This window comes from Panthera tigris, chromosome C2 (assembly GCF_018350195.1).
Source record: "Panthera tigris isolate Pti1 chromosome C2, P.tigris_Pti1_mat1.1, whole genome shotgun sequence".
NCBI lineage: Eukaryota > Metazoa > Chordata > Mammalia > Carnivora > Felidae > Panthera > Panthera tigris.
The window spans coordinates 4,060,567-4,195,000 of NC_056668.1; the positions used below are offsets into that span (position 1 = coordinate 4,060,567).

General features: G+C 57.4%; 3 protein-coding genes across 5 annotated transcripts; 2 read left to right on the plus strand and 1 right to left on the minus strand.

Moving 5' to 3' along the window:
* Positions 1-7,082: 7,082 nt before the first annotated feature.
* LOC107180404 (glycine-rich cell wall structural protein 1.0-like) lies at positions 7,083-11,411 on the minus strand. Its single transcript, XM_042956618.1, has 4 exons — positions 11,393-11,411; positions 9,471-9,620; positions 7,921-8,728; positions 7,083-7,222 (listed from the first exon to the last, which is right to left on the minus strand). The coding sequence occupies exons 1-4, from the start codon at positions 11,409-11,411 to the stop codon at positions 7,210-7,212; spliced, it is 990 nt and encodes a 329-aa protein (XP_042812552.1). The 3' UTR covers positions 7,083-7,209.
* On the plus strand, positions 8,699-75,940 carry PRDM15 (PR/SET domain 15). Of its 3 annotated transcripts, none has more exons than XM_042998469.1 (24): positions 8,699-8,747; positions 29,354-29,399; positions 29,966-30,059; positions 32,011-32,164; positions 34,382-34,634; positions 40,924-41,025; positions 42,290-42,514; positions 44,451-44,580; positions 45,948-46,129; positions 46,265-46,359; positions 46,871-46,958; positions 49,728-49,895; positions 52,437-52,531; positions 53,353-53,484; positions 54,826-54,960; positions 55,550-55,713; positions 56,574-56,653; positions 57,024-57,143; positions 61,480-61,611; positions 63,089-63,172; positions 63,493-63,668; positions 70,228-70,308; positions 71,888-72,097; positions 74,329-75,940. In XM_042998469.1, the coding sequence occupies exons 2-24, from the start codon at positions 29,363-29,365 to the stop codon at positions 74,806-74,808; spliced, it is 3,417 nt and encodes a 1,138-aa protein (XP_042854403.1). In that variant the 5' UTR covers positions 8,699-8,747; positions 29,354-29,362; the 3' UTR covers positions 74,809-75,940. The 3 variants fall into 3 exon arrangements, with proteins under 3 accessions (XP_042854403.1, XP_042854405.1, XP_042854404.1); XM_042998470.1 differs by lacking the exon at positions 8,699-8,747 and adding an exon at positions 19,355-19,579; XM_042998471.1 differs by lacking the exon at positions 40,924-41,025.
* Positions 75,941-105,415: 29,475 nt separating this feature from the next.
* RIPK4 (receptor interacting serine/threonine kinase 4) lies at positions 105,416-132,845 on the plus strand. The gene is made up of 8 exons (XM_042999127.1): positions 105,416-105,631; positions 115,894-116,185; positions 122,328-122,476; positions 124,509-124,558; positions 126,804-126,962; positions 127,741-127,844; positions 129,285-129,546; positions 131,617-132,845. Exons 1-8 carry the CDS (start codon positions 105,450-105,452, stop codon positions 132,774-132,776), a joined length of 2,358 nt encoding a protein of 785 aa, XP_042855061.1. The 5' UTR covers positions 105,416-105,449; the 3' UTR covers positions 132,777-132,845.
* Positions 132,846-134,434: the final 1,589 nt, after the last annotated feature.

Genomic DNA, 134,434 nt, shown 5'->3' on the forward strand with positions numbered 1-134,434 from the left:
CAGACCACGTTCCTCGCCCGTGCGTCTCTCCACGGGCCTGCACGCTGGCCGGTGCCTCCTGAATGCACGCTTCGCGGGGACGAGCTTGGTAGGGCCGTGGTCATCTGTGTGGAAGGCTTTGATGGTTCAGTAAGATTCACTTTTTTCCAATAAGATTTAAAAGGCCATTTATGAAGCCTCGACTTCTGTCACAGATAGGAAATTGGGGGGGGGGGGCTCCTTCTACAAACATTTTTGTTCTTCTTGACACTGGTATTTCAGGGGTAAGAGAGCTACTGACACACAGAAACCTTTTCGAAAACCAAAATTAAAGAACTTTCTTCCCCCCTTTTTCTCGAGGGAGAGAGATTAGAAGACTACGTTAAGAATTTTACTTAAAAATACGTACTTAAAATTTTTTTTCCGTGTCCCAGGAATTAATCAAGTGACTGTAAAATGGCTTCCTTCACCATATGCTGTTTTTAAAGACGATGTTCCGGTCGTCCGTTTTCTGTCTGATTTTGCAGTTCAGATCAACTCTATGCCCCGTGATGGTCTCTGAGCTTTACACGGGAGCTTTCTCGCTCAAAACAAGACAGTGTCCCATTCCAGACTGACCCCACGAGGATTTTGTTCACCGTTTTAACTTTTAAGGGCTCTGCGTTTTCCACCTCCTGGTGACTTGAAGCCCCTCCCGGGTCGCGGGCAAGTGACAGGCGGGCTGCGTCTGTCCCGTGTGTGAAGCGGGACCGTCACACAAAAGGGGGAGCGTGGTGTCCAGGAGATCCGTGTTTCCGTGTGTCCGGCACGCAAGAGCCCCGTATACTTGATCGAGGCCCAGAAGCCCCTCCTCGAGATGCACTCACATCTTCTCCAGCCGAGGGCCCTTCCTGAAGTCACAGAGGACAGGGACTTAGCAGGGAGTTTAAGAGAAAATAGGGGGCAGGAGCGTGCGTGAGGGTCGGGCAGTGGGAAAACGGGTCCTGTGGATACTGTGAACGCTTCTCCCGTGGCTGCTTATCCAGGCCTGCGCTTTCCCGCGTAGGGATTCATGCGAATGCGAGCACTGTGAACTTAAACACCGATTAAGGTCACGCACTGAGTACTACACATACGAGTTTGTAAAGCCTTCCTCCCTTCCCTTGTGCGTTAGCGGCTGGAGGACTTTTTTGTTGGCCTCCGGGCTGTTTTGCAGACTGGCGTGTCCAAAGCGGTTTCTTCTGGACGCTAAGGTCTGAGTGGGGCACCTGTACGTCAGGAACGGGGTGCTCACGTTGGTTCTGGCACGCCGGTGGCACTGCCCGGTTCCGGACTGTGCCCGTGACCTTTGCAGAGGCACGCAGGGAAGCCTCGCGTGCGTGTGTGCGCGTGTGATTAGCGCAGCGAGAACAGAAGCAGCGATCTCATTGTCCCGGCTGAAAACCGGCTGTGAAGAAGGAGGTTTGGACAGAGCCCTTTACGTAAACCGATCCTCCAGTTTAAGTTGGAGCCCAGCCCTTGATTCCTGCTGGTGGCTACCTGGCCAGTCGCTGCCCGTCTAGATTTCTGATGGGTTTTGCCGGAGAGGCCTGGCACATTCTCTTCTGGAGCAGAAAGGGACAGATTGATTTCTGTCGCTGCCACCAGCTGGGGGGGGGGGGGCGGTTTCCACGTAATAGTCTCGCATGTCACGGTCTCGAAGCCTCGCGGCACAAGCCGGCGGTCGCTGCAAGTCAGGACGTTTCTGCCGAGTGGGACACGGGTCCCGCGCTGGTGTAGACCCAGATGCCAGGCCCCCGTCTCCACTGTCCCAAACCTGCTCAGGCGTGATTACCAAAGCGTGTGGCACGGGCACACTCACACTGCCACTTCCTGCAGAGCAAACTCAGGTTCCCTCCGGGTCCCTTTCTTCAGCACTCCCGTTGGATGCGTGAGGAGACGTCCGGAATGCGCCCCCTGCCCAGTCCACCCCGCTCCCAGCCGGTCGGGAACGTACCGTTTGTGATTTAGGCTTGTGGTGTTTCACCCCAGTGTCCCATCAAAGCTAGATTTTTCTTTTAAAAGAAGAAAACGCACGGTTTTCCAGGCACGTGGCCGGGTCTGGCTTCATGATCGAGCGTGGTGATGGATCTGCCCGACGGCGATCGTATTCCGCGGTAGCACTTTAAAAACATGTCACTGGGGCGCCTGGGTGGCTCGGTCGGTTGGGCGGCCGACTTCGGCTCAGGTCATGATCTCGCGGTCCGTGAGTTCGAGCCCCGCGTCGGGCTCTGTGCTGACAGCTCAGAGCCTGGAGCCTGTTTCAGATTCTGTGTCTCCCTCTCTCTGACCCTCCCCCGTTCATGCTCTGTCTCTCTCTGTCTCAAAAATAAATAAACGTTAAAAAAAAAAAAATTAAAAAAAATAAAATAAAAACACGTCACTGTCCTGCACCAAACCACGGAAGATGTGGCTGGAACACGAACGGTCTTTGAGAGAAATAAACGTGCACTTGGAACGCTAACACCGAGTTGTGTTTGCTGCGCCCCGGGTCACGTTCTGTTGGGTGCTCGGCCGTCTGTGCCCATGCCCGTCGCGGTCGGCCGCGTGAAAAGACGTGGGCCCTTCGCTCGTTGCTGCCGCCCCTTGCTTTGTTCTTGGCCAGTTGTGGGTGCTACCCGTCAGGGTCGGCTCGGCCTGGGTCCTCCAGGGGCGGAAGCTGGCATGAGGTGACCCTGCAGGACGCCCCGCAGCCTTCTGGGCGCAGTCTTGCATACATCCCTCGGCTCCCGTGGTCCTCGCTGCCCCAGCGGAGGCCCATCCGGGAGAGTGTGGGGCAGGCTCCTGCATGGGGCTCAGAGTACGGATGGTGTCACACTGGCTTGGGGCCCGTGGTGGTTACCGGGTGGGGCGGGGCAGCGGGGGCCGGAGCCGGGCACAGACAGATGGACGGATCCCACACGAACCCTGCAGGCATCTGGGCTGCTTCCCCGCTGTGCCCGGGTGCTGTGGCATTTGGGAAACTGGTGCACAGACCCCGACCTTTTCTCAGGGTGGCCCTCCTGGGTACGGAGTGGGGGCCCAGATGATTGATACCTCTGCCGTCGAGGGGGGACAGTCTACCTGTGCAGAGCCCCAGCCGTCCCGGGGCTCGGATTCGGATTCTCAGCTCTGCTCGTGGCAAGGTGGTGGCCACGTGTCTTGTTAGGGATGGAGGCGTCCGGGGGTCTGAGACCACGGCCCTTTCTGTGCTGACGCTGGACCAGATGTGCTCGCTGGAAGGCCAGCCTTGCCCTGATTTACCAGGTCACCTTGAGGCACACGCTGTATTCTTACCAATCCCGCCACACTGCCCACATTAATCCACGTCAACCACCTGCGGGCTGTGAATGTGCACCCCTCGTCCCCAGCACGCACCCCTCCCTGCTCTAATGACCTAACCGAACACAAACCCCACCTGCTCCGCGAAGCAGCTTCGGCCACCAAGGATGACGCAGAGCACGGGGCACCTCTTCCAAGTGCTTGTCACTTGACCCCAGATCATGGCCTCCTACGCAGGCTCCTGGGCATATCCCCAGGGCTCAGGACAGCGCACCTAGGGAGCAAGGACCAGGGTCAGCAGCCAGCCCCATATAAGCACATCTGGCAGGTTTGCTTACGCCCATCCTGCCCCCCTCATCCGGGCGCAGGGTCAGGGGACAGAGCCCGCCAAGGCGGGCACGGCTATGACAAAACCATGCCGTTGTGACCTTGGTCGCCTACCAGTACCGAGTGCCCGACGTACGCATCGGCAAATGGTGCATAAAAAAAGAAAAGGCGGGGCGCCTGGGTGGCGCAGTCGGTTAAGCGTCCGACTTCAGCCAGGTCACGATCTCGCGGTCCGTGAGTTCGAGCCCCGCGTCAGGCTCTGGGCTGATGGCTCGGAGCCTGGAGCCGGTTTCCGATTCTGTGTCTCCCTCTCTCTCTGCTCCTCCCCCGTTCATGCTCTGTCTCTCTCTGTCCCAAAAATAAATAAAAAACGTTGAAAAAAAAAAAAAAAAAAAAAAAGAAAAGGCAAGCTGCTCACCACAGAGGCCCGGATACCAGGATGGATGGCCTCGCACGGTGCCCGCGCTGAAGAGAACGCTGCCAGACCAGACCCCTGTCCCACGGCGCCCCAGAGGCACCAACTTCCACGCGCAGAGCGCAGCCCACCCCGGCTCCGCACCACCCCTCCACGCTGCGAACCGTCCCGTTGTGTCCTGCGTGTGCCAAGCATTCAACCGCTGATATCAGCGTTTATCAAGTTGGATGCTGGGGTGCCTTGGGCTGCGTGGTATTTTACGCGGACGCGGGACAGAGACTCGGAATCACAACGGTGGTAAGTGTATTGACTGAGCACTTACTATGTGCCAGAGCTGGTTAGTGACTCTTAACACTCTTTGAGACAACCCCGTGAGTTATGACCTACCTCAGCTTTACAGATTAGGAAACCGAGGCACAGACAGGTTAAGTAACTTGCCCAAGATTCCACAGTGGGTAAGTGGCAGAAAACAGAATGTGAGCCCAGGCTGTCTGGCTGGTGAGTCCCTGCTACCTTGCGTCAAAAGCAGAGACCAAGGACTTACGGCCTGATGTCGGCTTTTTCTGAACTTTCAGCTCCCTGCGATGGGCGAGAAAACTATCAAGTGACATCCAATGCTTTGCACACAGTGAGAATTAAGTCACTTGCTGATTAGATTGCTGTCTTTATCTGGAGAGCAACACTTAGCCAGACTGAAAAGCTACAGGTAGTGTAGAGAAGTGACTTGGGATATTTAGTTGTATGAAGTCCAGGATGAAGGGAGTCAACTAACAAAAAACCAGGGCTGATGAGCCATGTTAGTTAGTCCACGTGGGAGGCAGCCAGTGTCTGGGCTGAGACCATCGTCTCGGGGCAGGGGTGGAGGCGGGGGGGGGGGGGGGGACGGGGGGGGAGGGGGGGAGGAGTGATGACAGGCATGGTGATTATGCCCTAGGAAAATCCACTCAGGGTAACGGAAGCTCTATTGCTTACTTATTTTTAATTCCCCCGACTTATTTTGTAAAATTTCACACCTACAGAATAACCCACATAGCCTTCAACTAGATTCAGCGACTTTGCTAAACTCACTCTGCCTACCTACCTATCATCTAGCGATCAACTGATCGATTGCTGGAGACGTCGTGTTCCACCCTGACTTCTTCAGAGTGCATTTTCCAAGAAGGACGGCATCTCCACATCACACACCCAATAGCTGTCGTGCTTGGGAAACAGGACGCTGATGCGATACCACTATCCAGAGTCAGAGGCCACAAGCTGCCCAGGGAACATCTTCTACACGTGGTTTTTCTTTTCTTTTTTTTTTTTTTAGGCAAGGCTTCCGCATTGTTTTGTTCTTAAGGGTAAAATTTGAGGGGTGCCTGGGTGGCTCAGTTGGTTAAGTGTCTGACTCTTGATTTTGGCTCAGGTTGTGATCTCATGGTTTTGGGAGTTCGAGCCACATGTCAGGCTCTGAGCTGGTGGCACGGAGCCTGCTTGGGATCTTCTCCCTCCCCCTTTCCCTGCTCACTCATTCTCTCTCTCTCAAAATAAATAGACGTTTTAAAAAATAATAAAATTTGACACTTTCAGAAACAATGTTTTCTTTTTTAAGTTTTTTTTAAAAAAAAACTTTAAAATTCTGTATATAGGGGCAACTGGGCAGCTCAGTTAAGCGTCGGACTTCAGCTCAGGTCAGGATCTCGCGGTTCCTGGGTTCGAGCCCCGCGTCGGGCTCTTGTGCTGACAGCTCAGAGCCTGGAGCCTGCTTCGGATTCTGCGTTCTGCTCCCCTTTCTCTGCCCCTCCCCCCCCAAATAAATAAACACTAAAAAAAACTTGGATATAAATCTGCCTTAAAAGGCAGCTTTATTCCTTCCAACTTTCACGGAAGGAATATACTGAACCCGTTGGGAATTCTTTTGAAGATGCGATGACCATAGCAAATATCGATTCCACCCCTGTGCTGCACAAACCGACACAAGAAATGGCTTTAGACGGGGTCAGGTCTTCCGCTTGTACAGGTTTCCGCTCTGCTGTCCTACCCGTGTTTGATGTGCAGAGGCCTCGGCGGCCAACCACCTGGGCATTCGAGAACCGTGAGGTCACTAGAGGGGCGGGGGTAGGCGCGGGGTATGCGTTAGCTGCAGGCTGCAGGGGTCAGTCTACGGCTCTCGGGGACTGAACAGAGACCCGAATGCTGAAGAGGTAGATGGTGGCGGAAAGCCCCAGAGAGCATTCCAAGGTAGAGGGAATACGTACAAAAGACCCTGAAGATGTGACTGAGGAACAGAGGGCTGGAGGGAGGTTGGGATCCACAGCTGGGGCGGGTGTGAGCAGGGGAAGGGTGTGGAGGTGATGATCAAGAAAGGCGTCGCAGGCTGAGGTTGAGCCCCACAGTACAAGCCATCAGGAAGCCACTGCAGATTGTCAGGGAGGGGCGGAGACAGAAGCTCGGGGCACCCGGGCCACACTCAGCTTGCTCCCTGGGCAGCCGCTCAGCCTTCTACCCTCCTGCCACGCCGTTTCGATGGGCCCTCACTCATCACCAAGCTTGCACACATACCCATTCACACAAGTGAGTCTAGCTGAGAACACATTTCTGCTCGTGGGACTGCCGTGCCGTAGGCTCTATGCATTTAGAATTTCCATATTAACCAAGGGCCCCCATGGGGGTTATACCAAATTATTCTCCCACCAGGAAAGGATGAGACAGCTCATTTTATACACTCTCTTCAAAATGATGCTATTAAGCTTTAAAAAAAGCCCAATCTGCTAACGTAACAGGTGAAAATGATTGTGCTGCCACTTTGCTTTTTCTCCTGTAGCAGTACAGTTGAAGAGCTTTGCTTAAGCTTAAGAGCCACTATGCCTGCTTGCTTGCTTTTTTTTAATTTTTTTAATGTTTGTTTGTTTTTGAGAGAGAGACACACACACATACACAGAATCTGAAGCAGGCTCCAGGCTCCGAATTTTTGGCACAGCGCCCGACGCGGGGCTGGAACCCACGACCGAGAGATCACGACCCTAGCTGACATCGGAGGCTTAACCACTGGGCCGCCCAGGCGCCCTGATCCATTGTATTTCCTCTACTGGGAACTGTCCGTTTTTCTATTGGGTTCTTTACCTTTTTCCCGTTGATTCCTAGGAGCTTCCCGTGTAGGAGGCAAATGAGTCCTGTCTGATGTCAATTTCAAATTCTTTTTCCATCTGCTTGTCCCTTCTTGCAGTTTATCAGTGGAACTTTCTGCCAGGCAGAAATGAAGAAGACAGTGTTACTGCTCTGCTCCGGAGACTAAAAGACTCCTCTAGTCCCTTCTAACATTCTGTGGCCACACGTTTTGGGGTTTTGTTTTGAGAGAGAGAGCAAGCGAGCCTGCGAGTGGGGGAGAGGGACAAAAGGAGAGCGAGAGAGAGAATCTTAAGCAGACTCCAAGCCCAGCACAGAGCTCAACGCGTGGCTGGATCTCACCACCCTGGGGGGCATGACCTGAGCCAAAATCAAGAGTCGGAGGCTTAACCGACTGATCTACCCAGGTGCCCGCCCGCCCGCATGCACTTTTGATGGAGGTCAGTCAGCAGGCCACCGAGCCCCCAGGGTGGGGAGAGTCAGGGAGCAGTCTGGCCTCAGTTGCCCTGGCCAGGGTGGTGGTATTCCCAAACCTTCCAGCATCACACGGGTCAAGGTGTGTATTTCAAGAGCCCACCCTGCGGGGTCCAGATGCTGCCTCCTGGTACTTCCCCAGCTTGTTGGGGCATTGTAAGCGCTCCGGGGCGGGTTCCCTGAGTGGACCAGGAGGACTGGGGCACACTATTGGCTCCTTTCAGAACTACCACCTGGCAGCAAATCTCAGACAGGTTTTAAAGAAAAATCCGACCCTTTCTTCCAAGTCTCCCCGCCCCCAAAAGAAATTATGGCTCCAGCAGCCACCAGAAGAGACTTACAGGGGCCCCGGGAGCTGTGGGCTGTGGGTTTGTGCAGCACAGGGGTAGAATCGATATTTGCAATGGTCATGCGTCGCTGCCAGGGTCACACCAGCCACGCCTCCGGGGAAGGGGCAGCAGAGCCAGCCCCGCTTCTCCCAGGCCGGTCCGGATCCACGCCGCCCCTGCCCTCCGCCTCGCCATCCACACCGTCCGCTCCCGGCGCCACGCCACCCACTCTCCCACTCCGGGTCTAAGCCGCCTGCCCCCTGCCGCTCTCCGTCCACGCCGCCCTTTTCCTCTATCAACCACTGGCGCCTCGCCACTCTCCTGTCTTCACCGCCCGCTTTCCCACTACCCGATCCACATCGCCCGCTCCGGGAGCCACACCACCCACTTTCCCAAGCCCGGTCTACACTGCCTGCTCCCTGCCGCTCTCCGTCCACGCCGCCCTTGCCCCCCGCATCACCATCCACGCCTCGCTGCTCTCCAATCCACATCATCCGCTCTCCCACTCCCGGTCCACACAGCTTACGACCTGCTGCCCAGCCCCCGCCGTCCGCTCCCGGGTCCACAACCCCCGGTTCGCGCGGCCCGCTTTCCCACTCCCCGTCCACACCGCCCGCGACCTGCTCGCTGCCCCGGGTCCGCGCCGCCCGCGCCCCGCCGCTGCCCGTGCACGCCGCCCGCTCTCCGTCGGCCCCCCGTCCGCGCCGCCGGCGCCCGCGCGAACTACAACTCCCACAATGCCCCGCCGCCGCCCCCCGGCTTCCGGTGCTGCGCAGTTTCCGGAGCGGATCGCAACCCGGAGTCCGGATCCGAGCCCGCTCTGCACATTCCACAGGCAGGTAAAGCCCGGGGCCCCGCGCCCGCCGCCGCCCCCGCGCGCCGCCCCGGCCCGGCCCGGCCCGCGCCCCGCGCCCCGCGCCCCGCGCCCGGCCCGCCGCCCCGGCCCCGCCCGCCCGCCGCCCGCCCCGGTCCAGCCGCCATGCCGCTTGTTCTTTGTTACATTCGCCGGCTGCGGGCTCCGTGGGCGATCGGAGTCAAAACCCGGCTGGATTTCCCGGAGCCGCTCCGGGATCGCCCTGCGCGCCGCCCGCCCGCCCCGCCGCCCCGCGGCCCGCGCGCTCCGGGCCCGCAGCCCGCCGCCCGCCGCCCACGGCCCGGCCGGCGCGGGGTGCGGGGTGCGGGGCGCGGGGCCGCGCTCGCCCGTGGGTGCGGCGCGGGGGCTCCTCCGCCCCCGGCCCCGGCCCGCGGTCCCCGCCCCCGGGCGCCCTCGCCGCCGACGGCCCGGCGTGATGTCACCGCCCCCATCCCCCCACCCCGGACCCCCAGTCCTGGCGCCCGGCCCCCCGGGGGGCGCTCGGGGAGGGTCCCGGACCCCCGCCCCGGAGGTTAGGAGCGCAGACCCCGGAGTCCGGGCGATGGGGTTCCCTAGGCCCCCCCTCCCCCCGAGGGCACCCCGCTCCCCCCTCACCCCGTTTCCGTAAGCCCTTGGGTGGCCGAGGGAAGGGAGTGAAGTCCCTGGACAGGTGACACGGGGTGGGTGGCCGACCCCGGGAGGGGCTCGCCGGCCGCACAGGTGAGGCCCGGCCCGGCTCGGCCCAGCGCGGACAGGTGGAGGCGCTGGCCCTGTGGCCTCTCGCGCGAGGGACAGGTGTGCGCGGCGAGGGTCAGGTTAGAGAAGACAGGAGTAAACTCGCTGTGGAAAATCCACCGGCCTGATAGGGTAACGGGCTTACCTTTATTAAGCTCTTCGCGTAGGGGATGGGGTTTCTCCCCCAAATGCTCAGAAATTGCCCCCACCGTCCCCAAGGGTACGTTAAAATGGTAGGAGTGTGACATCAGTGACACATGGACCCGTCTACGTGATTAAAGCCACCAACACAACACCACGTTTGCTTAAGCCACTTCCCTAAAATCCAGATTCACCAGGTAAATTTGGAGAACTCAGCTTGGTTCCCGAAGGTATTTTTGAGGATGAAAAGTAAGGGAGCCCCTGGTTTTGTGATGAACCCTAACAGGGAACAGCAAGAACTCTCCCAGAGAGTGTGGAGAGGTAGGCAGTGTTGTGAGGAGGGAGGCGCCCCTCCCCGACACAGCACACCAGATATTTTGTTTCAGACCTGCACGTTTTCCATATTTTCACGGCTCCACACGGCTTCCGATTTCCTTGACATCACTGCCTTACGGTGAACGGCTCAGAAATAGAGCTGCGAAGTTTGGATTTTGAAAGGGAAAAACGGCGAAGTCCTTCCTTTGTACAGAGTTTTTTTTCTCCCCTGTTGATTTCTTTGATTCCTACGTTGGCAAAAAAGTTGCCAACAAAGAATATAATGTTACATTCTCTTTTGGAAGCAGAAGGGACCGTTATTGTTATGTTTTTAACCAGAAGGCCAATCAATCAATCAATCAGTCAACCCCAATTGCAAGGCTGATCCCTTTTCTGGGAGTAATTATAGTTGAGAAAGAACTCAGTTTGCTTCAGATACCCTTCTAATCACCATTCTTTTGCTATCGTTCTCTGGGGAGAGAGCCAGGACAGGAACGCGCCTCCCGTTTTGCAAACGTTTAAGGGAGATGGAAGGAATGTTTCTGATACACGTGGTCTCAGAGGTTAAGTTTGTTAAGCAGTGACTCAGGTGCACTTGGCGGTGTGCTGTTCACGTTTGTGCGGTGTGGGTGATCTGTGCCCGGCTCCCCTGAAACAGCTCATGATGTGTCCTCATCTCCCCGGCTGTTCGTTCGACACAGATTTATTCAGCCAGGGCCTGTTGTGTCGGACAAGCCAGAAGGCCCTGCCTCTCGCGCCCCACGCTGTGGAGGGCGGAGGAAGGTGTTGACAACGAATAGTAACACTCAGTGAGGTGGGCAGCGGTTGGGGTTGGAGGGTGTAGGGGAGAGGAAGCAGGGGGAGGCTGTGGTGGGGGGGGGCACGCTCAGGCAGTCTGAGCAGGGGGCGTTGGGGCTGAGACCAGTGCCGTGAGGTGCTCGTGGAGGTCGGGGGTGAGCGTGTCGGGGGCAGATGAGTGGCACGCGTAAAGGGCCCGGTGTGGAGCCAGCTGCGTGTGCCCAGGGGGGAGAGGCGGTGTGGTGGTGGTGGGGGGGGGGAAGCCCGGGCTGTCCGCCGCTCAGTTTATCCCGAGTGCCAGACGGATGCCACAGAGGGCTTCGGCAGGGGTGGGACAAGATCTGTGTCTGTGGCGGCCACGTGGGGAATCCGGGCCTGACAGGATTCCATTACAAACAGGGTGGAGGCGGGAGGGAAATGAGGAAGTAGGACAAAGTATATTTCTAGAGCCAGGAGGCCCCGCTGCAGGTTTGGTTGGGAAATGCGTGGCAGGTGACAGGAGGTGCCGATTACCGAGGTGCAGGTGACCGGTGTGTGGGGGCCCCGGGAGGAGGAGTAGACAGCGGCGTCTTCCAACTGCCCCTCTCCGTCTGGGGCGGGAGAGACCCTGGCTGGGGGCCGGGGGAGGGGCCGGGTCCTCACCTTCCTGACGCACCGGCATCCTGGAGAGGGGTCCTACCCCTCGCAGCCCGGGAGGGATCCCTACAGATGGGGGGGTGGGGTGTCGGGGGAGTGGCCTCGCTGCGGGTCAGAGACCTCAGGCTTGCAGCACGTGGAAGGCGTCCTTACGCGGACGGAGCCCGTGGCACTCACCGTGGCAGGATGGTGGCCGTGGGAGGCGCTGCTCTAACAGAGCTCTCCCTTCCCGGCCACACGCCTGTGGAACGGGACTCCCGCACTCACACTTAGAGAACTGGAGTGGGAACGGATCTGCACACTTGTCCGTGGCGGGCCAGCCCACTGGGGAAAAGGCCTGTGCGCCTCATCGGACGTGGCTTCTTTGCCAGATGACTGTTCGCCGGAACACGTGCTGTCATTTTGTCGGCGTCGGCGGGGTTCCAATTCGCGCAGCCCCGGCCCGACCCGGAAGACGCCATCACAGCCTGCGGGCCTAGAAGAGCTGGCCTGGTTGGACCTGCGTGCCTGAGTTCACGTGCACACCCGCAGGTGGCCCCGTGGAGTCCTGCCGAGCGCGAGTCCGTAACCGTGGCTGTCCCTTCCCGCTCGCAGCGAGGGGAGCGGCGGTCACAGATGCAAAAGGGCCGTGGACGGTGACAGTTGAGGGAGAGCTGGTTCGCGTGCGTGGTACACGGATGGCCGTGGAGATCACGCTGTCGCGCTTCGATTCCAGCAGACGTGCTTAGAGGAGCGACCTAACGGTTTTATTTCAAGAAGCCAATATTTATAAAATGCTGGAAATCCTGTCCTTGCGGCTGTTAAAACTAGGGACGAGCAGTGTGAGCTTAAGTGCCGGGTTGTCAGCAAAGCGGTCGGTGGGGTCGGGGCCGAGGAACGGACCGGGGACACGGGCCCGGGAGGCGACGTGGGGGCAGGGGCTGGGTCCAGAGGGAGAGGGGACCAGGGGGCAGCCCGGGTCACCCTACGGAGGTGGCTTTGGACAGGGGACAGGAAGGGAAAGGGACTTGGGAAGGCACCCCGAGAGACGCGAACTAGGTTCCAGAGGGAGGGTGTGACGGCTGGTGCCTCGTTGATGGAGGGCTGGGCTCAGCAAGCTGGAAGGCGAGGACAGGGCTGGTGGGAGGGCTTTGGTGGAGCCCTGGGAGCGAATCCTCCCGTTCAAGAGGGAACGATAGTTGAGGAAGCCGACAGAGTCCTTCCCGGGAGCTTTGCAGTAGAAAGAGAAGTGGGGCCTTCGAGGTCACGGGGGAGGGGACATTAAGGAAAACATTTGCGTTTGAGGGTGAGCTCAGATGGAGGCTGGAGGGAACGTTGCACGGCTGTAAACTGCCACAGAGAGAGGTGTGCAGTGAGGAAGGTGGGGGTGGCCTGGGGCCTCCCAGGGAAAAGTGGGTGCGGCGTGCCTGTGTGGGGCCGGACAGGGTCGGGGAGGAGGGGCCGTTAGGGGGAGGCCTGAAAGATCGGGTGGGAGTTTGACAGACGGAGGGAAGAGTTTCCAGAACGGGCAACGAGAAGGGGTCGCCGAGGCCGGCAGCTGGCCGTGGAGCAGCCCTGCAGAAGCACAGTGGGGGCGGCTGGGGTCACGGCGGGGGCCCTACTGGGGCCCCTCACCCTGATAAAGCCCAAAGGAACCCCGCTGTGGACCCTCCCCTGCGCCTTCCTGGGCCTGCAGGGTCAGATTTCCACGAGCTTGCGTAAGGCTGAGACTTGGGTCTCTCTGGGATGATGCCGATCTCTGCCTCATTTGTGCCACGTCTTCCTGGCTCCGTCTGGCTTGTTCTCGACCCGCAGCATGACCCGTGTCCCCAGTTACGGCCGCGAGCACGGATGTCGTGCAGGTTCAGGGCACCGGCATTGATGCCCTTGATGTCGCTGGAGGCAAACCCTCTGTGAGTCGGCCGTCCTTACATCATGATTCGTGCGGGGATAACGCTCGGGGTGATGTGGCAGGACTATCCCTTCCCGCTCGTCTGTGGGGAGGGGAGACCGTGCCTGCAGGACAGAGTCTGTCTTAGAGGAGGAGTGGTCCGGGTGTTGCGTAACCGAAGGCCTTTGGCTTTGGTGGCTTAAAAATACATGTGCTCGTTAGTTACAGTAAGTTTGCCTTCGATCGTGGCCAAAACCAGGTACAAAACGTTGGCACGATGTTAGCGCAGAGGTTGACACAACCCTCGTTCTGACCAGGCCGCGGCCGTCCTGTCCGTGGATTCTGTGTTCTCAATGTCCACACGTCCCCCGGGGCCCCCTTTCCCCGGCACGCCGGGCTTCCCGGGACTTTGTTCTGTGCCGCTTTGCTCTCCACGGAGCTCCCCTCCTTCCCCTGAGGATGCACGAGGTTCTTTTCATCACCAGCGCTCCCAAGGGGCCCAGTTCGAAAGTGTCCCACGAGGCCCACGATTAAGAAGCAGGCCTCACCCTCCCATGTCTCCGTGTGAGGCTGTCCATCGGAGCTCTGATCCGCATGGGAAAGTCGATATTACCTCAGTTCCCATTTTTAGGGGGGCAGAGTGCAGACGTCTGTCTTCCCTCTTTGATCAGAAATCCTCTTAAAAACCACACGTGAGCATCGGAAGTGTCGATGTGGGCTTCGATGAAACTCGGGCTCAGGAAGAGAAAACAGAAGAAGTTATCAAAGAAGTGACAGAAGAAAATCCGGAGGCTGGAGGGCCCGAGCGCGTGGGCGCCAGGGCCCCTGCAAAGGTCGGTGGCGTAAGACAGAAATTCTGAAAGCTTCTGGGGGCAGCGAGTCATGTGCAGAGGTGGCCCGGCCAAGAAGGTGTCAGCCGTCCCAGCCGTGACGTTGGACGCGGAGGGACGGTGGAGTCCTACCTTCCCTGCGTGGAGTGAACACGGCCGGGTCCCGGCTAACCGTCGTCTGTTGTCTGAGACGCGAGTAGAGACATCTGCAAAGAGGGCACATCTCCACAAAAGACGTCCCTCCCGTGCACCCCAAGGAAACCCCAGGACAGTGTGGCCCCCCCGTGGAAGGAGTGACCTAGCGACGGGACGCAGGGACGGGCAGGGGCTGCCTTCTGGCTTCCACACACAGTGTGTGTGTGTGTGTGTGTGTGTGTGTGTGTAGCTGCTCCCTCTCGTGGGGGAAAGTTACTTCAGATGAGGGAAGGAGAGAGGGGCAGGCGGGACAGATCCTTCCACTCCGCCCTGGGAGGTGGCTGGAACCGGGCCGGGTGGGTTCTCACGCTGTGGGTCTGTGCCACGCCGCTCGCTTGCCCTCCTGCCCCCACGGCCCGTGGCCCACGTCTGGAAGCACGTACCGGTCGGGGAGCTGCTCCCCTCCTGAAGTTGGAAGCCCACTGACCTGGTCACCCGTGGCCGCAGCAGAGGCCCGTGTTCTGTGTCCGTCCCTTTTCAAGACGTCAGACAGGGGCGCTGGACTCCCCGCGTCTGCTCTCGCGAACCACTGTCGGCCTGCAGATGCCGGAGGGGGAGCCCGCGGGGCAGATCGAGTGGCTCCTGGAAGTCAGTCTGTGAGCGATGAGATGTTTCCCGGATGGCGATGAGCCCCGGGCCCGGCCGGGTGGTGGTCTGTCACACTCATCCTGGGTCCCCATGGTGTGCTCACCGAGGCAGGGCAAGAGGGCGTGGGCATTAACAGCGACAGCCTGGGGCTGTAGACGCGATGCTGGGGCAGGGGGAGCACAGGCAGGGGGGAGGGGGGAGGCACCGGAGGAGGCAGAGAGGAGGTGAGGCAGTGCGGCTGGTGGGAGTGCGGGGGAGGGAGACTCAGGGAAGGTGCAGAAATGAAAGCTCCTAGGGCCTGGGGAAATCACCGAGTTGGGCTGGAGCAAAGGGTCACAGATGGTGGGGAAGAAGATGGGAGAGAACCGGAGGTTATAACCAGTTTCCAGAATTGTCCGTGCCAAGTTCCTGAGCGTGGACTAAGCAGTGAGGCGTGATTGCTGCATCCTCCTGCTTCTCTCTGGCACTTGAAGGCTTGCTTCTAGAACGTATATACAGAGCAAAAGCATAGTTGGGGCTGGGGCGGGGGGGGGGGGCGGGGGGGAGGACTGTGCTGTGGAAAGTGCCAGAAAGCCACTGTTTTATGGGATTCTAATGATGAGCTAGAATTTTCAGATCGTACCTGTGCAGGCCGGAAGGGGACTCCTTGTGCAAATGAGGAAACCGAGACCCAGAGAGGGGAGATAACTAACACGAGGTGTCTAACATCCAGTGCAGGGCAGAGCCAGACTCACAGCCTAGTCCCTGGTGCCTGTGCCCCACGGCAGGACCAGGCCCTTCCCTCGTACTGACGCACCCGGTCTGAGCTCTCTGAGGTTCTCTAGCGTGCGAAACAGTGTGTGTAGAAGTGTTCGTGCCCAAATAAGTTCAGAGGCTGCGGCGTAAACACATTCCAGCAAATTCTTATTGCAGGACTTCTCAGGGCCTTTAATGTGCCGTTGTGTATCAGGACTCCAGAATGGGACTCTGCAATGTCTCACAGATTTATTAACCACGAAGTTCCTCTCTACCCACCTACTACTCCCCTGCCCACCCCCACCCCCCGCCCCAGACCGTCTTTCGGGACCGTTCCGCCGCATGTGTTTGTCTAGCAATTACTTGTCTGCTTTTTCCTGTTCGTGACTTTTCCCTTCTTGCTTTTAATATTTTCACGGGTCATGTGCCCAGTGGGAAGATGTCCTTCTTGCTTAAAATCCCCTGGGCCTCTCGACCAGGGCTGAGCACTTGACACGGCTGGTCCAAATGCAGGTAGGATACATACGTGTAAGTCACACACGGGCTTTCTAAGACTTAGCGTGAAAAAAATTCATTCATTTTTCTTATATTAATTACATATTGAAACGGTAATGTTTTGGGTAGGTTCTGTGAACTACAACGTTACCACAATTACACGTGTGAATCCCAGCGAGATTTCATGTAGGTGAAGGCAAGGTTGTTGTAGAATGTATACTACACTTGATCTTAGCCAAAAGGCCGAGAAGCGATATTGTTGTAGAATGTATAGAGAAAGTAAAGGAAATGGGAACGGCTTAAATAATTTTCAAGAACAGTTGCATGAGAGGAAACACCCTCCCCTGTTGTAAGACTTGCTCCAGACTGTGGTAACGACCGCGGTCCACCGAGTGCGGTGGTGGCCGAGGGACGGACGCAGAGGGCGGTGGGGACAGCAGAGAGAACCTAGACGCAGACCCACGCACGTAGGGCCGCCGGTTTGGGGCACAGGTGCGGAGCAGCTCCGTGGTGCTGACTCAGATGCTCGTCTGAAGGCAGAATGAACCCTGACCTCACATCTGATGCAAAAACTAACTCAAGTTGCATAATGCACTTTAACGTGTGAAGCTGTGAGACTTTCCTAAGAACCTAGGAGGACATCTGGGGGCCGGGGGCTTGGCGCACGGGTGTCCAGCGTGACCCCAAAGCATAATCCGTAGAAGGCAGAGTTCGTAAGTGGCCCTTGGCCCACTTGAAAACCTTCATTCTGCAGACGCCCTGTTGGGAGGGCGAAAAGCAGTCTGTCGGGAGGGAGAACGGGCCGCGAGCCGCGCGTCTGACGGGATCCGGACGTCCGGGAAGCTTCAGAACACAACAATAGAAACAGACCAACCAGCCAAGCCAGAGGGTCCGAGAAAATGGGCGGAGGATGTGAGGGGACGCCTTACTGAGGCTTTACGGACGGCACCCGTCGCTCTCGTTAGCCAGCGGGGACGTGCAGATTGAAACCGTGGTGAGATGCCAGCTTACGGCGCTGAGAGCGGCTAAAGTGAACGTGTGACGGCCCCACGCGCGGGTGAGGGTGCGGAGAAACGGGGCCCCCGTGGCAGCTTCTTAGCAGACAACGCATCCACTCCGTAGGCGACCCAGTCTGACTCATTGCTCTCCGGGGCATTCATCCTGGAGAAGCGACGGCTCGAGTCCACAGAAAACCTGTGCACCATTCTTCAAAGCGGCCTGATCTGTAACAGCCCCGAGTGGGGGGGAACCCGGTGGGTGGGCGGTTGAGCCAGCTGTGTCACACCCCCGCGGAGAATTACGCAGCAGTGAAAAAGGGATGCCCTTGATCCGCGTGACAGCCCGAATGGACCTGGAGGGCACTTCGCTGAGTGAAGACAAAGGCCAGTCGCCAGCGGTCGCATCACGTAGGACTCCATCTGTACTAAGCCCTTCAAATGACAGCATTACAGAGGTGGAGAACGGATTCGCGCCTGGCAGGGGTGAGGGATGCCGGGGCAGAGGGGGTGTGACTGGGGGGGGCGGGGTACGCGCCTGCGAAGTCTTCTGTCTGACGGACCGGGCCTCCCCTCCCGCGTCTTGATTGTGACGGTGGTGGCACGGATGTGCCCCTGTGACGAATCGAGCTTCTCGCGCACGCAAAACCCTTCCTGGGGTTGATAACGTGCTGTGGTCACGTGAGAGTTCTGATGTCATCCGCGGTGACGTAAGATACGGCCGTTGGGGAAAGCGGAGTCAAGGGTAATCGGGGTCCCTCTGTGTTCTTTTTGAAATTTCCTGTGTTTCTAGAATTGAATTTCAAAAAGTAACACAAACAGCTCCCAGGGTACTGTGTGCGGCTCACTCTTTCCCCCCGGGGGGCGCTGCCCTGGACACTGAAATGACGCCGTCAAGTTGTCCCCGACCATAAGGGGCTCCCAGGACGCCGTCCCCTGGCTCCCGTACCCGTCTCCCTGTCGCCTGAATGGTCCCAGGAGTCACAGGGAGGGCCCAGCCAAGCCAGCAAACCAGAGGGCATCTCCATCGCACGCTTACGTCAACAACCTCCCTGAAAACACCTCTCTTCCTTTGAGTTATTTTTAGCTGCGTGCGTTTGCAGGTTGAGATGTTTTCATCTTGCGACGCTTCACCGCCGGTTGCTTTTCCTACATCAGTGCTTCTGCAGGGCACAGTGAAAGGTCATCTTTCTCCGCCTCGTGTCCTCGGGGATGGCGACTCTGACTAGCAGAGCGGGTGCTGGGAGGGTGTAGAGCAGTCGGCAGCCGCGGGCACCGTTCCGCTCTGGGAGCCGCCGGCTGGCGGCCCCTCGGGGCATCGAGCAGACTTCCCCGCCATCCAGCAGCTCCCCCTCCGGGTCTGCGCCCAAAAGAATGGAAAGCAGGGCCTCGAGGAGGTGCTGGCGTGCCCACATTCACGGCAGCGTCTTCCGCGGGGGCCGAGGGGTGGGACCACACCACGTGTCCACGGGCGGATGAACGGGCGAGCAAAATGCAGCCTGCGCGTGCAGGGAAGGGCGTTCAGCCCCAAAGGGGACACCTGACACCTGCTGGGTTGGGGGGGAGCCTTGACCTCACGCCGAGTGACGTGAGCCAGACACAAAAGGACAAATACTGTGCGAGCCCCCCTGTATGAGGGACCCAGAAGAGTGAAACGCGTATCTTAAGGAGTCTTTTTAAAGAGAGCCCGCTCACGTGTCCTGAGGTTACGCAGAAGCTCTGCTCCCTTTTCTTCCCCACCTGCGGGACCCTCCGCACGGACCTGTTTCCCGGAGGAAACCTGAATCGTGTGGTCTGTGCCAGCTCGGGACCCGAGCTGAGGGTGGCGGGGGGACGTCTTCTCCGCATCCCAGAGTCCTGGGTGATACGCGTTGGCAGCCGTGGAACCGGTCCCCTTCCCACCGGGGGCCGCAGCCCGGCTGGGGCGCGGTGGCCGAGCCGCGACCGTCGTCAGAGAAACGTGGCTGGCTAGGTGCTGTCCTGCCGCTGTGCGTGGGCCCCGTACACATTTGTGGCCTTGGGATGGGCCCTGGCGGGTGCCCTGAATGACAGTAGTTCACGATCGAGGAAAACTTTAGTAATTAGAAGGGAAAGGAATGTGCGGAATTAAACAGCTGTAGCGAACACAAGAGGGGAGACGTACAGAGAAGAGCAGAGAAGGGTTCATACCTCAGATCAGGTGCTCACGACATCCAGCCTCCGGGCTGGGGAAGCCCCGCCGTGGGCTGGGGTCCCCACCGAGGGTCCTGGGAGGAGCGCCCTCCCCTCAGGCGAGGCTCCCAACCACGTGTTCCCTCCAGGGCCATAGATGCTGCCTGTGCCTGATCTGTGCTTAGTCCTTAAGTTCGCCTAAGTGCAGTCCTGAGCGAGCTGGGTTTTTTTGTTTCTCTTATCTTATCTCACAGTTTTAGGAGCCTTGGCGCCTGCAGATTTCTCTTCCTTCCCGGCTGCATTCCAGGGGCCCAGCCTGGTCCGGCTCAAGGAGGTGAGGCAATCCCTCTTGGCGTCAGGAACAGACGGGCCAGTTCTGATCCCGAGGCCAGATTCGGAGCACAAGCCAACCGGGCCCCCCACGATTGTGTGTGTGCGGCTCTGGGCAGAGGAGCACAAGTCACCCAAACAAGTTCTGTACAGAACGGTGGGGTAGACCCTCCTGGAAACCACGGGGCAAGCCGGTGCACGCCGTTCAGACCTTCCCCCGTTGGTAGTGAGAAGCCAGCGTGTAGGGTTTCCCCGGGGGGCCGAGCAGTGTCTCCGGAAGTGAAGGGTGAGGATGTGTATGTTTAGCCAAATCTGGATCCTGCACACCGGCCCTTCCAGGCTTCCTTCCGGCAGGCTCCGGGGTGCCCCTGTCCTGTTTATTTTGCGGAGGGGGAGAGGGCTCATACCTGTTCCACTAGCCCCAGATAGAGCAGGCCTTTACATCGGGGGTGCCCTGGAGTACCTGGGCGAGAGAGGGACATCGCCTTGTTTGAGCTGATGAAATGTCCTCACAGGCTCTAGCCACTTGCCTCAGAAGCTGCCGTGTCCTGTGACAGCATTATCAGTTTGCAAGATTTCTACACCATCACAGATTATCTGTTTAAACTGTCTTTCAAGAAGCTGGAAACCCATCATTAAAAAAAAATTTTTTTTTAATGTTTATTTATTTTTGAGAGAGAGACAGAGAGAGAGAGATCAGGGGAGGAGCAGAGAGAGAGGGAGACACAGAATTAGAAGCAGGCTCCAGGCTCACAGCTGTCAGCACAGAGCCAGACGCGGGGCTCGAACCCACGAACCGTGAGATCGTGACCTGAGCCGAAGTCGGACGCTCAGCCGACTGAGCCCCCCAGGCGCCCCTTAGAAGCTGGAAACCCTTCAATCGGCTCAGAGTCCGAGGGAGGGAGGGCGGGAGCCCTGTGAGAGCAGAGACAGGCCAGCCCTGGGGGCCTCCCCCAGAGGAGGACCTCTCCGGGCCTGGGCTGCGTGGGGGCAAGACGGAGCGGGCGGGCCCGGAGTCCTGGCCGAGGGGGGGCGTCGTCGGAGCAGGTGCTCTGTCAATACTGAGCAAGTGAGGTGAGCACTTAGAGTCACTTTTGATTGGAAGGTGGGGAATCTCTTCCACCTCTCATTGCTGCTCTCCCCAGGCTTCCGAGCTTCCTGGCCCAAGTCTTACAAACGAAGCATTTGACCCTTTCCAGACAACTCTTAACTACCGAGAGGCACCGAGGAACCCAGCCAGAAGCTCTCGAGGCTCTACCGGTCTCGAGGCAGATGGTGTACGTGGTACATAAGAAAAGGGAGCGGGTAAATCAAGTTTAGAAAAGATACCCAGACATCGTCCCTGATTTGTGGCAGCTTCACGTGATGGCTTCGTAGGAAGGGCCAACTTCGTTTCGGGATTTCGGGAGAGTGGTTGACGGGGAGGAAGGTGTCTCCAAGGGGAGCCCGGGCTCCATCTTGGAAGGGCAGGACCTGTGCTGGGCGGGTGGCTCAGAGGACGCAAACGAAGAGGCAGGCCACGCCCCAGGAGGGGACCTGGGTCCACAGCTGGGGGCGGGGGGCGCGGGGACGCCCCGGAGAAGTGGCCGATTCTGGTAGCGGTCGTCATCCCACCCCGTGCCGGGCCTGTGTGGGGCTGAGTGAGGCTGGTGGCTCTTGCCAGCAGATAAATAACCCAGGTGATCTCAGTGGTCAAAAGTGTGGTGAAGGAAAATTGCAGGGTGCTTTTTAGAAAGTGTCACAAGGCCCGAATCTGGACAGGTGGACCAGGAAAACCCTCCCCGAAGACGTGCCCGTTAAGCTAAGCTGTCCCCAGGCACAGGGAACAGCATGCGGGAGGCCTGGAGGCAGCAAGCAGCTTGGTGTTTCTGGGAACTAAATGGAGGCCACCGTGGCCCGAGGGGGTCAACGAGGGCGAGGTGGGCAGAGGAGGCTGCTGGCCTTGGGTTTTGTCCCGGGGGCGGTGGGAAGCCATCAGCTTTCAGGCTGGCAAGTTACGTGACCGGGTTCAAGTTCTGGAGTCCCCCTCTGCAGTGTGGACAATGGTTTTGCTGGCCAGGAAGGAGCAGGAAGGGCCTTCCGGAGGCCCTTGCGCCCTCCACGAGGGAGAAGGTAGGACATGGCCAAGGGAGGGGGTGGAGGCTGCAGGTAGGGTCCCTGAACCATTGGCCCTGGGGCAGGGGGACCACGGGGGGGGTGGGGGGGTGGGGGATGGTGAGACCAAGTGTCCAACAACCGTGTTCTGAGATTCGGGAGGTACAGGAGGGCCACGTTGGGCACGGAAGCCAGGAATGGTGCCGGGCTCGTTTCCGGCACGTTCGGCTGCTTGTGGCCTCCATGTGAAGATGTGGGGGGGCAGCTGGAAATCCGCGCGGGTCTCCCAGGAGTTACCCACACGCACGTGGTATTCACGTGGGCCCTGGAAGTGGGTGCGGCTGCCTGGGGAGGGGTCTTGCCAGGGGGGAGGTGAGAAGGGGTGGGGGCTGGGCCCCTGGAGAGCCAAGACGTGGGTGCTCTGGAGGAAAATCCCCAGGGCAGAGCAGCTCAGGGAGGGCAAGAGAGGACTGTGTTTGGCCGTGTCCCAGGCAGCCAATCAAGTGAGGGGAGGGGCAGAGGGGAAGAGAGAGACTCTTAAGCAGGCTCCGGGCTCAGCGCGGAGCCCGACTCGGGGCTCGATCCCACGACCTTGGGATCGTGACCTGAGCTAAAATCAAGAGCTGGATGCTCAACCCACTGAGCCACCCAGACGCCCCTCCCTTCCTATCGCTTTTTAATTGAACTTTTGTGATAATTGTAGGTTCCCATGCAGTCGTGAGAAAGTCTGCCCTTTACCCAGATCCCCAGTGGTGACCCCTTGTGGAACTCAGTGCGGGGTCACATCCAGGGTGGTGCCGGTGTCACCGCGTGGGTACCGGCCCTCCGTCCCCACAGGGTCCCCCTGCCGTCCCCTTCCAGCCCCCTCCCCCCCCCCGCCGTCCCTCCCCCCACCAGCCACCACTCTGGTTCCCATCTGTGTATTTCGTCACCTCAGGGAGGTTAAATAAACGAGGTCACGCAGCATGTGACCTTTTGGGATTGGCGTGTCCCCCCCAGCGCCATTCTGGAGAGCCCTCCAGCACCTGTTGTGCGTGTCCATATTCGAGTCCTTTTCGGTGCAGATGGGTGTAGGGTGTGGGTGGACAGATCGGTCCCCTGCTGAGGGCCAGGGGGTCACTTCCAGTCTGCGCTGTGAGGAATAAAGCTACTGTGAACGGTCGTGTGCAGGGTTTGTGGCGGGGCGGGGGGGCGGGGAATCTTCATTTCTCTGGGACAAGTGCCCACGGGCTGGGTCACGGGCGGAAGGCTTTCCCCGCCCCCGCCAGCCGCACAGGGCGCCCAGGCTTCCCTCATCCCGCAGCATTTCCGCCCCTCTTGGTGACGTGTTGACCCGCGTGTCCCTGGCACGGGGTTGGGCATCTCTTCCTGTGCTCGTTTGTGGTTTATACATGTTCTTCGGTCAAGTGTCTTTTCCTGTCTTTTGCCCATTTACTGATTGGATGGCTCGCATCTTACCGTTGGGTTTTGAGAGTACTTTGCGCGTCCCGGGTAGGGACGTGTGGTTTGTGACGCTGCCGCTCAGTCTTTAGCTGGTCTTGTTACCCTCTTCGCACTGTCTTTTCTAGAGCAGAACTTCAAATTTTGATACAGTCCAATTAGTTCTCTTTTTATAGACTACTCTTTTGGTGACAAGTCTAAAAACTGCCTACCCTAGATCTCAACGATTTCCTCCCATGTTTTTCTAAAACATTTACAACTCTATGCGTTCAGTCTGGGACCCATTATGACTTAATTCTTGTGTAAGGTGTGACAGTGAAGTTCATTGCCTCCCCCACCGCCACGCGTGCTTGCTGGGAAGGCTGTCCTTCCTTCGTGAATTGCTTTTACGGGTTCGTCAAAAACCAGTTGAACACATTTGTGCGGGTGTGTTTCTCGATTTCCGTTGACTTGTGGGTCTGTCCCTTCCCCAGTACCAGCATTCTCTTTACTGTAGCTTAGGATTCAGCTTGAGACGGGGGTATGCCGGGTCCTAACTTGAGTCTTCTTCCTCAAGGCTGCTTTCTTTTTTCTTTTTAGATTTTTTTTTTAAATTTTTTATTTTTTTAAGTTTACATTCACATTATCCAGCATCTAGTGCAACAATGATTTCAGGAGTAGATTCCCCTTTTTTTTTTTTTTTTTTAATTTTTTTTAACGTTTACTTATTTTTGAGACAGAGACAGAGCATGGACCGGGGAGGGTCAGAGAGAGAGGGAGACACAGAATCTGAAACAGGCTCCAGGCTCCGAGCTGTCAGCACAGAGCCTGACGCGGAACTCGAACTCACAGACCGCGAGATCACGACCTGAGCCGAAGTCGGACACTCAACCGACTGAGCCACCCAGGCGCCCCGTGGAGTGGATTCCTTAATGCCCCTCCCCCATCTAGCCCATCCCCCCTCTCACACTCCCTCCAGTAACCCTCTGTTTGTTCTCCATATTTAAGAGTCTCTTCTGTTTTGTCCCCCTCCCTGTTTTTATATTGTTTTTGCTTCCCTTCCCTTATGTTCATCTGTTTTGTCTCTTAAAGTCCTCATATGAGTGAAGTCCTATGATATTTGTTTTTTTTTTGACTAATTTCATTTAGCATAATACCCTCCAGTTCCATCCACATAGTTGCAAATGGCAAGATTTCCTTCTTTTTGATTGCTGAGTAATACACCATTGTATATATGTATATATATACCACATCTTCTTTATCTGTTTATCCATCGGTGGACATTTGGGCTCTTTCCATACTTTGGCTGTTGTCGATAGTGCTGCTATAAACATGGGGGTGCCTGTGTCCCTTTGAAACAGCACACCTGTATCCCGGGGATAAATGCCTAGTAGTGCAATTGCTGGGTCGTAGGGTGGTTCTATTTTTAGTTTTTTGAGGCACCTCCGTACTGTTTCCCAGAGTGGCTGCACCAGCTTGCGTTCCCACCAACAATGCAAAAGAGATCCTCTTTCTCTGCATTCAAGGCTGCTTTTAACAGCCGGCATCACTGGGGCCCGCCTGTGAACTCCAGTTACCACAGAGAACATTGGTCCGAGATCACCTACCCCCCCTCCCCCTTACATGCAGGTAATCCTGGTCTGAGCCCAACTGACGTTCGTGATAAATTTGGTTTCCTGCTGCTATTACTGTGGTCTCCCGGTGACCGCAGCCGTGGTCCGTCGGTTCATGCAGTAGGGGTCGTGTATGCGCTAGAAAGATTTGAGGCGCTCAGACTTGAGGTGCGTCAGAATAACCTGGAGGTTCGTGTGCACGGCGTGCGAGGACCCATCCCCGACGGTCTGCTTCAGCAGGTCTGGGGATGGGCCCCGAGAATTTGCATTTCTCAGAAATTCCCAGCTGCTGCCAGTTTGCCGGTCTGGGGGACCACACTTGGAGAATCAGTGACGTGAGGTCAGTTTTCCCAGGATTGGTGGTTACAGTGGCCAGATCTCACACTCAGCGTCTTTGGTCATTTTCCCTGAAACACTATCTACAAATCCTCAGTCTGGGGTTTCTCACATGCCGTGGACGTCCGGAGATTGGGCTTGGCTGGGACAAGGTACAAAGGAACGCTCCGAGCGCTAAGGGGGTTTTGGGAAGAGAGCGCAGGCTGCAAGGTGCCCCCTTGCTTCGGGCCTGACTTGCTGTCCATTGTGGCCGTGACCTATTCTCTTGGCTTTAAGGAACCATTTTAGAGGCTGTGTTTCAGGGATCAGATGCTACTCATCAAGGATGTTCTTTCCAGGGCCTCGAACATTTGGGTGTACGAAGACCCAGTGTAATAAAAGGCTAAAGCCTCCCGTCGTTCCTGCCCGCTCTCATTTTCTCCCTGCGGCCGTTGCTAAAACCGAGTCGGCTGGGTTTCTCTCCCAGCAGGTATGCTTGGAGGGGCCGCTTCTTTGGGGACACTCTGGACAGGAGACAGTCTGCTTCGCCTCCTTTGAGGGGAGCAGAACAGAGGGGGGCGCCGCCAGGGGACAGGCAGCCCCCCGGGCTTGGTGGACCTAGCCCGAGGGAGGCACCCTGGTCTGGGCGCCCCGATTCTGACACGTTCTGTGGGGACCCCGTGTTCTGCCTGTCGCGATCCTGCAGCTTCCAGCAGCTTCTTCAGAGCCTGCCCTTGCCTTTGCGGGACCTTCGCGGGTTGTGACAGAGCCTGCAGGCAGACGGGCTGTGAGGCTCCTAGGGGCGCTCCAGGAACTCGTTAAGGCAGATTTCCACGCGTTTCTTCTGCCTCTTCGTCCCTCTTCCCCTTCTGCTCGGTGACCAGCTGCTGCCCCCGTTCCAGATCGGCCCCCGACCACACCCACGGTACCCGTCAGCCAGGAAGCCCTGAGTTACACTTGCCAGGGCCATGGGAGACACCTTTGTTTCCCTTAAATGGGTGCTCCCAGGAGGAGAAAATACAGATTTGGAAAAAATAAACGCCCTGGGTATTGATCCTTGGCCCTTTAAAGGCAAGTTGGAAATCCCATGCCCCTGCCTTGTTTCCTCGTCGCTGACTCACTCTTCCACAGTGAAGTTTGAAATTCTCGTCTCAGCTCAAGTAAACGTGTGTTTGGCGAATGTGAGTTCCCATGTGGACGTTGCATTTTCATTCTTCAAGCTGCTGGGGATAGAAATGGGGCAGAGGCCACGTGAAATGGGCATTCGGGAGGCACGCTTTCCCAAGAGGGAACCTGACAGCACAGAGGGGCCCGCACAAGAGGTGGGGGCGCAGGAAGGGTGTGCTGGGTTGGCTTAATGGGGGCTGGAGGAAGCGGGAGAGGAGAGGAATTTGTGTGTGTGGTGCGTGCTGGGGGTATCGTACTTTTTGCTCCCCCCAAAACTACACAAGGTGTGCATTTCTTTTAGAACACATTTATTTTAGGGGCGTCTGGCTGGCTCAGTCGTTTGAGCATCCGACTCCTGATGTCGGCTCAGGTCACGATCGCGCGGTTCGTGGGTCCAAGCCCCACGTCAGGCTCTCTGCTGATGGCACAGAGCCTGCTTGGGATCCTCTCTCTCCCTCTTTCCCTGCCCGCCCCCCTCAAAATAAATAAATAAACATTTTTTTAATATGAAATTTATTTTAAAAAAAATAAATAAATACGAAATTTATTGTCAAATCGGTTTCCATACAACACCCAGTGCTCATCCCAGCAGGTGCCCTCCTCCCTGCCCATCACCCACCCTCCCCTCCCTCCCACCCCCCATCAACCCTCCGTTTATTCTCAGTTTTTAAGAGTCTCTCATGGTTTGCCTCCCTCCCTTTCCCCCCTTCCCCTCCCCCATAAACAGTTTTTAAAACAGAGATGTTTTCCTTGAACTCTGATTGAAACATTGAAAAAAGAATTTTTATTTTCATTCCAGTATAGTTAACATACAGTGTTGTATCAGTTTCAGCTGTAGCGTATAGTGATTCCACAGTTCGATCCGTTACTCAGTGCTAGGCATCTAAGCGTCCCCTCAATCCCCATCCCGTTTGTCTCTACCCCCGCCCCCCCCGGTGACCATCAGTTTGTCCTCTGTCATTAGGAATCTGTGCTTTGGTTTGTCTTTTTTTCTTTGTTCGTTTTGTTTCTTAAATTCCATGTACGAGTGAAATCAAACGGCATTTGTTTTTCTCTGACTTGTTTCACTTAGCATTACATATACTCTCTAGGTCCACCCATGTCATTGCAAATAGCAAGATTTCATTCTTTTTATGGCTAATATTCCATTGCATATGTATATATCTATATATGTATGTACGTATATGCATATAAATATATATGCATGTATATATAAACACCACATCAGCCGATGGACATTTGGGTTTCTTCTGTGCCTTGATTATTATAAATAATACCGCAGTTAACATAGGGATGCGTATCCCTTCAAGTTAGTATTTTCATATTCTTTGGATAAATACCCAGTAGTGGAATTACTGGATCATATGGTAATTCTGTTTTTAATTTTTTGAGGCACTTCCAGACTCTTCTGGAGACCAGTTTGCATTCCCGCCAGCAGTGCACGAGGGTTCCTTTTTCTCCACATCCTCACCGACGCTTGTTGTTTCCTGCGTTTTTTACTTTAGCCCTTCTGACAGGTGTGAGGCGACAGCCCACTGTGGTTTTGATTTGCATTTCCCTGATGAGTGATTTTGAGCATCTTTTTATGGGTCTGTTGGCCATCTGGACGTCTTCTTTGGAGACATCTGTTTATATATTCTGTGCATTTTTTAACTGGATTATTTGGTTTTTTGAGTGTTGAGTTATGTCAGTTCTTTATATATCTTGGACACTAACCTGTTACTGGATATCTTCTCCCGTTCTGTAGGTTGCCCTTTAGTTTTGTTGCCTGTTTCCTTTGCCGTTGTAGAAGCTTTTTATTTTGATGTAGTCCCAGGGGTTTCTTTTTGCTTTTGTTTCCCTTGCCTCAGGAGACACATGTAGAAAAGTGTTGCTGTGGCCAGTGTCAGAGGCATTACGGCCTGTGCTCTTTTCTAGATGTTTATGGCTTCAGGTCTCTCATCCATTTTGAGTTCATTTTTGTGTGTGGTGTGGGAAGGTCGTCCAGTTTCATTCTTCTGCATGTTGCTGTCCAGATTGCCCAGCACCCTTTGTTGAAGAGACTGTCTCTTTCCCATTGGATATTCTCTCCTGCTTTGTTGAAGATTAGTTGACCCTATAATTGTGGGTTTATTTGTGGGCCTTCTCTTCCGGTCCGTCGATCTGTGCATGTCTCCTTTTGTGCCATTGCTATACGGTTCTGATCACCACGGCTCCGTAGTATGTCTTGAAATCTGGGATTATGGTACCTGCAGCTTACTTTTCCTTTTTCAAGGTTGCTCTGGCTGTTTGGGGGGCGGCGGGAGTTGTGGTTCCCTACACAGTTCACGATTGTTTGCTCTAGCTCGGTGAAAAATGCTGGTGGTATTTTGATAGGATTGCATTGAATGTGCAGTTCGCACGTTCCCGACTGCTTCGGGCTGTGTAGACGGTTCGACAGTGCTTGTTGTTGTGGCTCGTGAGGAAGGTCTTCCCATTTGTGACCTCTCCAGTTTCTCTCATCCATGGTTTGTGGTTTCCAGAGTGCAGGTCTTTCCATGTGGGGAACATTTTTATTTCCATTTTGTAGGTCAGAGGATCTGGGCCCTAGAATTAACGTGTCCAGATCATCCCTCAAATAAGTGGGGGGCCTCGCCTCCGCTGCCTGACCTCACACGCCCGACAGAAGACCGAAGAAGTGACTGGTCTGCTGGAGGTCTGGAACGTTCTCGTCCTCTGTGCTGTGTGTTGCTCGTGGGTGTGCCTGGCTGTCAGGCACCCGTTAGCGGCTGAAGGAAGACAGAGGTTGCCCTAGACTTAACTGCCCTTGAGGAATTCACAGTCCAGTGAAGGAGGAAAGAGAAATGGAGGTGACAATGTGAAACCAGCTCTTAAAGATGGTGACCCTTGTACTTTACACATGGAAACCCGTGGCTAGTATAAAAAAGATGGAAAGTCCGAGTTCAGAAAGACTTCCTAATCTAGAGGCCATTACAATCAATCGCTTTTATTAAAAAACATCATTTTAGGGGAGGAAACCTCTCAAAGCCCCCAGCCTCATTACAGTAGAGGGGATCTCGCTGCTTGGTGCCTTTAAAGCCCAACATAAGGTCCGCGCACAAGTCCGAGGAACCTTCGACAGGGGCGGTCTTCAAAACTTGCTTTGGCAAAAACGCTCGTCGTTAACAGCCTGGCCTTTGTTTCCCCGACAGGTGCCAGAAATGGCCGAAGACGGGAGTGAGGAGATCATGTTCATCTGTAAGTAGTCCGTGGCCTGCCCGTGGGTGCAGTGGGGCATCGCACTGGCCGTCTGGGCAAAGCCACGTCCACGCTTTGTTTCCACAATACAGAAAAGCTGCCGCCGTTTGAGTGGACGTGACTTTGCTCGCTTGACGGAACACAGTTGACTGCGTGGGAAGTGCCCCCGCAGGGGTGTGTGGTTTTAAAAGGATCGTCTTTCTCAGAACTTTGGGCCAAGGGCGCTTTGCGGGGGGCGGCACTTGGTTCAGAAAAGGAAGCCAGGGATTCGTGACACGTGAGGTTCCTAGTAAGCAGGTTGCGTTGGTGAATTTTCACTCATTCTCACTCCTTGGTAGATGTTGTTCTTTGTCACCAGAGAGGTGACCGCACACTTTGAAATGTGCCACAGAGCAAGGCCTTTTCCTTGGGGGCCACATCCTGGGTTCGCACCGTGTTCACACTGCCGGGGGAGGGGGGGGGGGGCGAAGCGCTGTCAGTCGCCCCCCTCGGGCAGGGGGCCTGCGATGTCCCCCAGGTGTCCCCTGTCGGCTCCCTGTCCCCCTGACACTCAGTGTCTGTTGCAGGGTGTGAGGACTGTAGCCAGTACCACGACTCCGAATGTCCTGAGCTGGGCCCCGTGGTCATGGTCAAAGACTCCTTTGTGTTAAGCAGGGCAAGGTGAGTGCTACCTCGGGCTGTTTTTACAGCGCTTCCTGTCAGGGCTGTCTGAACGCCGCCGTCTCTGCATCTGCAGAAAGGAGAGCTCTTGGAGGGTTCCCGGACCCAAGTCCTGCGTGGGGGTCCCCGCACAGGACCAGGCAGTTCTCGGACACCAGGGGGGTTCAGCTCTGACACCTGCTGGGAGGAGACAGCAGGGGGCCCCACAGGCTCAGGGCTCAGCCCCACAGGGCCACCCACCCCCCCGTTCCAGACGCCAGCCGCGAGCCCCGGGCTGTCCTCTGTCCTTGTGACAACCACGCTGCAGACCGGAGGCTCCAGCGGCCTCCTCCTCGGAGGCTTCTACATCGTTAGCGTGGCGCACAGAACTCTGGGAAACTCTTACCGTTTCCGGGTTATTACAGGATGTGATAAGTGGGATGAGTGAACAGCCAGATGAAGAGATGTGCAGGGTGAGGCCCCCGGAGAGGGCCTGGAGCTTCCCGGCCCCCCGGCCCCGGCACCACTCACCGCGCCCCTCCACCTGTTCACCCGCCCAGGCATGTTTCAAAGGCTTCCGAGTGAATGTCTTGTTCTAGTTCCGTGCTCCCAGGGGCCAAGCTGGCCGAGACACGGCGTGGTGGCCGAGGAAGAGCCCGCGGGCCGAGGCTGCAGGTTTCCCCGCGGCCCGAATCTCGGTCTGCCATCTGCCGATGCCCACCGTGGGCAGGGTGGGCTGCGGTGGGGCCCGGGCGGTGAGGGCAGGTAACAAGGCGAAGCCGTCAGCGCTTCTGGAAGAACGCTGGCAGGTGGAGGGAGGAGGCCCAGTGGCTCTGCTGTTCCACGTTTCCGCGTGGGGGCCGTGTCGCCCGGGGGGGCCGGAGCAAGGGCTCTGAGGGACCGCCCATTCACAGCCCGGGTCTGCAGCTGGTTGAGCTGGGACAAGGCCTTCTCTTTTCCGTACCTCGGTGGCCTCATCTGCAGAGTGGACAGAGTAACGGTACCCGCTGCAGACGTGTGGTCGGGATTGTAGGTACGGTGCCTGGCACACGGAGGTGCCATTGTTACCTCGCTGCTGTTTCTAGAAGCTTCCCAACTGGTTTTCCTGGCATCTTTATTTACTTTTTCTCACTGTGACTTAGCTTCTCAAAACAGAGGACTAGTTTTGCCTGAAGTGGGGACCTTGCCGGCTCTCCCCGAAAACTTGCACTGGTTGCCTGTTGCCCGTGGAACTCTGGCAGCAACTACCAGTCCCACAGTGGGTGCCCTCTGTGGGGGCCTCCTGCCCTGCAGCCCGGCCTTCTGCGTGGTCCTGCGAGGGGGCTGCTCTCCAAGCGCCCTGGTGTCTGACCCGCTCCTGGATGTGAGTCGGGCTTACCCAGGCCTTGGCTTGTGCTGGGGTCCCAGCCCACCGGCCTTCCTCTTCCCGCACCCCATTCTTGACACCCTCAGTTTAGGCGAAAACATCCTCGGTGCCACTGGCCCGTTCAACCTAATGGAAGCGCTTTTCTGGTCCTTGGAATGCCGTGGCACTTTTCCTTTCCTCGTGGTGTCTCAGCACGGAGCTCCCCGCCCCGCCGCCGGGCTGTGGGGGTGGGGGGGGCAGTGAGAGCTGGTGCCCTTCATCTCCGTTGGCCCATCACAGCCCAACTGGCGCCGTAGTCGTAGTGGCTTGTCTCTCGGGTGGGGATTTCAAACACATCCCTTAGTGAATGCCCCACCCCCCACCCCCGCCCCGTGTGTGCTCTGGGTGGGTCTTGCCAGGGCTCTGGGGTTGCTCTCCAATGGCTTAGGCTTTTAAAGAGTCGGGCGGCCTTCCCCGCCTCTGTCCATGGTAGGCTCTTTATCAGCCTCGAGGACGGTATTCCAGCGAGAGCGAGCTTTGGGCCCTCTTGACCGCCTGGCCCCGGTGCGAGTGGCTGTCCTCAGCCGGCAGCGCTCCGGGACTGAGGGCCTCCTGTTCCATTTCCAGATCATCCCTTCCCTCCAACCTGGAGATCCGGCGACTAGAGGACGGGGCTGAGGGAGTGTTTGCCGTAACTCAGCTCGTCAAGCGAACGCAGTTTGGTCCATTTGAGTCGAGGAGGGTTGCCAAGTGGGAGAAGGAATCTGCTTTTCCGCTGAAGGTAAGGCCGGGGCTGGCGGGGGCTGGGAGCGGGCGGCACCTGCCGGCCGCGTCGGGGGATCCGCGAGTTCAGGGATCGAGAAGTGTCTTCAGACAGCTTTAAAGATCATCGTCCCGCTTACTTCCAAGACAACGTTTTCTCTTTTCACGTTAGTTTGTTTCGTTTTCAAAGGTTTGTTTTTGAAGGGGAGAAGGGGCGGGGAGAGACGGAGGGAGAAGGCCCAGCAGGCTCCACGCCACCGTTAGCACAGAGCCCAACTCAGGGCTCAAACCCATGAACCGTGAGATAGATCGTCACCTGAGCTGAAGGCGGACGCTTAACCAACTGAGCCACCCAGGCGCCCCTATTTTAGTTTGTTTTTACATCCTAAAAGCATCAGAGTTAAGCTAGCCTTTTGTAATTTCCAACCTTGTCAAACGTCGAAGAGAGCGTCATTTGAAATGTGTGCGAGAGTAGAGCCCGAACACTGCCCTTCCTTCCCTCACGACCTGGGCTGCCTCGCGGCCGTCGGGAGGTCCCTGGCAGGGCCTGGGCAGCCCAGGCACGTCCACACCTGCACACCTCGAGTGGCACTTTGCACAGCGCTTTCGAAGGGAGGGGGTTCTGTTCAGGCAGCGATAAGACACTGGAGCGAAGTTTGGCAGCTCTAAAAAGCCCATCAGACTGAGAAAAGGCAGCTTTTATGTGAAATTGGGAAAAAACAGACTGGCTGCAAGTCGCAGGGAGGACTTCGACCTCTTGAAGGAAGACAGGTGGACGGTCACGAGGCCACGGGACCCTTGTTCTGTCCCCGCCCCTAGCATGTGCCTCCAGAAGCGTCTGTGGCACCAACAGTGAGGACCAGGGTGCCGGTCCTTCGCGATTGCCCGCAGCGGCAGACTCCTGCTGGAGGCCCGTCACAGGGACACGGGTCTCAGGACACACAGGAGACAGATGGCCTCAGGTTCTAGGCAGTTCTTGGAAAAGTTGAGCTGACTGGGCAGATTGCAGCAGAATGGAGAGCACGGAAAGCTGTTAGATTTGTTTGCAAACAAAAGGAAAGAAAGGGAGGTGGTTACGGGAGAAGCCTGAGGACAAGCCCCGGAGACCACTGACTGTGTCCTTCTCCGGACCCGGGGCTCGTGGACGCACACAGTCGCTGTGGGCATGTGGTCGGGCTGAGGCCCCTCTGGAAAAGTCCTCTGTGCTTGCTTTGGCTTCTTTCAGTGACTCGGTTGTCGAGGTCTGTCTGACATCTAGTTGTTTCCACTGCCGCATCAGCATCGAGCACGGGTGCGGCCCGGGGTGTGGGGCGGGTGGAGGCTCCCCGAGAGCGTACCCCACACCAGCCAGGGGTTCCAGGCACCTGGTGGCCCCCTCTGCTTCCGAGGGCTCCGTCCTCGGAGGGGGCCTTCACCCCGTTAGCAGTGGGGAGCGCCCATAGGAAAAGCCCAGGAGAGGGAGAGAGAGGTTCCTACAGCAGGGAGGCAGTGGTTGCGTCAGAAAAGATGGAAGCAAGACCCTTTTCTCCTCGTGTGGTTACTTGGAGCCTCGGAACGTTTGAGTCTCTCCCCCCATTCCCATCCACCAGTATCTGTGCTGTTACAGGTGCGGGTGCAGCTTATAGGACTGACTGACGTTACCGGACACGCTTGTAACAGAGGCGGGGAGGAACTCAGGTGTCCTGGTGCCCACCCAGGACGTACGCGTTCCCCTTTCCCACTGGGCCACACGCAGATTTCCGGTGTCCGGATGACCCCGGGACCAGGTGTAGAGCCTACGTGTCACCCAGAGCAGGTGGAGTGCTCAGGTGTCCCAGTGATGTCTGGGCCAGGGGTAGATCTCAGGTGCCCGGGTGATATTCGGTCAAGGATGAGAGCTCCATCATCCCGATGCCACCTGGACCGGGAATACAACTCCTATGTCGTTATGGCCCCTTGGAAACCAATTAGAACTTGGGTGTCCAGCCGCTGCTCCTGGACCTTGAGTAGGCCCGGCGTGGCCCAGTTCCCATCTGGCCGTGCGTGGCTCTCAGGCCCCCGGTGACTCCCAGAAGCAGGTTGTGTGCGGAGCCCGATCTGGCCTCCGGTGCAGCACTTCGGGATTGGCTGCCCAGCACACTCCCGCCACCCCACACGCACACGCACACGCACACACACGCACCCGCACACGCTGACGTGCAGACGGCCGGATAACCAGTTCCTTTCCCGGCCCCTTGGCGGCCGTGCCCACCCTCAGGTGTTCCAGAAGGACGGGCACCCTGTGTGCTTCGACACGTCCAGCGAGGACGACTGTAACTGGATGATGCTGGTGCGGCCGGCGGCGGGGCCCGAGCACCAGAACCTGACCGCCTACCAGCACGGCGACGACGTCTACTTCACCACCTCCAGGGACATCCCCCCCGGCGCTGAGCTGCGCGTGTGGTACGCGGCCTTTTACGCCAAGAAGATGGACAAGCCCATGCTGAAGCAGGCCTGCTCCGGCGCCCACGGTACATGCCCCCCCCCGCCCCCCCGTCCCGCGTCCGCCTCCCGCCAGGCCTCGCTGTCGGGACCCGGGCCCCTGGCTGCCCACAGGCGCCTTGTGGTCGAGGGGGAGCCGTGCGGGCAGGGCGTGGGGAACACAGGGGGCTGCTCTTGACCCCACGTGGTTGGGGCTCCTGTTCTGCTTGTCAGATGTCTGGGCCCGCCCCTCAGCCGGACACCGGCGGGTGGAACGTTCTCCCTGGGAGATCTGGGCGCTAGGGCACGACGGGCGGAGATCGTCCCCGCCGTCCTGCTAGCTGGGGCGACTGTCTCTGTTTGGGGCAGCGGAACGGAGCACAGAGAGGTTAGGGAACCTGCCTTGAGCCGCACTGTGGGAGGTGGAGTCAGGATTCAGACCCGGATCTGGCTCCGGGGCCGGTGCCGGCCTCCTCGCGGCGGCCTCCTCCTTGGGGTGTGTGCTCACGTGCGTGTGTCCGTGTGCGAGCGCGCGCCCGCGTGTTCCAGGAAGGACCTAGCGAAGGTCGCGTGTGTGATTTGCCCAAATCCGGCGGCCCGTGGAACTTCCGTCCGTCCTGCCCAGTAGTGAGTCCTCGCGGTGCAGCCTGAGACCACGCGAGGTCACCGCCAGTGAGGCACGTTTGGCCTATGAGCTCAGCGGATCATAGCCTCACCTGAGCCGCCAAGGGCGGACGCACCTGTTGTTGCCACGGTTACTTGCTGGGGGGGAGAAACAACCCTCTTTGCTTCTGACCCCCCACAGCACAGGATTCTGACAAAATGGTTTCCTGATCACGAGCCCGTCGTGACACGAAGCAGCTCTGTAGAGTGAGGGTCTTCACATATGTGAGGTTCTGGTCTGTGCCGTGTGGTTGAGGTTCTCCCCCCCCCCCCGCGCCCTGGTGGAGCCCTTCTGGCCGTCCCTGTGCCAGCAGCCTGTGAGGAGACGAGTCCGGGCGACTGCCCACACCAGGCACCGCAGACCGTAAGCAGCAGAAATGGGTCGCCTCTCAGCCCTGGAGCCTGAAGTCCAGGAGCAGGTGTTGGCAAGACTGGATCCTTCTAGAGGCTTCTCCCGGCTTCTGGTGCTGCTAGCGGCCCTTGGCGTTCCTCGGCTCGTCGATAAATCACCCTGGTCCCTGCCTGTGTCCTCACATGGACCTCTCTCCCCCGTGTCTCTGTGTTCTCTCTTAGAGGGACACCGGTCGCTGGACTTAGGGTCTGCCCTGCTCCAGGGTGACCTCATCTGCCCTTAGTTGCACCTGCAGAGACCCTATCCAAAGCCTGCAGGAGCATGTGAATTTCGGAGGGCCACCCTTCCACCCACCAGGGGCTGGGGGTGGTGGAGTGGGAGCCACTGAGGTTGTCCTCGGGGAAAGTCTGTGGGGGCCACTCGGCCAGATGGCCTGCACTCTGGCTCCGTTGGCAGTAAAAGGCTTGCTGCCTTCACAGAGATATTTACGGGGTGTTATGTCGATAGTGAAGGGGGCAGGAGGAACTTGGAGACACCCACAGCTTTTCACCCAGCTGCTCCTAAGCCGTCCGCTCGGATTTGCTGGAACCGGGTGCCTGGCCTGGCCCCAGGGAGGACTGAGGTGCCCGGCCAGGCTGGGCTTCGCTTCCGGGCACGGCGTGGCCGCGCCCATCGGCGCTGTGCAAGGTGGCCGGGGTCTTCCCGGTCTGGTTTTCTCGTGTTCAGGTTTCCTTACGGCCTTGTGCCCCTGGGCCAGCCAAGCCCGCACATCGGGGTTTGTTTTACCAGAGGCTGACCTTGTCAGTCCTGTCCTGCCTGATGTCTCACCCCTCACGACTCTCCAGGTCAAAGTCAGAGCAAGGTGGCTGCCCTCCTGCCGGAGTTGCAGGGCCGTTTGCTTTTCCCCGCGGGAGAAGCCTCTCATCTGGAGCTGACATTGCGGAGGTGCAGTTGAATGAAATGAGCCCAACCAGACAGCTCCCTCCTCGTTTTGTCCCGGCCGCCCTCCCTGGGGAGTCCTGAGTTGACTGTGGTCGTCCTCCGTGCGTTCCTTCTGAGAGCCCGGGACACGACTGTAACCGTGTCAGCATCAGCTGGCGGGCACGGTCCCCCTAAAGGAGCATTTGATTCGGGCAAGCAGATAACCAACTCAGGCACTCGGAAATTCCAGATACCTTTGATGGTTTTTCAGTCTTCGTTTTGGGAGGAATGACAAGCAGGTATTTCCTAGAAATGTCCTGAAAGTTCTTGACCGCTGTTAAGGGGTTGGTTAGTTGGCGTCCTTATTTCTTACACCTGTTGGACGACGACTTCGCTCAGGCAGTGCCGGGAGCTCCCCAGAGGACACGTAACGTCTGCGGTTGTGCGTGGTGCCTGTGGTCGGTCGGTGACAGCGCCACCACTCGGGCCTCCCACCAGCCCCTTCCCCAGGAACCCCTTCTGGCACAACGGAGCCTCTAGAACCCTGCTCTGGGGCTGCACGCCTTGAGTGCCTGGGACCCCGGGCGGTCTCGGGTGCGAGTTCTGGACGCCTCACCTGGTTGAAGCCATATGTTGGGACCCCACCACTGCCCGATTCTTAGACTGTAGTGTGGGTGCCGAGACCTGTGGAGACGGGCCTGGAACGTACAGGAAGCTGGGCCTCTGCGTGATTCTGATTGGCCAGGTCCGACAGGTAGGGAGAGGGCTTAACCTCTCCTCCCACCACAGAGGCTTCTGGTCTGCACACCCTTGAGACCGCTGCAGTGCAGGGGAGGGAAGGGGCCTTTTGTGGCCATCACTGTACCTTGGGGCCAGTGGCAGTGGGGCCACGCAAGGTGAACGGGCCTGAGGGACCATGGTATGTTCTAGAAGAATCGTGCTGGGGGCCAGGGCACGAGGAGCTGTCTGCCCAGAAGTTATTCAGAAGCTTTCTCCGTGAGCATCAGAACTGCTAAGACTCACCAGTTTCATTCTATCTCTTTCAGATTTGCTTCAAAATGTATCTGTTGTAGAAATCAGCCAGTTTTGTAGATGGCACAGCCGTGGTCCAAACACAGCAAAGTCAGAGGAGCAGACACACTCTTTTTAAAAAACAAACCAACTTTTACTATTTTTTCTTCCTGGTAGTAAATTTTCTTCTCTCATTTTTTCTTTTCTTTTCTTTTTTTTTTTAATGTTTGTTTATTTTTGAGACAGAGAGAGACAAAGCATGAGCAGGGGAGGGGCAGAGAGAGAGCGAGGCACAGAATCTGAAGCGGGCTCCAGGCTCCGAGCTGTCAGCACAGAGCCCAACGTGGGGCTCGAACTCACGAACCCTGAGATCGTGACCTGAGCCGAAGTCGGACGCTCCACTGACTGAGCCACCCAGGCGGCCCCTTTTCTCATTTTTTCTTGAGCTTGCAGTACAGTTGATTTCTTTTCTGTGCACCAACTGGGCCTGGGGACCGTTGACGGAGGCCCGGGAAGCATGTGGGTGTAAATGGGTGGGCTCGAGGGGCTCAGGTCGGCTCTCGTCACCAGATGTTGTCAGCAGATTTTTCAAAACTGCTCTTGTAATGAACAAGGTCGAGTATAAACATACTTAATCGCATTTGGGGAACTTTCAAGTCCCCATTTTAATGACCCTGGCATTTTTGCTGGCATCTTACAGTACGTGAGAAAAATGAGCACGGCTCACGTATGGTTTACCTACATTCAAACAGCGGTTTTCGGTGTGCAGCTCAGAGTTTCGACAGAGGCGTGCAGTTGTGTAAGCCGTGCCACCGTTGAGATAGAGAGCATCCTTATCGCCCCTGCGGCTCTGCGCTGGAGCCCCGGCCCCGGCCCCTGCCCCTGCCCCGTCCGTGTCTTCTGCTCCTCAGAAAGGCCCTGCGTTCTCACGCAGGTGAGGTCCTGCTGTGCGTGGCGTTCTGTCGCTTGCTTTCGTTTCCCTGTGGGCTTGTAACTCACCAGGCCTTCTTCTTTTTCTTCTTTTAAATGTTTGTTCATTTTGGGGAGGACGCAAGTAGGGGAGGGGCAGAGGGGGGGACGGAGGATCCAAAGCGGGCTCCGCGCCCACAGGCTTGTGGCAGAGTCCCCAACGCGGGCATTGAACTCATGAACCGCGAGTGAGATCAGGACCTGAGCTGAAGCTGGACGCTCAACAAACTGAGCCACCCAGGAGCCCCCTGTCTTCTCTTTTTAATGTTTATTTTGAGAGAGAGAGAGCGGGAGAGGGGCAGAAAGAGGGAGAGAGAGGATCCGAAGCAGGCTCTGTGCTGACAGCAGTGAGCCTGACATGGGCTCGAACTCACGAACCACGAGATCATGACCTGAGCCAAAGTCAGACGCCTAACTGACTGAGCCACCCAGACGCCCCTTGTCTTTTTTAAAAAATGTTTATTTATTTTGAGAGAGAGAGAGTGCAGGAGAGGGACCGAGAGAGAGACAGAAAGAGAGAGAGAGAGAGAGAGAGAGAGAGAGAGGGAGAGGGAGAATCCCACGCAAGCTCTATGCCCAGCACAGAGCTGGACGCAGGGCTTGAACCCATGAACCGAGAGAGCATGACCTGAGCCAAGATCGAGAGTGGGACACCTGATGGACCGAGGCCCCAGGCGCCCCCCGCCCAGCCCCTCTCAAGCGTTTTCTCTATCGCTCGTCTGTGGCATATTCGTGGTATTTGTGGCCGTGAGGTGTCGCTGTCGCCTCAATGTTTCTTTTTTGTTGGATATTTAAGTGATGGGCAATCAAGAGCTGCCTTCTGATTGTTGGCTGATTTTTGTTCTTAAAAATTGTGATCTTTTAGGGAGAGTTTTTGGAAATCGAGTTCTTCCCCAGACGAGGGGACAGCGGCCGTGACTCGTTCTCCTAGTTAGTCCTGTTGACTATCAGCCAGGCATGTTCTCGTGTCAGGTTCATTTGAATCCCCATCACGGGGGTGGGGACCGTCCCACTGGGGATGGCGGCTCACTGGGGCCAGAAGAAAGGGCCTCGACTCCGGGTGCCCTTCCAGCTGACCCCTCGGCGTCCCTTCCCGAAGCCACCACATACCCCTGTCTCCTTCGCCTCCGTAGAGCCGCATGTGTTTGGGAGGGTGAGCAAGGAGCGGGAATTCAGCTCTGGCGCCCGTTCATTCGCGGTCTCGTCCGCCCGTCTTCACTCGGGGGACTCGCAGGAGGGAGAACAGAGGGGGCTGGCTGGCCCATCCCCACCCTGCTGCCCCAGCGTCCGCCCTGGGGAGCTCGGGCCGTTTCAGCGTAACATTTTCCCTCCTTGTTACTTTAGGAGGACGCGCAGAATACACACCAGCGGTTGTAGCAGTGGCCTGCTGCGGTCTTTCGCTTTCGTTCTTCTTTGCAAGCTTGTTGCACGTTTTTGCTACGGAGAGAGGCGTGCGTTGTCCTGGGGCCGAATACACGTGCAATGGCAGCTCTGGGTGATTTTTCCCAAGAACCCAGGAGTTTGCTGCACGCGTGGCCCTTGGGGTGACGCGATAGGTCGTGCGGTGCAGTGGCCGAGTGGCGCTGGTGGCGAGGGCTCGTGGCCCCAGACCAGCCCTGGAGGCTGCCCGATGGCACCACGAACGGAGGCTCGCTTAGAGCATCCCCTTCTTTGAGGTCCCACGGGAGCGTCAGTAATGTTTTTAAAAGGAGGCCACAGTTCCCCTCTTCACAGGCAGGGCCTCCCCTGTGCCGTGAACCGTCCCCAGATGTGTTTGGTGTGTGAGGAAGAGGGACCACGGGGGCTGCTCAGTGGCCACCTGCCCTGGGTAGCAGCCGTTGAAATTCTAGTGCAAAGTAAACAAAACTAAACACTCGAATCCACGGGGGCAGCAGCCACACACGGCTGGCACCCCAGACACGCCGTGTTTTCAGAGCCCTGGTGTCATCACAGAAAGTTGTGTTGGCCGACCTCCAGCGGGAGGTGCGGCCACACGGGCCGGGGCCACAGTGACGGCCTGTTTTGGGCTCTGCCGTCTCTCGTGGGAGCCAGAAAGAGGTTGAGGAGTTCCGTTTAATCTGCAGGGTGCGTTTTTTTTTTTTTTCCCCTCGGTCTTGTAAGGGATGCGTGTGCTCCCACCGGTCTGGCTTCTCGGAGGAGGTCCCGCGTCTGTGACCCGTGACGGATCCCTCGTCGGGCCGCTCCGGCCCCCCCTCTCTGTGCTCGGTTTCCTCCCCTGTGAAATGGGCACACCCGTGGGGACCGAAGGCGTCCACGCACGCAGGGCTCCGGGAATGGCAGCTGGAACGCCGAACGCGCCGAGCCGTGGTGGAGGGGGGTTTGCGGATAGGCCCGTCCCCTGCGGCCCTGGGCCCTGGGGGCGCGAGCTGCTGTGGGTCACCCTTGCCCCTGCTCTCTCGAAGCTGCAGGCAGCCCCGGAGGCGGCGCCACGGTGGAGCGGGAGCCCAGCCAGTGGGCGTGCAAGGTGTGTTCTACCACCTTCCTGGAGCTGCAGCTCCTGAACGGTAAGCCCGGCGCGCGCGCGCCCCGGGTGGGCGACCACTGTGCTGGCACGTCCACGCCGTCCCTGTGGACAGGTGGCGACGCGCGGCCGGCCGGATGTGAGCGGCCGCGTGGACCCCAGCCGCGTCCCCAGAGCCACACGCGTCAGCCCCCCAGGCCCTCCTCGCGGGGCCTCCTCCGCACCTGCTGTGACACGTAGCCTCGACCTCCCCGCTGCGTGCCCGGGGTCACTTGGGGCCTCTGTGTCATCCAGGCTTTCCAAGTGTCCCCAGCCAGGTGGGCTCATGGCCGCCTAGTTCCGCCGTGTGGCCCAGGTGCCAGGCCCTTCCTGCGGCACGCGTCACGTTACTTTAGCTGTGTTTGCTTGTTAATTCTCTTTCCCTCCCACGACCCAGCTCCTTGGGGGCACTCCCCCGGCACAAGTGGCCCTAAATACGGCACAGGGAAGTGCCGACCGCTTTGCGCCGAAGGCCTGTGCTGAGCCCGTTGAGATCACAGCAGGGGGAGTCGCCCCTGGCCCAGCCGTGGGCCCAGGCACCCTCGGCCCCTGGACCGTCCGTCCCCTTGTGCCTGGTGGGCCGCCCCTCCCCGGCCCTGCTGCTGCCCCGCCGTCCGGCCGGCCTGAGCCGTGCTTACCTCCGTGGTTAGACCCTGTCTGTTCTTGAGCTCCGTGGCCACCCCTGCCTGCCTGTTCCCTGTGGTTTCGTCGTTCTCTCTTCTTGGGAGGCCTCGGGGGGGCTTTCCTCAGTTGAGAGGAGAGCAAAAGGGTTTTTAAAGACCATTCAGTTTGTCACGCGCGGAATTATTTCCCTTCAGAGGCCGCGTTTTTATGTAAATGCATTACGAATTCACCATATAAGTTAAAGAACGTGATTGAGTGTAAAGAGGAAAGGGAACAGGTCTGCCTGGAATGTCACCGTCCAGAGGCAGCCACGTTACCATGTCGGTGCACCCTTGCACAGCATTGCTTGCACGGGCGTGTGTTCGCATGCCTGTGTGTTCGTAAAGCTGTGTGCGTGGGCGCGTGCTGAACTGGCCCTCTTTTTACCACCTAATTTGCTTTTTAAATGGTAGTCCTGTTTGGCGCAGTGAAAATGCTTTTATTTGCAAGAGCAGCGGAAATAGTTACTTTGCCTATAAGAGGACACACGTTCAGCAAATGAAGTTAAAAACAGACAGACAGAACGGGGGGTTGGGGGGGGGGAGGAAGTGGGCACGCCGCCGGCTGCCTCAGCGTCCACGTGCATGTGCTCCCCTCTCCCGCAGAGCATCTACTGGGCCACCTGGAACAAGCCAAAAGCCTTCCCCCGGCCGGCCAGCACGAAGCCGCTCCCGAGAAGGAAGCAGACGTGCCCCGGGGGGAGCCTCCTGCAGTGCCCAAGAGTGTCAGTGCCACCAAAGAGCAGAAGAAAAAGCCTCGAAGAGGGAGAAAACCCAAAGCATCAAAACCTGAGCAGCCACTAGACATTGTAGAAGGCAAGGAGCCAGCAGGTGAGGGCTGGGCCTGGGAGGGGGAGCCAGCGGGGGGGGGGGTGGCCCTGGGAGGGGGAGCCAGCGGGGGGGGGGTGGCCCTGGGAGGGGGAGCCAGCGGGGGGGGGGTGGCCCTGGGAGGGGGAGCCAGCGGGGGGGGGGTGGCCCTGGGGGGGGAGCCAGCGGGGGGGGGGTGGCCCTGGGGGGGGGAGCCAGCGGGGGGGGGGGTGGCCCTGGGAGGGGGAGCCAGCGGGGGGGGGGTGGCCCTGGGGGGGGGAGCCAGCGGGGGGGGGGGGTGGCCCTGGGGGGGGGAGCCAGCAGATAGGAAAACCCAGGATAGACAGGCCATACGGAGGGGAACCTGGCCTTTCCCTTTCCCTCTAAATCAGTTCTTTTAGAGCACAATTCCTGTATAAGCACGGTTGCCACCGCAAAGTGTGCAGGTTGTGAATGTTGACAAGGGGCCCGCCTGTGTCACGAGTGCCCCGTCAGGACAGAGAACCTTACCATCTCCCAGACTTTCTTCCTTGTCTGCGTGACTTAGCCTTGTCCGTCGTGGGATTTCACGTGAATCCCTCTTTCTGTGCCCAGCGTCTTACATGCGACGTGTGGAGTGAGACCCACCCACGCTGGGTTTCTGGCGTGGGTTCACTGTGTGAAAGCCCGGCCGTCCACTCTCCTGTCGCCTGGGCCTGTGGCCTGCTCCCATTCTCTGTGATGGTATCCCCGGTTGAGTTTGGAGGGACTCTGACCCACTCTCTGGGGTGCGCAGGGCTTGTGCCCCCTCGGTCCTCTCATGACCTCTGCCAGCACGGCCTGGTGCCAGCAGACCCCTGGGGGGTCCTCACACGTAAGGACGAGCTGTGACGCTGGGGCTGGGTCCCCTCACTGCCTTCGTGCTGACCGCTGAGAGCTTTCCTTTGCTGTCTGGTAGAGCCCTGGTTTTCTTTCCTGAGAGCCGGAATGAAAAAGAATTCAGAGAGCAGCCTTCACCCAATATGGGCTCACCGTCTTCTGCAGCCAGCTCTCGGTCCGTGTTCTGGTCGGAACTGAGAGATGGGCAGGCGGCTTCAACTTCCCCTGCGCGGTGTGTCTGTCTCTCCCTAAACAGGTGGAGAAGACGAGAGGGGAGCTGAGAGCTCTAAGTGGTTCTTTCCCTCATTATTAGTTGCATTAGGAAGACGTGTAGCAGGTAAAGTGGCAGAAGCCACTGTGTTACCTTCCCGTCGTTCATTGTCCGGAGGTTCGGGCCAGGACACCCGTTACCGTAATCATTTGGCCTTTGGCCCTCGTAGAACACGATGGTCCGCTTTTGAACATACTCAGGGTGGCCGGTCTGGTTTTAAAAGTCAAGGTTTCCAAATCTCCGTTAGGACTAAGTAAGTTGAAAGATCCCGTTACGTATCACGGTGTTTTGTTTGGGGTTGGTGTGAAAGGGACTGAGATCGCGGCCTAACCGCTCTGCTTTTAGAAAAGACCACAAATTGGGGCGCCTGGGTGGCTCAGTCGGTTGAGCGCCGACTTCGCTCAGGTCACGATCTCACGGTCCGTGAGTTCGAGCCCCGCATCGGGCCCCTGTGCTGACAGCTCAGAGCCCGGAGCCTGTCTCAATTCTGTGTCTCCCTCTCTCTGACCCTCCCCCATTCATGCTCTGTCTCTCTCTGTCTCAAAAAAAAAAATAAAAAATAAAAAAAATAAAAAAAAAAAAAAAAGAAAAGACCACAAATAATAACTTCAGTTTCGAGCTGAGAGTAACATTTTGCTCTTTCGAAACCGGTAGCTACGTGGATTCCGCCACGTTGCTCGTCTTCTTTCCTTCCTTCCTCCCGCGTGCGTCTCGCGACGCGTGTCTACGACGTGGGCCTGGCTGCGGTCCGCTCGGGTGCGTTTTCCTGGTTTGGCCGTGTCCTGTCCCCCGCCCCGGCGATGACACGGCTGTCGCGTCCCCTTCACGCAGAGCAAGTGGCGGAGATCGTCACCGAGGTCCCTCCGGATGAGCCAGCGACGGCGGCACCGGACGAGCGGATCATGGAGCTGGTTCTGGGGAAGCTGGCCACCGCCACCGGTGACGCCGCTTCAGTGCCAAAGTGAGTCCTGCTGAGGCTCCCGGGGCGGCCGTGTGGACGGGAGGTGCCCCCGGGCCGGGAGGCGCCCCTCCTGGGGGAAAGAAGCGGGTGTCCTTGGGGAGCGGCAGGATCCTTCCAGAACTCGGGAGCGTGATGCCACGTCCGCTGTGAAGACAGTTAAAAGCGGTTGTGTGTGTGTGTGTGTGTGTGTGGTGAGCTGTACGTCACGGACGGTTGACCATCTGAACCTCTCCTGGGTGCACAGTTCGCTGCCATTAAGTGCACCCGCGCTCTGTGCAGCCTCCAGCCGCGTCCGTCTCTGGAACTTTCCATCCTCCCGGACTGAAACTCTGTCCTCATGGAACGCTAACTCCCCATGTCCCTCTCCCCCCACCCCGGCACCCCCTCCCGTCCCTGTCTCCGTGAAGACGGACGTACCTTGTGTGAGGTCCCGGCCTGGGCGCTGGCATGCGATGCCGGCCCTTTTGTGACGGGCCCGTGGCACTCCGCATGCCGTGCTCGAGGCTCAGCCAGCTGGTGTCAGATTGTCCTTCCATCTCGAGGCTGGCATCCCATCCCATAGACAGATTCCTCCATCAGTGGGCACCTGGGCTCCTCCCACCTTCGGCTGTTGGGAACAGTGCTGCTGTCACAGAAGTTTCTGTACATTTAACGCCTTGTTGTTTCTTTTCTTTTCTTTTTTTCTTTTCTTTTCTTTTCTTTTCTTTTCTTTTCTTTTCTTTTCTTTTCTTTTCTTCTTTTCTCTTCTCTTCTTTTCTTTTTGTGAACAAGGAAAATATTTTGTATTCTAGTTGTCATTCCTGGATAAATCTTTGCTCTGACGTGGAATAAGCTGATGCTGATTTCTTTTCGGGCTTTTTTGGAGTGCCTCTTAACGTTCTGACGATGTGCCTGGCCCCGTTTGATCCCGGAGCCCGTGCAGACCGGGGCCGGTGTGCTGTCGGAAAGGGGGTCACCTGTTCGTTAACCTCCCTGTCTGACTTCCCAGAGGACTTCTGTGGCTTGCCGTCAGAAAGACGTTTAAAAGGGAGAAGAAATGTTTAAAAATCAGGGTCAGAGAAAGTACAAAACAGAGCAGAGGCCAGGCCAAGCGAGAGAAACGGGGATCTTCCCGGGGCATAATCTGAGAGCTTCCTGGTGGCCAGAGTGAAAATGCAGTCAGGAGCATGGCCGTGCTGGACGATCAAGCTGTGTCTCCCGTCCAGATTCCCCTGGCGCCGGGGCGGTGCCCGAGTGCCTTCCCTCCTTCCTCGCGGCGAGCTGGGAAGGTTTGGAAGAGCCCTTCCCGAGATGGCTGTGAGCTCGCGCTTCTTCCCCAACGACGCAGTGTGCCCCCTGTCTCACCAGGTGTCTGTCTGACCTGGCAGGTTCCCGCACCATCAGAGCACCACCATCACCCTCAAGAGGAGTCTCATTCTGTCGAGCCGGCACGGCATCCGCAGGAAGCTCGTCAGGCAGCTGGGGGAGCACAGGCGGGTCTACCAGTGCAGCGTCTGCAGCAAGATCTTCCAGAACAGCAGCAACCTCAGCAGGCACGTGCGCTCGCACGGTGAGTCCCCGCGTGACGCCCGCCGGGGGAGAGGTGGCCGTGGACCCGGTTGGGGGGGGGGGGCGGAGGGGCGGGCGGGCGCAGCCCCGGCAATGCCCGGAGTCGTGAAGTAGCGTTTCGTCGGTTGGCTCCTAGGTGACAAGCTGTTTAAGTGTGAGGAATGTGCCAAGTTGTTCAGCCGCAAGGAGAGTCTGAAGCAGCACGTCTCCTACAAGCACAGCAGGAACGAGGTGCGTGGGGCCCGGGCTCTCGTGCTGGTTGTGGAGGTGCAGCGGGCGATGGGCAGGACGGGCTGCTGGGAAGGAAGACGGGGTCCCCGGGGAGGGGGAGGAAGGGCAGCGGGGTGGGGGGGGGGGGCGGGAGGAGCGGGGAGGGGCCCTGGGCTGGCGTTCGCCCTGCGGTACCCGAACGGGGATTCTTCCAGGGCAATTGGATGGTGAGAGTAAGAGCTTGCTCGTGTTCCTAAATCTTGTAGGAGAGGAGTGGGCAGGGACGTAGAGCAGGACGGTGACGCAGACCGGGGCAGTGACATAGACCAGGACAGGAACGGGGACCAGGAGGGTGACATAGAGCAGGACGGTGACGTAGAGCAGGCTTACGACAGAGACAGGACGGCAAAGTAGACCAGGGCGGGGACGGAGACCTTACCCACCGGGACGTCGCGAGAGGCAGGTCGGGGTTGCGTCCTTAGGTGGAGCTGCCCCCTGCCCCTGCCCCTCAACAGCGCGCCCCTGTCGCCAGGTGGACAGTGAGTACCGGTACCGCTGCGGCACCTGCGAGAAGACGTTCCGCATCGAGAGCGCCCTCGAGTTCCACAACTGCAGGACAGGTGAGCGGGCGCCCCCTCGCGGCGCTTCCCACCGGCTGGACGGAAGCTGGGCGCTTAGGAACCAGCCGGGCACTTGCGGCCCCTCCCTCCGTTCGCGGCCCCTAGAAGCGGTCGTTACTGATTCTGAAGGAGCCGAGGCTGGAAACGGCCTCTTGGCCTCTGGGAGAGGCTGTGCCTGCCCCCTCCCCCACCCCCAGGCTGTCTCGAGAACGGTGGGCGGTGGGCCGAGAGGCGCGGGGTGCTCCCGGACCGCGTGAGACATTCCTGGAGGCGTGGGGGGGCGGGGGGGCGACAGCGTCAGGACGGGGGCTCCATCTCACTGGCTGGAAGGCCCTCCCTCCGCTGGCCACCCTCCGTTACCCGCCGAGCCTGCCGGCCTCCGGGACCGTGGTGCCGCCGTGCATTGACCGGTTCTGCTCCGAGCCCGTTCTGTCCGCGGGTCCTGAAAGCGCAGGACTCACTCACTCACTCGTGGGTGTCACACGCTTGCCCAGGCCTCGAGCCGGGGGGGCCTCTGCGGGCCTGGGCACGCGTCTCAGGCCCTGGCTGAGCTCAGGCTCCCACCAGAAGGGAGTAGACAGAGCACTGGGTGGGTGACAGCGGGGGTGACAGACAGCGGGGCGTCCCAGCACAGCCGAGAAGGGGGGCCCAGCAGCAGGCGGCTCAGACACCTGCTACCTTGGCCTTTGGTTCCGAACCCCTTTCCTGTTGGCCCCTCCGTGCACCCCTTGTACCTGTGGGCTGGTTCTCACGTCCCGTCTCAGACCCTTTAAGCAGCTTTAGGTAAACCTCCACCGTCTGTCCCGCGGGGCAGCTCCTGCTCCCAGGCATCTGCTGGGTCCCGTCCTGTGCTCGGGCCTGGAGCCCTGGCTTGTTTGTCCACGGCGCCCCGTGTGGCCACCTGCTCCTGTGACGGGGCTTTTCCGAGGGCACGCGAGTCTCGTTTTTCCTGAGCTCCACCTGCTCCGCACTGTCCACGGCATGAAGTGGTGGCCCCGGAAGCTTCCAGGCGCACATGCATTCTGAGCTGTGCACCCCGGGAGTGCCCTCAAATCTGGGGCACCCCCCCCCCCCAGCTTTTTTGACGGATGCAGTGCCTGTCAGGAGCCTAAGCTGCGTTCGTGGCCAGAGTCAGGATGGCGCCCCATGTGGCCACCTGCGGCTCTGCAGGAGTGCGGAGCGATGTCCCCATGCCCTCCGGTGTCTGGTGGGGTAGCCTCAAGACAGGGGGACAAGTTGGACTCTTTATCTGACCAATGAAACAAAGCAATAAAAGGAGTCAGAACAGCTATCGGTACATGTCAAATAAAGGGCCTGTTAAACCAGGCGTTTCTTTCATTATATAGAACTGCAGCAGTGAATTAAGGTGCATCTTCTCTCTAATCTCCAAAGTTAGAAGTTTCCGATGGAAACCAAAGAATAACAGGGCTCCTGGGTGGCTCAGTCGGTTAGGCGTCCCACTTCGGCTCAGGTCATGATCTCGCGGTTCGTGGGTTCGAGCCCTGCGTCGGGGGCCTGGAGCCTGCTTTGGATTCTGTGTCTCCCTCTCTCTCTGCCCCTCCCCTGCTTGCTTGCTCGCTCTGTCTCTCTCAAAAATAAACATTAAAAAAATATTAAGAAAGAAAACCAAGAACAACTTGGAGACTAGCTCATTTGTGTCATAGGTCATTTGCATACCGTCTTCTCTTCTCCATCCTTCAAGTTAGGAGAATGTGTCTCCCATAGACCGTTAAACCAAGGAGTTCTACAAATGGGGAGAAGCTTATGGATGTGTGGACCTAGAGAACAGTGTGGGTTCACGTCCAAGCGCCCCACCCCCTGCAGCGCAGCTGTCCCAGAAACCCACCATCCCATGTCCCGGTGCACCACGTCCCAAGTAGCAGGCATTTGCTCTTAGTTGCTGCATTTTGTTGAAACATAAATGCAGACTTGGTGGCAGAAAGTGGCCGTTGGGACCAGGCGCCCGTCTGGACTCCTGCACTGGTGACCTGTGTGTGCCCCGGCAGGAAAAGCCACCTGCACTGTGGCAGCCTGGTCCCGGTCAGCTGAGCCGTCGAGAACAGTTAGGAGTGCAGGCACCGGGTGGCACTCGTGACAGAGAAAGCTGACCCCCGGGGACAGTGCTGCGCCTTCTGCGGCTCTCAGACCCCGGGACTCGGGCCACCCGCCTGGGAGGGAGGCTCAGCTGTGCTGCTTAGTCCCAGCCCAGAAGTGGTGTGGGGGTTGGGTGGGGAGTGGGGGGGGGGTGTGCCTGCTAAAGAGGCATCTAGAACAAGACAGGCCTTCGAGCGGTGGCGGAAATTGGGCATTTGTGTGTAGGGGGTGGGAAGGTGGCAGAGAAGGGCAGGTGACAGGCGGGCTGCAGAGGAGCAGGTGGGGGCTCAGCCTTGGGGCGGGAGGGACGCAGGTTGGGGGTTGGGGCTGCAGTCGGGGTGGGTGGAGGGTGAGGGCCAAGCCAGTGGCGGTTCAGCCCTCTCTACTGCAGAATCACACCCGGATGACCGGAGGCAGGTAGTTGGGGAGGGGAGGGGGCCTGTGGGTGTGGTGGCGGTGACAGAGAGGAGCTGGTGTCTGTCTTCCCTGGCGAGGAGCAGCTGGTTCAGCCCTGGGCTCCCGCAGCGCAGACGATGGCTTTTCGTGGCCGTGTGGCCCTCGTGCGCCTCTGCCTGTCACCGGGGCCTCCTTGCCATTCTCACGGCCGGGATGCCGATCCTGCAGTCGGTGTCATTTACCTAAAAGTTGCCGTGTGTCTGCTTGCTCTCTGGACAGATGACAAGACGTTCCAATGTGAGATGTGTTTCAGATTCTTCTCCACCAACAGTAACCTCTCCAAGCACAAGAAGAAGCATGGGGACAAGAAGTTTGCTTGTGAGGTCTGCAACAAAATGTTCTACCGCAAGGACGTCATGCTCGACCACCAGCGGAGGCACCTGGAAGGTGAGCCTGCCTGCCCTGTGTATGAGCTCCTGGGATGGGGTGGGGCGGGCGCCTCCCCTGCGCGGTTTGGCCCCGCCCACCGTCGAGTCCTCATCCCCAGGCACAGAGAGGTACCTCTGGGCCTTAACAGTGCTGTGTGTCCGTGGGAACTCTTGGAAACATCCTAAATGTTCTGTGGTGGGGAAGGAGTCTAAAAAAAAAAAAAAAAAAAAAAACTGGGTTTTTTTGTTTTTAAGTACTTATTTTTGAGAGAGAGAGACAGAGCATGAGCAGGGGAGGGGCACAGAGAGAGAGAGAGAGAGAGACACAGAATCGGAAGCAGACTCCAGTGTCCGAGCTGTCAGCACAGAGCCCGACGCAGGGCTCGAACTCACGGACCGTGAGATCATGACCTGAGCCGAAGTCGGATGCTTAACGGACTGAGCCACCCAGGCGCCCCAAAAATCTGATTCTTTATGGGATTGAATACTCTGCACCTAATAAAGCATTTACTGCTTTCAGTATGACAGAGAGTAAGGGAAAAACAGCGTATGAAATTGCGTATGGGGCGTGTTTCCAGTCTTGTGCACGGAGCAAAACGTTCTGGGCAGATGCTGCTGGCTGGGGCCATAGTAGTTTTTCCCTCATTCCTCATCCTCCCTGCGGGCCCCAGATGGCCCAGGCCGTTTGTAGCAGGGGAGCCGGGGGGACTGCTCCTATGTGGTGGGCTCACGGGAAGCCAGGTACAAGAGGAAGACGGATGGCAGGGGGGTCGGTTCCGGGGTGGGACGGGGAGTGAGAGACGATGGATGTGAGGAGTGGGGTGGCCCCACAGGGCAGGCTCGGAGCCGCGCAGACAGGATCCCCGAGTGGGAAGGCGCAGACAGCAGTCGCGGGGACGCACCCGGGCTGCGGGTGACGCCCAGACTTGGTGTCAGAGCCGGCTCAGGCAGACCCTCTTTATTTTATTTTTTTTAATGTTTTTTGTTTTTGAGACAGAGAGAGAGCATGAACGGGGGAGGGTCAGACGGGGGAGGGTCAGAGAGAGAGGGAGACACAGAATCCGAGGCAGGCTCCGGGCTCTGAGCTGTCAGCACAGAGCCCCACTCGGGACTCGAACTCACAAACTGTAAGATCATGACCTGAGCCGAAGTCCGACGCTCAACCGACTGAGCCACCCAGGTGCCCCAGACAGACCCTCTTTAAATTGGCTTTCTAGTTGCGATAATCCTGGCTTTTCCTCTAGAAGCCCCTTGTCTCTTGCTGACCAGCCCTCAGTAAGTGACACTGACCAGAGCACCTTTGCAAGAAAGTCTGAAAAGAATTGCGGATGAGGTACAGGCTTGCCGAAAAAGAAAGCGGAGTCGCATGGAACTGGAACTGTTCCGCACAAAGACGTGCGTACTCCCGTCATTAGGCCTCTTCGAAATAAGACGAGGCGCATCCTGTATAATTTTCGCCCTCCACTTTTTGACCTGGCTGTCGTTCCTGTGGCTTCAGGAGATCTCTTTCCCTCTGGGACCCGTGGGTGGTGCCCTTGGGCCTCTCCAGCCAAACCCGGTGCCCACTTAGTGAGTGGATGGCCCTGGGCAAGCCACTGGGCCTCAGTTTCCTCACCTGTGCAGCAGGGATAGGCTTCCTGCCCGACCCTGTAGGCTGGTGGGTGGCTGAGGCAGACCCTCCCGGTAAAGCCCGTCACCGTCAACGCCACCCTCAGCGTTCCCTGACAGGTGCCCGGGCTTGATTCTACCGCATTTTACAACTGACGCACCAGTCAGATCGTTTTCCGCAGGAACGAACTAACGCATTCATGGCTTTTCCTTTTTCGTTGGCTTGTCGTCCAAACCACTGCTTCAGATCTGATGCGTTTTATGCCACTGGGAGCCTTCTGGAGAATGACGTATTCATGTCCAGCTTGCTGGGTGTTCTTAAGTCCACCTCTGCACTCACACCGTGGGATGCGGGAAGGTTCCAGAAGGGGTCAGCTGTGTAGAAAGAAACGATGAGAGCGAACTTCTGTCTTTTACTCAAAGATTACCTGTTTCGTGCAAACTTCTAAAAAGCTGTGGCGATCCCAGTTATGAACAGTTACGTCTTAAAACCCCAAGGGGCTTATCGTCATTAGGCGTTCTCTCCCTGATCAACCGATTTAACTTGCAAGGATGAATATTGGTGTCTTTTTAAGAAAAAATGTCACGCCTAAGGATGCGACCTCTGCCTTGAGCCTTTGAATGGAGGGAAAGCCCTTTCTTTGGTGTCAGCACCGGCTCGCCCTTCCACACTGTAGAACTCCAAACCCACGCTGCCCTTGTGTTTCCAGACGCTTCAGATGCACGAACCGCGTCCCTGGTTCCCATGGGCACACGCAGCCGTTCCTTCCCTGGAGCCGGGAGGAGACGTGGTTAGCGCGGCCGCGTCCTGTGCTGGGCGTCCCTCCCGCGCTCGCTGGTGCCGCTGACCCTGCCCCCACCGCCCAGGCGGCCACACTGGCCTAGTGGCAGGTGCCCGGCACGCACGCGCCGTGTGTACTCACTCTCCTGCTTGGGTGGGCGGGCATTGCAGGAGTGCGGCGGGTGAAGAGGGAGGACCTGGACGCCGGCGGCGAGAACCTGGTCCGCTACAAGAAGGAGCCCTCGGGATGCCCCGTGTGTGGCAAGGTGAGGCTCAGATATTTCTAACGCTGGCTTCTTTGCTGCTTCCGACGACTTCTTGTTTTCACCCCTGTCTGTCTTGACCCGCTGCCCCTGCCCCCCCCCAGGAGCCTATCTTCCCCTCCTGTTGAGTCAGCTTCCCACCCAGCACCCCGGGTGTGGTCACGGGGTGGCTGGCCCCGGGTCACCATGAAAATAGTAGCCTCCTGTTCCTTGTGAATCGCTTCCCTTCACTCACCTCTCGTGTTCTCCTCCTGCAGTGGGTGGGGTCAGACGGGCTCAGGACACCTGCGCTCTGGGTTTATGTGGCCCCCAGGACTGGCTGTCTAGACGGAGACTCTCAGGCCAGCGGGGCCCCGCAGGTGGCTTCTGCTGCTGGTTTGTCTCCTGGGCTCCGTGACGGAGGCCGCGGGGCCCCCGCATCCCAGCCCGGCCCCAGCGGCCGAGGAGAGGGCAGTGCCTGTGTCTCCACCCCCATCACCGCTGGAAACAGCCGTGGACGTGGGCAGTGGACGTGACTCGTGCTGACACCCGGTGCACAGAGGATGGAATTCTTCTCTGATGCCACGTTTCAGAAAATTGCGGCCCTTTCTGTGTTTACTGGCTTCTTCCCGGGCCCCATCCTAGTGATGTAGTTAAGTGAGCGAGTAAAGTTGAGCAGAATCCCGCTGGTAGTGGAGACCAGAGGACGGTTAGGTCTCCGTGGTAATGTGGGCTCGTACTTAGACGACCGTTCGCTCCTGTCCGCTCGTGGGAAGGGTACCGGGGACACGTACCGCGTCCTCGTGCCTGGTGCGGCTGGTCAGGCCCCGCTCCTCTGCCCGCAGGTGTTCTCCTGCAGGAGCAACATGAACAAGCACCTGCTGACCCACGGCGACAAGAAGTACACGTGCGAGATCTGCGGCCGCAAGTTCTTCCGCGTGGACGTGCTCAGGGACCACATCCACGTCCACTTCAAGGTGCCAGCACCGCCCTCTCCCGGGTGGCTCACGTGGACGCATGGCGGGCCCTCGTGGTCAGCTTGGCCCCACTGCCTCTCTTCAGCTGGGCTTCTGTGACCCTCTGCTGCATCCATCCGGAGCCCCGTCCGCAGGGCTCACAAGCAGTCCCTCCGTTCTAGGTGTTTCCCAGGGAGGGGGTGGGGGGTCAGCGAGGACGGGACAGGGCTCACAAGCGGTCCCTCCGTTCTAGGTGTTTCCCAGGGAGGGGGTGGGGGGTCAGCGAGGACGGGACAGGGCTCACAAGCGGTCCCTCCGTTCTAGGTGTTTCCCAGGGAGGGGGTGGGGGGTCAGCGAGGACGGGGTCATCTTTAAGGGCAGAAGTGCCGACCCAGGCGGCAAATGAGGAAATGGTAGGTGGTGCTCGGGTCCGGTGAGGATGGTGAGCCCTCGCCGGGCCCTCGGAGCCGTCTGTCCGCCTGCCTGCAGCGCGGGACCTGTTTCCTGGCAGTCCCGGCCTCGGGCACGGGTTGGGGTTTCGCTGAGAAGGTGTGAGTCAAAGGCGGGGGGCGAGCATGAGTGTGAGGGGCTCCCCAGGGCAGGTGCTGGGCCACGTGGACTGAGCTGGGGTGGGAGGACGGACCCAAGAGCGTCCGGGAGCTTTAGTCGGAGGGGTGAGGGGCACTTAGGCTTCACTGGGACCTGGGATGCTAGTCTGCCGCCTCCTCAGCGTCCGCTTCTCTCCTGCCATGAAAACATGGCTTCCTGAGGATTCAGTCAGGCCCAGCGCAGGTGACGGCCCTGCCCGGGTGCGCGCCTGTGGCTGCGCGGCTCTGGTCAGGTGCTTCTCCTCCCACAGCTCCTTCAGACGGTGTTGCTGTGTGTGTGTTAATGGAAAAGCGGGAATTGAACTTGAGTAAGAAATAGAGCCTAGGCCCCCGTGAAAACCTCCTAGACGCGATAGCGAACTTTCCAAAGGAAACCTGTCCACCCTTCCCAGAATCCTAAGTTTTGCTGAAAAACGAAAGCTGGCCAGCGGTGCCGTGCGCCCCTGGCGGCCTCTGGCAGGAAATGGGCCGCGCCCGGGAGCATGGAGCCCAGGTCCATCGCAGCCGTGGGGGCGAGCAGCTGAGACGGGGAGCCGAGCCCCGCGCAGGCACCCCACGCCTGGCCGCCAGCTCGCTGCGCACTGAGCGGGGGTGTGCGCGGGCCCGAGGGAGCCACAGGGGACACGGCAGGCAGCCCCGGGTGGGACCCACTGCCTTCTCCACGTGGGCCGGCCCGGCCCTGCTGGGGGGCGAGGGACCCGTCAGCGCTTCTGTGCCCGTGCGGGAAGCCGGACCTCGCGACTGCGTTTTCCAGGACATTGCGCTGATGGACGACCACCAGAGGGAGGAGTTTATCGGCAAGATCGGCATCTCCTCGGAGGAGAACGATGACAATTCGGACGCCAGCGCGGACTCCGAGCCTCACAAGTACAGCTGCAAGCGGTGCCAGGTACTCGCCGCGGGCCTCGGCGCCCAGGCTGGCGGGAAGGAGGCTCGTCCGGCGGAGAGAGGGCGGGGCCGCTCGGGGACGGTGGGCGTGGCTCCCCCTCTTCACGCGGACCCCCGTTTCAGAGCCGTCTCGTGGCTGGCGTGCGTGCGGCCGCGCGGGGGCCCGGGTTGGGGTGGGGAACCCATCTCCGGAGGCCGTGCAGCGGGTGGTGATCCGCTCGTGGCGTGCGCGGTGGTCCCCGCGTTAGGCTTTGCTGCTCCGCGGAGACGCAGTTCGCTCCCTACCTAGTATGGGTTCCCGTGCGGCTGCGCCTGCGTCAGGCACCCGGCCATGCGGCCGTCCGGGAGGTGGGGCGGGTGGGGAGCAGGAGAGGGTGCAGGGGCAGGCCGGTCTGCAGCGGGGAGCAGCTGGCGCCCGCCTCCCCCGCTCCCCCCGCTCTGCAGTTTCCTGGCGCCGGCCCTGCCCTTGGGAGTCCCCTCTGTCCGGCCCGGGCGGCGGGCGGTCACCGGGGCCTCGGCGCCCAGCGGTGCCATCGTTAGCTGGAGGGCGGGAGGCCGTGCGCGGGCGTGAACGGTGCGCCTGTCGGCAGCTCACCTTCGGCCGCGGGAAGGAGTACCTGAAGCACATCATGGAGGTGCACAAGGAGAAGGGTTACGGCTGCAGCATCTGTAACCGCCGCTTCGCCCTGAAGGCCACCTACCACGCCCACATGGTCATCCACCGGGAGAACCTGCCGGACCCCAACGTGCAGAAGTGAGGGCTCCTGGGGCTGGGCTTCCAGGGCCTGGCACGATGCCAGAGGGGGCGCGTTCCCCGCGGGGAGGCAGGTGCTCGGCGGGCGGGTCTGTCCCCCCCCCCGGGAGCCCTGTGGCCGGGTCTTGAGGGAAGCACGCTCACCTCCTTTATCCCGCACGTGGGGGGTCCCGCCTCCCTCACCCTCCTGGCCCCGCAGCGCAAGTCGACCGCACCACAGACTGATAGTGTCGTTCTCGGCCTGCCTCCGGAACCGCCGGCAACCCCGTTTCCCCACCGTGATTAGGTTCCCTGGATGCCGTAGCCGTGGTCAGTGCCGTGTGCGGGGGCGAGCCAGCGGCCGCCCCGTGTGGAGGCCGCCGTAGCCAGCTTGGGCTGCGGTAACGGGGCGGCTGGGCAGCCTGCACGGTGGGAACGTGGGATGTCAGGCCTGGAGCCGGGAGGTCTGAGTTCAGGGGTCGGCAGGGCTGCTTCCCCTGGAGGCCGGGGCTTCCCAGCTCGGCTCCTATCCTCTGCCCTGGCCGTGTGCTCACGTGGTCCTCCCCCGTGCGCGTCTGTGTCCCAGTTCCTCCTTCCGGCGAGGACATCAGTCGTACTCGAGTGGGGCCACCCTGGTGACCTGATGTTTCACTCCTCTGTGAAGACCCTGTTTCCAAATGCTGTCACCTTTTGAAGGCCCGGAGTCAGGACTCCAGCCTGTGGATTTTGAGGGGCGCACGGTTCAGCCCGTATTGGAGGCTGCAGTGTTCATGTCCGGCGGCCTCCACGTAGCCTCTTTTCTGCGACCCCTGCGTGAGGAAGGGGCTCGGGGCAAGCGCTCTGCTGTTGCCGCCCGCCCTGAGGCTCGCGTCTCCTCGCAGGTACATCCACCCGTGCGAGATCTGCGGGCGCATCTTCAACAGCATCGGGAACTTGGAGCGGCACAAGCTCATCCACACAGGTAGCGCGCTGCCGCGGGACCGGGACTGGGACGGACCCGGGGTGGCGTGGCGCCCCGCTTGGAGGGCCTGTCCCCACGCTCCCTGCTCTGGCAGTCTCGCCCCCCCCCCCCCCCCCCCCCCCGCCTTCCCTTTCTCTCTCTGGCCTCTCCTGTCCCTGCGTCCTGGCCACCGCTTCCGTCCCCAGCGCGGCCCCCTGCCCTGTGGCCCCGGCGGCTCCTGGGGTCCCTCTCGCGGCCGAGGAGCCGGAGCGGAGGTTCCGTGGAGGCCGTGAGCTGTGTCGCGCCGCGCTTCTCCGTCGCCGCCTTCGTGGCGGGGGACGCGGCTGGGCGGGTCCACGGGAGCTGAACCGCTGGTGCGCTTGTCGTGCAGGGGTGAAGAGCCACGCCTGCGAGCAGTGCGGGAAGTCCTTCGCGCGGAAGGACATGCTGAAGGAGCACATGCGCGTGCACGACAACATCCGCGAGTACCTGTGCGCCGAGTGCGGGAAAGGTACGCGGGCGCCGGGGGCGGGGGGCGCGGCGTCGCGGGGCCGGGCGGGGTGAGGGCGCCGGGACACAGGCAGCGCAGGGCGTCCGCGATGGACTCGAGGCACAAGTGAGCCACCTGAAAAGAGGGGTGAGCGAGCAGCCAGGGGCTGAGACACCGGAAGACCCGCCGTGCGCTCCTCGCGTGCGGCCAAGTGCGCGGCCCCTCCCTGCGGCTGAGCCGAACCTTCCATGTGGGACGGGTTGGCTGTGACCAGTGAGCCTGGGTCCCCGGCTTTCGGGTGAAATTACTGGAATAATAAACCTATTAGCAAAAGATGTTCCATCTGTAAGTAAAATGGGGGGGGGGGGAGGTCATCCCAGGACAAGGCAAATTTTTAACCCTTTTCTGTTGCAAAACACAAGAGCCTCTGGGGCCTCGCAAAGGCGCTGTCTGCAGCGGACAGCGTCAGCTCGGCCCCGTTCAGACCCGGGCACATCAGGGCTCTTGGCTTTGCCTTTAGCTCTTTTAAGCATTTTGTATTCTATAAAGGTTTTTTTTTTCCTTTATTGGGTTCTTATTTATTCATTATTTATTAAAGAGAGCGAGCATGAGCAGGGGAGGGGCAGCGAAAGAGGGAGGGGAGAGCGCCCCAGCAGGACGCTGGCTGTCAGCACAGAGCCCGATGTAGGGGCTGGAACCCACAAACTGTGAAATCATGATCTGAGCCCAAATCAGAAGCCAGTCATGTAACTGGCTGACCCACCCGCGTGCCCCTCCTTTACTTGTTTTTTAAGTTAAACAGAAAACTACGAAGAAAACACAGATGTCTCGTAATTCCCCTCACCGGATAACCCGTTAGCACACTTGAAATAAGATTACGTGTAAAAGCTTAGGAAGAATGAACTACAGAGAAAACAAAACGTGATCATTTCCCCTTCTGCCTGCGCCCTCCCCCCATCTGTCTCCCTGGAGGTGACAAGTTCTTGTTTGTCCTCCAAAGTCACCTTGTGCAAGGGCAGCACGCAGCCTCCTTTGTTGGAAAAGCAAGGCAGGCACCTAATTTTACTTTTCTGATGGTAACACAAACTGGCACACGAGGTAAAGTTGTTGCTTCTGCCTCGGACCCACTACACTCTTCAAGAGAACCTCTGTCTCTGTTTTGTAGGAACATTCTAGAAGTTTCTGTGCCCGTCTCAGTGATGCTGTAGCTCTCTCAGCCCTTCCCCCACTTGCTGCCACCTGTCCCCTGGCTGGAGGGGACAGTGTGGAGCAGGAGAGAGACGGGGAGGGTCGGAGGTGTAGCTGCTAGAGTGGTTCCCTCCGGGGGGCAGGGAGAAGCCACGCCTGGGTCCCCTGGAGGGCCTGGCGGGGAGGGACAGGTGCCCAGGGAGGGCAGTGAGGTCAGAGCCACATCTTGCCGTGTGTCATACATACTCATATTAGAAGTGTGTTTAACGTTTAGTTTTGTGATTTTTTCTTGAATTCTGAGTACTTTCGCGAGGCCGCGGTGGGAGGTCAGAATGGTGGCAGGGGGCAGGGGGGAAAGCTTTGTCGTGACTCTCCTTCTGTGCCTATGACACGCAGTTACTTTGTGACTTAGGATCTGTTCATTTTAGCTGTGGTGGGGGGGATGGGGGGAGGAGGGAGGTGCAGGTGTGGGGCAAGCCAGGAGGGACTGGTTCTCTTCCGTTCATCTCGGTGGTGGCGCCCTCAAGGGTCAGAGCCAAGGTGCCACTGTGCCTGTCACAGCCCGGGGAGCGGCCAGCACTGGCGAAGGGAAGGAGGCAGTAGACTTCGGGGGGGGGGGGGGCGTGTAAATTGCTACACAAGGTGGGCCGTTGGACACTGTTAGCTGCCGCTAGAAAAGTTTCTTATTAACGAATAGCACCAAGATCTGTTTGCAGCATAAAGACGACCTGCTGCTGCAGCACTGTTGTGACCGAGAACAGCTTGAGACGCTGAGGGACTGTTTACATTGGCCTCAGGGCTTTTGCACTCACTGTTCCCTCCACCAGGAATGCTGTTCCCCGTGCAGCTCTTGGCCCCTCCCCCACTTCCTCCAGATCACTTTTTCAGCCGCCTCCTCTGAGAGGATCCCCTGACATCCCACGTGATGAGCCGGCACCCGGCCCCTTCTGTTCCCTCTCCCCCCGTCCCCGCTTTATCCTGCTTTTCTTCGTCCCTTCCCACGTGGCCCTCTCCCTGTGTGGCCGGGGCGTGGCTTGGCTCACTGCTCAGTCTGGCGCCTGCAGTGGAGCTGGTCCCGTGGCAGGTGCCGGCGTGGCAGGCATGTTAACGGGCTGTGAGTCGTGTTCACGGCTGAAAGCAACGTGATGGTGGGTTTGCACTGTCCACGCTGTGTGGGGCGGGTTCACATGGCGCCGACAGAAGTGACCGCACGGCGGAGGGTGTGTTCCGCGTGGCCAGAATGGTTTCAGCGGTGTCCCGGGGGCGGGGTGACCCGGCAGGGCTGCTGGGCCGCGTCCTCGGGGCTAACCTCTTGTCTCCTGGAGCTTTTCACTATGAGCGCGTGTGATGGTTTCGATTGAGAAACTAAAACCCGCTTATTAAGGGAAAAACGCTCTTCTGAAGTCAGAGCTAGGCTCACACGTTGGCGCTTCCTGTAGCCTTAGAAGCCTTTTCTGGCGGACCGGCGCTTGGGAGACTCCTGCTCCCTCTGCTGGCTCAGACAGGCCGGTTCTCGTGGCTTCTCACAGCTCAGCCGGGCCCGGGTTCGTGCAGGTCTGGTGTGGAGGCAGGCCCGTGTTTGTGCAGGCCCAGCCCGGCCAGGCTGGGTTCGTGCACGTGTAGGGTTTGTGGAGGCCTGGGTTCAGCCGGGCCTGGGGTCCAGTAGCAGCCAGAGCTGGCTGAGCCTCCCCTCCCCATTCGCCGGGACGGGGTTTCCCGGGTAACCCCACGGGGACCGTGGCCAGACGCCGCCGTTGTTTCACTACCGTTACCGAGGGCAGAACCAGCGGTGGTTGGACTCTGCCCCACCCCGTAGTCCCCCCACGTCCTGTTCTGTGTGGCGGTGACAGCCGTGGCCTGTCCAGGGCCCCTTGACCGGTTAGGTCTGCAGCCAGCCGGACTGGACGCATCGGCCTTGCGCTTGTGAGCCCCACCCACCTGCTCTGCAGTGGTTTTTGCCCACAGCTTCTGTGGCCCCGGCCTTTGCCGTTCAGACTGTCCACTGAACCAAGACCCCCACTTCTCATGCACACCCTGTGCCGGAACCCCCCCCCCCACTGATCACACCCTGTACCAGGCCCCCCCCCACTGATTCACACCATGTACTAGGACCCCCACCTGCTGCTGGTTCACACCCTGTTCCAGGACCCCCCCCACCACTCACTCACACCCTCTACCAGGGTCGTCCCTTTTCGACGCCCAAGTTAGGTTGTACTTTATCTCCCCTCCTTTAGCCAAGATTGACTTCGTTACACTTAATTAAAGGTAGACTGACAGTCCGTGCGTATACCGCACAGATCGAATGTCCAGCAAACTGAATTCTAATCTTGGTTAACATTAGCGCCCTCAGGACCAACAGGAACTCTGTGGCAGGCTTGCACGGCTCTCAGCGGGTGACTCCATTGGGTCACGGTGGTTGCTTTGAGTACCGGCCCTCAGGTCCGGGCAGGCCCCTGATCACATGAGGTGTCCAGACGTGTCTGGACCTCTGAGGGCATAACTGCCCATCTGCACTGGTGGAGGGGGTCCTTTGGGAAGATTCACCCCCCAAGTCCCGACCTCTTCTCTTGTTGCACGCTCACCAAGACCTGTGCCTGCCCGAGGACCCAGATCCCAGGCAGTGTGGAAGCTCTAGGGTGTGGTGTAGGCACCGTGGCGGGGCAGGGGCGGGGAGGGATCTTGGCACTGGGTAGGGCACAAGCACTGTGAGGGGCTCTGGGCACAGGGAGGAGTGGAAACTATTGCAGGTTGGGCATGGGCATTGGGGGGGGTCTAGCTATGGGGTGTGGTGTGGGCACTGGGACGGGTGTCTTGGCCCAGGGTGGGGTACAGGCACTGTGAAGGGTCCCAGGCGTGGGCGCTGCAGTGGAGGGCCCAGGTCCCAGGCACAGTGGAAGGTCCAGGGTGTGGTGCAAATGCTGTAATGGAGAGTCCCATGTGCGGGGCACGGCAGGGGTGCGGGCACAGTGGTGGAGGGTCCCCAGCAGGGGCGCTACGGCAGGGAAGGGTCCCGGGTGCGGGCACAGTGGTGGAGGGCCCCGGGTGCGGGCGCCGTGGCAGCGCAGGGTCCTGGGGAACACAGGGCAGGTGCAGGGCAGCTCTGGAGGCGGGAGAGGCGGGCTGGCTGAGTGTGAGTGTGCCCCCTGCCTGCCCCCTCCCCCGCCGGCAGGCATGAAGACCAAGCACGCGCTGCGCCACCACATGAAGCTGCACAAGGGCATCAAGGAGTACGAGTGCAAGGAGTGCCACCGCAAGTTCGCGCAGAAGGTCAACATGCTCAAGCACTACAAGCGGCACACGGGTGAGTCCGCGGAGCGCCTGCGCTCCGGTGCGCCCGCTGGGACGCGTCGTAGCCCCCGACCTGCGGCTCCCGGCGGGCCCGGCTTCCCGGTTCTGCGAGTGCCGTCCTCGGAGCCGTGGGCCGGCGGCCTCAGGTGTCAGAGGCCGTCCCCTCCTCCAGGCGCCCGGCCGGCGCGTCCCCGTCCCCAACACACGGGAGCCCGGGTCCCTGCACGCCTCGCCACCGGGTCTCGGCGCCACCTGCCGATCCCTAGTGTTCTTGCCTCGCGCCGGCCGTTTCCCTGCCCGGGCGTGGGCCTGAGACATGATCGGATCGGACAAGGGCCCGCTGGCCACGGTTTCGTCTGGGGCGGGAGGCCCCGGAGCGCCTCCATGTCTGTGCGTCCACAGAGGACAGGGCGCCGGTTAAAAGCGATGTTAATTTACGTAGAGGTCTGTGATACGACCGGGGAAGAAACAGCCTCTGTAGCAACAGGCATGAGTTCCTTTCTTACAAGACGTTACGTGTGGATAAACGTGTGTGTGAGAACCAGGGGGCGTGGGAGCTCAGAGGTCCCCCTGGTGACCAGGTGTGTCTGTGCATGAAACTTCCAGGGAAACCTCTCCCTGTGCCCGTGTCCTCCCTCACCTGGGTTTTGAGGTCCGCACTGTCCAGCCCCGCCCACCCGCGCGCCCCCCTCGCTCACTGCCCCCACAGCGGTCCAGGCCACCACCTGGCCACTGGCCCTGCGTCCCTGGCTGATTACGGATGCCCTCGTTTCCCCGGGGAGCCCATGGGAGACTCTCTGCGCCTTTTCTGGGGAGCTGTGTCACTGCCGGGGACCGGGCCACGCGCCTCCTCGGGTTCCGTCTCGCTCCGCAGGCACATTGGCCACCAGGACATAGTTGCCTCTGTGCCTGCCTGCCCCTCTGCGAGCTCGGGGCCCCGCACACGCAGGGACTCGGCACAGACTCCCGGGACCGAGCGACTGGGTCTCTAAAATCGCGTTCCTTGTTTCCGTTTCCGGGGAAGACCCCGTTTAGGAGACGTGCTGAGGGTCCACCTTGTTGTCCGCGTCAGGGGTGCCGCGGTCTGAGGGCTCTACCCGTGCTCGCCAGGCCGATCCCCGCAGACTGAGCTCCCGGGGCGGGGGGGCGGCCGGGGTGGGGCCCTGGGAAGCTTCTGCGGTGCGGTGTCCGGCCTCCCTCACCGGGAGCTGATGCCCAGCACGGCCGACCGCGTGGGCTCTGCCCGTTGGGGTGGACGGCGGTCCCGCGGGTCCGGCCGGGCGGCGACGCCACCCTCCGCGGAGAGAGGTGCTCGCTGAGCTGCCCCGGCTTTTCCGTGGGGTCAGCATTTGCTCTGGGGTCTCCTGCAGTTTCCGTTCCCCCCCCGCCCCCCCGCGTCCTGGGCACCCACGGGGACCCTCGGGCGAGGAGTGGAGTTGAGCCCCCCCGCCCCCCCCCAGCCCCTGACGTTCGCGCGCCCTCTTCCGCAGGGATCAAAGATTTCATGTGCGAGCTGTGCGGAAAGACCTTCAGCGAGAGGAACACGATGGAGACCCACAAGCTCATCCACACGGGTAAGCGGGGCGGCGGGCTGCACGCGGCGGGGGCCGGCGTGTGCAGACGATTCGGTGTGCTGCCTCCACAGGCGGCCCCTGCCCCTTGAAAATCAGCCCTCCAGCACTCCCACGCACCCACTCTCGGACTCTCAGATGTGGGAGCAGCATCGCGCCGCCGTGCGCCGCGACGGAGAGGCCGCTGGCCTGCCCGTCCCCTGCCTCACCCGGCAGGTGACCCCGGCAGCGCGTGCAGGGCGCGAGGCACCCCCCTCGCCCGCCCTGGGGGCCGTGGCACGACCCCACTCACGACCTTGTCTCCTCCACGCGTGCGCGAGAAGTGGGCAAACAGTGGACGTGTTCCGTGTGCGACAAGAAGTACGTCACCGAGTACATGCTGCAGAAGCACGTGCAGCTGACCCACGACAAGGTGGAGGCGCAGAGCTGCCAGCTGTGCGGGACCAAGGTGTCCACCAGGGCGTCCATGAGCAGACACATGCGGCGCAAGCACCCAGAGGTGAGCCGGGGGCGGGCCGCGCTTCCTTCTCCTCCCCCGCCCGTCCGTCCGTCCGTCGGGTGTGCGCTGCTCCTGCTCGGAGACACCAACACCCCCACCCCCGCCCCCACGCCCGAGCTTCCTTCTCCCCGCCCCCGTCGGGGTGCGCGCTGCCCCTGCTCTGAGACCTTTCCCACCCCCACCCCTACCCCCACCCCCACCCCTGCACTTCCTCCTCCCCGCCTCCCTGTCCGGTGTGCCCTGCCCCTGCTCCGAGACCCCTCCACGCCCACGCTTCCTTCTCCCCACCCCTCTGTCTGTTGTGCGCAGAACCTACTTGGAGAAGCCGCAGTGCTGACTTCGCCCTGCCCCCTGCTCCTCTGTCTGGTGTCAGAGCCCCCCCCCCCCAGACCCCCACTCCCGTGCTTCTGTCTCCCCGCCCCCTGTCTGTCTGGTGCATGTTGCCCCTGCTCAGAGACCCCACCCCCTACTCTGCCCGTCTGTCTGGTGCACACTGCCCCTGCTCCGAGACCCCCCCGGTGCTGACTCACAGACCCGTCTCCCTCCGTAGACCCACAGTTCTTAAGGCAGGGCCTGGGCCTTACCTTCCCCTCTGACTTGCAGTGCCTGCACCTGGGAAGCAGTGAATGAATGAATAGCCTCAAACACATTTTTTGCTAACATTCTAGATTTTTAAAGTGTGTTTGTTTATTTATTTTGAGAGATAGCAAGCGGGGGAAGGGCAGAAAGAGAGGGAGAGAGAATCCCAAGCAGGCTCCGAGCTGTCAGCACAGAGCACAGCATGGGTCTCGATCCCTCGACAACCGTGAGGTCATGACTTGAGCTGAAACCCAGAGTCGGATGTTCAACCGCCTGGGTCACCCAGGCGCCCCGTAGGGTCATAGATTATGTTCTCATTGGAATTCCAGCAGGACAGGAGCACGACGCTGATTCCCTTCCCCTGTTCCTCCCTCCAGAGCGGCTAATCCAGAGTGCAGAACGGGGAGTCTCCACATGGCGTGGGGGCCGAGCAGGGTGCTGACTGGAGGGAGCAGTTGTAGAGAGGCAAGCACACCCTGGATGGCCTGGGCGCTTGTTCCAAAGGAAGATCTGGGGCATTTGCATAATTCATCTATTTAAGTCTTTTTTTCAGATTTTTATTTAAATTCTAGTTAGTTAGCATACAGCATAATAGTGTTTTTGGAGCAGAATTAATGATGCCTCTCTTACGTCCGACACCCAGTGCTCAGCACGACCAGCGCCCTCCTTAATCCCACCCCTACCCCCTTCCTTCCATCAACCCTCAGCTTGTTCTCTATCATACTCTCTTAGAGGTGTTTCCCTCTCTGTTTTCCCCTCCTCTTCCCGTATGGTCATCTGTTTTGTTAAATTCCACATATGAGTGAAATCATACAGTCTGTGTCTTTCTCTGACGTCTCTCGCTTAGCATAATACATTCTGGCTCCATCCACGTCGTGGCAAATGGCAAGTGTTCATCCCTTTTGACGGCTGAGTTATATGACGTTGTATATACGTACCGCATCTTTTTTATCCATTCATCAGTTGGTGGACGTTGCGTTTCTTTCCATAGTTTGGCTACTGTTGACAGTGCTGCTGTAAACATTGGGGTGCACGTGCACCCTCAAATCTGTATTTTCGTACCCTTTGCGTAAATACCTATGGTGGAATCACTGGGCCGTAGGGAAGTTCTATTTTTAACTTTTTGAGGAACCTCCGTGGTGTTTTCCACAGTGACTGCACCAGTTTGCATTCCCACCAACAGTGCACGAAGGTTCCCCTTTCTCCGCATCCTCCCAAAACCTGTTGTTTCCTGAGTTGTTAATTTTAGCCATTCTGGTAGGTGTGAGGTGGTATCTCATGGGGGTTTTTGATTTGTATTTCCCTGATGATTGGTGATGTTGAGCATCTTTTCATGTGTCTGTTGGCCGTCTGGACGTCTTTGGAAAAGCGTCTTCTGTCCATTTCTTAACTGGGTCTTTTGTTTTTTGGGTGTTGAGTTTGAGAAGTTCTTCATAGATTTTGGATACTAACCCTTTAACGGGTAACATCGTTAGCAAATATCCTCTCCCGTTCTGTTGGTTGCCTTTTAGTTGCGTTGACTGTTTCCTTCTTTGTGCAAAAGCTTTTCGTCTTGATGAGGTCCCAGTAGTTCATTTTTGCTTTTGTTTCCCTTGCCTCCAGGGACATGTCTAATAAGTTGCTCTGGCCGAGGTCAACGAGGTTGCTACCTGTTTTCTCCTCTAGGATTTTGATGGTTTCCTGTCTCACATTTAGGTCTTTCATCCATTTTGAGTTTATTTTTGTGTCTGGTGTAAGAAAGTGGTCCAGGTTCATTGTTCTGCATGTCGCTGTCCAGTTCTCCCAACACGTTTTGCTGAAGAGCCTGTCTTTTTTCCATTCGATATTCTTTTCTGCTTTGTCCAAAATTAGTTGGCCATATAGTGGTGGGTTCATTTCTGGGTTCTCTATTCTGTTGCATTGATCTACATGTCTGTTTTTGTGCCAGTACCATACTGTCTCGATGATTACAGCTTGAAGTCCAGAATTGTGATGCCCCCAGCCTTGGTTTTCTTTTTCAGGATTGCTTTGGCTATTCAGGGTCTTTTGTGGTTCCATACAAATTTTAGGACTGTTTGTTCTAGCCCTGTGGAAAAATTCTGGTGGTATTTTGATAGGGATTGCATTAAATGTAGAGATTGATTGCTTTGGATAGTATCGACATTTTAACAATATTTGCTCTTCCTGTCCAGGAGCGTGGAAACTTTTTCCATTTTTTTGTGTCTTCTTCAATTTCTTTCATAAGCTTTCTACAGTTTTCAGAGTAGAGATCTTTTATCTCTTTGGTTTGCTTTATTCCTAGGTATCTTATTGTTTTGGGTATAACCGTAAGTGGGATCGATTCCTTGATTTCTTTTTCTGCTGCTTTGTTATTGGTGTATTGAAATGCAACGGATTTCTGTGCATTGATTTTATATGCTGCTGCTTTGCTGAATTTATGTGTGCTAGCAATTTTTTGGTAGAGTCTTTTGGGTTTTCTCCATAGAGTATTATGTTGTGTGCAAGTAGTGAGAGTTCGATTTCTTCATTGCCGATTTGGACGCCTTTTATTTCTTTTTGTGGTCTGATCGCTGAGGCTGGGACTTCCAGTACCATGTTAAATAGTTAATGGTGAAAGCAGACATCCTTGTCTCATTCCTGATCGTAGGGGAAAGACTCTCAATTTTTCCCCATTAAGGGTATTAGCTGTGGGTCTTTTCTATATGGCCTTTATAATGTTGAGGTATATTTCATCTATCACTACTTTCTTGAGGGTTTTTATCAAGAAAGGCTGCTGTATTTTGTCAACTGCTTTCTCTGCATCTATTGAGAGGATCATACAGTTCTTACGGATCATATGGTTTTATCAACCGTGGCCTGTCATGTTGGCTGATTTGCAAATATCGAACCACCCCTACAGCCCAGGAGTAAATCCCACTTGGTCACGGTGAATAATTCTTTTAATGTACTATTGGATTCAATTTGCTAGCATCTTGTTGAGAATTAACTGAAAAACAAAACTAGAAAAGAAATGCAGGGAAACAGACATCAGATCACTTCGGGGGAAGACTTTCCAAGTGTAAAATCAGCGGGAAAAGTCGCAAGCAAAAACATCTGTCGATTTGACTGTCTGAACAGCGTACCACTTAGAACTTCCGTGGTCCAAAAGGATAAGCAGAGGGCAGACTGGAAATACGTGCAAGAGATTCCTGTCACTAAGTCGTTGCTATTAAAGCTGATAGCCATTCAACGAGAAGCCATAAGAACGAGCATACGCGCGGAAAGGAAATCTACAAGGCTCAAACCCGGAAAGAAGCATTCAACCCCGCCAAATCCCGGAAATGCAAATGTTAGCGGAAGCTGCTATCCGCCGTGTGTTGGATTGGCAGGAGAATTTTAGATTAAAAATGACCGTGCTGGCTGGCACGCGTCCAGCACTCTGGCCATTGGATGTCCTCCTGGGACACGGCAGGACGGTATTGTCCCAGTGCTTTGTAAATGATGGCTTGGACCTCTCGGTTTCCAGCAGGAGAAATGTGGTTAAACTCGTGACAGTGTAGCAATGTGCTTGGCTCTGTGAACACGTTTCACAGAGAATTCTAGATACAGTTGTAAACGGCTGTCGCTGTCGTAAAGAAGAAGGCTGCAGCGGGTGCATGATGTACGCGTATACGCGCTATGCGTCCCGCGTGTCCTACGTGCTATGTGTGTGTACACGGTGCTCACCTGTGCAAAATAGGTTGATCAGGGCGCCTGGGTGGCTCAGTCGATTAAGCGTCTGACTCTTGGTTTCAATCAGGTCATGATCTCACTCTTCATGGGATCAAGCCCCTCATCGGGCTCCACGCTGACGGCACAGAGCCTGCTTGGGATTCTCTCTCCCTCTCTCTGCCCCTCCCCGACCGTGCTCTCTCTCACTCTTTTTCTCCCAAATAAAATAAATTAAAAAAAATAAAATAAGTGGTCAGCACAGAAAGAAGAGAAGACCGTGTTGCACCGTGGTCTCCTGGTGGTGAAGTTATGGGTAATTTCTTGTTTTCATATTTTCTCCATCTGTAAGAATTTCTTTTAACGAACAGGGATGACTTTTGCCATCATAAAAGCACCGTCTGCCATAATGTGGGGACAGTAGGTGTTTCTTTTCCTTCTGGAGCCCTGCTTCGCCCCCCCCCCCCCGTGGCCGGTTCAGGACCACCACCCCCCCCCGCCCCCCCCCCCCCCCCCGCGTGCCCGGAGCCGTTCTGAGCTGAGCCTGTGTAGTTGGGACTCCCCCAGCTGAGCTCCTCTTAATTCCCTCTTCCGCGAGCAGCCAGCCAGGGTTTTCACCTTGCAGAGCAGCCGGGTTGCGGGAGCCCGAGTGTTAGCGTCCCCTCGGCCGACCCCTGTCGGCCACAGTGACGTCCAGGTCTCGGGGCGCAGGGTGGGCGCTGTGCCCTCCCCACCGGCACGCGATGAGTCTGGAGCCTGTGCAAGTTCTCTGTTGCGGGAGCGTCTGTAGTTGCGGGCGTTCACGAAGAGCGTGCAGGTCGGTTTTCACGGACCGGGTAGGTGACATGGGTCGCTGGGTGCAGAGAGAGGCCTTGGTTAACGGGGGTGCTCGGCGAGCGCTTTTGTCCAGCGAGCCCTTTTGCCGGGGCCAAAGATCGCTTCCTACTTAACTGATCGCTGTGCAAGGTCGCCTTCTTGTGCCTGCTTCTCAGAGGGGGGCAGTGTTCTGCGTAGCCTGCCTGAACACACCCGCCCTGGGCAAAACGAGCGTCCCGGAAGGGGAGACCGACCGTCCAAGGGCAGCGAGAGTGCCTTGGTGGCCCTTCTGTTCCCACCTCTTCCGTTCCCCGAGGCTTCGTCCTGGTCTCCGTGGGCCATTCCTGTGTTTCGTTCTGTGTCATTCACACACGCGTGAGCCGCTGCTGGTGAGCCCCGGGCAGCCAGTCGGGCAGGATGTGTCTCCCCCTCCTGGACTTGGCCGTCTAGGGTGGGAGACCGAGGGAAGAGCAGGAGGTGGACGAGGGGTAAAGCTGCCGCAGGAAGCACAGCACGCGGAGGAGGTGACCCCAGCCGGCGGAGAACGTGGCGGGGTCCTGGGGACGCCTGGGCGAGCTCTGCTGTGGCTGTTCGTGCTGCCGCTGACACCAGGCTGTACGAGAGTGTGTGTGTCAGCAGGGAGGCGGCTGGTGACGGAGACGGAAGCCGCACCTACCGCGTCTAGTCCACGATTCCCCGCCTGCTTCAGTTGGGCAAAAGCGTAAAGGCGCTTGCAAAGCTGTCCGGGCGAAGAACCCTGGCAGACAGACTTACGGTTTCCCCCCCGATCCCACGTAGGCTTTCCACGCGCGTTCCCTTTTCTTGGGACTCGCCTGTACCGTGCCTTCCTGGGGGCCCCTTCTCTCTGCACTCAATGCTGCACTGTCCCACTTAGGATTTAGTTCCCTTAATCAGCACAGCAGCACGTGAACTGGCTTGTGGGTGAGAATCAGGGGCAGGACACCCCTGAGCCATGGGAGGGCTGGTGGCCCCCAGGGGAGCGCGTGGCAGCGTGAGGGCCCGCAGTGTGACTCATGGAGGGAAGGCGGGGGCGAGGGGTCACCTCACCACCGAATTGACGCGAGCAAGTTCCCGTACCTGTGTCCAGTTGAAAAGTAGCGTTTAAAGTGGAACCGTTTCATTTTTGGTGATTCTTCATGGGACAGGTTTGCTGTTTGTATCCGATCCTGCCCCGCTTATCGTATGAGCTAACAGAGGAGTCACAGAAAATTCATCTACGGGAGGCATATGGTGTGAGGCAAAAAAAAAAAAAAAAAAGGGCAGAAAAGAGACAGGTGCACCCCTCTCCCCTCCCCCCCGCCCCCCGGTGTGTAAGAGCATCACAGAAACTTGAAACGCGGGGAGACGGGGGTGACGGAAGGAGGGGGTGAGGGAAGGAAGGGCCGGGGCCAGACGGCGCCGAGCTGGCCTGGGTCAGAATGACCGAATCGGCTGCCGGCGCGACGTCCCCTGGCTCACCACCCGTGCTCGCTCGCAGGTCCTGGCCGTCAGGATCGATGATCTGGACCACCTCCCGGAGACCACCACCATCGATGCCTCCTCCATTGGCATTGTCCAGGTGCGCACGAGCAGGCCCGCGGGGTGGGGCGGAGGGGCCCAGACGGGTGCTGCGAGGGGCCTTTGGGCAGGCCCCCGAGTCCCTTCCTTTCACCCGCATCTCTCGTTTTCTAGTAGGTTCTCTCTCCCCAGGCCTTTTGGAACGTCTCCTAGTTTCTGTAACGTTTCCAGAATTTCAGTCGTTTTCAATACTGAGGTATCTCATTTTAGAGAATAGACAGTAATCTTCAAGCTCCCTGGAGAAGCGGTAGGGGGTGTGGGTGTAGAGACAAAGTTAGGTTTATTTTAAGGAATTGGCTTATGTGATCGTGGAAGCTGGTAAGTCCTAAATCTGCAGGGCGGGTGGGTGGGCTGAGACCCAGGGAAGAGTTCACGCTGCAGCTGGAGTCTGACGGCTGCCTCGAGGCGCAGGTCCCTCTTCCCCAGGGACCTCAGGTTTTCCTCTTAAGGCCTTCGACTGATTGGGTGAGGCCCACCTATACCATAGGGGGTCATCTGCTTTACTGGGAGTCCACTGATTTAATGTCAAGCTCCTCTAAAAAACACCTTCACAGCATCTTTGCTGGGCAACCAAACCCCCAGGCACCCTAGCCCAGCCTCCGTGACGCATAAAATTAACTATCACGGTTTCCATAAGAGCTTAGCGTAATTAGATTGTGGTAACCAAATAACTTTGTTAAATGAACTTTTAGCCAATGTCTTCATAAAAATGGTTTTTTCTTGTAAAGGGAATATGCCATGCTCTTGATTCCTTTAAAATCACGTTCACATCCCTGTACTGGAAACGGCGCTTTGAGCACGGTGCTCAGGTGCTGGGCCGTCGTGAGTGAGCACAGGAAGGCCTAGGGTGCACCAGGGGCCCACGACCCGCGTCCAGCCCCTGTGAGGGCAGCCCCACGATGGCCTGGCCCTGGCAGGCTTCCTCTGGGTCTGTCACTGGGTGGGATCCTGTCACCTGGGATGGCATCAGGGGCCCAGGAGGCGTGGTCGGGGACTAGTCTGGAGAGCCTTGCCGGCCACCGCTGCCCAGTGGCCTCTGCGATGCTGAGCTCAGTCGTGGCGTCAGCCGGGTTCAGGAGGTCGGCCACAGTGTGGCAGTGCGCCCTGGACGGGCCCAGAGAAGTGCGCAGGGCACCTCTGTGGGGTCGCCATTATGGCTGGCCACCATTGCTATCCCCAGAGGAGGTGACCGTAAAGTTCTTGGGGTCAGAGCCATCCTGACGATCCAGGATCGTTTGTCTCGTGCATTCGCTTCAGCCTGGGGGTGGAAGCGTGGACACGAGAGGCATGGCAGCCTCGGGCTGAGCTCACCAGGCCGAAACGCTGGTCCGCGTGCCAGCGCGAGACGCGGCTCTTAGAAGTACGACTTCTGTATGATTTTCTTCACTGAAAAGAAAGTGAACCCGGCAGGAACACGCCCCAACCCCTGGAGGCGCAAAGGAGCAGACACGCCGCGGTCACTGTTCCCTGCAGCAGCGTGGTGGCCTAGGGAGGTGGCCGGGACGGTGCTGGGACCCCCGTGGCCAGTCTGGGGACACGCCCCAGTGACCCTGACGTTGATGAGCCTTCTGTCCCCGCAGCCCGAGCTGAGTCTGGAGCAGGAGGAGCTGGCCGAGGGCAAGCACGCGAAAGCTGCCAGGAGGGCCCACAAGAGGAAGCAGAAGCCGGAGGCAGAGGTGGCAGGCGCCCCGGTGCCCGAGGAGGCCACCTTCAGCGAGTACTCGGAGAAGGAGCCCGTGCTGTCCGGCGTGGGTGACGAGACCGACTCTGCGGTGCAGAGCATCCAGCAGGTGGCCCCCTTTCCGCCGCGCGCCGCACGTGTTCCTGCACACACGCCTGACTCGGGGGCGGCCCCTTGGTGGCCCACGGCCCACGTAGCGTTAATCCCGGGAGCTCGTGCCAGCTGCGCGTGTCCCAGCTTAGAGCCAGACGTCGCACCTGTCGTCGTGAACAGTGGTGTGACCGTAGAGCGCGCGAGGGACAGCCGGCCCCGCCTGGTTGGGGATCGGGTTGTTTCTGGGAGGTTAGAAGTGGCTTCCGTGTGTTCCTTCGTCGTGGAAGTGGGCCGACCTCCCGCCCCGGGAGGGATGCAGGGACCCCTAGCCCTGGGGGAGGGATGCAGGGACCCCCGCCCCAGGAGGGATGCAGGGACCCCCGCCCCCGGGAGGGATACAGGGACCCCCGGCCCCGGGAGGAATGCAGGGACCCCCGGCCCCGGGAGGGATGCAGGGACCCCCCCCCAGCCCCAGGAGGGATGCAGGGACCCCCAGCCCTGGGGGAGGGATGCAGGGACCCCCCCACAGCCCCGGGAGGGATGCAGGGACCCCCCCGCGCCAGGAGGGATGCAGGGACCCCTAGCCCTGGGGGAGGGATGCAGGGACCCCCGCCCCAGGAGGGATGCAGGGACCCCCGCCCCCGGGAGGGATACAGGGACCCCTGGCCCCGGGAGGGATGCAGGGACCCCCGGCCCCGGGAGGGATGCAGGGACCCCCCCCCCCAGCCCCAGGAGGGATGCAGGGACCCCCGGCCCCAGCCCCAGGAGGGATGCAGGGACCCCCAGCCCTGGGGGAGGGATGCAGGGACCCCCAGCCCTGGGGGAGGGATGCAGGGACCCCCAGCCCTGGGGGAGGGATGCAGGGACCCCCCCACAGCCCCGGGAGGGATGCAGGGACCCCCCAGCCCCAGGAGGGATGCAGGGACCCCTAGCCCTGGGGGAGGGATGCAGGGACCCCCGCCCCAGGAGGGATGCAGGGACCCCCGCCCCCGGGAGGGATACAGGGACCCCCGGCCCCGGGAGGGATGCAGGGACCCCCGGCCCCGGGAGGGATGCAGGGACCCCCCCCCCAGCCCCAGGAGGGATGCAGGGACCCCCGGCCCCAGCCCCAGGAGGGATGCAGGGACCCCCAGCCCTGGGGGAGGGATGCAGGGACCCCCAGCCCTGGGGGAGGGATGCAGGGACCCCCAGCCCTGGGGGAGGGATGCAGGGACCCCCCCACAGCCCCGGGAGGGATGCAGGGACCCCCCCACAGCCCCGGGAGGGATGCAGGGACCCCCCCCCCAGCCCCGGGAGGGATGCAGGGACCCCCCCCCCCAGCCCCGGGAGGGATGCAGGGACCCCCCGGCCCCGAGGGAGGGATGCAGGGACCCCCCGGCCCCCGAGGGAGGGATGCAGGGACACCCCCGGCCCCGAGGGAGGGATGCAGGGACCCCCCCCGGCCCCGAGGGAGGGATGCAGGGACCCCCCCCGGCCCCGAGGGAGGGATGCAGGGACCCCCCCGGCCCCGAGGGAGGGATGCAGGGACCCCCCCGGCCCCGAGGGAGGGAGGCAGGGACCCCCCCGGCCCCGAGGGAGGGAGGCAGGGACCCCCCCGGCCCCGAGGGAGGGAGGCAGGGACCCCCCCCGGCCCCGAGGGAGGGATGCAGGGACCCCCCCGGCCCCGAGGGAGGGATGCTTGGGGCCGGCCTGTGTGCCACTGTTCGTGGGCGTCTCCAGTTTGCTCAACATCAGCACTTTGGTTCGAAGGCTCCCAAATCTGTCATCAACGTGTGCTGGTCCTCAGTCTTGGATACTAATCGCAGTCGCACACGTTTCTTGAGTTTCTTTGGCAGCTCATTCCTGTTCTTTGTCTTGAACTGGTGCGCTCCTGGGCCGCACATCTGTACAGTGCTTCGGGGTTGGCATTTCCGTTAACCAGCAGCCAGGCGCGGGGCTGGAGAGAATGGGAGAGGCGGGGCGCACGTCTGTCTTTTTCGTTACCACTTCGCCCCGATCTTCTCCAGCCTGGGACGCCGTTTGTGTCTGTGTCTGTGTCTTACTGCCCTTTGTCACTAGAATTCTTTTTCTGGGACAAGATTAACTCGGTTTAATCTTCCACCGCCCGGTGTTTCCTCTTCGTCTGGGCCGGATGTGGGGTCACCCCACGTGCTGAGATGGCTCCTGCCTAAAGCACAACATAAAGTTGGGCGGCCGTCCGTTTTGCAGACGCTACTGACGCCTTTGTGTCGTGCGTGACTCTTGCAGGTGGTAGTGACGCTGGGGGACCCAAATGTGACCACTCCATCGAGCTCCGTCGGCTTGACCAACATCACCGTGACCCCCATCACCACTGCAGCCGGGACTCAGTTCACCAACCTCCAGCCCGTGGCTGTCGGGCACCTGACCACCCCGGAGCGCCAGCTACAGCTGGACAACTCGATCCTGACCGTGACCTTCGACACCGTGAGCGGCTCTGCCATGTTGCACAACCGCCAGAACGACATCCAGATCCACCCGCAGCCGGAAGCTTCGAACCCGCAGTCCGTGGCGCACTTCATCAACCTGACTACCCTGGTCAACTCCATCACGCCCCTGGGGAACCAGCTCAGCGACCAGCACCCGCTCACGTGGCGGGCGGTGCCCCAGACGGACGTCCTGCCCGCGCCCCAGCCGCCCGCGCCCCAGCCACCCGCGCCCCAGCCCCAGGTGCCGGCCGAGCCCCAGCAGCACATGTACAGCTACTGAGTCAAAGGCCAAGAACTCACGAGGAGCCCTGCCCACAGGTGTTCTTGCTTATTTTTGAGATTTGTCTGCTGGATACCAAACCGAGAGAAAAACATCGTCCTTGAGGTGTAAGTAAGGTTGACTGAGCTTTGCGGAATTGTCTCCAGACCCCTCCCCACCCCCCGCCCCCCGGCTAGCACTGCCATCTGATAGCCTGCCTGGGGGGTGACTCCTGGCAGGTGGCAGCATGTGTGAGCGGCTCAGCCTGTGCCCGGCAAGGCCGCGTGTCACCCGCCTCCCCTAACAGAACTTGGTTGGTGGACACGGGGTCCGGGCAAGCGAGGCGAGCAGGGGCCGAGAGGTGAGTGATACGTTACGAGGAGCAGAGTGGCCCGCTGGTGTCCTTTCGGGCCTCACTCGCTGCGTCAGCACAGAGAACGGGTTCCCACGGGGCCACCGGCTGCAAGGAAACGCCATTTTCGCCTCCCTTCCGGCTGTTTCTGGCGAATGAGCAGATAGAAGTTAAAGTAACGTTTGTTTTCTTCTTGGAGATCTGAGTTGAGTCCCATTCGATGCACGCCACTTGGGGCCGAAGACCCGTGAGGAGGTGTTCCGTGGCTGCGGACGACCCCCCTATGGCCTTACGATGGGTGAGGGGTCCCCGGAGGTCACTGACTCGGGCCTGAAAGGCCTCTTTGTAACATAACGCGTGGATTCACTTTTAGTCTCAGTTTTCGTTTTTTTTTATTTTCACTTTATCTCAAGCACATATCACGTATCCGGGACGCCGTCGTGGCCACGTTGTTCTTGATTTTGACACGCTAAAGTCGTTTGCACTGTAGGAGTGTCGGTCCACGTCCAGTTCTGCGCCGGTGCCCGAACACAGGGGACACCCCACTGTGTGGGACGAGTCGGCCCCGTGCCGTCCCCTCTGGTGGCTCCCGCAGAGCCGTGTCGGGATCCACCGCCATCCAAATATATTTATTACGGCCAAGGCTCAGCCAGAGCCACCGAAGAGCAGGGAGGAAAGTCACGTTTTCTTTCTGTGGCAACTTCAGTCCAAAGGTTAATCTGCTTCAAGACCAACTTCCGATGAAAATATTGAAGGAGCTTTGGCTCTTTACAATGGAAAAGTGCAGGTTTTTCTGAAGCACACAGATACGGCCGTTTGCTGCCGGGCGGTCGTGAAAGCAGAGGCGGTCCGTTCGTCAGTAGGACCATTAATGGCCTTCGTGCTCACACGTGCCGAGTAAGCGCCATCCCCGCGTCCCCGGCGCACACGCTGTCACACGCCGCGTCCCCGGTGTGTCAGAGGTGGTGGGCCAGGCTCACGCGTGCCCGCTGCTCAGCCGGGGAACCAGAGGCGCAGGTTTAGCCTCCTGAGACTTCTTAATGCTGTCCAAAATGAAATGATACGTCTGCCTTGCTGCGGCCTTGATCGCTCTTTGTCACGCATCCCGTGTTATTTGGGAGACCACCTTGAAGAAAGAGTGACACGTCAGTAGTGGACCCGTGAGGCGGGAGGCGTCTAGGGCCGCCAGGGAGGCCAAGGGCCACTCCTTCTGCAAAATGCAGTGTCCTCAGCATTTCCCTTGATTCTGAGTCATGAGATCTTGAGGACGGGGCTCGAATTCGTATCGTGCAATACCCGTCTTCAGAACTAAGGACCTCCCGTCACCCACGTGGCACGTGAGAGCGTCCCCAGAGTCCGCACCGTGGACACAGCTCAGTCACACTCCCGTCTCCTGCCTGCAGTTGAATTAATAGTGGGAGATTATTTGACCCTTTAATTTATGATAATTATTTTTATGTTATTTATGTATATAATTAACTGCTTTATACACAATAATTCCATCAAACGAACTTGGGCTAGGAGTGATATATTTTCTCAAATCCTGTCCTCATCCTCCAAATGTAAGCGGTCCGGGCCCCATGGGGTCATCAAGAGTACCGAGGTTCCTAATGTATTTAAAAAAAAAAAAAAAAAAAAAATCACAGTTTTTTTTTTTTTGACCAAGTGAAAATACAAACAGGATGAAACCTCTTTTAGTCTTTATCTCCTGTTCCGCTTCCCTATGAAATAAAGGCCTTTTAAATCACAGTTTTATTTTTTTCAAAGACGTTGTTTTTGTGCCTCGAGTAAGGACGCATCGGATGCTCCTCAAGATCCCGGTGTAGGCCGCGTGGCCCCGGTGCCTGCTTGTTGTTCATTTACACACACAGATGTGGGACGATCCCCTGTGTGATAATCAGTTAGAACTCCAGATAAAAATCACCACTCCTGAGTTTCCTGTAGACATGCTTCGTCTTTCTTGCTTTTAGTCTTACGAGGGTCACTACCTGAGGCCAGACAGGTTCGTGTTGTCTTAAAACAGTTGCTGTGAATTTGCGTTCGCAAGAGCTGGGGAGCAGAAAAACAAAACAAAACAAAAAAACCACTCAACCAAAAGAGTCCCCGACCATAGATTGTTCTGCGCGTGCATCACTGTTTACTGACGGGAAGTGTTTCATGTTTTAACTGACGCCAGGTGCGCAGCTGTGCCCATGGGAGGACGTTAGATCAGGCCGTTGTGGCCGCCCGGCTCCGTGAGTCCGTGCTGGGTGTCCTAGATTAAGCAGTCGCGAGAACTTACCTTGGACCCGTGGATTTGTAAGGGTGCGGGGTCCTGTGCCACGTTCACGGTGCGACTCTCGCAGAGCTGGATCCCAGGCCGCCGCCGCTTCCCGTGAATCGCGTGCTCTGTGGCGAGGAAGAGTCTGGGCCCCCGGAACGGCACTTCCGTGGACGTGCCCCCTGTGCCAGGTGCCACCTCACTCGGTCCGACAGGAAACCGCCTCGGAGAATCCCGGGTGCGGGAGGGAGGGTCACAGACCTTACGCGTCCTTTCCAGCCACGGCATCATCCGAATGCGCGAAGCTCGAGGCTTCTCAGCGCCAGGTGGCCTCCGTGACTTCCCGTTGGGTTTTGAAAGGCACGAGGACTGTTTTGAGGAGTCGAGTAATTGTCGTGTCCCCTCGGTTTGTATAATAACAAATAAAAGGTGCGGTGACCTGTGTTTTTCAATCGCTGGCCCTGCTCTCCGACCACCCGTTCCGGGCGGCCCCCCTCCCACGGCGTCTTTGGAGAATAGTTGTAGTTCCTGCCGTCGACCGCGTCTTGATTCCTGTCCAGCCCAAAACCCACTTGATGTCTAGGCCATTTGACACATTGTCGGAGACACTGAGGTGTATCAGAAGCTTTCACGGGGATCTGAAAAACAGCGAAGAAGGTGTGTGTCGTATCTTTGGCAAAGCTTAGATCGGGAGAAAATGGATGTGAAAAAGAGAAGTAGCCAGAGAGGGGAAAACTGAAGGCATTTCTTTGGACAGGTGGCCCGGAACGGTCCCTTATTTCATTGGTCAAACGTTAAATTATATGTTCCCGTCTGTTAGGATCGTCATTTTAAAGTTATAAAACACCGTAAGTCCCATCCAGTCCTTAGGGATTGAACTACGAGAGCCTGTCTTAGATACTGTTGTCCACTTTTAGGTGGTTTCTGGTAGCAGCTAATTCTGCCAGTGAATAGAGTTGGTTCATTTGACTTTCCTGTAGGGGCCGGACCGACACGGTTCTTTCACACACACGGTTCTTTCAGCGCACTTCAGTGGAGGCGGGTTCGTTGCTGTGCAGACACATCTGGCTCATCACTGCTCCTGTGCTGCTTTGTGACGTAGGGACACTGAGAAGCGATTTGCTCTGCTGACGGCCACATGATGTGCTGGAAACCAACAGCATCCATCTGTGAATAGTCCCTTCTCGCGCCCTGAAAACAAATTCCCACAGAAAGGGGGACTCGAGGGCACCGACACCAAAGGGATCCTGGTTCTGGAATGACAGGGATGAATGCTTGTATGTGCGGTGGTGCCGTGGGCAGAATAATCCAGAAGTGGCCCTAGGCGGCTCGGACGAAGAGCCGGGACCAGCCCTGCTCCCCACGGTCCCCAGGTGCGGGCAGGTGACGTTTGCAGACGACCCCCGCCAGAGCACGGAGGTCCACATCCTGCTGCCTTCGAACCAAGCAGCCTGCTCCTTCCCCATCGACGGGGTTTCTCCTTCCGTGAGGAGGGAGCCCCACGGGGGAAGGGGTCCCGTCGGTGGGACATAGACCCAGCGTGTGTCTTTACAGGGAGCCCAGCCCAGCACGCTAGCCGGGGAAGAGCGAGGAGGAGCCTGCCGAATACTGCCTGTTGCACGATGGGGTGCTTCCCTCCCGAGGGCTGGTACCTCCCCGCTTGCGTGACAGTCCAGAGCTTGGCCGGAAGCCCCCGGCTCCCCTCCTCTCCTGAGTGTGAGCCACAAAATGGAGCCGCAGCATAGTGGGGGAAGGGGGGGAACTGTCTAGATCAGCGAGGCTGACTCTTTGCTTATCCCACACGATGCTGGCAGGGGTGGGAGGTGCGGGGGGCGGGTGCCGGCTGCATCCTTCGCTGAAACAAAGCGCCCCAGCTTATCCACCTGGATGTCCCAGCTCGTCCAACCCGTGGGGCTTGTGACCCCCCAGCCCCAAAGCTGGCCCTCTCCCACCGTGCCCACTCACAGCTGACAGCCCTGTCCGTCTAATCAGCCAGAGCCAACCTGGACGTGTCCCTGCGTCCCACGTTTACATCTGAGCGGTTAGGGACCTGTCAGGATTCGCCATATCTGAAACTGTTCCCCACTCCAGCTCTCCAGCTGACAACCCCCTAGGGGCCGCCCAGCCCCTCCACCCCACCCCCGTCCCCGGGAGTCCGTTCTCCGCGCCACCTCAATGGCCCTTGTAAGGGTGCTTTTCCGTTGTGCCACCCGTGCACCAAGTCCAGAGTCCTCCAGCGGTTCTAAGTGCTGTCTGGACACAACCTGATCCTTTTTTTTTTTTTTTTAATTATTTTTAATGTTTATTTCTGAGAAAGAGCGCAAGTGGGAGAGGGGCAGAGACACCGAATCCAAAGCAGGCCCTGGGCTCTGAGCTATCCGCACAGAGCACAGAGCCTGACGTGGGGCTTGAACCCACGAACCGCAAGATCATGACCTGAGCCAAAGTCGGACACTTAACTGAGCCACCCAGGCACCCCTAATTTTTTTTAATGTTTATTTTTGAGAGAGAGAGAGAGAGACAGAGCATGAGCAGGGGAGAGGCAGAGAGAGAAGGAGACACAATCCGAAGCGGGCTCCAGCCTCCGAGCTGTCAGCACAGAGCCCGTTGTGGGGCTCGAACCTACGAACTGTGAGATCATGACCCGAGCCGGAGTCAGACGCCTAACTGAGACACCCTGGCGCCCCCAACCCGATCCTTTCTGTGGCTCGAGGCCTGCAGGGGCCTGTCCTGCCTCGGTCCAGCCTCTCCCCTCCGGGGGTTCTCTGCACCTGGTTCATGCCTGCGTGTGCTTCAGATCGTGGCTCATATGTCACTTCCTCAAAGAAGCCTTCCCGCATCCTCCAGAAGCTAGCATTCCCCACGCTGGTAGCAAGCTGCATGCTTTCGGCACAGCACTCATCAGTCGGTAATGACATCGGATATTCACTAGGGAGCTTCTTTGTCGCTGTTCGGTGAGCTCCAGAAGGAGGGGCTGTGCTGTTTTCGTCATCATTCTGTCCATTTCCCCTGAGTGCACCCAGCACAGTGAAGCCTGGTGCACAATCAAGATTAATCACAGCCGTGGAGTCACAGTTGTCCCTGGCCAGTGTCGTCTAACGTGTGGTTTGTGTGGTCTCTTTGCTGTGGACCGAGCGCTTCTGTATGTTTTCTTCAAGTACGATGTTCTCATAGATGATGAGACTCTGTCTCATGTAACACTTAGGAAACCCCATTTGGTCAGAATGGGCTGTTTTCTGCTGTAGTAACAAACCTAAAGTCTTAGCGGCTAAAACAGCGAATCTCCTTGCTGCTAAAGCTGTGTGGGTCCTGCAGGCTCCTTCCTCTGGCACCAGAGGACACCCCGCCCCCCTGCCCCCAATCCCCTGTGTCGGTGGTTGTCATGGCAAAAGGAAAGAAGAACCCTGGAGAGTGTCACACCTGCCGTTCTCTGATCTGACACTCCTGCTTCTGGCCAAGGGGGGCTAGGGATGGGTTTACCCTCCAATATGGAAATAAGAAAGCCAAGGAAGCACATGACACAAGGGTACTGAAGCCATGGCACCAGAGTGAAGGACAGTGGTCACGAGGGACCAAAACCCAGCAAGGCAAGTCTTGCTGTTGCAAGACTCCCGTGTGCAGCCTGGAGCCCAGGCAGAGGACAGCTGTCTCTGAATTGATGAGGTGGACCTGTGGGTCCGGGAGCTGTACAGAGAGAAACCTCCAGAGACCAGCAGAGCCTCCCTTGTGCATCTTTAGCTGAGCACTGACAGCACAGCATCTACCACCGCGTAGAACGAGAAACCTCATTATTTGGGGAACGTGGCGCGGAATTCTCAGAAACATTGTGTGTCAATGCCATGGGAAGTCAGCCCTAAGCTCAGCCCTGGTCCCATCTAACAAAGCTTAAAAATAAGACATGAAAGGATCAACTGTTTCCAAGATCCTTGACTGACTCCCAGAACAAAGCTGAAGCCTATTTTATAGGAACACAAAAATATCCAGCCACCAGCAGTGTAACATTCATGAGGGCAGCTGATCAAAAGTTACCAGGCCTTGACGAATCAGGAAAACATGACCCGCAATGAGAAGCAAAGTTAACTAATAAAACCCAGCTCAGAAATGATAGAATTACTAGACAGGAGCATTAAAAGAGTGAATTTAACTGTTTTCCATATGTTCAAAAAGCCAGAGGGAGAACTGATTGTGTTAGAGGCACAGAAGATGTGAGGTTTTGGGTGGTTTTTTTTTTTTTTTCCATCTTTAAAATTTATTTTAGAGCAGGAGCAGGGGGAGAGGGGTTGAGGGAGAGAGAGAATCCAAGCTGGATTGGGATCGCACATGGGGCTGGATCCCACAATGTTGGGATCCTGACCTGAGCTGAAATCCAGAGTCAGATGCTCAACCAACTGAGCCACCCAGGCACCCCATGGAAGGTGTGTTTTTTAAAACAGATCTAATTGAACTCCTACAGGTGAAGCTTCAGTGATGACATGAAAAATACATTGGATAGTATTAACAGAAGGTCAGATTCGGCAGAAGAAAGCATCAGTGAATTTACAGCAATAAAATCTATCTAAAATGAAATGTGCAGAAAAGGCACCTGATGGGAAAAACTGAACAAAGCATCAGTGAGCTGTGGGACAATTTCAAGCAGCCTTATGTATGTGGTATTCGAGTCCTTGAAGAGTCCTCAGAGGGCGAAGAGGAGAGACTGAAAAGATATCTGAAGAAATCATGATCCTAATTCTTCCAGCTTGGAGGAAAACGATAAACCTACATATTCAAGAAGTTCAGTGAATCCCAAGCACAAGACTATGAAGAAAACCACATCAAGGCATATGATAACCAGATTGCTTAAAAATAGTGGCAAGGAAAAGGAGCTAAGAGCATCCAGAGGAAAAAGACACATGGTATACGGGGGAACAAAGACAATGTTGACAGACAACTCATCCACACGGTGCCAGCCAGAAGCCGGGAAGACGCATCCTTGAAGTATTGAAGGAAACAGTCAACATAAATTCTATACCCAGCAAAAATATCTTCCCAAAAAAAGGTGGCTGAAGAGAGACTTTTTCAAACACAGAGACGCTGAAAGAATTAGGCACCACGGCACGACAGCAATCCTAAAGGAAGCCCTTCAGGCAGCAGGAAGACACCAGTGGACAAGAAATCTTCATTATGTTAAATGACCACTTAACGGAAATGCAAACGGAAAAGAAATTTATGTGACACAATCAAGTAAGTCTGATGCCTAAAGTCGCAGTACATTTTTTAAATAATTTTTTGGGTTTTATTTTATATTTGACAGAGAAAGAGAGAGACAGAGCATGAGCAGGGAGGGGCAGAGAGATGGAGACAGAATCCAAAGCAGGCTCCAGGCCTCGAGCTGTCAGCACAGAGCCTGAGGCGGGACTTGAACTCATGAACCGCGAGATCACGACCCTAGCTGAAATTGGACACTTAACCAACGAGCCACCGAGGCACCTCAAGTTGCAGTACATTTCTGAAAACCCTGAGGTACATATCAGTGTTCAAATATACCAACTGGAGAAACATTACCGTACCCTATTTGGTTTCAAAACATTATATTCTCTGGACTGCCTCCCACACCCCAATCACTGCTCTATAGCTTTCTAGTATCCTCCCTGGAATGGGCTATTGGAGACTCTTGATGGGGAAAATGAAAGAATAATAGAAGTTTCCAATAAATACCACAGTGAAAAAAAATACCCATACCTCATGTTCTTAGTCTCTTGGTGTCTTTCTCTTGTCTCTTTGGAAGGCTGGGTGCTGATTTTTCTACTCCTTTACAAACAGAGAGGTGAAATGTGTGTCACTAGGTTTTTAGGTTTTATGTACATCTTGTAAGTATCAGTAAAAATATGAAATGAATTGTATTTAAACATCCAGCGTATCAGTTTAGGACAAGAAAAGTAACAGCCTATTGTACTGACTCCTGTTTGGGTAGGGACTCTGAGTTTTTTTTTTTAATTTTTTTTAACGTTTATTTATTTTTGAGACAGAGAGAGACAGGGCATGAACGGGGGAGGGGCAGAGAGAGAGGGAGACACAGAATCCGAAGCGGGCTCCAGGCTCTGAGCCATCAGCCCAGAGCCTGATGCGGGGCTCGAACTCACGGACCGCGAGATCGTGACCTGAGTTGAAGTGGGACACTTAACCGACTGAACCACCCAGGCGCCCCTGAGCAGGGACTCTATTAACATTATTAGCTCAGTTAATTCCCCCCTCCCCCCCCACCATGACGTTCTGAGATGGCGGCCATCTCATGAGATGATGTGGGGTTTCTCAACCAAAATATACCTCCTTGCCAGTAAAACATCATTAGAACGTTTTCTTAATGTGTCTGTAATGTCCGATTTGCGGCACTGGGTTTCTTCCCTTGTATTTAGAACGATGTCAGTACTTTCGGAGACCTTGTATTTTGAGAAGCTGCTAGCCCCCTACTTGCGCCAGATAATTCCTTTTAAAAGAACAATGTTTTTGTAGACAGCCCCCACAAGGCTGACGTTCTTCGGCTCCTGATTAGGAGTATCCCACCGGGATTGATCAGAACGTTCCGGAAATAACCAGCATCTGCATAGGACACCTAATAATAGAGACTTTTTTTTTTTTTTAACTAGAGACCGATTTTTTTCCCCCTCTTTTAATTTAAAAGGCTACAACAAAAAAATTAAATGACTTTCCTGGCTTCTGTTGGTCATACACGGCTCCCATAAGCGAGCTGGCTCACTGTGGCTATAATTAACCTCCCACGTCACCCCTGCCTCCGAGTGAAGTCAAAGCCTAAATATTTCAACTGATTCCTCGCCAGCCACAGCCAGACTTCTGACTCTCTAGGGCTTGCCCCCACCTCTAGTTTACAAAGTAAATTGCTGTGAGAACTTCTATTTGGTGGACAGCTCCAGGGACTCATGGCTGAGCTGGGCGTCTTTTTCTTCACCTTGGGACCAGCTCAGGTTTTACAGCCCTTAGCTGCAATCTGGCACCATTATTTGAAACCGAGAACAGAAATGTGGCTAAACTACCCGGGACGTGATTTATTTTATTAATGAAGCAAGGGGAAGAAGATTTCACAATGTCGCACCATCGTGTGAGTGCTCCCGTCCCAAAGCATCCTCACGCCAGGTACTTCGAGGTGTTTCTTCTTGTTCTGTCCGTGCTCAAGGTCAAGGGGAGCTGATTATAGCCCGTGGCTCCTAACCTCCCACTTCGTAAACCCACCAACTGACTCCTTAACCAGCCCTCGTCCTGATGCATTTTCTCCAAATGTGTTCTCTGCTCTGACTCTCCTCCGAACCTTCAGGGGTTCCAAATGTTGACTGTAGACTCTAAATGGTTATTCTGCTTATTCTAATTAAGGGTCTTGCTCTAATTAAGGGCTGGGCGTGTTGTGGAAAGTCCGGTGACTTAGAGACTCTGAATCGTTTCACTTACGTTAAACGTGACAAGTGCACAGAGAGTCTCTAGAATTTATTGACTGTTGTCCTGTCTTTGGCAATAAAGCTCACGGGTCATCCCCGAGGTGGTGTTTTTAAAATCCTCACTTTCCCGGGAGTGACAAAATAAGAATGAGTCTGCACCAGCTCCCTGCGATCTGACAAAGGGAGACTGGACGTGCGTGAACCGCTGTGGGGGCACGAGTTTGGTGCAGGACGTCCCCTGAAGCATCCGTACAAAGAACATCGCTCAGACGAGTCCTTGCCCACGCCTTAATACCAGATGTAATGGCAAAGCTGAGGGGAAACTACTCATTGCTCATCATAGGTTCTATTTTTTAACATACACGAAGAATAAGCTCGTTTGTATGCAGCCTGAACGCCGTCTCTCGCTCTTGCAGAGAAACGGTTCCTCACTGTGCATTTCTGCGGTTTTATTCTCTATGCCGGCACATTACTCCAAACCACTTTGCGTTTCTTTGGCGATCAGTTTTCCAGTGATATTTAAACGTTTGGCCAATGCAGCGTCCAAAGCATCGTGGTTACATCGAATCTGAGTGTGTTTCACAAACTTCAGGTAGCAAGCTTGTAAAGATATTCAAGTTCATTACTGTCCCATCGGGACTGGATGGGAAATGAAGCTCTCCAGCTTCTGTAGCTTATGTCGCGCTCTATTGCTCAGACGCTTTAGACTTGTCTTCCCTTTGACCTTGGCGTATGATGTACGTGGAAGGCTCCACTAGACAAAGGCTGTAAATGTTGCTTAAGCACATAATCTTTCACTTTTTAGAACGCCTTACAAAGAGTAATGGTACCTTAATCACAGCCAGGATATCATCACCCAGTTGAAGGAGCCCTTTTTATTATCCACAACACATGCCCGCAGGGTGGGGAACACACCCTCAGGAAAACGTTCTGGCTTGTCCTTCTTGTCCAGGAATGTTCTCCAAAATGGTGAAGTTTTTGATCTCGAGAAACAATAGTTTCCAGAACACCGTAAGTCAATTGCTTTTTTTTTTTCTAGTTGACCAATGAAATACCCCTGCAAAATATATATATATATTTTTTTCCCGTGGTCCGGATTTAATTAGGACGTTCAAAGTATGCGGTTTTGAAGGTTTCTGAACCACAGTGCTATGCTTTAAATTGGTACTTCCTTTTGAATCTGAAGGCAGGGGGTGACTGTGTATACAGGACGCACAGCTGTTCTGGGCACATTGGCAGTCGTTCCTAATTAATCGTGGCCGTGCAGTGGGGCCTTGGGTAACTTCTTCCAGAGCTGAGCTGGCAAGACCGTGACATCAGCATCACGAGTCATTGTTCTACAGGGAAGTGTCAGACTACAGGCCGAGCACCAGTGTCGGAAGGGCTGGGGAGGGGGGCTGGTGCCCTCGCCCTCACGGGCCACATTCACGCTCACAGCCCGGCTCCCCCCGCCCCCCCCCCCCCGCAGCTGCCACTGGGGAAACACTGCGTGAGGGTTTGGTAGGAGTTTTTTCACGTTAATTATATTTCGATTTGAAGTCTTCTTAAGAAAGGCCTAGAAAGTGCATGACTTACTGGTAAGATGGGGGTTGACAGAACAGAACCTCAGAAATTGGAGGTCTTAGAAAGGCTTAGAATGTTTCAAAGAGAACGGCATATTTTATTATAGTTATCGTCTGCATTCATTTAAAGCAACCAGTCTTTTTTGCTTCGTTTTTATTTTGTCCAGCAGTCAAATGCATCTCGTTTTGGATACCCATCCAACGAATAGCTTCGTCCTCGCTTAGAGGTTCCTTGATATCTTCATGTTACCGCAGAACTGTTCCTGGATGTAAGGTTAACGAGAGCCGTTTACCAAAAATCTAAAGTGCCTTCAAAGGTATTTTTCTTCACACCTGACAACTTGGGGTGACACGGGCTTTTTTTTCGGCTTGACAACTTTGGGGTAGCCTCAAACCGTGTAAGGAACCAGGGCGACCCTGGGCTGTCCAGATAGAGCAGCTAAGGAAGAATTTAGCTTCCTTCCTCTTAGAACCTCCCTAATTTTACACTGACATGGGGGACCTGGAGACCCCTGCCTCGTTTGCTTAGGTCCTGAGCATCTCTGATGAATTAGAATGGGCCAGAAGGTCCCTGATGGCTCCACCTGCGAATGGGAAGCGTGCACGTCAGCACGTTTTAAGACCAGGCAGTGGATGGCCGGGCTCACGTGACCCATAATAAAATCTGCTGTTGGTCTCGTGATGCTTTTCAAATTCGAGGTCCTTTTCACAGAAGCTTTTCTCATGGGACATGTCAGTGGAAATAAAATATTTTCTTTCACACATTCTCTCAAAGCACACACACACACATTCACAAATTCAACTCAAGTTCCAAGATATTTGGTTAGCATTTTTTTTCAAATTTTATTTTATTTTATTTCATTTTATTTTATTTCATTTCATTTCATTTTATTTATTTCATTTCATTTCATTTCATTTCATTTCATTTATGTAATCTTTAGGCCCAATGTGGGGCTTGAACTCATGACCCAGAGATGAAGCGTCCCATGCTGTATGGACTGAGCCAGCCAGGTGTCCCTCGGTTAGCATTTTAGAATAGATTTAAAAAAGTTTTGCTTTAAATGTTTATTTATTTTTGAGAAAAAGACGGAGTGTGAGTGGGGGAGGGGCAGAGAGAGAGAGGGAGACAGAATCCGAAGCAGGCTCCAGGCTCTGAGCTGTCAGCACAGAGCCCAACGCGGGGCTTGAACTCACGAACCATGAGACCATGACCTGAGCCGAAGTCAGATGCTTAACCGACTGAGCCTCCAGGCGCCCCTAGAATAGATTTTTAAATACACATTTAGTTTGTCTTTTGCAAATGAGTGTTAAGCATGAGTAAATTAGAGTATAGGTAGAAATGTCTTCTGAAATATTTAGATTTGCTGATTTCTTATTGCAGTTTTTTCTGTTATTGTTTTAGAGAGAGAGAGAGAGAGAGAGAGTGTGAGTGGGGGAGAGGGGCAGAGGGAGAGAGAGAATCTTAAGCAGGCTCTATGCTCAGCATGGAGCCCGACGCGGGGCTGGGACCATGACCTGAGCAGAAATCAAGAGTCGGACGCTCAACCTGGGTGACTGAGCCACCCAGGCGCCCCTTAATTGCAATTTTATATTCAAGCAAATTTTTAATTGTTAATTTTGTATTGTAATTTATTTTTTTATGCTAGTTTAAGTTTGTTGGCTTAGTTATTATTATTATTATTATTTTTTAGAGTTTATTTACTTATTTAACTAATCTCCACACACAGCAGGGGCTAAAACGCATGACCCTGAGATCAAGAGTCGAACTGCCCGCCAATTGAGCCAGCCAGGAGCCCCTGAAACGTTACTTAAATTATTTCTATCTGTGCTAGAAAATGGGCCTCACTGACACTTCTGTCTCATGTAGATTTTTGGGGGGAAAATATGAATTATATCCTTCTAAAATCTTTTATTAAATTATACTTTAGTGGTGAGTTCAGGATCAATTTTAGAGCATCTCTACGTGAGTCTTGCAGCAAAGATTTTGCCGGCGAAGGAATTCCGAGGATCCGGGACCGAACGCAAGTAAGGCAGGGTTCTTTGTACTTTTCCTAGAAGCACAGATGACTTTGTGGAGATTTTTAGACTTCGGTACAGTAAGACCCGTCACTATCCGACGAGAGTAGGTCCACTCTGGAGAGGTCCTGAATTTCCCTGTAACGGGGGGGCTTTGTGGTGCTTTTCATCCTTGGCACGTGACCCGTGATTTGACGTTGAATAGTGTGGCGTTGAAAAATGTATGGTTGGGGCGCCCGGGTGGCTCAGTCGGTTGAGTGTCCGACTCTTGATTTTGGCTCAGGTCATGACCTCACGGTTCGTGGGTTCCGGCCCCGTGTCGGGCTCCCCACTGATGGCACGGAGCCTGTGTGGGATTCTCTCTCCTTCTCTATATGCCTCTCTCTTCTCTCCCTCTCTCTGTCTCTCTCAAAATAAGTAAATAAACTTAAAAAAAATAATGTATGGTTTACACAGTACTCTTTCTCTCTTTCAATTCCTACGTCTGCCCAGTGGCCGTTTGCAATTTTTTGTGCCCGTCTGCTGTGTGGGTGTCCGTTCTCCCTTTGGCCATGACCCGCCCAGAGAGCCCCTCCAATTCTGCTTCCCTTACTCCCCCGCGGCAGGAACCCATGCCCGAGGGGCCACTGCACTCACCCCTGCGTGCTGCTGAAGAGACGGTCCCGGAAAGACAAGCCCCTTTGGACTATAGGTGAAAATATTTACGACGACTGCCTTCAAATAGGCCAGAAGTAGCCTGCAAGTTGCTGGAGTCAACCGGAAACGGTACGTATCTACGTTTGTTCAAGACAGTGGCCGTTACTCTACAAACCTTCGACGCTGAAGTACACTCTTTAATGAGTAATACACATTTCACGGGGGTTGCCTGCAAATCCAGGAGTCGAAATCTTGGATTATAAGAACTGGGCTGTTTTCGTGGTTCTACGGATCTCTTTTTCCTCAGTCATCCGAGCACGTTGCCCACCGTGCCACGTGGTCTGTGTGGCTCTGAGATGAATGGCCCTGCAGTTGTGGTTTCTGTGATCAAGGGCAGGTCAGAGGACAGGGTAACTGGAAAGCAGGAAACACCAGCGGCGAGGATGAAAAATGTCCACCCGGGACGTGTCACGTACTTAACTGTAGTAAGAATCTTCTTCCTGTCTTGCAGGAAGGCGCATAGGTGGTGTTTTATGCAACAGAGTCCCAAGAATCTCCGAGGGGGGCCTGAGGACAGGGCTCGTGTCCTGGGCCTCTCCCTCGGGGCCGCGTGCTAGCTCCCGGGCCACCTCCCCGCCCAGCTCCCCAGGCGTCCGCCCTGGCGGTGTTTACCAGGGCTCCCTCTCCCATGCACGCCTCTGCCCTTTCCCACACTTGCTTGCACGGAAGTTGCAGGGAAATTCTGCTTCGTTGCAGGAAAAAAAAAAATCTCTCCGCAGAAAGTGAAAGTTTTTCAAACATTGTTCTAAAAGTATGGAAAATGAGAGCCTTTTAAAAAGTCACGTGCATAGTTAAGATAGTTAGCTAATTCAGATGTTAACTAAAATTAGTAATTCAATAATCATTTGCTGACATTGCTTGATAAGTCATAGCAAAGTATCACACTAATGCAAGAGGCCAGTAAGAAAGGAAACTGGGTGGCATAGGCTTACGGACGCAGGGAGAGAGGGTGCATGGGAATTCTGTGCTTTCTGTGTGATTTTTCTAAAACATAAAACCCCAAATCTAAAACCGCTCTGAAAATAGTCTTATTAATTTCTTTAAAGGCAATTATTTTATATATACATGCACGTGTGTATATGTATGTACATGTGGGCGTGCATTTATGGTGTGTGTGTGTGTATAAACGTGTGCGTATGACCACATGTGTGCCAGCCTCAGTGGGAGATCAGGAAGGCTGTGCTCCCGTGACTGTTCGTCAGTGTCTTTAGGTGACACATACACCCATGTCCCCTGCAGTTGAGGGCCACGGCTACGTGTTTGCCCAGGGGGGATGAGAGCACATCATGGGGGGGCCTGAAGGTGGGTGCCCCAGGGCGGGTGGGAGGTGAGGGCGTGGGGGGGAGGGGCGCCGCGCTGCCTTGTGTTCTCCATTTCCTCTTACCGACTCTCCCTTTGTGGACACGGTCTGCACACCGCGGGTCCCAGAGGGCTCGGTCCCTCCTGCCACGGTCAGCCGGGAAACGCCTAGTGCTCTTCCCTGATAACTCCTGCCCCCCGTCTGCTCTCCCCGCCTTTCTGGAGCTCCTCTCCTGCCCCCCATCTGTTCCCCCCCCCACCTCCCACCCCGGCAGCTCCTCTTAGTTGATCCTGGACTTCTGTGGATCTCTGCATTTCCTTCCATGTCCTATCTCTTTGCCTCTTGCATCTCTGGATTCTAATCTCTTGGCTTTAAACGTGTTTTTTAGTTTTCACTGTCGCGTGTCAATTTCCGAGAGTTCTTTCTGGGGACTCGGCTGGGTGTCTGACTCTTGGTTTCAGCTCGGGTCATGATCTCACGGTTTGCGAGTTCGAGCCCCGTGTTGGGCTCTGTGCTGGCAGTGCGGAGCCTGCTTGGGATTCCCTCTCTCTCCCTCCCCCATGCTTCTGCATGCCTCGTGCGTGCTCTCTCTCTCTTTCTCTCTCTCTCTGCCCCTCCCCGGCTCACTCACACACACACTCTCTCTCGAAATAAATAAATAAACTTAAAAATAATAAAAGTTCTTTCCGGTTTTCGAGTCCTCTGTCTTCCCACCGCTCTGTTCTAACCTCACAGGTGGGACAGCCCCTCCTCCGAGGTCACACGTCTGTTGTACTCGGAACCCCCCCCCCCTCCAGCCTCACCTCCGCATTGTCTGCATCTTCCATTTTCCACTTCCCTGATCCTTTCCTTCCTCTCGCGCTGGAGGCGCTCCCCAAATCCCTGGCAGTCCTGAAGCTTCTTTGGGGATGGGTAAGCCAGCGGACCCATGAGTTCCGCAGTCACTCCCCAGGCCGCCCCCAGATGCCGTGCAGACCATTCGGGGCTTAGGTGTGGTGGGCGGTGGGTGCGGGGATTCTCCTGCCTGTGTTCTGGGCTGGGGGTCTGTGCACCCGATGGGGAGAGTCTGGCTCAGGTGCGTGCATGCGCACACATGCACACACTCATATGCACACACTCCTACACAACATGCACACTCATATGCGCACACATGCACACACTCATACGCACACACTCATATGCGCAGACATGCACACACCTGCATACACACATGCATACAGGTGCACACACGTGCACGCATACACGTGTATACACATGCACTCATGCATATGCACGGGGTAAAGAAAAGTCCATCTGACCTTAGGAGGGAAGCCGTCTACAGATAAAGTTTTGTAAAAGTTAGTCATTTTTTCATGTATTCAAAAGCCGTTCCTTTGATCTCTTCCTGCTTCCCACTAGATAGGCTTTACATTTGAGCCACATTCTCGAAAAATCAGCGTTGCCTTTTCTCTCAACAAATTGAAAATGAGCATTTAAATAACGCGCCATTTGCTAAAGCTTTAAAGCACGCAGGAAACCAGTCGTCCTAAAGCCGGGCTGGGTTTGGAAGTAATTTGAAGATCACATAAAGTCGTTTTCATCCGAGTCCCCTCCAGCTGTAGAACCCCGCACGCTTACGTGAGAGGGCAGGTGGGAACGTCTCGGGACCCGTCTCGGCCAGGCTGGGTGTGGTTTTACCACCCGCGCCGTCCAGACCTTTGGATCAGGAGTCAGAACGGGAATCGGTTCCGGAGGGCATGCCAACCATGGTTTCCGCGGAGCCCATTTTGCGTCGCGGCACGTGTAACTTGGGCCCGCTGTTGTTTCCTGACCTGTAAGTGACAGATTACTGTAGAAGAGTGAATGTGTTCCTCTGACCTCTCAAATTAATAGTGAAAAATAAAATACGAAAGTCTCACCGTTGCTGACGGGTAGGAGTCCCTGAGCAGGTGGGGAGAAGGGGGAAGTGAACTCTGGATAATCTCGTTCCCCTTTTGTTCTGGGAAGGTTCACTGCCACAAACACGGCTCACCTCGTTTTGGTAGACACGGGAGTTTCCCGCTTACCTGAAATTCGTTGGCAGGCGGTGCTGAGGAGGAGAGAACAGTACTGTCCAGAGAAACAACACCCCCCCCCCCCCGATGAAATCAGTGTTCATTAATTTTGCTTATTATTCTGTGCTGACATTTCCCTTGCAAATTCAGGGCTCCTTACCCCCAAACCTCTCACACCGAAGATCTCCATCCGCCGTGACACAGGCGATGACAGAATTTGGGCGTCACGTTTGCTTCCTCCTTCAACACGCGTACCGGTCCCGGTGTGATAACGCCCACAGGTCCAAGGTTGTTCTTTTGTCCTTATCACGTTTTTTTTTTTTTTCCCCCTGGAAGAACTTTCTAATCTCCACCTTGTCAATCCACTGGGAGCAGTGGGTCAGGTCACCACATGGATATACCCGGGGTTCACCTTACATTACTTTTGATATACTTTGATACGTTTGTGACATATCTCATGTCGTTTTGCTTTTTAAAAGTTAATTTGTAGTTGATAGACAAATAGCTCATAGATGGACAGGTGCTAGATAGCTGGCTGGTCTTCCATTTCCGGCCGGTCCTGGATAAACAGTAATGCCCACCTCACGCTTTCCTCCGTCTTGCTCCGTTCACAGAGATCTCTGCGGTCACTCCAGAGCCGTGTGCAGACAGTGCCCTTCTTCCCTTCTCATGACCGCGCGGTACCTCTCCGAGCGGAAGAGCGAAGGGGCCGTTCAGCCCCGGCCCCGTTGGTGGCAACCCCATGCGGGTTGCGTCTCAGCTTTTGCTTATACAAATTATATAGCGTTTTAACAGAATTGGGTCTCGTTGTGGAAACGGCTGCAACTCGCTGTTTCGTTGGCTATGCTTTGATATTATTGTATTTGTCCACTTTCATGGGATTAATGGGAGATTAGGTGGGTGCAGCGCACCACTGAAAGCCCATCAAAGGGGGAAGACGGTCAGAGCCAGGGCTCGTGCCAGGCACGGGACACGCAGACGCCGTTCTGGGCCCGCGTGAGTTTCTTAATACCCACAGTTCCGTGAAGTGGGCACCCTTAGTTTCTCCTTCCTCATCCCACAGGGGGAGAAACTGAGGCAAGAGCCGCCGGGAGGTGGCAGGGGGAGCCGGAAGGCCATCGGCAGCTCACCCCGCCTGCTTCCGCCGGGCTGGGTGCCTGGATTCCACCGAGAGACCCAGGAGGGCAGAGCCGGGCCACGGTCCTCGGGGCCGGCAGCCGTGCCCGGCCCGCCCCGGGGGACACCCCGCGTATTTGCGGAGCGAGCGAAGCACCGTTTGGTCGGGAGGCTCGTCTGCGGGGCCAGCCTGACGCCAGGGCCGCGGCTGCAGTTCCCACGCTCCGTCCGCAGATGGCAGGCGGCCACCTGGTGGAAACCCTCCCTTGAGAATTTGGCAGGACCCCAGGGCGTGTGTGAGAAACAGTACCCGGGGCGCGTTCCTTTCCAAATAGATGTCTTGGGGAGAGGAGTCTTGGCGGGTGAGGTCTGATCGGGAGCCGCGATAGGAGAGACCCGGCTGGCGGAGGAGGCGGGTGCGGGGCTCTCGGCCCCGGGGTGGGCGTGAGTCACGGGGGGGGGGGGGGCAGTCCCCTGGGCCTTCGGGGGGGAAAGCTCAACCTCTCGTCTCACGGGCAGAGCAGGGCCCGGAGGCCGCCGACCTTCAGACGCCTTGTTGTAGGATCCTTCTACTTGAGCTTCAGAAAGCGCGCACCTGACTTCCCTGCCTCTTCGTGTCAGAGGGCCTGTCCAGACACGCGAGGTCTCATGCCCCGACTGCTCGTTTCACTGACCTTGAACTGTAGCATCGGGGCTGCGCTGTAGGGGCTCAGCAATGGCTGTTTCAGAGGCGCCTGGGCGGCTCGGTCGGTGAAGCGTCCGACTCTTGATTTCGGCTCAGGTTATGATCTGTTTTGGGGGGTTCGAGCCCCCCATCAGGCTCTGTGCTGAAGGTGCAAAGCCTGTTTGGGATTCTCTCTCTCTCTCTCTCTGCCCCTCCCCTGCTCATGCTTTCTCTCTCACTCTCAAAATAAATAAGCCCATACAAAAAAAAAAAAAAAAGAAATGGCTTTGAAAAACACAAAATACAATAGAAAATACAGAACAGCCTGCAAAAATGTGAGTCTACTATTTTTGCCAAAAAGAAGACTGGCCTGGCTGTACGAAATAGGGTTGAAGTTAAATAGGAAAGCTTACGGGTCTGCATCAGTCAGGGTTCTTCAGAGAAACAGAACCCATAGGTTCTGTTTTAATGTTTTTTAAAATATTTATTTGATTTTTGAGAGAAGGGGACAGAATGCGAGTGATGAAGGGGCAGAGACAGAGGGGGAGACACAGGATCCGAAGCAGCTCCAGGCGCTGAGCTGTCAGCACAGAGTCTGACGTGGGGCTCGAACTCACGGACCGTGAGATCATGACCTGAGCCGAAGTCGGACGCTTAACTGACTGAGCCACCCAGGTGCCGCAGTAGGTTCCGTTTTATATAGACAGAGATTTATTATAAGGAAGTGGCTCACATGATTTTGAAGGTTCACGAGCCCCGAGATCTGCGGGTGGTTCCGTAAGCTGGAGACCCAGGACAAGCTGCTGTTTCAGTTCAAAGGCCCCCGGGCAGGAGGAATTCTCTTACTGCCTCTCAGGCCTTCAACTGATTGCACGCGGCTCACCCACATTAGTGGCGGCAGTCATCTGTTTTGCTTGGTCCACTGATTCAAATGTTAGTCTTACTTCGACACACCCAGAATGTTTGACCAAATATCTGGGCACCCTGTGGGCCGGTCAAACTGATCCGTAAAATTAGCTGTTACAGACCCTCCAGATGAGCGTTTTGACCAGCTACAGTCAGCCGGCCGGTAAGCCCAGTGGTGAACCCAGAAATTGAGTATCTCTTGTTTTTGCCAGAACACGGATCCACAGAACTGAGACAGAGATATCAATCCAGCTGGTGATATCAGCTTCCTGTGGCTTCTGTGTTGAAATACTGCAAGTGGGGGGCATAAACCAACAGAAGTGTGCTCTCTCACAGTCTGGAGGCCAGACGTCTGAAACCCAGTGTCCCCAGGGCCAGGCTCCCTGTGAAGGCTCCAGGGGAGTGTCCTTCCCTGCCCCTTCCAGCCCCTGGCACCTGCCAGCGGCTGTCGGCTTGTAGATGTGTCCTCCAGTCACATGGCCACCTTCTCCCTCTGTCATTGTGTCATTTTCCTTGTACACATCTACCTACAGCACCCCGCCTTTTTTCTTTAAAGCTGATTTAATTTGAGACAGGGAGAGCGAGAGGGAGAGGGAGAGAGCGGGGGCGCGCGAGAGAGTGTGCGCATGCCCATGAGCAGGGGAGGGGCAGAGAGAGAAGGAGAGAGTCCCACGCAGGCTCTGCAGTGACAGTGCGGGGCTTGAACTCACCGATCATGAGATCATGACCTGAGCTGAAATAAAGAGTTGGACACTTAGCTGACATCATCCATCCGGGCGCCTCTAAATTTCCCCTTTTTATAAGGCCACCAGCCACATTGGAGCAGGGCTCCCCCTGATGACCTCATTTTAACTTGATCATCTGCAAAGACCGTTTAAAAACACTGTCACCTCGCGGCACCTGGGTGGCTCAGTCGGTTAAGCCTCCAACTGTTGATTTCAGCTCAGGTCGAGATCTCACAGTTTGTAAGTTCGAAGCCCGAGTCAGGTTCTACGCTGATGGTGCAGAGCCTGCTTGGGATTCTCTCTCTCCCTCTCTTTCTGTCCACCCCCCCACCCCACCCCCCCGCTCGTGTCACATGCTCGCTCTCTCTCTCTCTCACACACACACACATAAATAAATATTAAAACAACAAGAAATTAGTAATGTTAAAAATAAAAATAATGTCACCTCCACAGGCACTGGATTTTAGGAGGACAGTGTATCTTTGCGGGGACACAGCTCAGCCCCAAACAGTGAGTCTCACCGGGTCCCCTAGGCCCCCAGCCCCTAAGTTCCTCCCTAGCCCCCCTGGGGGTTTCGGGAGAGTCTCGGTTTCTGGCCATCCGCCGGACACGGCTGTTTTGGAAGCTTGCTCTCCCTTGGGCCCGGGAAACAGTCTGGAGGCCCTGGCTCACCAAGGCCTTACCAGTCTGCGATGTCCACGGCCTTGGACCATCCCTCCCGCAGCCCCCCGCACCCCCGGCCCCACGTGCAGGCCCTGCCCTACAGTTTCGCCCGGTTCCTCATCATCCGTGGGCACCTCCCCACCAAGGCCGTGAGCACACAGGTGAGGGAGGCTCGCCAGCTACCCGGCCAGCCGGGCAGAGCTGCCCTGCGTGTCCAGTAAAAACAAACCAGAGACTACGGGTCGCCTCCCGGTCCCACTCCGTTGTTGGGATCTGCTGACCTGCTTTTGGACGCCAGCTCTGCTTTGGGGAAACTCCCTGAAGTAGGCATCGTCTGCTTGAAAGGACCGTTTGGCTGTGTTTCTGGACCCCCCTGGGCCTCTCTCTGGCCGTAGATGAGATGGGGCCAGTCCCCGCTTTGCCGCTAAGATCACCATGATTGACGGGAGATCTGGTCCTGATCTTTGCGCCCAGAGCAGACAGCCCTATCGGCAGCCACCAGCTCCAGGCCCGTGCTCGCCCTGGGAAATAAAACGCCTTGCAGGCCAGGCCCGCGAGCGTGAGGACCAAGGCCCCTTCCTCCCACTGCCCGTCTTTACCACGTTCTGTTATTCGCTCGCCCACCGACGGACACTTGGGGTGTTACAACCTCTTGCTCTTGTGAATAATGGTGCCAGGAACATTTGTGTACAAAGTTTCGTTTGAATTCCTGTTTTCAGTTCTGTTGGGTAGACACTTAGGTGAAATCGCTGGGTCATGTGGTAATTCTATGCTTAACAGTTCTTTTTAATTTACAAAAATGCGTACTTGTTTATTTTGAGAGAGAGAGAGAGAGAGGGAGGGAGAGAGAGAGCATGAGCAGGGGAGGGGCAGAGAGAGGGAGAGAGAGAGCATCCCAAGCAGGCTCCGCACCGACAGGCGCAGAGCCCGACGCGGGGCTCGATCTCACAAACCGTGAGATCCTGACCTGAGCTGAAATCAAGAGTGGGAGGCTTCACGGACTGAGCCACCCAGGCGCCCCTATGCTTAACTTTTCAAGGGACGGCTGCACTGTCGTCCCATAAATACTTTTCAAATTGTGTGATCGTAACTACTTAATAAACGGAAGTGCCGGGCGTGTCTCCGTCCCGGGGCCAGTGTAGAAGGATCAGGAGGTAGGAGGGTGCCGTGTGCAGAGGAAGCTTGGGAGAGCCTGGGGCCCAGGAGCACGTCCTGCCCGGCCCGGGCACCAGGGGGCGCTCTCACAGTGACCCCGCAGGACTCACCTGAGTACCCGGGCCAGCGCGCATTTTGCGATGCCCGTCGGCAGGAGAGATAATAACTCCCCAGGCTCCGGAGTGGCTCCCGGGGGTGGCACTGAGTTGGGCTGGATCGGTGCTGTGTTAGACGGGTCATCTGGGAAGGCCTCAGGGAGGCGTGACATAGAACAAAAGAGGTGAACACAGGTGAGGCCCCCTGGGGCCTGCCAGGAGAGGAGCTGCTCCTGCAGAGGCTCTGAGGAAGGAAGGCGTGTGTCACGTGTGGGTGGAGGAACAAAAAGGCCCGTGCGGCCGGGACAGAGAAGGGCGGGGGTCAGTGACGAGCCTGGATGGGGGGGGGGGGGGGGCAGGCCGGTCACGCGAGGGCAGCGGAGGCGCCCCCTTGCGGTCCAGAATGGAGGAGCCAGGCCCTCATCAGCAGTGCCTACTGAACACGGCCACGTACCCAGCTCCATACCCCAGGACCTTGTAACAGAGGAATCTGCGTGACTCTGGGACTCGGGGCAAGACAGAGAGGGGGGCTGAGCGGGAGGAAACCAGGCATCGGCGGAACTTTCCCAACAGGACAGCTTGTGCAAAGGCCGGGTGGTCTGAGTCAGAGGAATGGGGGTGGAGGGGCGGCTGGACGACCGAGGGCGGCAGAGACAGGGAGGGGGGGTGGGGGACGAGGCTAGAGAGGGAGGCCCGTTGGGCCCGTTTCCATCCTCAAACACTGACCTCGGATTTGCACGTTCAAACCATCGCTGCTGAAGAACGACTGGAGAGGGCGGCCGATGACCCCGGCAGGAAATGACCAGGACGGGGCCAGGGGCTGGCGTGGGAGCCAGCGATCCGCCAGGAGACGCTCAGGAAGGAAGAGCTGGCGTTTTGGTGATCAGACCACGATGGCGCTGCTGCCGGGGAAGGGCGCGAACGAGGCCAGCGTGCCGTGTGTCTAAACTGTTGAAAGTTAGAAAGCCAGCAGACAGAGTGTTACGTAACATGTGTCCTGTCCTGCTTTGACAAATCCACCCTCACAACTCAGAAGGCCACATTTGAACCGGCAGATCGCAGACCCTCTCTCTGTCCACCCCCAGCTTCGCAGCAAACAGAGAGAGGCCTCCAGGGCCCACGGTGGGGACATCCCAACCCGGGCCGTAGCCCCGCCCACTGCTGTCCCCTGCAAACAGCTTCCTCTGGCCTTGGACACCAGGGCGCTCACACCAGCGGTGAGGTCACCCTCCAGAGGATGGAGTCGTGCAGAGTTTGGGGGTGGTCTTGGGGACATTTGGGCTGGGGTCGCAGGTATCTAGTTTGACCTAGGGGGTGGCCGGAAGGGCAGGCCCAGGGAGGGCCAGACCTCGGCCCTTTGCCGTGGAGGCCAGGCCTCTTGTCCACGTGTAGGGTGGGGCAGTTGATGATGGGCTGGATCTTGTTGGACACAGGGTACGTGAGGGTCTGCAGACACCTTTTGGCTCCTGGCCTTCAGAAAAGAAGGCAGTCTCTTCACAGGGATGGGGCACTCTGGAAAGAACCAGTTTGGGGGTGTCCATTTGGGAGGCTCATCCCAGATGTGTGGAGGTGCCTTAGAGATATGGGTGCCATGTTGAATTTGGGGCTCTCGTGCGCAGAGGGAGAAGTCTGGCCTGGACGGACAAATGTCGGAGTCTGTCGAATAGATGAACACTGAGGCGGTGGGCCTGGAGGCGCTCACCGGGGGATAAAGAGGAGAGCGTCCAGCGAGGGAGGAGAGGCCTGGGATGGGCTTTGAGAAGCCCCAACATGTAAAGGCCAGGGAGTGAGGGCGAGGGTGCCCAGGGGATGTAGAGAGATATTATGGGTGATTCCAGAAGCATGTGCTTAATGCTGTCTTCATGCATAAGCTCGTGATGTGTCCCCAGGGCACGGATCTTACACTTGGGGAGGGCAGGCGTGGGGTCGCTGGAGTCAAAGAGGACAACTCTGGAAAGGGAGGTTTGTGTAGAAGAAAACGTTTGCTAAATAGTAACATTTACAAGATACTGAAGTGTGTATGGAATCACAAAACCTCGAAACCCTCAAGATCCTAGAGGAGAGCACGGGCAGTAATGTCTCAGACATTGGTCATAGTCCCATTTTCTCCAGATACGTCTCCAGAGGCAAGGGAAACAAAAGCAAAAATAAACTCTTGCGACTACGTCAAAGTAAAAGCTTCTGCACCACAAAGGAGACAATCAACAAAACGAAAAGGCAACCTACAGAATGGGAGGAGATACGTGCAAATGACATACCTGATAAAGGGATACTATCCAAAATATATAAAGAACTGACAGAACCCAACACCCCCAAAACCAAATAATCCAATTAAAACATGGGCAGAAGGCATGAACAGACATTTCTCCATAGAAGACATCCAGACGGCCAACAGACACATGAAAAGATGTTCAACATCGCTCATCGTCAGGGATATACAAATCAAAAACCACAATGTGATAGACACCGCCTCACACCTGTCAGAATGGCTAAAATCAACAACACAAGAAACAACAGGTGTTGGCGAGGATGCGGAGAAAAAGGAACACTCACGACCCATTGGTGGGAATGCAGACTGGTGCAGCCACTCTGGAAAACAGTATGGAGGTCCTTCAAAAAATTAAAAGTACAATGATCGTACGATCCAATAATTCCATTCCTGGGTATTTACCCAAAGAATACGAAAATACTAATTCAGAGGGGTACATGCACCCTTGTGTTTACAGCAGCATTATTTACAATATTTACAACAGCCAAACTGTGGGGGCAACCTAAGCGGTCAATGAAATATTACTCAGCCATGAAAAAGAACGGAAGCTTGCCATTGGCAATGACACGGGTGGACCTAGAGAGTATTAAGTCAGATGGAGAAGGACAAATACCACAGGACTTACTTACGTGTGGGACCAAAAAAACACAAAACGAATGAACAAACGAGCAAACAAAAAGCAGAAAAAGAGACCCCTAAATACCAAGAACAGCTGGGGGGTTGCCAGAAGGAAGGGGCGGGGGGCAGGGGGGGGGGGATGGGCAAAATGGTGACCAGAGAGGGAAGCCCAGGCCTCCAGTTATGGAATGAGTAAGTCAGGGCCCCGAAAGGCACAGCCTGGGGAAGACAGCTCATGGCACTGTAACCGCGTGCCCGGCGACGGCTGGGGGCTGCCCTGGTGAGCCCCGCACGACGGACAGAGACGGTGAATCACTGCGTCGGACACCTGAAGCGGACATCACCTTGTGTGTCCCTACACTTTAGGTCAAAGAAAGGAAAACACGTGCTCCATAAAAGCTAGACGTTGGAAGGCAGCCGCTCTCCCCTTCTCTCCCCCTTCCCAAACCCTGGGAGGGGGGCCGTGGCAATCCGGGCCGCGGACTCTTGCTCCGGGCGCCCTTCGGCTCGAAGGGACACGGAAGGGCGGCGGTGAACAAGTTATGTTCTTCAGCAAATAACATTCAAATCGTGCAGGGAAGTCTCAGAAACAGCCCAGCGAGTTGCTGCAGGAGCTGCCCTCGGGAGAGAGCAGAGTCACCTACCTGGGGCGGAGCCTGCGGGGCCGGAAGGGGCTGGACCCGGAGGAGCCCCCGGGGCGGGGGCGGGGAGAGGGGAGGAGCCCGGCGAAGGGGGAGGGACCGGCGGGGAGGCGGGAGGAGGGGGAAGGGGAGGAGCCAGCGGCCCCGCCCCTGCGGGCGGCTCAAGCCGAGTTCGTCCCGATCCCGGGCCCGGGCTCGGTGGCCCCTGGCCGGCTCCGTCCGCCTGGGAGGGCCGTGTGCGGGCGGCGCGCTGCTCCGGCCCCCGGAGGGGGACAAGCTCACGGAGCAGGCACCCACAGCGCAGGTGACAGACACCCGGCACTGTTCCTCCGGCACCTGGTCCACGCCGTGCCCCCCTGCGTCCCTGGGGCCCCACGGCCATCCTCAGGCAGGGACCCCTCTCCCCGGGTTCAAGGGCCGGCCAAGTCCCCACGGGACCCTGCCGCAGGAGAGCCCTGCACCTGCCTGCTCGCGGGCCGCAGGGTCGGTGGGCTCCCCGCGGCGGGACGCGCGGGCTGCGCGCGGAGAAGGGGACATCCCCGCCGAGCCGGCCACGCCGGGGCCCCTGGACTAGGGGGTGCCGTCGGGCGAGCTGCGCTGGCGGGGCACCCGAGGTAGGAGAACGCGGACGAGGCACCTCCTCGGGGGAAGGGCGGCAGAGTCCCCGCGGGCTTGCTCAGCCGGCCCCGCTGCCCCTGAGCTCCCGGACAGGCCGGCTGTCACTTCCCCCACTTCCCCGAGCGTCTTGCCCTCGGGGCGCGCCTCTCCCGACTGCTCCCGCCTCGCGCCCCTCGGGGTGCCCGGCGCTGCCCTGCGCGGGGGGGGGGGGGGGGGGGGGGAGGGGGGCGCTGTGTGCGCGGAGTTCCTGGAGCGCGGCGGTCGCACGAATCCTCACGACGGCCGCTTCCCAAGTCTGAGATGCAAACTTGCACTACTAGTTTTCTTTAAGTCAGTCCACTTTCATTTTGACCCAAAATGTACTCAGAGTGAAACTTTATGCTTCGATCAAAGGTTTTCATTGGTATAAATGGTTGACAGTGTAGCGTTCAATCATTTCGGAGAATGTGTTTACATAATCACGGGTAAGGCTTCTCTGTTTATTAAGAAAATTGCCACAGCCCATTAAGATGGGAAATTCAATTTAATATACATTTCGTCTTCTTTACTATTCCGATAGCCTACTATAGTTTAAAGCTGACATTAAAAGCTTTAAATTCCAATGTGTATATGCTCAATCTCACACATAAAATATGTTAGTAGCGATTTTTTTGAAAGCTTACAGGTGATAAAACATCTCTAGTTCAAAAAGGATGGATCTTTAGGTTTTGTGCCCTATCAGTGATTGAAATCATTTCAACAAACTGATTTCTTGTGTCCCTTTTAAACCTCTTCACCTGTCACTTGTACTTGCTATGCATCTATGTTAAATGTTTGCACAACAAAATAACGCCATAACTATTTTATTCTCGTTAGGCACTCCGGTGTCATCATACCTCAATGGGACACCAAGGTTTCTCTGTCCAAAATGGTAAGATATCTTCTGTATCTCACTCTCTTCAGGGTTTCTTGGATGGCCACAGAGTAACCACAAAGGCTTATCCCCTCACCTTATAAAATAAACAATGGTAAAATAATCACTAAATTATTCACACTGTAAGTTATTTTAAAAAATTGTTTTTAGTATTTATTTATTTTTGAAGGAGAGAGAGACGGAGTGTGAGTGGGAGAGGGGCAGTGAGAGAGGGAGACACAGAATCTGAAGCGGGCTCCAGGTTCCAGGCTGTCAGCACAGAGCCTGACGCGGGGCTTGAACCCACAGATGGCGACATCATGACCTGAGCCGAAGTCGGACGCTCAACTGACTGAGCCACCCAGGCACCCCAACACTGTAAATTATTTTTATACTTAGAAATGTCAACCTTACCCACGTAGGACTGGTGACCATTAGCATGAACAGTTACTCTCCTGTAATCCCACAGCGTCTAGAACCTGGGCTCTCCTCACAGTTCCTGCAACGGACTCTGTTTTCCTTCTACGGATTAAAAAATTGACCTTCAGAGTGCATTGAGTGGCTTGCATGAAGAGCACAGCAAACCCCAAGGGGGCGCCAGGGGCAGGCTGCCTAACCGTGGCCTTGATCTTTGTCCCCATCAATTGGCAGTGGGGGACTGGCTATCCAGGCCTCTGTGAGCTCTGGTTGTGGGCCCAGGAGCCCAGAGCTGAGCCTGCAGCAGACACTCCATAAATATTTGTCGAGTGAAGCGCCAGATGATTAAATAAATGAAAACAGTGTATTTTATTACGAGACTGGTGTGGGCTGTTAGTCACTTAGGCTGCTGAACGAAGCCCCGGCAGTGAGATTCCGGAGGTTAGAAAGTCTGCAGAAAGATGCCTCCAGCCGAGTCCCGGAAACAGCACACACAAGTGACTCATTTTCTAGCCGATTTGTTGGTTTTCTCCACCAAAATAACCACTATGCTTACTTTCAAGTTACCTTTACATCCTTAAAGGCACAAGGCTTCTAAACGGGTTAGTGTCCATGTTAGTTACAATCAGTTAGTTACAATCAGTAGCCATTTGCTGCTAAGGTCTCAGGAGTTCAAGATGGTGTGGAAGTGGACGCGGCTGCCTGGCCTTCTTTCCCAAGAGGCCCACTGTGGGCCGGAAGTGTGAGCATTCTTCAGAGAGACCCCGTGGGGGAGGGGCAGTGGGCTGTTTCCAAAACAGCAGGAGGGCTCCATTACTGGCTGTAAAATAAGATCATAAGCCCAGTGGAGGGTAAAGCCTGCAGAGGGTAAGTCTGCTGCTTCCAGGCGCCAGCGAGGACCGGCCCCTCCTTTGGGGGTAACACAAACACAGTGTCATTAAAATGCTCCCTGCTTAATACCTCCCCCCCAATCCTGCCTCCATTATTCATCTCACTGGGCCAAGAATAAACCTTCGCTCACGGTACCGTGTGCAGGAGTGAGTGGTTTTTAGGTGTGGACGCTTGCAATCACATTTCTCGACCTCTGACTCAGATGTCTTTCCGAGATCCGAGCTCATTCAAAGCTGGGAATTTTTTTTTCCTCCCAAAGGTGGAAAAACATCTTTCCTTTCCAGTGTGTTCAAGGTGTAAAAAAGATACTGTTCTCCAGGAAAGGGTGGAGGAACCCCGTTGTCTTTAAAACCCCACTTAAAAAAAATTTTTTTAACGTTTATTTATGTTAGAGAGACAGAGTGTGAGCGGGGGGAGGGGCAGAGAGAGAGGGAGACACCAAATCTGAAGCAGGGTTCAGGCTCTGAGCTGTCAACGGAGCTCAGAGCCCATCCCCGGGCTCGAACTCCAGGACCAGGAGAACATAACCTGAACCGAAGTGGGCCGCTCAACCGGCTGAGCCACCCAGGTGCCCCTGAAACTCCACTTTAGATCTGCTGTTGGGGTGATTAAAAAAAGGGTTACTTCCAAAGTGGAAACTTCAGGGTCAAAAAGCGAGCCGCTGATTTCCAGGGAATTATGCTTAGTGGGGGGGGGGGGGAAGCCAATTCCCAAAGATCCCACCCTCTACAATTCCTGTGTGCAAACACAACGTATTTGAAAATAATGCAATTTTAGAAACAGAGGAAAGATTAGTGATGGCCAGGGTTGGGGGTTTCGGGTACCAGAAGGGCTCAGGAGGGGCGGGGGGGGGGGAGGGGTCCTTTCCTGATGGAATGTTCTAGATCTTGACAGCAGTAGTAGATACACGAACTTACACAGGTGATACCATGGTTCAGAACTCAACGCGCGCCAACGAGGCCAAGTAAAATCGGGGAAATCCGAATCAGATCGGTGGGCCGCACGACAGTCGACATCCTGGTCGTTGCGGTACTTTTTTTCCCCCTTTTTTGGCCAACTTCTGCCAAGCGATAGCACCGGGGGAAACGCGGCCGTGACTTGTCTCTCACACCTGCGTGGGACCCTACTGGGATCTGCACACACGCACGCACCCAGGCCGGCACCTGCGCGCGCCGCCGCCCGGGGCGGGGGACGCAGTGACCCCACGCGTCCCTCGGTGGGGCTGCAGGGACCTGGCGCCCGGGGAGGGGCGGGGCCGGCGAGCGGCGGAAGTGACGTCAGCGGGGCGGGGCGCACACCTGGGCACCTGGGCGGCCGCGGCGGCGCGGGGCGGCGGCGAGACGCGCGCGATGGAGGGCGAGAGCGGGAGCCCGTGGGCCCTGGGGCTGCTGCGCACCTTCGACGCGGGCGAGTTCGCCGGCTGGGAGAAGGTCGGCTCGGGCGGCTTCGGGCAGGTGTACAAGGTGCGCCATGTCCACTGGAAGACGTGGCTCGCCATCAAGTGCTCGCCCAGCCTGCACGTCGACGACAGGTCAGCGGCCCGGGCGGGGGCGCTGGGGCGGGCGACGCGGCCGGGCCTGGCTGCTGCGCGCCGCGGCGGGCGGGGGTCCGGGCGCTTGGATTCCGGGGTGGGGGGGGGGCTCCTCTCCACCTGGGTCGCCTCGGGAGCCCTCGGAGGGAAAGCGGTGTCCGCGCCGCTTGCCCGGCCCGAGGGACGCGGAGGCCGGGGCGGCGAGCTAGCTGCTCCGGGTCCCCGGCTGCGGCTCCCGCTTCGAGGGGCCGCGTTTGGTCGAAACGTTGCGAGGTGCCCGGTGGGGCCACCCCGGTGCTAGCGAGCTTCGCGTGAAGCCTCGGGTTTTCCGGGCTTTGGACCCGCGCCCCTCGGAGGCGCGTCCGGCCCGCCCGCGACCCGCCTGGGCGCTGCGGTCTGCGCCCGGCTTAGAAAAATTGCCGTGTGGGGATCTGGGCTTTGTGAGTTAGTTAGACTCCCTTCGACTTACTTAGTAATTTACGCTGGAGCACAAATTGGTATAAGACGGTAATTATTTCGGTCGGAAGCACTGGGCTTGGCTTGGCCGGGCTTCCGCAGCCACGGAACTCGGGCTTGGCCTTGGGGTCCGGCAGACGGCCCCGGGGGTGGGGGGCGGGGGGTTGCGCCCAGCGCTCCCTGACCTCGCGCTCTAGCTTTGGCTGACTTGATTTCCAGGCCGAGCCCCTGGTGGGGGGTGGGGGGAGGGCTTTACATTAACCCGCTTTGTGGTCGAGCCATAGCGCCCTCCTGCACCCCAGCGCCCCAGTCCAAGAACCTGCCTGTCCCGGCCTAACACGGGGACTCAGTTAACCACGATTGGAAAGGACGCGAAGCCACCCCTGTGAAACAGGGCCGGTGGATTGTAGTCTGTGCTTAATTTGGGGGGAAGGGGGTGGAGTTGGAGGGGGGGTGGGGGGGGAGAGGGTCTTGAGAAGCAGTTCTGGTTTTAATGCCGCCTTTTACGTTTGCATTGTAGTAGTTGATAGGTAAACTTAGTTGATATGTAAACTTCAGTGGACCGCACTTAAATTATGTGGTGAAAGTGTGCCTTCTAGGAGGAAGTTGGGTTTGTATTCCGTGCGGAGATTCCCCCTTAGGGAGTCCCTACCGAACACACAAAGGAAAACAGCTCCTGTGAAACCTCTCATAGCCTTTGCTGTCTCCAGCGCCTGGGTTTGAATCCTCGGCTGATTGAGCGATGGGGCCTCCAAACCCCAGCTTCTCGCTGGTGGTGACGTCCCCTCCCCGGGGCTGTTTGAGTCCCCAGGACTAAGGTAAACGGATTGCAGTGTTTTCTGCTGCAGCGTGAGGTACTAGGCCCCGCGCATTCGCTGCCCTCGTATTTTCATCCTGGCCTAGGAGATTGGGCAGGAGAGCTCTGGGTGACCTCTTGCCGTGAGCCTCAAACCCAGTGTTACTTGGAAACTGGCAGTAGAGTGGTGACAAGTGTCATAGAAACATCACAGAGGTGAGGGGCTGTGCAAGCCGTCCCTCCCCCTCTATGCCGTGGATCCTGGGAACTTCTCAGGCCGGGAGGGAGGGGCGCTGTGGTTATTTTGATGAAATCCGACCCGCGTTGAATACCAGCCAGCGGTCAGATCCTGAAAGGCGAGACCCTCGCCATAGCGACATTTTTATGCTCTGGGGACCTTGGTCTGACGGAGTCTTCTGGTCAAAGCGAGTTTTATTCACCAGCAACGTTTTTCACACGGGTTTCTTGGAGGAGCAAAGTAACCAAGGATGCACCCAGGCTGACTCCCCAGCCGGCACCCTCAGAATCTGTTATTTTCAGCCACCAGGCCCTTCTTTCTTGGGTGGCCCAGGAGGAGGTAGGGTTTCTCTACTTGACGCGGATCACTTAGGATATCGCATAGCCTGGTTGAAAAGTGTTTTGTCCTTTAACTGGAAGCCTTTCCTGCCCTGCCCGAGCCAGGCAGGTGGTGGCATGTTAGCGGGCGGCCCCGTGGAGGTCAGCATCGCCCAACAGGAAGAGAGTCACCTCTCGCACTTTGCCGGCCCGGTAGGGCAGGCCGGGGTTCTGTATTTGCAGCACTGGCTGATTTCTCTGCTTGAGACGACGGTTAACCCCCTGCTCTTTGTGTGTGAAGCCAGAAGTTAATGATTGACTGAATTCAGCTCCAGGTTCGGGGGTGGGGTGGGGGTGGGGGTGGGGTTGTGTTGTGCAGGAGGGGCTGGGTGCCTTGCACAGTCGCATCTAGACTTTGAAATGGTGGTTGTGCTGCCCCCCATCCCCACCCCGCAATGTGTTCCCTGAAGTGGAGTGGGGAACAGGGTTTTCTTGGGGTTCTGGGTGAAGCCTCCAGCCCTACTGCTGCCCTGGCCGCAGACTTTATCCACGACCCCCCCCCCCCCCCCCCAAGCAGGTGCCCCAGGCTCCTGGGAGCAGCAGGCTGCCTCAAGCCTGTGAGCACAGAGTTCTGTGCAGGGAAGATCAGGGGCCACCTTGAGGAAGGGGTGGGGGGGGAGGCAGGGGCCACCGAAGCACCTGCCATAGGAGCTTCCAAGGGGACCTTCTTGGAATTTCACAAGTGACACCCTACTGATCTGCGTTTCCCACTCCTTATGGGCATGGCTGGTGGCTTGGGGGAGACACGTGGCCTCCCTGGCTAACCCTGATGGGGGGGATCGTGAGCGCTAGGGTGAGGTCTAGGGCTGGGCAGGTTACCGTGTAGAGAGCACAAGTGACCCCAGAGGCCCCCGTCCTCCAGCCTCCCGCCCCTCCCTTGGGCTAAGACGAAGCCCTGAATAACAGAGTGCCTGGCCTGGGCGCCGGCCCGCAGCGAAGGCGCCATCCGCACTGGCTAGTCCGGACGAGCCCGAGCAAACCCCCAGTCTGCAACGGCAGAGCTGATGATCTGACAAGCCTGCTTCTTGTCAGTTTTAAAAATAGCAGTGTGGGAACCCTCGGAGGCTCCCTGGGAGCATCCCCGGCTTGGTGCTCGAGTAGGCCTGGCCTGGAGGCATCCGCTAACCGAGGATTAAACCATGTTTCCTGCTGCCTTCCCCAAAGCTGGTTCCCTCTAGGAGCTCTTCGGGGCTGGTCCCCCCTTCTCTCCTCCCACGGTGTGTTACTCCCCTGACGTCCAGAGACCGCCACCCTTTCGTCCCCTACTTTCTACTTTCCCCTTTTCTGCCGTCAGTGCTTCCGGAAAGGGAAGCCTCGTCCCTCCCTCACCATCGGCCCATCTTTGGAATTTCTGAGGGGAGGGGGGAGCCTCTGGCTTCTTAGAAACTGTCTTTTAGAAACGGTCTGTCTGATGATATTTCTGATATTTTCCCCTACCCCGATGCCCTCCCTGGGGTGGGAAAGACATGCTGAGACCTGTCCTAAATGAGGGAAAAAAAATTGGGTTAATCTAAGTGCTATTGAGAAAGTATTGGACAAATTGAACCCCAGCTTAGTCCTGTGAACGTCCAGAGGTTTTCCATCTCGGAGGTCCTGGGGGTGGGGGTGCTTTGTGCATTCCTGCCCGGAAACGGAATTAATAACCTTTCCCCAAATGGTGAAGAAAAGGAGCCTGTTTTGAAACGATTACAGAAGAGAAATGTGACACCAGTCCTGCCGAATTTGCCTAATTGCAGGGAGGACGTCACAGTGTTTAGGTTGCGCTAAGACTGATGTCTGTGGATCCAGGTGGCCTCGAACTCTGCTCCTAACGGCGAAGAAACGGGATTTGATGGTGTGGACCCGGACGGAGACGGAGCCTGAAGTTCCGTGGCTCTGGCGCCAACCGCACCGGGGACCCTCAGGTCCCCTAGTGGTGATAGTGCTCACAGTACTGGGTCAGTAGTTTCTTCTGTGTTGTCACCAACATGAGCCAGAAACACTGCTTGGAGGGAAAGTATATTTAAAATAAATAATTGCTGTTGACAAAACAAACAAACAAACAAACGAAAAACAGTCGGGGGGGGGGGGGCGCGGTTTGAGGGGCATGTTTCAGTCCTGACCCGGGCTCCCTACTAAGGCTTATTTCAGGCTCATTGAATTGCAGATGCCACCCGGGTTATCCACCTGGGCTGGGGGTGTAGCTTCCCTAAGCCTGTGGCTCTTGCTGGGGCGTAGGTGTGGGGGGGGGGGGGATTGTCCCCGGAGCAATTAAGGGAAAGCCAAGAGGTTGGGGACACTTGGATTTGGATTACTAGGGAGGGAACGGGGTGCAAAATGGTGCAGAGCCTTTTCAACAAAATCAGTGCTGGCGCTTGGGGGGCCCTGGGGAACCCCGCTCCCCAGGCCTGTGTGAAGGGTCTCCTTGTCCCCTGAGACCTCCCCGAGGCTGTCCTGGGACCCCCCCCCCCTTCCTTGCCCCAGGGAGGCGTGGTGATGGGCGGGATCTTCTCTGCTCTAAGGCATTCTTTTTTTTTTTTTTTTAAACGTTTATTTTTGAGACAGAGAGAGACAGAGCATGAACAGGGGAGGGTCAGAGAGAGAGGGAGACACAGAATTGGAAACAGGCTCCAGGCTCTGAGCTGTCAGCACAGAGCCCGACGCGGGGCTGGAACTCACGAACCGCGAGATCATGACCTGAGCTGAAGTCGGACGCTTAGCCGACTGAGCCACCCAGGCGCCCCTGCTCTAAGGCGTTCTGATAGAGTTGTCGGGAAAACATTTGTCCTTGGACACTGCCTGGTTTTCCTTGGTGAGAGGCCCTTACATGTGTGGTCAGTTGTCCTGCTTGACATTCTTCCAAAGAGGGTTCTTCGAACATTCAAGCTGTGATCAGCATTTGGGAGCAAACCAGCACCGCGGGGCCCTTTTTGATTTTTTTAAACTGAGGTGCATGGCCTCGTACAGTGGAAAGGGCCTGGGGCAGGGGGAGCAGTGAACTTGCTGAACTGGGGCAGCTGCCTGGGCGGAGGGGGGGTGGGGATCGGGGAGCGAGAGTGACTGATCTGCCAGCGACTGATCTGCCAGCGAGGCTCTTAAGGAGGCTCTTAAGGCGCTAATGAGCCCGACAATCAGAAGTCACCCTGGTTTATGTATTATGCCCTTTGGGCAAATGGAAGAAAACGCTTTATTTGCAGGGTAGCTCAGAGCCTGCATTTAATGAGAAGTTCGGCCTTGATGTAATTGACTTTGTTCCCAGAATACGTTTGTTATCAGTCAGGCTTGGGCGGAGGCTCATCTCCACCCAGATGGAGGGTGTCTCCAGCCCGAAGATGACCCTCGTTACTGTCCAGCCTGTAAATACCTGAGCCGTCGATCGGCTCCTCAAAACCTGCAGGCCAGGAGGACAGCCTCACGCGGGTTCACACTGCAAGGTCGGGGGGGAGGGTCTCTATTCATCCCCGGGGTTGGGGGGAGGGCAGGACGCAGGCCAGTGCCATGTGGGCACAGTGGCACCCAAGGACACACATGGGTCAGGGAGGGGTGGCCAGGCAGCCAGTTTAAAAGAAAAAAGCAACAGGAACAGACAAGTTAAAACACTGACTCTTTTTTCCCCCCAATATGAGCACATTTATTTTAATTTTTTTTGTATGTTTTTATTTTTGAGAGAGAGAGAGAGAGAGACAGAGTGTGAGCCGGGGAGGGGCAGAGAGAGAAGGAGGCACAGAATCCGAAGCAGGCTCCAGGCTCCAGGCTCCGAGCTGTCAGCACAGAGCCCGACGCGGGGCTGGAAGCCACAAACTGTGAGATCGTGACCTGAGCCGAAGTCGGACGCTCAACCGACTGAGCCACCCAGGCGTCCCCTATAACCGTGATTCTTAGCAAAATAGGGAGGAGAGGTAGCCCCTGGTACTAAGTCATGTTAGGAGTGGTAGTTGTCCTGGTTCAGTGTAATAAGCAGGTCTTCCGGGAGGAGGACGGAAGAGATGGGCCCAGGGATGCCGTTTTCTCTCTCTTTAGATGACGGGCTTTCTAACGATGCCTGCTGCTGACATCTAGCCTTTCCTGCGTTTAGACACCCGTGGAGACCAGGCACAGGGCGGGGGGTCTGCCTCTGTGTGGCCAGAGCCAGCCGAGCCCGGACCCAGAGGGGACGGAGCCACTCTCAGCCCGGCCCAGGGACCCCCACACGCAGCACTGCGCTCTTGTGGACGCTGTGCTTTCCATTAATTGGCCGTTTAACCAGAGAGCTAAGCAAGCAAGCCGTGCTGAACTCAGTTCTGTGTCATAGTGGTCTAATACTTCAATCCTGGTGTGTCCTAATGTGGCCCACTTGTTCCGAAGGCCAGTGGGGATTCTTTGCCTCCACGAGTGTGCCCAACACCGACTTCTCTCCCTTCTCCGGGATGCTTCCCCTCGCAGAGAGGAGGACCTGCCCGGTGACTCCTGGTAGAGATCGGGGTGCGGGGGGTGCCCTTGCTACCTCTCTCTCCTCCATACCCATCAGTCGTCAAGTCTCATTGATTCTCCTCCAAAATGTGCCCTGTGTCTGCCCCGTTCTCTCTCTCCGCCTGGAGCTGGGACGACCACCTTAGGCACAGGTGCTCAACGCAGGCAGAGCTTGGGTTGCTGCAGCCTCCGATGACCTGTAATCCCGGCTCCTCCTTGCCGGCGGGCCTTCCTCCCTGGCAAATGTTTTCACACACGTGTGGGAAGCCTGGCAGCATGCAGTCTCAGAGAGGAGGTCAAAGGAATAAGAAATGAATTTGTTTGGTGGGTACAGTGTTGGAACTCTGCATCAGACTAGCAAATGGGAGCAGGTGTGGGCGGGGAGGTCAGGAGCGGGTGCATCCAGGCTCCAGAAGAGCCCCTCTGGTGGGTTACGGGCAGGGCTGCTTGTGCCGGAACCGGCATTTCAGGGGGAGTCCCTGAGGCCACCCCAGCCTGCATTGGTGGTACGCAGATGCTGGGTCTGCTCGGTTCCCGGCTGCAGTAGGGCATGTCTGGCATGTGATTCTAGACTTTTCCTTCAGGAGTTTATTAGAAAGCATGTTCTCCAACACACGCCTGGCACCTGGCACCTGTTCTGCAGGGAAAACAGATGAACTTTTTTGTTTTTTCAGATTAAATATTTTTTTATTGGATACATTTGATGTGTAACATTGCGTAAATTTAAGGTGAATACTGTGTTACTTTGATGTGTGTGTGTGTATTGTGATATGGTTGCCACTGGAGTCGTATTTATCATATTACATACTTATTGTGTATGTTGAATAAACTGTATGTTTATGGCCATTTAGCCCTTGTTACAAGTTTATACCTTTAAACGCCATCAGTCTTATCTGCCCACCGTCTTGCCCCTGGTAACCACCATTTCTTCTCTTTTCTAGATTCCACATATAGGTGATATCAGTATGTTCTCTGGTGTATCTTGCTTAGCATGATGTGCTCAAGGTCTATCTGGTTGTTGCAAATGGCATGATAGCCTCCTTTTTTTTTTTTTTTTTTAATGTTTTATTTATTTTGAGAGAGGGCGAGAGTGCATGGGAGAGGGGCAGGGAGAGAGAGAGAACCCCAAGTAGACTCCACACTGACAGTGCAGAGCCCGACGCAGGGCCCGATCTCCCGAACCATGAGATCATGACCTGCGCTGAAATCAAGAGTTGGACGCTCAACCGACTGAGCCACCCAGGTGCCCCGTGGATATCCTCCTTTCTCATGGCTGAATAATAGTCCGTTATGTCTATGTGCCACACCTTGTTGGTTTTTTTTTCCTTTTAAATGGGCATTGATTGGGGTTGTTTCCACAGCTTGGCTGTCGCGATAAACATGGGCGTGCAGAGATCTTGCAGCAGTCTTGTTCTCACTGCCTTTGGGTATATCCCCAGAAGCAGAGTTACTGCATTGTATCGTAGTTCTGCTTTAACTTTCTTGAGGTGTGAGCTGATACGTCTTTGTGGTTTTGGTTCATGTTTCCCTGATGGTTAGTGATATTCAGAATCTTCTCACGTGCCTGTTGGCCACTGTGACATCCTTTTTGGACAAACGTCTGTTTCGTTCTTTGCCCGTTTTTAAATCCGATGTTTTCTTCTTTAATTAAGTCGTATTTGTTATCTATTTCGGATGTTAACGTCTTATCCAGTGTGTGGTTTGCAAAATTTTTCTCCCATGTTGTAGGCTGCCTTTTCATTTTGTTCCCTGTTTCCCTTGCTGTGCAGAAGCTTCTGGGTTTGATGGAGTTCCATTTGCTGATTTTTGCTTCTGCTGTTTGTGCTTTAGGTGTCGTGTCCAAAAGGTCATTGCCAAGATGGGTATTAATGAGCTTTTTCCAATGCTTTCTTCCAGTTTTATGGTATCAGGTCTTATTTTTAAGACTTTGATCCATTGTGAGTTAATTTTCGTGTGTGTTGTGAACTAGGGTCCCAAGTTCATCATCCTGCGTGTGTTTTTCCAGTTTTCCGGGCGCCATTTGTCGGGAAGACCAGCCTTTCCTTATTGGGTGTTCGTGGCTCCCTTGTTGAATATTAGTTGACCACAGAAGCAGACGAAAATTAAAATAAATGCTGAGAGTACCTAGTGGGCAATTCCAGACTGTAGTGGTTTAGTTTAAATTTGGCCGAGATGCACTTGGCTTTGTCTACATGCCGGGTTCTTAGACTTGGCACTGTTTGCATAGGAGGAGCTGGGTAATTCTTGGTCTTGGGAGCTGTCTTATGCATTGTGGGTTGTTAAGCAGCATCCCTGGCCTCTACCCACTGGATGCCGGCCATAGCCCCGAGTTGTGATACCCAAAATGTCCCAGACAGCGCTCGGTGTCCCCGGCGGGCAAAGCTGTCCCTCCACGAGAATCACTGGTCTACCCTCAGGGGTTCTCCCCCCGAGACACCCACTGTACAGCTTCTGGCCATATGCTCACATGAGGCTCCCAAATGCAGGGGCCGGATGGGGAGTCAGAGGGGCTGAGATCCCGTCGGGGCACCTGGTGTCCACGTGGGAACGGAGCCCAGCTCAGCCAGTTTTCGGGTTGCTTTCTGCCGTGTCGAGTTCTAACAGCCGCCGACCTAGATGGTGCATGGCCGAGCCCTGTCCTTATGCGATTCAGCCCCTTTTCCTGGATGGGCTCTGGGACTTTTGCCCCATGAGGCTAACACAGAGCAGGATACGGGGATTCTAATCTGAGTCCGTGGGCTGCACCCGGAAGTGACCTTAGACCCCGGGCTGGTGCACTTTCCATGGAGGGCCAGGGAGTAAACGTGTCGAGGTCTGCAGACTGCTGGTCTCTGCCTTGAGCGAGAAAGTGGCCACAGCCCACGTGGCGTGAATGGGTGAGACCGTCTTCCAGGAAGTTCTTTACAGAACCGGAGGCAGGCTGTGCGCGGTGGTTGGTGGTTTCTGAAAAGGTTAGGCATCGGATTATCACATGGCCCGAGTCACCCCGTTCCTGGGTGTGTGTGTAGCCCAGAATGCTGAAAGCGAGCGGGTGTTTGTGCACCTGTGCACACAGACACACGGCGTTATTCACGGCAGCCCAAGCGCCCATCAGCGGGCGACTGGATACGTAAAACGTGTTCGTGCAATGGAGCGTCATACAGCCGTGAAAAGGGGTGAGGTTTTGACACCTGCCACAACGCGGCTGAACCAGGATCACATTACGCTGAGGTGCTGAGCGAAGGAAGCCAGGCGCAGAAGGACAGATCCTGTGTGATTCCGCTTAGGTCAGGTGCGTGGAGTGGTTCACGGAGACAGGAAGTGGACGAGGGGTGGGCGGGGCCGGGAGGAAGGGGTTCCTGCGGAAAGGGTACAGGGTGTCTGCTGGGACCACGGACGAGGCTTGGGTGTCGGGCGTGTGTGCACGTGATGCCTGCGAACTGTACCCTTGGGAATGGTGAAAATGTGACTTACGTGTCTTTACCACGACTGAAAACGTGGTTGGAATAAAGGGGGCTCTCGGGCCGCAGCCTGTAGACCTGGCTTCACCGGCTGATGCCCCACAAGCACCAGTGTGGGGCCTGAAGGAGGGCCCACCGGGCCGGCTACGTGTTGAACTAGATGAGTTGGGTTCTTTGGACGGACACTTTGTTGCGGCTTCAGTCACATGGCATCGTGTGTCCCCTCAGCCCGGGAGGAGGGGTGGCAGCATCGGCCCCCCTGGCTCGGTGGCCCCGGGGTGCTGACTGCGCGTTCCCAGATGCTCATCGGGATGGGATGTCCGTCCTCCTCGCGTACGGTGACCCGCGATGCGCAGAAGCGTTTGAGTGGCCGTCGGGCCGATGGCCCCGGGACGTCCCGAGTGTGGTTCTGTGGCATCGCGGGGAGCCCCGTGTGCCCGGGTCACCTGCTCGGCCCGCGGACCTGGCGCCGCGTGTCGGGGCCTGGGCGAGCGCCTCCCACGTCTCACGTCTGCCAACTTTTCCAGGGAGCGCGTGGAGCTTCTGGAAGAAGCCAAGAAGATGGAGATGGCTAAGTTCCGCTACATCCTGCCCGTGTACGGCATATGCCGGGAGCCGGCCGGCCTGGTCATGGAGTACATGGAGACCGGCTCGCTGGAGAAGCTGCTGGCCTCCGAGCCGTTGCCGTGGGACCTGCGCTTCCGTATCGTCCACGAGACGGCCGTGGGCATGAACTTCCTGCACTGCATGTCCCCGCCTCTCCTCCACCTGGACCTCAAGCCCGCAAACATCTTGCTGGACGCCCACTACCATGTCAAGGTAGGACCCGCCCGGCTCCAGGCCCCAGGCGGCTGGAGGCGGGGGAAGGCTCTGAGTGGGGCCGGGGGAGGACATAAGGACTCAGCACCCCCAGGCTCCACGAAACGTATAGCTGGAAAATGGACCCTTACGCACACGGTTACCCCCCACCCCCGCGGATCCTGGAGCATGGGCCTAAATCCTGAGCACTCTGGAAGAAAAGAGCTCGTGGGTTTGTGGCTTCCGGTCTCACTGGACGTCTCGTGAAGGCCGGTTAGGGATCCGACCGGGGGGGGGGGGGCGGAGACCGCTGCACCCCCATCTGTGGTCTCAGGGATGGCGGCGGGGGGGCGTGGGGCGCTCCCTGGAACGAGGCTCCGGAGGGGCTCATCCTCTTCTCGTCGTGTGAGGCCTCTGAGGTCTGCTATCATTATTACTCTTTTTTGGTAAGTTTATAAAACACAGAGAAGTACGAGGGACGGTGGAACTAAATACCAGGTACCAGCCACCTGGGCCTGTAGCTAGTAACGCTGTCCGGTTTGTATTTCTTTGTCTCTCCTCTGTCCCGGGCTCTGTCGTTGCCACCAGGGGGGACGCAGGTCACGGGCCTTCCCTGCGTGGTTCAGGAGGCCCGGGGTCGTGCGCTGGCCCGCAGAATGCACTTGCCGCCTCCCTTCCCTGTGCCCGGCTTGTGAGCGAGTGAGAAGGACCCGCGAGCGGTGGCCTGAACCCTTTCCTGGGCCCTGCGGGAACCGGGAAGGGACTCGCCTGTATACTCTCCTGGCTGGTCACAGGGAGCTTGAAGGAGCCCCTCCCTTGCTGGTCTGAGGGGTAGGAGGGACCTGAGTTCAGTCCAGCCATGCCCGTGGGCTCTGTCTAGAAGGAGAGGTGGGACCAGGGGGCACAGGCACCCCACCTTTGTGGCGTACCTGGCCAGCCTGAGGCCGATGGGGAGACTCATGTCCACGTTGGACAGTGACTGCAGACTGTCCCTTGATTAGGAGTCGCTCCAAAATGAGATTGTCGCTGCCAGATGGACGAGCTCTCCTGGTTCGAATGGGTGCCACAGGGGTTCTGTCTTTGCTAGAGCCAAGTTTCTTTCCGGCTGGTGCACTGGCTTCCGGTGTGGAGCCTCTGCCCCCGCTGACATTCCAGGGTTTATCAAGGAGGGTGCTCCTGTGGGCACCAAGCGAAGGATGAGGCCTTTTTTTTTTTCTTTTCTTTTCTTTTTAAAGTTTATTTATTTTGAGAGAGAGTGCAAGTGGGGGAGGGGCAGAGACGGAGGGAGAGAGAATCCCAAGCAGGCTCCCCGCACCTGCCAGCACAGAGCCTGACGTGGGCTCGAACCCACAAACTGTGAGATCATGACCTGAGCTGAGACCGAGGGACGGATGCTTACCCGACTGCCGAGCCACCCAGTCGCCCCAAGAATGAAGCTTTTGATCTCAGGCTCGAATATACACGAGAACGAGGAAGCAGCGACAGACCTCTGTCGTGTGCCAGGGACCTCGCTGGCAGGAGGTACTCTGGACGGTGGCCTGGCCACCTGCCAGGCTGAGGCCCAGAGGGGTTAAACCATAACCAGGGTCTCCCGGGCTCTGGTCATCCAGCTGAGGCCACGGTCGGGTTCAGCGGTCTCTGGAGTCCTGCTGTCCCTCCCAGCCCGCTGCTGCATATGAGAGGTACCCAGCCTGCGGCCCGTGGGCATCACACGAGGGCGGAATAGGTGTCCTGGCAGTAGGTGTCCCACAGGCAGCCTGTGGGCTGGAGGAGGAGTTCCTTCCAGAACTCCGGCTGGGAGGGGGGGGTGTCACTGGGAGAGACCGGGTCTTCAGAGAGCATCGGCCTTTGCTGCTATCAGGAGTCGGGAGGGGGGCACAGGCAGAAGAGTCATGGAAAATTCTAGGTTGTGTAGGGGGAGGGGAAGCAGGAGGCCGAGTTAGATCAGGGTAGGGGTTCTGAAATGCTGTCGTGACGGAGGCCGCCGGGAAGGTGCTTGTCTTAGGCGGCTGTTGGGTGCGCGCGGGGCACGCAGACAGGTGTGTGCGTGGCTGTGTCCCTGAGACGCCTGCAGGGTCGGGCTGGTGCTTGGCCTGGCTGGCTTTTATCTCCACCGCTTGCTTTCCGCTCTCCCCTCCGCTCTTCAGCAGGTCATGTGGGATGCTTGGGGCATGTGAGTGTCCCTTAGGGGAGCAAGTGGCCCTCCTTGCGGGCACGGCCCCCGCCCCCAGCTCTGTCACCTGGTGGGTGGGGGTCACACCTCTGTGTTGCCATGAGCGGTCAAGGATGACCGAGTGCTGATGGCTCAGTGCCTGGCCCGTGGACGTGCTCGGTGGGGGTTGGGGCCGTCGGGGTTGGTGTTCCGTGGCCGTAGAGTCATTTTTTTGCACACCGTGGATGGTGGCTTCCGTCCAGGGAGCGTCTCCGGTGCCGGGTCCACCGTAGGCGCTCGATACTGGCTCAGTGGGGAGAGGAGTGCCGTCCTCTCTGTGACACGCTGGGGGCCTGCCTTCCTGGTCGGTCACTTCTGCTTTGGCTCTGAGCTCCCTCCGCTTGAACGCTCTTCTCTCCCTCTCCTTGTGAACACCTGACTCGGGAGCCCTGCTGCTTGCGAAGGTTTTAGTAAATGGTGAAGATTCCTTGAAGAGCTGAGTGGGTCCTAAGGAGCCTGGGGCGACCCAGGAGGGCGCTGATGGAAACCTTAGGACCCGCCTCGCTGACGCTGACGGCTGACATTGTCACTTCCGGGCGGGGCTCTGGGCCTCTGCACAGACCGGCCCCTTCCGCAGCTCCCTGCAAGGGCCAGGTGGAGCTGCGTTTCTGTGACCACGCTCAGCCCCAGACAAACAGATGACATATTTACGTAGCACATTTCTTCATTCCCAGAAATGCAGCGTGGAGGGTGCTGTTGGAGCTTTCCAGTCGGCCGGGAGCTCTGCAGTGATTGGCCGCCTGCTTTCTGCACACTTTATAAAACTTTAATCTGGAATCTTGAGATGAGATCATAAGTTGTGAGCTTGGCCAGTCCCCTTGTGCCCCTCCAGACACGGAGAGGATGATTAGAGCTGAAGGTTTCACAGCAACTGCCTACTTTGCTTGCAAAGTGTGTTACAGAGACTTAATGTTAAATTAATACTGAGGTTAATAGTAACTAAATGCAAATGGAGTGAACCCATTTCACGTTGAAAATGAAATAGCTTAGTTTATTGTTGATGTATTTAAAAATTTTTTTTTAAATGTTTATTTATTTTTGACAGAGAGAGAGAGAGAGACAGAGCATGAGCGGGGGAGGGGCAGAGAGAGAGGGAGACATAGAATCCGAAGCAGGCTCCTGGCTCCGAGCCATCAGCACAGAGCCCAACACGGGGCTTGAACCCACAGACCGCAAGGTCATGACCATGATGCTCAACCGACTGAGCCACCCGGGCGCCCCATATATATATATTTTTTAATAGTCTCCATACCCAATGTGGGGCTTGAACTCACAACCCTGAGATCAAGAATTGCATGTTCCACTACTGAGCCAGCTGGGTGCCTGCCGAAATAGCTCAGTTTAAAATCTCAGGCTACTTCTGGTCCAGTTTGCCCAGACCACATCCAGAGGGACCCTGAGGGCCCTGTTCTCCTGTGGTCTGAACGGCCTGTCTCTGTAGCCAGCACAGCCCTGATCGTGCCCTTCTTTGGTCTCGTCCAGCTGGGCCTGGAAGGAGAAGGGCCCATGTCCCCGGGACACCTGTGGGTGCCTGTGAGCACTGAGCTCCGAGCGGCCCTGAGACCTGTGCCGAATGTGAAGATGTATGAGCAGCTTGTAGGCCGTTTGCTGTATACTCTGCGTATCCTGGGATTGCCAGGGCCCTGAGGGTGGGAGAGGGCGGGGGGAGAACCCGGGGCGGGGGGAGGGTCAGCGGCCCTCAGAGACTTATTTCTGATGTGCATTTTGATGCCATTGTTTTTATGTCGAATTTATGCTTCTTTTCTTGAACCACGGATATTTTGAAGTGGCTGGCTCTCCCTGCAAACAGCAGAAACAAACAGAAATCTGTGAGCGGGGTAGGGGCATGGGGTGAGACCCTTGCACCCCAGTCGGGCTCCGTTTCTGAGATTAAAAGGTCAAAGCAGCTGAGAGTTTGAACTGAAACATTTGCTCTCACCGACTTGTTCGAGATTGCCACGTGTGGCCCTGTGTTGGCCCTGAGCTGCTTTGTGGGTCTGCAGGGGAGGTGATGACTGGGGGTATTTCTTGAAGGCCAGGCAATGACAGCAAGCAGCCAGGCGCCCAGAAATGCCCCGGCTGGCTCTGCTCACGTGGCCCCACGCCGTCCTGGTCACGGGAACAGAGGGCTGGGCCCAGTCCTGCAGGCTTTTCTCCACCAGCTACCTGCCGGCGGGGCCAGAGATCCCTTGAAGAACCGGGTCACCACTCGTAAATTCTCCCTGTGCTCAGTGATGACACCGGGCTGTGGGCTCACCCCGAGGGCACGGTGAGCCCAGCAGTGAAGCCTGACCGAGCCCCGTTTCCTATCACTTCATGGGTGCGTTTGAAGAGGGGCTCTGGAGGTCATCAGAAGGCTTCAGATTCACTCCTAAGCCTCGAAGGGGGATACAAAGGGGCAGTTTTCCTCGTGGATCCCGAGTCCCTTTATGCCAGTCAGTGTGACCTAATCCCACGCACACCTCGCTCCCGCCAGCTTCCAAGGGCTCGACTTACACAGGAGCTGGGGGAGGCTGGCGCCCCACAGGGAGTGTGCAATGGTGTTGTCGCCCTCACTGTGGGGTCCCGTGAGCTTTCCAGACGCCTTTGCCCTAAGGAGAAAAGGGGGTGGAGGTGTGGGGCCTGCACAGCGGTGGTCCAGGTGTGCCCTCAGGTGGGTGGGCTCCCGCAGGTGTATCACACCTTTTACTTTTTTTTTAATCTTTTTTTAATGTTTGTTTATTTTTGACAGAGACAAAGCATGAGCGGGGTAGGGTGGAGAGAGAGGGAGACACAGAATCGAAGCAGGCTCCAGGCTCCGAGCTGTCAGCACAGAGCCCGACACGGGGCTCAAACTCATAAACCGCGAACCATGACCTGAGCCGAAGTCGGACACCCAACCAACTGAGCCACCCAGGCGCCCCGTATCACACCTTTTATTTGGGGGCCTTGCATTTGGTGAAGGAGCCAGTGAGAACCTATTGGTCACAAATTGTTCCAGGTCCAGGCAGAGGGCAGAATGCCCCCTCCAGGCTGTGTGGTGTGCGTTTTGTTTGCTTTAAAGGGCATCTGGGGATGCCTGGGGAAGCATTTGGCTCAGGTCATGACCTCACAGCTCGTGGGTTCGAGCCCCGCATCGGGCTCTGTGCTGACAGCTCAGAGTCTGTGTCTCCCTCTCTCTCTGCCCCTCACCCACTCGCACACTGTCTAGCTCTCTCTCAAAAATAAATAAACATTAAAACATTCTTTTCGGGGTGCCTGGATGGCTCAGTTGGGTAAACGTCTGACTTCGGCTCAGGTCATGATCTCACGGTTCATGGGGTCGAGCCCCAAGTCAGGCTCTGTGCTGACAGCTCAGAGCTTGGAGCCCGGTTCGGATTCTGTGTCTCCCTCTCTCTCTGCCCCTCCCCTGCTACTGCTCTGTCTCTCTCTCAAAAGCAAATAAACGTTAACAACAACAAAAACAAATTTTAAAGGGCTTCTGAAGGCACATTTCCCTTCAAGGAACAGACTGCATCCTGCCCGTCTCCCCAGCAGGGCCCTTGCACAGCCGATGGCCTTAGGGCCAGGCCTTGCTTTTCGTGTGTTACCTGAAAACCTGACAACTCTGAGAGTCGCTTTCCCCTCTAGGCCGACTTGGGCTGTTCCCAGGGGCAGACGTGATGCTGTCGAAGATGCTAAACGTGCCTGAGTTCAGTCTCCCAGCGAGTCCCTTCCTTAGAGCGGAATCTGGTCCCTGTCCGTCCAGCCCCTAACAGCTGGGGCTTGTTTCTCCCAAGCCGGCCGTGCCTTCCTGTCCTCCCCGGAGGAGCACAGGACGTGGCTCTCGGGTGTGGATTCCCCACCGTGCCTGCACGGCCGCATCGGGGGACCGTGCCACACGTCCCCACAGAGGTGGGGATGGAGCCTCTTGCCTCCCTCGGCGAGGCCCCAGCGAAGCCCACTGAGCCTCGTCTGACTGCTGTGTTACAGATTTCCGATTTTGGGCTGGCCAAGTGCAACGGGCTGTCCCACTCCCATGACCTCAGCATGGACGGTCTGTTCGGCACCATCGCCTACCTCCCTCCAGAGCGCATCCGGGAGAAGAGCCGGCTCTTCGACACCAAGCACGACGTGTACAGGTGTGTGACAGGCGTACAGCAGGTGGGGGCAGGTGTGCGACGGCTGTGGGACAGGGTGGGACGGGTGTGCGTGGGGGCCCAAGCGGGGGCTCTGCACCTCAATTCCCAGAGGCCATCGGACGTGAGGTTGAGACCACGTGAAAGGGCTTGGGGTGTGTAGTTTGTCGGTCCACGTACCCCAGGTGTACAAGAGACCCTTGTCCCCTGCGAGTGCTGAGCCGAGGGTGGAGAATGTCATGGCTGGTGCCAGCTAGAGACAGTTCTGTGGCCAGCCCCCACACTGTAAACGCTCTAGTGTTTTTATGAAACGGGTTTTATAGCTCATCTGCTGGGGGAGCCTGCTGCTCGAAGTGATCTGTGTGTCTGTACGTGTGCGGATTTGTACTCCTGGAACCCAGTTCCCTCTGGCCCAGTGAGTGGCTTATGCTTCTCATGTCACTTACCTTTGACAGAGGAATGCAGACCCATCGGGGGCTGTTCGCAAACCAGCGTCGGTGGGGTTTATGTGCTTGAGAATAATCCCCAAGTCGTTGGCGCCTTCCTTTTTCCAAATTGCGAAGGTCTTACTCACTCAGGCCAGTCGGAGGAGAAGAGAGGAGGGAGCATGTGCCTAAGCCCCTCACTGTGGCTCTTGTCTCACGCGTGGTGACTGGGACCCTAAGCCCCAGAGCCCTGAGCTGTGCCTTCTTGACATGATTGGCATCCGGAGTCCTGGCAGACTGGTTTCACGGTGACCATTGGGTGCCTGCCTAGCTGGGCTCTGAGCTGTCTGTCCGCTGGCGAATGGCACGTCGGGGGCTAGTCACGGCTTGTAGAGTTTGGGGAGAACGAGGTTCTGTGTTTACTTTGGAGTTGAGAGCTTCAGCTCTTGGACTTGCAGACTTGCGTTCATTTTCAAAGGAGAATTCCCGCATCTCTGTCAGCAGCCGCTCTCAGCTCCGTGCAGGGTGGCAGCTGCAGGTTTGGACTCCTGGTTTTGTTTTTTTAAAAATTTTTAAAATAAAAAAAAAAAAAATTTGTTAGGTTGTGCTTTTTGGGGTATATTCAGAGTAGCTATATATACACGACATAGAGAGGGAAAATATACTTTCCAACAACCAAAAAAGGGCCCAGGACGGTGAGCCGGACCGCCCCCTGTGTTCTCCGTCTACTGTCTCCACAGCCTTCTGTGAAGTCTCAGTGAGCAGGCCGCTCGCCCCGCCCCCCCCCCACCGGGGCCGGAGTCGGCGTCTTGGTGCCCTGCACCTGCCACGAGATGGGGGTGACTTAGGCAGACACAGGCCCTTCTCCCCACGAGCTGATGTTCCAGCAACAGAGCGGTGGTCCTTTTCCTCCCCTCCCTCCCCCCTGCCACCCCCTGTCCCCACCCGCCCCATCCCGCCCGTGCTGTCTGAGCTGGAAGCCCAGCTGGTGTGGTCGTGTCTGTGGTGTCACATCCGAGCTGCCATCGTGATGCGCTCCACAGTATGGGCGCCCGTGTAAAGCATCCATGGAAAATATCTTAGTGTCCTTTCCCCCTCCCCCTCCCCCCTGTCCTTTCCCCCTCCCCCTGTCCTTTCCCCCTCCCCCCTGTCCTTTCCCCCTCCCCCTCTCCTTTCCCCCTCCCCCTCTCCTTTCCCCCTCCCCCTCTCCTTTCCCCCTCCCCCTCTCCTTTCCCCCTCCCCCTCTCCTTTCCCCCTCCCCCTCTCCTTTCCCCCTCCCCCTCTCCTTTCCCCCTCCCCTCTCCTTTCCCCCTCCCCTCTCCTTTCCCCCTCCCCTCTCCTTTCCCCCTCCCCTCTCCTTTCCCCCTCCCCTCTCCTTTCCCCCTCCCCTCTCCTTTCCCCCTCCCCTCTCCTTTCCCCCTCCCCTCTCCTTTCCCCCTCCCCCTCTCCTTTCCCCCTCCCCCTCTCCCTCTCCCTGTCTCTCTCTCTCTCTCTCTGTTTCCTTTGAAGACTCTGGAGTGGTCTTCCTCAAGCTAGTTGCTGTTGGGAGAGCTTTTGACTTTGTTTGAGGGTCCTGCTCACAGATACTAACCGGCCGATTTTCCCTGCAGCTTTGCCATTGTGATCTGGGGTGTGCTCACGCAGAAGAAACCATTCGCAGGTGAGTGGGCTTGTCTTTGGGGAAAGTGCATCCCTCTGTCCGGGGACACGGGAGGGCGCTCTCCGTGGTCCTGTTTGAGCTGTGCCTGCGGTCCGCGTTCCCACAGGGGGTGGTGCGGGAGTTGCTCTGGGCCACGAAGCTGGTGGGGCCATCCTGTGGGGCAGCGGGGACACTGCTCTGTGCTGCCCAGCGTGTCCTCCTGGAGCCCCGCGGCCTCTCTGCATGCAGACAAGCAGTCTTGCGGCATAATTCACATTTCAGCAAAGGCTGCAATCTGAAGGGGTCTGTTCAGGGGATTTCTTTATTTAGGTGCCAGCTCATTCGTGTGTGTGTGTGTGTGTGTGTGTGTGAGTGTGTGTGTGTGATGTAATGCACGTGACATAAAATCCATCCTTTCATCCGTTTAGTGTATAATATGGTGACATCGAGTACGTTAGCTGCTGTTCTGCCTGTAGCACCAGAACGTTCTCATCCCCGCAAAGGGAAACCCCGTGCCCATCCAGCCCATCCCCCCCGCCCCCCGAGAACCACCTGCTTGCTTTCTCTGTGGATTTGCCAGCTGCGCTTATTTCCAGCTGATTCTGTTTTTGGATTTATAAACATATGGTAAAATACATACAAAATTTACCATCTTACCCAGTTTTAAACATGCACTTCAGTGGCAGGAAGCACCTTCACACTGCTGTGCAGCCCGTCTCCAGAACAGTTGAGTGGATTTTGCACAAACGTGTACACCCGGGTCACCTCCCTTCCCCTCGAGGGCTGTGACATTTCTTTCCCTTCAGGCAGCCACTGTTCTGGGGTCTGTCTTCCCGGCGCCGATACCTTGACTTGTTATAAAAATCGAGCGCTTCTTCAGCCTCGTCATTTTCCTCCACGGGCGCGTGGGTTATTCACGCTCTTTTGTGGTTTGACCAAAAATATCCAAAAACGCAGAGCAGACTCAACGCGGGGGCCTCGGGTCTGGGAGCCGGTGCGGGTTGGTGTCTGTTGTCTGTCCATCTGTCTCCCTGACTCCTCCCCCTCCGTGGAGGCCGTGGTCCGGATCCGTGCTGGTGTGGCAGTGTCCGCTCTGACCCCAGACTGTCCCACAGACACGACACCCAAGGCGGGTACGGGATACAAACGTCGGGAGCCAGGGCCCATGTGTTTTACTGCCTGGGACGTGGGGAGTTCAAGGCAGAGAAGCAAAAGGTGTTTCTTGATCTTCTCCCATATGTTTGGCAGCAGAAAACGCCGCGGGCGTTGCTTTCCCATCATTCGGAGGGCCTCCAGGGATCTGGAAGCCAGTGTGCTGGAAATAGCGCGTAGATACCCACAATAGCTGTTGCACAAGATTTAACGGGAAGGCGGGACACGGCATCGCACCAGGAGCCTGGCAGGCGCCGGTGACTTGGGGCCAATTTTCCACGCCTGCTGACATGCGTGTGGTGCCCCTGCAGGGCTCCCTGGCCGTGGGCGTGCTGGGAACTGTGGGGTCTGGGGCGGGGAGGGGGTGGGGCTGGGCTGCTGGGAACAAGGAACTCGGAGTCCAGCTTGATGGACGTTGTGGTTTTGGGCTGAGCAGAGAGAAAAGTCTGGCCCGCTGAAGGTCACCTTGGGCCCCTTGGTCTGTGACCAAGGTTTGGGTGATAGGAACGAGTTTGTTGTGCTTATAAAGGTCGGAGCAGAGGGCAGGAGGAGCCCCACATTATGACTTGCAGGAGGAGAGGCCCCCTGTTTATACAGCCCAGGTCTGAGCGTGCTCTGAGGGGGCAGGCGTCGCGGGACACCATCGCTGTGGCTGGCTCCCTGCACGGGGCACCCGGGGCCTGCGTTTCGGTGTAGAGATCAGAATTTCGGAAGGCTCTTGCGTCATCACAGGGCGATACGGGTTCGCTTGGAGGCTGGCCCACGTGACTTCGTGATTTTTAAGTGTTGCCTCCCTTTGGTGCGCGCGCGGGCTGCTTTGGAACATGTCTCGTCTGATACTTTCTCCTCTGAACCCTGGTCGCCTTGGAGTCTGATGCCCAGAAAGATGTGCCCTGTGATACAACGCACAGGCTCTGTTGGGTGCCTCGCAGGGAGTCTCTGCGGCCTGGAAACGGGAGAACAGACGTGCTCCGTAAGGATCAGGACCAGAGGGAGCCGTGGGCTTTGCGAAGGAAGTGGCTGCCACCGGCCCCACGCTCCTTTCCTCCTGAAGGCGCGGAGCACGGCCCCCAGCCCCGCGGAGCCGCCCTGACCGGGTGCCTTCCCTTTGCAGATGAGAAGAACATCCTGCGCATCATGGTGAAGGTGGTGAAGGGCCACCGCCCCGAGCTGCCGCCCGTGTGCAGAGCCCGGCCGCGGGCCTGTGGGAACCTCGTGCGCCTCATGCAGAGGTGCTGGCACGGGGAGCCGCGAGAGCGGCCCACCTTCCAGGGTGAGTCCGGGGGGCCCCCGGGGCTCGCGGCGCGATCGCTCTGCCGTGGCACGGGAGCTGGGGTCGATGAGCAGGCCCCGGTCGGGGAGGCCGTGCAGATAGGCGCAGCGGGGCGGGCCCTGCCTGGACGGGTTGGCCGCTCGCCTGTGGTCCCCCAGCACGCGGGGTCGGGGTGGGGCGGTCACTGCCGGTCGGCCGCCCCAGCTGCAGCCCGGTGGAGCCGTGCTCGGTGCTACGGGTTCGGACCAGGGGTACATCTGCAGGGGACGGAGGAGACCGCTCACCTGCGGCTTTCTCTGCATTTCTTTTGGGGTCTTGCCCCCGCCCCCGCCTTGAATGGGTGCGTCCTTGGGTTAGCAGAGTGACTTCAATAAAATGGGAAGTGATTGTAGCGTTGAAAGCACGTGGGGGGAAGCGATAGAGTGTCCCCTGCCGGGTGCCGGCCACCCTGGCCAGTGTGGGGACACGGTCTGGTGGCTCTTGCAGACGGGGCTCCCCCTGGGGAGGGCTTCTTTGGGAAACCGGGACACCGTGATTCCTCCTTGGCACCTGGCACGACCCCGCCAGGTCGCAAACGGTAGGCCCCCCGCGTGGCCCCCACGGAGGTTCCGGGGGGGATAACCTGGGAGCTCTGCCCAGCCGGCAGCCTGGGCAGCTGCATTACCGACCGGTCCCCTGGGGTGCGGCCTCTTCTGTACCCGCCCGAGTCGCACTTGTAAGCCGCGAATGTGGAAGTCATTGTCCAAGTGACATGCCCTTTTCCGTTTTCTCCCAAAAGAAATTACGTCTGAAACCGAGGACCTGTGTGAGAAACCCGATGGTGATGTGAAGGAGACAGCTCAAGATCTGGACGCGAAGCAGCCCCTAGAACCCAAGAGCCCGGTAATGGGGACCTTCCCGGAGGTGTCATTTGCAGGGGGGGGTCTCGTGTTTTCACCCTCGAGTCCTCCCTTTCTGCACATTCCCCTGCTGCCTGGACCGGCCCCTTGGGTCACCCGGCGGGCGGAGCCCTGTCCCGTGCGAGCAGCCACAGGGTCCTGTGTTCAGGAGCCGGTGGCAGGTCGCGTGGCCGGCTCTGGTGGCCCCAGGCTCCTTTCCCGCCCAGCCCCATCCTGTCCCCACCTCCTGTCTGCGGTTAAGAGCGAACGGTGTGGGCCCGCATTTGACCTCGAGGAGCTGCTGGTTGGATGCTCTTTGAACCAGGGGAACAGAAGGGCCGTGTGGGCCCTGTTGCAGGGAGGGGGGTTCTGGGCTCCTGTGGTCTGGCTGTCTCCGCGCCCCTGACTTGGAAACCTGGCCACTTTGTCACCGCCGCTCGTAAACGGTTACTGCCGGGGGCACCCACATAGGTCACGTGAGGTGTGATGAGAGACCCCGAGGCTACGGGTAACTCAGTGTCCGTAGCGGACTCGCAAAGGGAGGCCTGACGAACTTCCTAACGTGCTGTGTGGCGGGAGGCCACTCACCCCAGGCATCCGCGTGAGGCCGGGAGATGAGTCCACGCTTGAGGTGTGCCCACAGTCTGAGCATCAAGGGGCGTGTGCGTGAGGAGGGGGAGCAAAGGTGTCTGGGGGAGGCGGCCTGCCCACCGACAAGGGAGAGCAAGGCACCCGGTTCGCGGGTGCGACTTGGGGCACGGAGCCACCAAGTCCAAGCGGATGGCAGTTCCCAAGGAGAGGGGGGACCGGGGACAAGTGGGCGTGAGTCCTGAAGAGTCGTGAGTCACCCTCGGGTTTAATCGCACTCCAGAGACCTACCTTTCTGGAAGCCCGTCAGGGAGACCCTTGCAAAGGCCCCGTTGGTACGTGTTGGATTGGGGCGCACCGGTGACGCTGTGGCTGGGCCCGTCCCTGCGCCTGCCCCCACGCGGTCCCCCAGCCGGACTCAGGCGGTGCGGAGGGAGGGGCGCAGGCGTGCAGGGACCCCCAGCCCCGGTCCCATCTCCTCCCTCCGCTGCTTGCTGGTGCTGACCTGCCAGGTGGGCGCGGCCGGCATTCAGGTGTCACATTCTCCCAGCGCGGTCACGGTCCACCCGTCGTCCAGGTGGCACTGCGCGTACGCCACTGTGGTGACAGGCTGGGGGCCACGCCGCCGGGCTTCCTGTTTTCATGGAGCCGTCTCTCCCCGCCTCTCCCCAGAGCGGTGCCTCTCTGCCTGGCGGGCCCGGCGCGGTGTCCCTGGGCTCCCCTGCGTCTGCGTGTGGCGGGACGGCCTGAGCGCCCTGTGTGGCTGTCTGGGGACCGAGCGTCCCCTCGCCCTCCGCCGTCCCCGCCTCTGTCCTCCTGGCTGGGTCTCACCCAACTCCCTCTGCCTGGTTCGCAGAAGCCCGTGTGCTCGCCTCTCAAGCGGGCCTCCGCCCCGACCTTCGACAGCAACTACAGCCTCTCCGAGCTCCTGTCCCAGCTGGACTCGGGCACCTCGCAGACCCTCGCGGGCCCGGAGGAGCTCAGCCGCAGCTGCTCCGAATCCAGGCTGCAGTCGGCCAGCAGCAGCAAGAGGCTCTCGGGGGTGTCCTCTGTCGACTCTGCCTTCTCCTCCAGAGGGTCGCTGTCCTTGTCTTTCGAGCGGGAGCCTTCCACGGGCGGTAAGCGAGGACGCCGTATCCTGGGAAATCGTGAGCCTGGCTAAGGGGCCGTAGGAGCCCGCGAGCAGCTCAGAGAAGCAGGCATCCAGCTTCCAGACCCAGTTCTTTACTTTCTGCCTCCCGTAGCTAATCGGCCTAGGGAGTCAGCGGCACAGCTGGCTCACCAGGCCCATATCTGGAGGTGGGTGCTGGCCGAGCGGCCGGCCGAGTGGCTCCGGGGGCATCACTTAAGCGTAAGGGGGACGGGCCAGGCCGCCAGCTCTCACCTGTGCCGACACCAGGTGTAGGGGCTGGCGTCAGGTTTGCGGACTGAGAACCCTGACCTGTATCGAGGGAGTCCAGATGATTCTAACCCCACGCCCTGCAGATCTCTCCCGTGTAGAGGCCAGCCCCGTACCCCCTTTCTCTGATACCCCTTTACTTTCTTGTCTGTGAGCTCTCTGCTTGTTTCAGCCGTGCATTGTGATGGCTGAGTTGTCCCTGGACGTTATGACACCTTGGTCCCGTCTGTATTCTCCCTGTTGGCGTGGGGTTCTTCTCAGTTAGGTGACCTTATCTGTTTATGTTGATTTCGATGGGTTTTCCTCTTGGAAGGGGACTTTTCTGTGCCCCTGCCCTAAATGCCGGACCCCGGGTCCTGGGTTGGAACCCGGCCACTTTGTCACCACCACTCGTAAACGGTTACCGCCGGGGGCACCCACATAGGTCACATGAGGTGTGATGAGAGACCCCGAGGTGTGATGAGAGACCCCGAGGCTACGGCCCTACACTGTAGCTCCCTTGCTGCCCCCGGGGAGGCTAAGATGTCCTGTCCTGCCCTCTGAGTGTGCAGCCCCGTGAGGAAAACACGGGTTTTCATGCTCAGGGTGACAACGGTATAGGGGGGCCAAGTGCCCCAGGGTCGTGGAAAGAACACGGACCCCAGCAGGAGGGGCAGTTTGTTTTTCCTGGCAGATCAGGGAACTCCTTCTGGAAGGAAGTGCTTTTCCTGGATGCACTGAGCCTCCTGGGATTTTCAGAGTGGAATATTTGGGGCAAAAGAGGGCATTTGGGGTTGAGAAAACACCTTACGAAGACACAGGGGTGGGCAAGGCCCAGCTGGGCGGCTTGACTGGAGGTAAGCGGTGGGTGATGGGGTTGCACAGGAAGGAAATACCCCGTCTCTGGGAGAGAAGTATGCTATACGACTCTCTCTGGGTCTGATACTCTCAAATGGTATCTTCGTGCTCACGCGCGGTCGGTTCCCGTAAAGACACAGATGTCGTCTGGGTGGCTTGTGTCTTCTCGAATTCCACCCTATACCCCCACCCTCCCGTGCAAGTCCCCTTGAGAACGTTTCATGTGAGGGAGGGGCGGGCCTTCTTTCACGCAAATCGGAGGCCAGACACCGTGGTGGGAGTTTTACGTTAAATAGAGGTGAGGCTGCATGTGGAGGCTGGGGCGGGGAGCAGCCAGTGGCCCTGGGAGGGTGTCCCTGCTGTGGGAACTGTCAGCTCTCAAGTGGACTGGGACGCCTCCCTGGTCTGTGCCTTTCATTCTGTTTCCTTTTTTTAAAAAATGTTTATTTTACTTTTGAGAGCGAGAAAGACAGCGCGCGAACAGGGGAGGGATGGGCGGGGGGAGACAGAATCCGAAGCAGGCTCCAGGCTCCCGGCTGTCAGCACAGAGCCTGATGCGGGGCTCGAACTCACGAACCGTGAGATCGTGACCTGAGCCAAAGGGGGACGCTCAAACGACCGAGCCACCCAGGCGCCCCATTTTTATTTTCTTAACGAAGCAACGTTAGCCATCACCGCCATTTTCTGAGCACAGACGGGCCGAGTTCTGCGCCCTTATCCGATGACGACCCTACGGGACAGCTAGAATGACTTTGCGAGTTCGCGGGAGCCCCTTGGCCTGCCCGAGGTCTTCCCCCTGCACCGGAAATCTAATTACACGGCGGGGGAGACTCCTGAGTGGTTTCGGGCACGCGGCGACCCGGAGGCCGCTGGGGAGGCGCGGGCCGCGTTAGGGCGCCCGCCAGGCCTTGGGAGCGGCCCGCAGCCCGAACCTCGTATCTCTCTCCCCCAGATCTCGGCACGACAGACGTCCAGAAGAAGAAGCTCGTGGATGCCATCGTGAACGGGGACACCAGCAGGCTGATGAAGATCCTCCAGCCCCAGGACGTCGACCTGGTCGTGGACGGCGGCTCCAGCCTGCTGCACGTGGCCGTGGAGGCCGGGCAGGAGGAGTGCGTCAAGTGGCTGCTGCTCAATAACGCCAACCCCAACCTGACCAACCGGAAGGGCTCCACCCCCCTCCACGTGGCCGTGGAGAAGAGGGTGCGGGGCGTCGTGGAGCTCCTGCTGGCCCGCAAGATCAGCGTCAACGCCGCGGACGAGGACCGCTGGACGGCCCTGCACTTTGCGGCCCAGAACGGGGACGAGTTCAGCACGCGGCTGCTGCTGGACAAGAGCGCCTCCGCGAACGAGGCGGACTGCGAGGGCCGCACCCCCATGCACGTGGCCTGCCAGCACGGCCAGGAGAGCATCGTGCGGATCCTGCTCCGCCGGGGCGGCGACGTGGGGCTGCGGGGCAAGGACGCCTGGGGGCCGCTGCACTACGCCGCCTGGCAGGGCCACCTGCCCGTCGTCAGGCTGCTGGCCAAGCAGCCGGGCGTGAGCGTGGACGCGCAGACGCTGGACGGGAGGACGCCGCTGCACCTGGCCGCCCAGCGGGGGCACTACCGCGTGGCCCGCGTGCTCATCGACCTGCGCTCGGACGTCAACGTCTGCAACCTGCTCTCGCAGACGCCCCTGCACGTGGCCGCGGAGACGGGGCACACGAGCACCGCCAGGCTGCTGCTGCACCGGGGCGCCAGCAAGGAGGCGGTGACCGCCGAGGGCTGCACCGCCTTGCACCTGGCGTCGCGGAACGGGCACCTGGCGACCGTCAGGCTGCTGGTGGAGGAGAAGGCCGACGTGCTGGCCCGGGGGCCCCGGGGCCAGACGGCCCTGCACCTGGCCGCCGCCGGCGGGCACGCGGAGGTGGTGGAGGAGCTGGCCAGTGCCGACGCGCTCGACCTGGCCGACGCGCAGGGGCTCAGCGCGCTGCACCTGGCCGCCCGGGGCCGGCACGCCAAGACGGTGGAGACGCTGCTTCGACACGGGGCCCACGTCAACCTGCAGAGCCTCAAGTTCCAGGGCGGCCCCGTCCCCGACGCCGCGCTGCTCCGGCGGAGCAAGACCTAGCCTGGGGACCCCGTGCGGGGTCCCTGGCCCGTCGCGTTCCGCCGCGGGGACAGAGTGACGCCGGGCCGGCCGGCGCCGCGCGCCTCGTCCGCGGCCCGGCGGGGCGTCGACCGGGCGGCCGGCGAGAGGCCGGCGACCGCCGACTCTTGATTCGTCCGGGGCATCCGCTCGGCCGCGTTTCCCTCCGGAGGCGGCTGGCGAGAACGCGCTTGGCTGTCGACCCGTCGTCCGCCGATCGGCGGCCCCGCCTTCCGCGGGAGGGGGGGGGGGGAGACGGGTCGGAATCATTTCGTTGCGTGTCTTGCTCCTACTGTGGGTCCGTCGGTGGCAAAGCCGTGGGTGGGGCGCAGTTCACCCCGGCCTCAGCCGAGCCACCTGGGGCCGCTCGGAGCGCAGCTTCTGGGGAGGCGGGAGCGGGAGGCGCCGTGTCCTGCGAAGAGCCTGTTTCCGGAAGTTTTAACGCGGACTCGCCTGTTGCTTTAAACCTGTTAAAAAAGTCCGCGTCGGCGGGTCGTCCGGTTTGTGAAGAGTGAACGTGAAGTCGTAAGGTTGGTTTTGAAAAGCGAACGGACAGCGAATCCGACCGGCTCTTTCATATCCGAGTTTGCCCTCCGCTCAGCGGTCGCGGGGGCCGCACGCGCACCCCGACGGTGCTACTGGCCGTCGTTCCTTGTTGCCCGAGAGGCGTTTGGAACTCTGGCGCGAACTGTGTCAAGACAACGTTCATACTTCATCGTTTCGGTTCGGGACGTCGGTGTTATTTAGCTAGACGAGCCCCCCTCGGCCGGGGGTTTCTTTCCCGCTCTGATGTTTGGTGCGGTGGTTATCCGTGCGGAATGCTAGTGTCCTGGGGTCTTAGGAGTTCTCTGACCTGCCGGACAAACGCCTGCGTTGTGCGGGAGCCTTGGCCTTAGGATGTCACCCCCGAGGCGGCTCGCTCTTGGATGTAAAAGACGCGATCCTAGCCGTGTTCCTTCCGTGTCTCCCGTGTCCCCTGTGGTGCCCCCCGTGGTGCCCCCTGAACACTGTGGACTAGGTTTGCCGCAGGGCGTGAGCCTGTGTGCAGACATGTGCTGTGGCCTGGTGCGCGATACCGAGATTGATGTTAATGTACCGTGTATGTTAATGTGAATCTGTGGGCAGGATACTTCTTTTCTATGACAGGAAATATCCGTACCGCTTAGAACTGGCTATGTTTTAATATGCCTCCTGCGTTCACTCCAATATGCTACCGTTGTATAGAATGTGTGGAAGACAGTTCTGTTCAATGTCAATAAAACGAAGTCCTCTTCTACTCTTGGAGTCCGCGAGACGACTTTTTCTTATAAATGAGTGCAAGCAATCTGATTTGGGAAAACCAGAGAATTCAGTTCAGGCAGTCATGTGGTTGGAGATGCCCTTCTAGAAGGGTAGTCTGGGTGCTCTGAATTAACCTGTGGCATGGGAGAAAGGAAGTGGAGGGTGGCCCCAGGCTTCCTGCCTCCTTAGCTCGGCCCTTCTGCATGTGTGAACCAGCAGAGAGATGATCTCACCTTGGTAGAACAAGTTCCTCGCGCCAATGTTTTTATGTGTTTTTAAGTGTTTATAATTCTTATCTTTATTTGTTAAACTTACATTTTGACATCGTTTCAAGTTACAGAAAAGTTATAATACGTAGC

Excerpts from the sequence above, each read along its gene's own strand:
- LOC107180404 (XM_042956618.1), bottom strand. Across the intron at positions 8,729-9,470 it reads GGGCCTCACCTGTGCGGCCG|AGCGGGCTCGGATCCGGACT; the intron begins GCGAGCCCCTCC and ends TGGAATGTGCAG.
- PRDM15 (XM_042998469.1), top strand. The coding sequence starts at position 29,363 with ATGGCCGAAGACGGGAGTGAGGAGATCATGTTCATCT. Across the intron at positions 46,130-46,264 it reads CAGGCACGTGCGCTCGCACG|GTGACAAGCTGTTTAAGTGT; the intron begins GTGAGTCCCCGC and ends GTTGGCTCCTAG. Across the intron at positions 70,309-71,887 it reads CCTCCATTGGCATTGTCCAG|CCCGAGCTGAGTCTGGAGCA; the intron begins GTGCGCACGAGC and ends CTGTCCCCGCAG.
- RIPK4 (XM_042999127.1), top strand. The coding sequence starts at position 105,450 with ATGGAGGGCGAGAGCGGGAGCCCGTGGGCCCTGGGGCTGCTGCGCACC. Across the intron at positions 122,477-124,508 it reads ACCAAGCACGACGTGTACAG|CTTTGCCATTGTGATCTGGG; the intron begins GTGTGTGACAGG and ends TTTTCCCTGCAG. Across the intron at positions 124,559-126,803 it reads GCAGAAGAAACCATTCGCAG|ATGAGAAGAACATCCTGCGC; the intron begins GTGAGTGGGCTT and ends TTCCCTTTGCAG.